This window comes from Salvelinus namaycush, chromosome 13 (assembly GCF_016432855.1).
Source record: "Salvelinus namaycush isolate Seneca chromosome 13, SaNama_1.0, whole genome shotgun sequence".
Classification (NCBI taxonomy): domain Eukaryota; kingdom Metazoa; phylum Chordata; class Actinopteri; order Salmoniformes; family Salmonidae; genus Salvelinus; species Salvelinus namaycush.
The window spans coordinates 9,250,847-9,395,025 of record NC_052319.1 but is presented as its reverse complement, the minus strand read 5'-3'; the positions used below and the strand labels follow the sequence as shown (position 1 = coordinate 9,395,025).

The 144,179-nt window shown below is 41.4% G+C and overlaps 5 protein-coding genes across 6 annotated transcripts; 2 read left to right on the top strand and 3 right to left on the bottom strand.

Moving 5' to 3' along the window:
• The first annotated feature begins 63,451 nt into the window (after positions 1-63,451).
• Positions 63,452-70,154, top strand: si:ch1073-416j23.1 (rac GTPase-activating protein 1). The gene is made up of 17 exons (XM_039006228.1): positions 63,452-63,539; positions 64,085-64,287; positions 64,479-64,615; positions 64,695-64,767; positions 64,882-64,935; positions 65,016-65,114; positions 66,258-66,402; positions 66,492-66,529; positions 66,572-66,676; positions 66,795-66,950; positions 67,034-67,129; positions 67,222-67,420; positions 68,839-68,944; positions 69,207-69,339; positions 69,548-69,674; positions 69,850-69,952; positions 70,100-70,154. Exons 1-17 carry the CDS (start codon positions 63,452-63,454, stop codon positions 70,152-70,154), a joined length of 1,917 nt encoding a protein of 638 aa, XP_038862156.1.
• A 747-nt stretch (positions 70,155-70,901) lies between these two features.
• LOC120058219 (mannose-1-phosphate guanyltransferase alpha-A-like) lies at positions 70,902-78,553 on the bottom strand. Of its 2 annotated transcripts, none has more exons than XM_039006713.1 (12): positions 78,413-78,553; positions 77,828-77,925; positions 77,646-77,749; positions 77,360-77,552; positions 77,172-77,231; positions 74,034-74,164; positions 72,921-73,061; positions 72,724-72,821; positions 72,599-72,645; positions 72,430-72,522; positions 72,079-72,247; positions 70,902-71,737 (listed from the first exon to the last, which is right to left on the bottom strand). In XM_039006713.1, the coding sequence occupies exons 1-12, from the start codon at positions 78,450-78,452 to the stop codon at positions 71,637-71,639; spliced, it is 1,275 nt and encodes a 424-aa protein (XP_038862641.1). In that variant the 5' UTR covers positions 78,453-78,553; the 3' UTR covers positions 70,902-71,636. The 2 variants fall into 2 exon arrangements, with proteins under 2 accessions (XP_038862641.1, XP_038862642.1); XM_039006714.1 differs by having other exon boundaries at positions 77,828-77,982; positions 78,413-78,524.
• A 5,183-nt stretch (positions 78,554-83,736) lies between these two features.
• Positions 83,737-95,672, bottom strand: pnkd (PNKD metallo-beta-lactamase domain containing). The gene is made up of 9 exons (XM_039006712.1): positions 95,509-95,672; positions 95,208-95,323; positions 94,982-95,094; positions 94,233-94,291; positions 93,883-93,975; positions 90,239-90,402; positions 89,956-90,042; positions 89,698-89,813; positions 83,737-84,944 (listed from the first exon to the last, which is right to left on the bottom strand). The coding sequence occupies exons 1-9, from the start codon at positions 95,664-95,666 to the stop codon at positions 84,771-84,773; spliced, it is 1,080 nt and encodes a 359-aa protein (XP_038862640.1). The 5' UTR covers positions 95,667-95,672; the 3' UTR covers positions 83,737-84,770.
• A 2,793-nt stretch (positions 95,673-98,465) lies between these two features.
• LOC120057844 (protein lifeguard 3-like) lies at positions 98,466-110,044 on the top strand. Its single transcript, XM_039006308.1, has 12 exons — positions 98,466-98,498; positions 99,752-99,983; positions 100,120-100,190; positions 100,294-100,358; positions 100,484-100,537; positions 100,669-100,719; positions 100,820-100,859; positions 102,418-102,455; positions 102,578-102,665; positions 109,084-109,179; positions 109,335-109,388; positions 109,505-110,044. Exons 2-12 carry the CDS (start codon positions 99,773-99,775, stop codon positions 109,652-109,654), a joined length of 918 nt encoding a protein of 305 aa, XP_038862236.1. The 5' UTR covers positions 98,466-98,498; positions 99,752-99,772; the 3' UTR covers positions 109,655-110,044.
• Positions 110,045-110,990: 946 nt separating this feature from the next.
• dars1 (aspartyl-tRNA synthetase 1) lies at positions 110,991-143,946 on the bottom strand. Its single transcript, XM_039006711.1, has 18 exons — positions 143,795-143,946; positions 135,224-135,326; positions 132,080-132,109; positions 131,837-131,894; positions 130,415-130,507; positions 129,196-129,298; positions 123,689-123,791; positions 123,332-123,412; positions 122,247-122,306; positions 115,387-115,498; positions 114,612-114,746; positions 113,761-113,908; positions 112,930-113,076; positions 112,607-112,649; positions 112,412-112,492; positions 112,173-112,284; positions 111,906-111,977; positions 110,991-111,671 (listed from the first exon to the last, which is right to left on the bottom strand). The coding sequence occupies exons 1-18, from the start codon at positions 143,815-143,817 to the stop codon at positions 111,580-111,582; spliced, it is 1,596 nt and encodes a 531-aa protein (XP_038862639.1). The 5' UTR covers positions 143,818-143,946; the 3' UTR covers positions 110,991-111,579.
• Between the last annotated feature and the right edge of the window lie 233 nt (positions 143,947-144,179).

Below are 144,179 nucleotides of genomic sequence, written 5' to 3'. Positions count from 1 at the left end.
TGTTGGGTTCAATGTATTAGCCTGATATGGTTCTCAATTAGGGGCAGGTGTTTTACGTTTCCTCTGATTGTGAACCATATTAAGGTAGGCTGTTCTCACTGTTTGTTTGTGGGTGATTGTTCCTGTGTCAGTGTTTGTACCACACGGGACTGTTTCGTTTCGTTCGTTCGTGTGTTCCGTCCTGTTCATGTGTTTTGTTCTCAAATTCAGGTCTGTTCACGTCGTTTGTTATTTTGTAGTTTGTTCAAGTGTTTTTCGTCTTCGTTTAAATAAACGTGATTATGTCTTTAAACTACGCTGCATATTGGTCCGATCCTTGCTCCTCTTCAGATGAGGAGAAAGACGAGCGGTACACAGCCCATCTGTAAATAGCCCATCCAATCTACCTACCTCAGCCCCATGTTGTTTTTATTTACTTTTTTGCTCTTTTGCACACCAGTATTTCTACTTGCACATCATCATCTGCACATCTATCACTCCAGTGTTAATTTGCTAAATTGTAATTACTTCGCTACTATGGCCTATTTATTGCCTTACCTCCTCACACCATTTGCACACTGTATATAGACTTTTTTTCTATTGTGTTATCGACTGTACGTTTGTTTATTCCATGTGTAACTCTGTGTTGTTGTTTGTGTCGCACTAATTTGCTTTATCTTGGCCAGGTCGAGGTTGTAAATGAGAACTTGTTCTCAACTGGCCTACCTGGTTAAATAAAGGTGAAATAAAAAAATATTTTAAAAAATTACAACCTCTCCCTCAGCGTGATCAAGACAAAGGACCTCTATACCAGGCGGTGTCAGAGGAAGGCCCCAAAAATTGTCAAAGACTCCAGCCACCCTTGTCATAGACTGTTAGGTCCTGTTAAGTAGACTGTTAAGTCTAGGTCCAAGAGGCTTCTTAACAGCTTCTACCACCAATCCATAAGACTCCTGAACAGCTAATGAAATGGCTACCCAGACTATTGGCATTGTCCGCCCCCCCCCCCCCCCCCCCCCCCCCCCCCCCCCCCTTATACACTGCTCCTACTCTCTGTTTATAATTATAATCTCTGCATAGTCACTTTAACTCTTCCTGCATGTACATATTACCTCGACTAACCTGTGCCCCCACACATTGACTCTGTGCCGGTACTATATTCTTATGTTCTTAATTCCATTCCTTTACTAGATTTGTGTGTATTGGGTATATGTGTAATTGTTAGATATTACTTGTTAGATTTTCCTGCACTGTCGGAGCTAGAAGCACAAGCATTTCGCTCTACCTGCAATAACATCTGCTAAACATGTGACCAATAAAATTTCATTTGATTTGGTACCCCCTGTATATAGTCTCGCTACTGTTATTTTACTGCTGCTCTTTAATTATTTGTTATTCTTATCTTTTACTTATGTATTTTTTACTTAACACTTATTTTTCTTAACTGCATTGTTGATTAAGGGCTTGTAAGTAAGCATTTCACTGTAAGGTCTACACCTGTAGTATTCGGCGCACGTAACAAATACAATTTCATTTAATTTCATTTTGTGGGGCTCCCGTGTTGAGGATTAGCGTGGTGGAGGTGCTGTTGCTTACCTTCACCACATGGGGACGGCCCATCAGGAAGTCCAGGACCTAGTTACACAGGGCAGGGTTCAGACCCAGGGCCCCGAGCTTATTGATGAGCTTGGAGGGCACTATGGTGTTGAAGGCTGAGCTGTGGTCAATGAACAGCATTCTCACATAGGTATTCCTCTTATCCAGATGGGATAATGCGATGGAATCATCCGTGGATCTGTTGGAGAGGTAATCAAATTGTAGTGGGTCTAGGGTGTCGGGTAAGGTGGACTACAGGTTTAGACTGTGGTTGTACAGTAGCTGTCTGACATACTGTATACTAAAGCAATAAGGCCCAAGGGGGTGTGGTATATGGCCAATATACCACGGCTAAGGACTGTTCTTAATCCTGACGCAACGCGGAGTGCCTGGATACAGCCCTTAGCCAATGGTATAATGGCTACATACCGCAAACCCCCGAGGTGCCTTATTTCTATTATAAACTGGTGGCAAACGGAATAAGAACAGTAAAAATACATGTTTTGTCATACCCGTGGTATACGGTCTCATATACCACGTCTTTCACGGTGAAAAGGCTAAACGTCATAGTCATGGTACATGATCTCACATGCAAATGTCTGAATGCTGTTTTAGCCAATCAGCATCTAGTGTCCAAACTACCAGGCTTATAAAATTCCATATAGGGCTTCTGACGACAGATAATTTCAATTTGCAGTAAGGTATGACTAGAACGTGAGTCAGTGTCTTATAAAATGAATTGTTTTCCTAGAAATGTCCATGTTTAATAAAAAAAATTAAACATGTCTATACATAACAGCAAGCAGTAGATACAGCATTACACTGTAAATAAAAGCTGAAACATGTAGGTAACAACTCTTTATACTCAGGGAAATTGTCATTTCTGACTGCTAAAACCTTCAGTAGCAGCCAGGTAATCCAAAAGAGCACTTCCCCAAACTAGAAAGTCTTTTTTTATCATCAAACAAACACGCTCTGCAAAAGCAGAGCGAGAGGGAGCCATGTTTGTTGGGAAAATAACATGTTAATATCAAATTGATGTCTTAAGGAACGTACCGACTGTGAAAGTGGGCTGTAGCTGAAGCACATTCGACAGAGAGAGACAAGGCCAATGCCCATATATTTCAAAATCCGCCAGTCTACCCTGTGGTTACCGTCCATGCGCCTTTCTTCATGTGAAACGTCTAGGAAACCAGTACGATTTCCTTTTTCAGTTAATCTAACAGTGGATTCCTTGCTTCCAATACCAACATTTCCCTTAGGTTATGTCCCAATTAGTTCTCCTTCCTCCCAAAGTGTGCACTTGCTCACTTCCCTTCACTGATTTGAAAGGAAATGGCTGGTTTAAAAAGTATTGTGGAAAGTCCCACTAGCCCATGCCTCCACCAATCCAATGTTCTTAGAATTATGGTAAGTAGTGAACGAGTGCACACTTCAGAAAGGAGATATTATTGTGATGCACCCTTAGATTGCACATTGCTCACCTTCGATCATAATGGCATCAGCAATGTGCTGTGTGGCATAACAAAAGAATAGGTCTGCAAAATACTGAATATAATTAGCTTTTTCCACAATCCTTTACAGCTAAAGTCACAACAGCATGTGATGTATAGGTGACTGACTATGACTGCAAGGTATGAAGTCTTAAAACGGCATAATTGCTAAATGAACACATGAAAAAATTTGAATACCCAAGCAAAAATGTAGTCTTGCCAAATTAGAAAAATTGCTGCTCATATTTTTAAAAATCCCAGTATGTGAAAAAATATTTTTAAAATGATGGGTCAATGCACACTGCCCTCTTACTGTAGCAGAAAATAAAGACATATTTTGTGCATGTTGATAGACTTACGTTAGACAACACAATTAATCACTGTGGCCTGCTTGACGAAAATATACAGTGCTTTCAGAAAGTATTCAGACCCCTTCCCTTCCTCCACATTTTGTTATGTTACAGCATTATTCTAAAATTGATTAAATTAACCATTTTCTTCATCACTCTACACACAATATCCCATAATGACAAAGTGAAAACAGGTTTTTAGACATTTTTGCAAATAAAAAACAGAAATACCTTATTTACATAAGTATTCAGACCCTTTGCTATGAGACTCAAAATTGAGCTCAGGTGCATCCTATTTCCATTAATCATCCTTGAGTTGTTTCTACAACTTGATTGGAGTCCACCTGAGGTAAATTACAATTGATTGGACATGATTTGGAAAGGCACACACCTGTCTATATAAGGTTGACAGTGCATGTTGACAGTGCATGTCAGAGCAAAAACCAAGCCATGGGGTCGAAGGAATTCTCCGTAGAGCTCCGAGACAGGATTGTGGCAAGTTACAAATCTCGGGAAGGGTTCCAAAACATTTCTGCTGTATTGAAGGTCTCCAAGAACACACTGGCCTCCATCATTCTTAAATGGAAGAAGTTTGGAACCACCAAGACTCTTCCTAGAGCTGGCCGCCCGGTCAAACTGAGCAATCGGGGGAGAAGGGCCTTGGTCAGGCAGGTGACCAAGAACCCAATGGTCACTCTGACAGAGCACTAGGGTTCCTGTGTGGAGAATGGAGAACCTTCCAGAAGGAACACCGTCTCTGCAGCACTCAGGTCAGGTCTTTAAGACCAATCAGGTCTTTATGGTAGAGTGGCCAGATGGAAGACACTCCTCAGTAAAAGGCACATGACAGCCTGCTTGGAGTTTGCCAAAAGGCACCTAAGGACTCTCAGACCATGAGAAACAAGATTCTCTGGTCTGATGAAACCAAGATTGAACTCTTTGGCCTGAATAACAAGCGTCACTTCTGGAGGAAACCTGGCACCATCCCTACAGTGAAACATGGTGGTGGCAGCATCATGCTGTGGGGATGTTTATCAGCAGCAGGTATCGAGGGAAAGATGAATGGAGCAAAGTACAGAGAGATCCATGATGAAAACCTGCTCCAGAGTGCTCAGACTGGGGAGAAAGTTTACATTCCAACAGGACAACGTCCCTAAGCACACAGCCAAGACAATGCAGGAGTGGCTTCGGGAAAAGTCACTGAATGTCCTTGAGTGTCCAGCCAGAGCCCGGACTTGAACCTGATTTATCAGGTCTGGAGAGACCTGAAAATAGCTGTGCAGCGACGCTCACCATCCAACCCGACAGAGCTTGAGAGGATCTGCAAAGAATGGGAGAAACTCCCCAAATACATGTGTGCCAAGGCTGTAGAGTTATACCCAAGAAGACTAAAGGCTGTAATCGCTGCTAAAGGTGCTTCAACAAAGTACTGAGTAAAGGGTCTGAATACTTAAATATAATATTTCCATTTTTTTTTAATACATTTACAAAAAATCTAAAAAACTGTTTTTGCTTTGTCTTTTTGGGGTGTTGTGTGTAGATTGATGAGGGGGGGAAAAAACGATTTATTCAATTTCAGAATAAGGCTGTAACATAACAAAATGTGGAAAAAGTCAAGGGGTCTGAATACTTTCCGAATGCACTGTAAGCTCAACGTGGTGACAAACGCTTATTGTGTCGATTGCAGAAAGCCCAAGTGCCAGAAAATGACAACCCTGTAATACTATGCCATATAATTTGGAAATGTCCCACCAACGTTGAGTTGAATGGTGCCCCAGGCAATATGTCAGCAGGACCTTGGCATTAAACGAGTATTTACTCTACCTGTGCATAACAGATGAATAGAAGCAAGGCTATGTGGGAGATGGTGTTAAAACGTTTAGTTACATGACCTTCGTAGTTAGCATATAGCCTGATGTTCCTTCTCTGCACACCAGTATGAGGACTGAGACTTCAAAACATACTCCTGACCAAACTGTGAGCATTATCTTAAAGCAGAGACCCCTAACGACATGAGCCATTTCAGCTGTGCCCAAGGTATTGCATTAGACCAGCTACCAGGCTATTAATGTGTCCCTTCTACAAAAGAATAACAGTTTTTCAGTATAGTAAAGAGTGTCTGAGCTGTAATACACCTCATCGATTGATTCCTGGACGCTCGGGCCTAGTGTTTAAACAATAATTGATTTCTCTATTCACAATGTTTCTGGAAGCATTGATTCTAGCACATCAGCAGCTGCTGAGCTACATATCAGTTTGGGTGGAATTATAGTCAAAATGGACTTATGGGTGTTAAATTGGGAAACAGTGCTTTTGGCAGAGGTGTGTAATTTTCAGAATAAATGCGATCTATCTGAATTTCTTTCCCATTTACAGAGTAGTCCAATTCTCCATTGTATCAGTGATACTGAGGACACTGACTATTGCAACAGTGAAAACAATCGTTAGAGCATCACAAAGCCACGATTCTTGCACAAAGGGACAGACAATTGCAAACAATTATTAGAAAATGTCATAGAGGCAAATAGGAAATTAACTGTTAAACCTACTTCCAGGTACTTTGAAGTGGTCTGGAGCGGCAAAGGTCATTCTAAACAAATGCTATTTGTCCTTTTTGTGACCAAATTCAAATTTCAGTGTACAAAAAGCCCACCGGCTACATTCATAAATACAACTCTGTGGATTCTCGGTCTTTTATTAAAAGGAGTGTTTCCTCATTTCGCACCTGACCTTTGTATCTTGAAATGAGGCCTAGGTCTGCCTGGGATACGATTACAACAAACTTTTTCCTAGGAAAGCTTCGGCTTGTTCAGAACGGTGTCAACGCATTCAGAGTGGCTCATATTACCACTGCTTCTTTAGACTGGTGAAATGCCTCACAGCCAGTTGAAGGGAGGGAAATCTTTATTGTTCATCAATACTATCATAGTGGGAACAGCGATGTAAACAGCTGGCAAGTGAAATGGCAAGATGAGCCTACAATAGCGGTGTGTGTGTGTGTGTGTGTGTGTGTGTGTGTGTGTGTGTGTGTGTGTGTGTGTGTGTGTGTGTGTGTGTGTGTGTGTGTGTGTGTGTGTGTGTGTGTGTGTGTGTGTGTGTGTGTGTGTGTGTGTGTGTGTATTCTGTTCGATCAGAGTAACAACAGTGTATTTTTGGAGAACATGCCCCATGCTAGCGCTGTCTAGTTGTCCTAAATGGTTGCTAGATGAATACGTGCTAATGTTGGGAGGCAGGCAGCCGAGCGGTTTAGAGCTTTGGGCCAGTAACAGAAAGGTCACTGGTGCAAATCCCCGAGCCGACTAGGTGAAAAATCTGCCGATGTGCCCTTGAGCGAGGCATTTAAACCTAATTGCTCCTGTAAGTCGCTCTGGATAAGAGCATCTGCTAAATGAATAACATGTAAATGTCTAATGGAGACAGCAGCATGAGTGACTGCGTGATGGATATGGATGGTTTGCTAGGGCAGGTTCACAGAGAGGGCGTCCAGTTCTGTTTAGGGGTCATTTGAAGGGATATAGAGCCATGGAAATACACTTGGATTTACATTATTACATTTGAGATGCAAGATTCTAATCAGATCCATATTTTCTAAAGTATGGCAGTCTTTGGCAGTCTCATTAACCCTTAATAGAATGATGAGTATCAATACTTAGGCTATACAGTATAAGTACTATCCTAAGTTCTAACAAGTTACAAGGGTTAAAATAATCACTGCCATGTTATGGTTAAGGTCGGGCTCTCCAGATATGTTTGAATTTACTAAAGTTGTTTTACCTCATGTCAGTGTTGCTAGAGCTGCCCACTTATCTACATAGATATTTGGAAATAGGATCTTTTTTGTTGTTGTTGTAGTAGTGTTACTGACAAAAAAATACATTCATCATTTTGGCGTTACACCAATTAAACCCTAAGAGAAAGCAAAAGATTTAAAATCAAAAGGTTCAGAGGTGATATTTAAGGGTATGACCAAACCTCCTCACAATTATAAAATCATAAAAAATAAACATTGTTATTGTACATGGAATGATGTAGAAAATCAAACATATAATGTATAGAATTAATATTTCATCCATTCATGTCAATTCAGATTGGCCATTGTAACCTGACCCTAAATGATTTTGGTCACACTAATTAAAAATGAAAAAAAATGGTATGTCATTCAACCAGACGCGTATCTAGTCTGCATATTTAATAGCATTGTGCACATTGAGATTTCCTTTAAGACTGGACTGAAACAGTGCCATTTTCCTGTTGCAGGGGGGTTGCCTGAACTAGCCTCCATCTCCGCCATGTCAGGTCTTTAGTGCTTTGTGGTTTGTGGTTTGTGTGTAGAACAGAAACGGAAAAGAAGCAGCGGGAGAGGATGCCTGGGAGTGCGCATACAGCCTACAGCCCTCAAACAGTAAACAATGGGCAGAGCAAGTCACTAATTGGAGCATACCCAAAGGAGATGTTTTATTTAGTCAACAAATACCACCAAAGGAAGAGGAAAAAGCAGTGTATCTGAACTGTAATTACGTGTGAAGTGTGTGAAGCTTAACAACGGAGAAGGGGATGAGGGAACGAGTGGCATTTCACACTCAGCCAAAGCAAAGGCCACTTGTATTGCGGGTTTCCGTCAAATAGTCCTGTAATTCTACTGGTTGCCTGTCCATCAACCTGCACTCATTTGCTCCTCAGCATATGTATAAATAAACAACAACAAACTTGAAAGATATCAAGGGCTGTGAGAAAACTGAGCTAGGGGAGATATATTGTGCATTCTCCACATCGATAATGTCCGCCATATCGTTTAGCTTCTCTGTAGATGTGTAGATGGGTCTAATCCGTCTCTACATATGAAGATAATATTGATGATTGAGATTACACTGGACACCCACTCTGACAAGCACACTCTCCTCATGGCGGTCCTCACAAAGGCAGCATTCATTCTGCTGAAGAGAGAAATGGGTTCAGCTGAACAGCCACTACAGTTCTTGAGAACATGAGTACACGCTGTCATTTTGGGCTCCAGCTAAGTGCACTTCACAGTGTCCCTCTGGATCTGAACAGAGGTTTATTTTGTTAATTCTCTCCTCGATAACAGCTTCTTAAAACACCGGCAGAGACAGCGTCTGGAGGACTAATTATTATTTGGTAAGAGGGCAAGGATACGGATATGATTACATCTCGGTTCTACTCTCTGGGATTTCAATGGTCAAAGGCCCAGGGCTCGCTTTTTTATCAACGATACGTTTTTAACGGCATAACGGCATTGTGAAACCATGCAACCTGAGTACAAAGCCATATCGACGGATAAGCGTGGCGTACACTATGGTATTCGTACACGGCCGGAGACTCATGGAGGACTTTACATGATGCTGTGCCTCAGAGGAACACAAAAAGAATGACCAAATTGAACAGGGGAGGGGAAAAAAGCATTTAGCCTTTGAATAAAGATTCAAAACATGGAATTTTGCCTACCTTCAAACTTTGTGGAATTGAATTTCCCATCTTGCCACAAAGAGGAATTTGTTGGGAGGAATCTAATTGCTTTGGACAGTGGCCAGGAGGAGGAGAGTTGTGGAGCTGGGTTTATTATTTGATGTGATCCACCATGGCAGAGGATCAAATGGGAGACAGAGATTGAAGTTGCTCCAGTGACTTCAATAGCCAAGGTTTTTGAGGTTAAATATCGTTCCGGTCCAGTCAGTCAGTAGATACATTTTAACACAAACACTGACAATGGCAACAACAACCAAATATCAACTGCATTGAGGAATAATTGCGAACATTGCTTTTACAATGGCATAACCAGGAAGTGAAATGTGCCGTTCCATGCTTAGGCAACTCAAGTGTTATACTTATGTCACATTTGAATTTTGTATTCCTTAAATACTTCATTTTGGAATGTCTGAGAAGGGAAATCGATAAAAGCAGTAAATTGGTATGGTGTCTATGCCAGAGGACGTCAAGTTTTCAACAAATCCGTTAAAAATGGATCACCACAGAAGGAGAGCCTGTCAGAATGTGCCACTCCAAATGTTAATGCCTAAGCATATGTCTATGCATGCATCGTTGCTCATGATGCAATCAGTAAGATTAAAAGGAAAGCCAATGAACATGATCAAATTGTCCTTAATTTGACAGGCCCATTCATCAGGCTGTGTCAGATCCCTCTCTGTCACCACCAGCAGCCCCTCGTTCTGTTCTGCTGCGCCGCTTTGATGGGAAAATGAAAGTGTGGTTCAGAACTGTCGCCATAAGTGTTCTACCGTCTAATAAGCAATATCGTTCTTCCTGTGAACCTTCTTTCAGACATAAATGTCTTTATTTTGTCTCGAGAGTCTCAAGAGTGTTGTAAACTTCAATCACATCCTATCAAGTGAAAGTGTATGTTTTTCTTGCCACACAAATTGCCTCTGTGAGGCTGTGACAGAGCTAAACTAATAGGCGCCGCAAAAATAACATTTGTAGCTAAAGTAGATGTTTAAATAAACATTATAAACAGGTGTTGGACAACCTTATGTGACGATCACATGCTGTTGGAGTTATCAGAAGTTACGACTGGGACGTTTAACATGAACTACCCTCCAAGCCGTAACTACAAGTGGGAAACTCAGAGGAAATGTTATTACCAGAGTTGTGATGTGTCACCACTCACCTTTTCAACCAGAAGAATGCAGCAAATATGTTTTTGACATTTACAAACGTATCAATGTGGCTAATGTAAATAGTTTGACCATATTGTCAAAGTTAAGCAAACTAGCTAACTTTATTGTTAACAACATTAGCCATCTTATCAGATAGCTAAAATCTTATTGGCTGAAGAATTTGTCGGACTTCTGACTCCCCACAAGCACGATTGCCCCATATGCCTACAATGTGGAACTTATTAGCACAATTCTTTACTACAGACTGTCACCCATCATAAATGCCTTCCATAAATTCAGCTTTCGGTTTCTGACACCGAGATTCATTCCTCAAATCTAACCCAGGTGACTCACAGCTTCAAATAAACAATGGTTATAAAATAATTTACTCACAGTCATCATATCCTAATTAGGCATATTTACTTTGGCAATAATCATTTTCAATTTCACGCCATTTTAACTTGAAGTTAATTAAAACAAGAATGTAAATTTCCAGCCCCTTCCCTCACCGCCCCTTCCCCCGCCTCACCTGCATCATAATATGATAGTAATGGCTGACACAGTCAGAAAAACTGAAATGTGCTTTTCAACATTTCTAGTTCTGCAATCCCCGAAAGGCAGAGTCAATACTAACACATCTACTGGAAGAAAAACACAAGATTAAAATGACAGAGCAAATGTACATTCAGAATGTATGATAATTAGTTTGACTAATGAGGCACATTTGTGCTTAAAAAAAGACATCTGAGGTTTCATTAAACCCTGCTTATGTGCATTTTTTCTCTCCTGATGAACCATGGCCACATGTGTAAACAAACACTGAGAATGAATAAAGCTCGGTGGTATTCACCTCCTTAATTGTTTCTGTGTTCATTCATTTTACTTAAATATTATTTGTTTCAAAATAGTCCAATATCTAAGAGAAACCAAGCAGGTGAGGCCTCTTGTAAGCTTGGGATTACGCAACGGTTCTCTGATATGAGTGAGATACAGTATCTCACAGTGGGATTCATCAGAATCTCTAAGTAGCAATGCTCAGAGACCCCAACACTGTGGAGAGCATGCACCAATGAAGGTGTAGTGACATCTAGTAGACCCTCATAGAAGTATGAGGGGATGCCCCTACAAGCCGTATCGCAAGATGCCCTTGAACAAGAGGTAGCCATACCTCTAGTGGAATGAGCCCTCAGGCCCTCTGAAGGCTGTGACCCATTGCTATTATAGGCCAAAATGTCTTGCAGAGTGCACCAAACCTTGGATACAGAGCATTGGTAAGGGAGGATCTGTTTTTGGTCACACCACTTCTCAAAAACGCACCACTTGTTTCCATACAGTGAGCATGTAGAAGGGGCTCTAGTACTCTGGGTAGTCTCAATGACAGGCAGGCCTCTCAATAGTCCAGGCCCAGATGGCAACGGCGTCCGGGTGAGGGTGGAAAATCTCTCTGTTCGCTTGGGTCAGCAGACTCCTGCATAACGGGAATTGTCATGGCTCATTGTACAGCAGAATGATCTCCCCTATCCAGAGCTTGCCGTGCCGTGGAGGACCGACCAAGATGAGGGATAAGCCTTGTTCCCTCACTCTGGCTGGAGTGGGGAGTATGAGGCTGAGGGGAGGAGAAGCGTAAAGCAACGCCCTCGGGCCAACGGTGCGCCAGCGTGTCCACCCCACAGAGATGTGTCTCCTGCTAGTGCTGAAGAACAGCGGTCAGTGTGCGTTGTCTTGCGATGCAAAGAGATGTATGGATGCTAGACCCTATCTCTCCAAGATCTGTTTCCCACCTTGGGGAAGGAGTCTCCAGTCCAGTTGATGGGGATACCCTCTGGACAATAAGTCCACTCCTAAGTTCAATACGCCCGGGACAAGCATTTCGCTACACTCGCAATAACATCTGCTAACCATGTGTATGTGACCAATACAATTTGATTTGATTTGACACGAGTCGCTTGTAGGGATAGTAGGTGTGCTCTGCTCCATGGGAAAATCCTGATGGATAGTAAGTGTAAGCGCAGGTAGCGAGTGCCACCCTGGCGGTTGATGTATGCCACCACAGTCGTATTGTCCGTTCTGGACAAGACCTGACATTTCCGAAGGGAGGGGAGAAAGTAGGGGTGTGCTGATCTCGTCATACTCGTATTCGAGTATGATAAAGGCTAATAAGGCTAATAAATACACTAATGCATGCCTGGCTACTATTGCCTGCATTTATTACAGACACAGATTTAGAAGATAGGCTAATTCTCTTGCCCCATATATTGTTTTACTTCCAAGAGGAGCAGAGCTTTTCTCTCCCGACACTTATGCCACAACATTTGTGCAATCAATCAATCTGCATTTGTAATTGAATGTTTTAATGATCTGTCGCTCGGTCAACATGCCTGGGAAGAATAAACAATATAGCAAGAAGCATGGGCTTGGATCACGACGTAACGGCAGACGTCGTCAGCAATGGAATAATTATACAGACAGACAAAGTAGGCCTACTAAACAATGCCAAGTAGACAGACAGAAACAACCATATGGCCTGAGCAAAGTCTACAGAAAATAACTAGATTGAACAACAATGACTAGTTGCGGATTCTGAAGGATGTTTGGAAAAAGGGAGACTTGTGCACTGAGAAGAGTGACTTACTGAGTGAAACAGCAACCTCTGTGTCTGTCTGGGGAAATGAGAGCCGATGGAGAGTGGCTTGTTCATATCCAATCATTGCAGCAGGTTCAACTGATACCCTGCCCATTTCTTTACAGACAGATTAACTAGTCAATAGTTGTTTAGAGCACACAGCGCATCACACTGTTTGAGTGGAAGATGCGGGCTGGCAGTTGAAAAAATGTAATAAAATAGATCACGGATAATTACAAAAGATACTCGTATCATAATCATATTTGTAAAAATCTCCATATCCGTTACGATACTCGTTTTGACCGAGTTATCGGCAAACCCCTAGTAGAAAGTGTTTCAGTGAAAGAAACACTGTCAGCAATTCAAGATCATTTACGGGAGCAATGCGTTCTGGGGTCAAAATTCAGTTTATTGCATTCTCCTCATGAACTGCGCCCCAGCCCGTGAGTGACATATCTGTCGTCACCACATTCCTCGTTGCCGTTATCCTTAGGTGAGCGCCAAAAACGATTGAGGTGTCATGTACAAAGACATAGGGCAAAAACCCAGCGCTGGAAGTCTCATCCTCAGTATGCCAAGAGGTACTACTGAGACGGTAGATACCATCAACCCCAGCACTCGGAGGCAGATCTTGAACATGACCAAGCGCCCCATGTGGAACAGGAAGAGGGCCCTGTCAGAACGACGAGTGTTGCTTACCGGTCATCCGAGAGTGTTGCCTGATAAGAGAGAGAATACAGCTTGACGCCTAGGCACTCTATTCTCCGCGTTGGCACCAAACAGCTCTTTTTCTGATTGATCTTTGAACCCTAGCCCGGAGAGGTGAGTTACAAGGGAAGTTGTGTCTAGTACCGCTTGCTCCCAGGATGAGGAGCAAACAAGTAATCGTCTGTGTAGGAGGAGATTCTCAGCCCCTTGTTTCTCAGGGGTTTGAGGGCTGCCTCTACACATTTGCTGAACGTTCGGGGAGCTAGCGCTAACCCAGAAAGGACAGTGAGGTATTCATAGGCTGTGCCTTGAAAAGTAAACCTTCGAAACCTCCTGAGTGCTGGCAGAATGCCTTTGTGAAAGTAAGTGTCCTGCAGGTCAACTGAGGAGAACCAGTCACCTCGAACGAATAGAGCGAGGCAGCACGTCGAACATAAGCATACGGAACGTGAAATTCATCAGATATAGTGAGGGGGAAAGGTATTTGATCCCCTGCTGATTTTGTACGTTTGCCCACTGACAAAGAAATGATCCGTCTATAATTTTAATGGTAGGTCTATTTGAACAGTGAGAGACAGAATAAATCAACAAAATCCTGAAAAACGCATGTCAAAAATGTTATAAATTGATTTGCATTTTAATGAGGGAAATAAGTATTTGACCCCCTCAATCAATACCGAGTCTGGTCACTGCCCTCTTTAGAATGAGGGGAGTCTGTCCCTCATTCGCCACTCGACCTGTCTGTCTCCGACAGACGTGTATGATTAGTTAGTCGAGCTACAGCACTTAGAGATTCTGGTAAATCCTACTGTGAGATATCGAAACGGATAATTGAAAGAGAACATTTTTGTATACGAGACCATTTCTGCTTAGTAGACCATGACATTAGGTTTGTGTTAGGTACGAAAAATTACAATATTGTAACCAAATCCTCAAAAAGGCACAGTATTCCGTTCATGGTATATTTGCAGATACGCTCAGAGCTAATCTAGAGCCTCCCTGGATGTATTTTCCCTCCTGCAAACACAGTTTAGACGGTTAGGGCAGGAGAGAAACTATCAGCACCCTAGAACCCAGGATACATTTGTCAGCCTTACTTTAATGTGTGATTCATTTCCACTATTTGTGATCCCCCAGCGAGACAGCAAGTAAAGCCCTGGTTTTAGGCAGCATGGCCGTCTGAGATAATACTGCATGACTCAACAACCAAAACCATTTGAATTCATTATCAAAGGACTGTGAAATGGAGAGAGAGAGAGAGAAAGAGAGAGGGGGGTGAGAGAAAGAGAGATAGAGAGCGAGATAGAGAGAATGAGTGTGTGTGCATGTGTGTACATTATTTTTATAAGCCTGCCTGGCCAGTCCTACCATTTAACCACAAGACCTCAGCCAGAACACCTATTAACCATCAATATTGCAAATTGTCCTCACTACAGTGTATGTGGATTTTGTGGACATTAAATAATGGGAGACATACAGTGCATTCGGAAAGTATTCAGACTAGAGGTCGACCGATTATGATTTTTCAACACCGATACCGATATTGATTATTGGAGGACCAAAAAAAGCCGAGACCGATTAATCGGCCGATTTTTATTTATTTATTTGTAATAATGACAATTACAACAATACTGAATGAACACTTTTATTTTAACTTAATATAATACATCAATAAAATCAATTTAGCCTCAAATAAATAATGACACATGTTCAATTTGGTTTAAATAATGCAAAAACAAAGTGTTGGAGAAGAAAGTAAAAGTGCAATATGTGCCATGTAAAAAAGCTAACGTTTTAGTTCCTTGCTCAGAACATGAGAATATATGAAAGCTGGTGGTTCCTTTTAACATGAGTCTTCAATATTCCCAGGTAAGAAGTTTTAGGTTGTAGTTATTATAGGAATTATAGGACTATTTCTCTCTATACCATTTGTATTTCATATACCTTTGACTATTGGATGTTCTTATAGGCACTTTAGTATTGCCAGTGTAACAGTATAGCTTCCGTCCCTCTCCTCGCCCCTACCTGGGCTCGAACCAGGAACACATCGAAAACAGCCACCCTCAAAGCATCGTTATCCATTGCTCCACAAATACCGCGACCCTTGCAGAGCCAGGGGAACAACTACTTCAAGGTCTCAGAGCGAGTGCCGTCACCGATTGAAACGCTATTAGCGCGCACCCCGCTAACTAGCTAGCCATTTCACATCGGTTACACCAGCCTAATCTAGGGAGTTGATAGGCTTGAAGTCATAAACAGCTCAATGCTTGAAGCACAACGCAGAGCTGCTGGCAAACGCACGAAAGTGCTGTTTGAATGAATGCTTACGAGCCTGCTGCTGCCTACCACCGCTCAGTCAGACTGCTCTATCAAATCATAGACTTAATTATAACATAATAAAACACAGAAATACGAGCCTTAGGTCATTAATATGGTCAAATCCGGAAACTATCATTTTGAAAACAAAACGTTATTTTCTTTCAGTGCAATACGGAACCGCTCTGTATTTTATCTAACGGGTGGCATCCCTAAGTCTAAATATTGCTGTTACATTGTACAACCTTCAATGTTATGTCATAATTATGTACAATTCTGGCAAATTAATTTTGTCTTTGTTAGGAATAAATGGTCACACAGTTCGCAATGAGCCAGGCGACCCAAACTGCTGCATTTACCCTGACTGCTTGCACGGAACACAAGAGAAGTGACACACTTTCTCTAGTTAAAAGATGTTATCATGCAATATTAACTAAATATGCAGGTTTAAAAATATATACTTGTGTATTGATTTTAAAGAAAGGCATTGATGTTTATGGTTAGGTACACATTGGTGCAACGACAGTGCTTTTTTCGCGAATGCGCTTGTTAAATCATCACGCGTTTGGAGAAGTAAGCTGTGATCCGATGAGAAATTAACAGGCACCGCATCGATTATATGCAACGCAGGACAAGCTAGATAAACTAGTAATATCATCAACCATGTGTAGTTAACTAGTGATTATGTTAAGGTTGATTGTTTTTTATAAGATAAGTTTAGTGCTTCTACACCTGCATTGCTTGCTGTTTGGGGTTTTAGGCTGGGTTTCTGTACAGCACTTTGAGATATCAGCTGATGTAAGAAGGGCTATATAACTACATTTGATTTGATTTGATTTGCTTGCTAGCAACTTACCTTGGCTTCTTGCTGCACTCGCTTAACAGGTAGTCAGCCTGCCACGCAGGCTCCTCGTGGAGTGCAATGTAAGGCAGGTGGTTAGAGCGTTGGACTAGTAACCGGAAGGTTGCAAGATCGAATCCCCGAGCTGACAAGGTAAAAATCTGTCATTCTGCCCCTGAACAAGGCAGTTAACCCACCGTTCCTAGGCCGTCATTGAAAATTAGAATGTGTTCTTAACTGACTTGCCTAGTTAAATAAAGGTTAAAAAATTAAAAATTAAAACTCGTTCACAATCAGTGTCCAAAAATGCCGATTACTGATTGTTATGAAAACTTGAAATCGGCCCTAATTAATCGGCCATTCCGATTAATCGGTCGACCTCTAATTCAGACCCCTTCACGTTTTCCACATTTTGTTACGTTACAGCTTTATTCTAAAATGTATTAAATAGTTTTTTTTCCTCATCAGTCTACACACAATGCCCCATAATGAAAAAGCATAAACAATAAAAAATTGAAATATCACAGTTACATAAGTATTCAGACCCTTTACTCAGTACTTTGTTGAAGCACTTTTGGCAGCGATTACAGCCTTGAGTCTTCTTGGGTTTGATGCTACAAGCTTGACACACGTGCATTTGGGATTTTTTCCCATTCTTCTCTGCAGATCCTCTCAAGCCCTGTCAGGTTGGATGGGGAGCGTCGCTGCACAGCTATTTTCAGGTTTCTCCAGAGATGTTCGATCATGTTCAAGTCCGGGCTCAGGCTGGACCACTCAGGGATATTCAAAAACTTGTCCCGAAGCCACTCCTGCATTGTCTTGGCTGTGTGCTTAGGTTCGTTGTCCTGTTGGAAGGTGAACCTTCACTCCAGTCTGAGGTCCTGAGCGCTCGGGAGCAACTATTCATCAAAGATCTCTCTGTACTTTGCTCCGTTCATCTTTCCCTCGATCCTGATTAGTCTCCCAGTCCCTGCTGCTGAAAAACATCCCCACAGCATGATGCTGCCACCACCATGCTCCACTGTAGGGATGGTGCCAGCATTCCTCCGGACGTGACGCTTAGATTTCAGGTCAAAGAGTTCAATCTTAGCTTCATTAGACCGGAGAATCTTTTTTCTCATGGTCTGAGAGTCCTTTATGTGCCTTTGGGCAAACTCCAAGCAGGCTGTCATGTGCCTTTCACTGAGGAGTGGCTTCAGTCTGGCCACTCTACCATAAAGGCCTGATTGGTGGAGTGCAGCAGTGATGGTTGTCCTTCTGGAAGGTTCTCCCATCTCCACAGAGGAAAACTAGAGCTCTGTCAGAGTGACCATCGGGTTCTTGGGTACCTCCCTGACCAAGGCACTTCTCCCCTGATTGCTCAGTTTGGCCGGGCAGCCAGCTCTAGGAAGAGTCTTGGTGGTTCCAAACTTCTTCCATTTTAGACTGATGGAGGCCACTGTGTTCTTGGGGACCTTCAATGCTGCATACATTTTTTTGGTACACTTCCCCAGATCTGTGCACCGACACAATCCTGTCTCTGAGCTTTACGGACAATTCCTTCAGCCTCATGGCTTGGTTTTTGCTCTGACATGCACTGTCAACTGTGGGACCTTACATAGACAGGTGTGTGCCTTTCCAAATCAAGTCCAATCAATTGAATTTAATACAGGTGGACTCCAATCAAGTTGTAGAAACACTTCAAGGATGATCAACGGAAACAGGATGAACCTAAGATCAATTTCGAGTCTCATAGCAAAGGGTCTGAATACTTATATGTAAATAAGGTATTTATGTTTTTTATGTTTAATAAATGTGCAAAAATTCTACAAAACTCTTTTCGCTTTGTCATCATGGGGTATTGTGTGTAGATTGATGAGGACATTTTCTCATTTAATCCATTTTAGAATAAGGCTGAAATGTAACAAAATGTGGGAAAAGGGAAGGGGTCTGAATACTTTCTGAATGCACATAAGGTATTTCTGTTTTTAATTTTGAATACATTTGCACAAAAAATTCAAAATTTTGCTTTGACATTATGGGGTATTGTGTGTAGATTGATGAGGGAAAACATTGATTTAATCAATTTTAGAATAAGGCTGTAAAGTATCAAAATGTGGAAAAGGTCAAGGGGTCTAAATACTTTCTGAATGCACTGTACTTAATTGCTCCTCCTATCCAACTACACATCAATAGGACCCCCACAAACCAAGCCAGCTATATTGGATAGAATATTTAGATTTTTAAACAATAAGTATTTGTGCTGTAGCCTATGTACAGTAGTGTAGTATACTGTACTGTAGACACATGTGGTGTCAATGGAATTGTCTGAATACCCATACTTGCATACTAAATAGTAGGCCATTTGAGTATGCGGAAAAAAACTATGTTTAATAGTATGTGACATTTCGAAAATCTACTATACCCGGATGTCATACTCATTTCGGCTTTGAAAACAGCTGATCAATTAGATATGGGGATGTGCTACCGAAATCAACAAATAGCGGGAAACAACACAATCACACATGACGCATTCTCAATATGCGAAAATAGAATGTTTCATAGTATGCAAAAACATTTTTTTGAATTGTATGGTTAAATTCCAGGATGTTATACTCATTTCGGCTCTTCATCTAGTAGAATTCGATGCACACTTTTTCACAACAAAACTAGGCTACCTAATTGCGATAATGCCCAAAGCTTCAGCGGTGGAGTTCAAATGTTCTCCTTAAAATGATCATGAGTATTGCATCGTAGGCTACATCTTTAACAAAATAAGTCTTGTTTTTTTTTTAAAGTGGATTTCTGTTTTCTCACGGGAAAGTATTTTAAACTAAATGCTAAACCATCTTTTGATTTCTGCCTGTCGGCACCGGGGACTCAGGATGTGGCTGCGTTATTGATGTCATGTTAATCAGGTCGTTTGATTCCAACATATGGATTGTTTAAGTTTAGTTATTACATTTCTGGATCAAGCCTTGGCAGTCATTCTGATCTCATTCCCAATGATCAGAGGTTTAGTTTATTATGTTGCTGTCCAGCGGTTCTGAATTTGCGATGCACCCAACTATGCGATACTCTTTTGATTTGAACATTTGAAAAGTTTTGGTGTGTGTGTAAGCCTACAGCTATTTAATTTAATTAATATATGTTACAGCACTTTGGTTTCACAAATAAATATGTTGAAATGGAACCAAGTTATCTGTTTCTGTCTTCAGTTGTTTTTAAATAGGATAGATGGGCTATATGGTCTACTAAGGTATATGTTGAATGTGATAGTCTGCCTATAATCACATTTCAAATCAAATTTATTTATATAGCCCTTCTTACATCAGCTGATATCTCAAAGTGCTGTACAGACACACAGCCTAAAACCCCAAACAGCAAGCAATGCAGGTGTAGAAGCACGGTGGCTAGGAAAAACTCTCTAGAAAGGCCAAAACCTAGGAAGAAACCTAGAGAGGAACCAGGCTATGAGGGGTGGCCAGTCCTCTTCTGGCTGTGCCGGGTGGAGATTACAACAGAACATGGCCAAGATGTTCAAATGTTCCTAAATGACCAGCATGGTCAAATAATAATAATCACAGTAGTTGTCGAGGGTGCAGCAAGTCAGCACCTCAGGAGTAAATGTCATTTGGCTTTTCATAGCCGATCATTAAGAGTATCTCTACCGCTCCTGCTGTCTCTAGAGAGTTGAAAACAGCAGGTCTGGGACAGGTAGCACGTCCGGTGAACAGGTCAGGGTTCCATAGCCACAGGCAGAACAGTTGAAACTGGAGCAGCAGCACGGCCAGGTGGACTGGGGACAGCAAGGAGTCATCATGCCAGGTAGTCCTGAGGCATATAACCAGCCAGAGTAGGCCTATAACTCCATTTCTATTTCCAAGCATAGTGGTGGCTGCATCATGTTATGGGTATGCTTGTAATCATTAAGGATTGGGGAGATTTTCAGGATAAAAAAGAAACGGAATGGAGTTAAGCACAGGCAGAATCCTAGAGGACAACCTGTTTCATTCTACTTTCTACCAGACACTGGGAGATTAATTTGCCTTTCAGCAGGACAATAACCTAAGACACAAGGCCAAATCTACACTGGAGCTGCTTACCAAGAAGACAGTGAATGTTCCTGAGTGGCCAAGTTACAGTTTTGATTTAAATCTACTTGAAAATCTATGGCAAGATCTGAAAACGGTTGTCTAGTATAGCAAATTTGACAGAGCTTGAAGCATTTTGAAAAGAATAATGGCCAAATGTTGCACAATCCAAGAGTGGAAAGCTCTTAGAAACTTACCCAGAAATAGTCACAGCTGTAACCGCTGCCAAAAGGTGTAAATTAGATCTTTTTGTTTTAATTTTCAATAATTTAGAAAAAAAATCTAAAACATGTTTTCACTTTGTCATTATGGGGTATTATGTGTAGATGGGTGACAACGTTTTTTATTTAATCCATTCTGAATTCAGGCTGTAACACAGAATGTGGAATAAGTCAAGGGGTTTAAATACTTTCTGAAGGCACTGTAAGTATGTAGTACGCTAGAATGGGTATTCGGGCACGACCAATGTCTTCATTAATCAACAGAAGGAAGCCCCTTCCCTCTGAGGCAGGCAGGTAGGCAGTGCTCCATGGTGCACAGTGCAGTGCGGTGTGAGGTGAGGGGTACCGCTGGTGTTTCACAGCCCCGTTTCACAGGGAGGGCATGCTCTCTGATTGATGATTTTATAAGTAAGACCTTGCACCGCGTTCCCCCTGGGCCGGGCCTGTGCTTCCTGGCATCAATCACGTGTCATTTCCATTCCTGCACCACCGCGTGACAGAAATACTGTAAAGGTGATCTATGTGTGTGTTTTAAGTAATTATTAAGTGTCCAGCTACACTTATAAATCATTCACATCCACTCACCTCCCCCCTCAACACTCTCACATTCTCTCACTCCCTTTATTATACACCCACATACACACACACACACACACACACACACTTTCTAAAATAATAACAACTCAAAGCTAGGGAGCTAGGGTTAGTGCTGTTTCCATCTCCTCTCAGTTTTCTTTCAGGGGTTTGTTTAATTGAGGTAGGGATGCTTGGCTTAAAGATGAGCTGAGGGGATGGGCTGCCGGCTGGGTTGGGCTGTATGGCTCTGGACGTGGCCCTGGCTGGTGTGGAGGCCTTGGCCTGGCGTTAATGAGAAGCCTGCCATCAATCAGAGGCTGCGGGATGGGAGACAACTGTAAATAAGTTAGTGATTACAGGAGGCCAGTGACAGGCAGAGGCCAACAGGGGCAAGGCGGGGGCATGACCCTCCAATCCTCCACACTTGAGCTAAGTAAACACGTTTCAAGGTGACATGGGTCAGGGCACACCGCTGGACCTTTATTAGAACCTGACGCAGAAACCAAGATGCTCTCTGTCAGCATGGTGACCACACTGCTAATTGATGAAGCTGTGGGACCAATCTGTGGGAGGGGAAGGTTAGAGAGGGGTGGGGGCCGGAGTGGGCAGGCGTTTAAATCTCTAGGCTTTTAAAAAGGGTTCTTGATGGACAACATATTCAAATTACAAAGGTAATGCAGACTCGATAAACGCCACAGATACATCAAATTCAGTTGCTACTTCATATGGAGATGACTTGATCGCAGTCGATCACACTATGCACAAGCAGCGTCTTTAAATCAACATGATACAGATGGCGACCAAGTGCAAGTCACTTGTGGAAGAAATATCTCCAAAATAACTGCTACGTGTGTGATGGAAAACAGATTAGAAATGTTAGCCAGCCTGGTGGTATTTGGGCCAGTGATGCGTTCACACACTCTTTTACTGAGCAATGGTTTTGTAGATTGCTCAGGCTTCCCAGAGCATCAATCAACTTAGCAAATGACATTCATTTTAAAAGAGCTGTCTGTTGGTTAGTCAACGAAACCTTTATCTGTTCAAAGCCTAACAAGGGGAATGTATGTAGCTCAACTCAACAGTTCAAACTATCACATCGAAGTTGAATATTTTTCCAACACAAAGTATACTAGTATACTAAATCTAGGCCTACTTTTTTCCCTTTACCTACTTCTGTCTTATACTTCTTCTAAGCAAAGTAGCTGAACGTCAGTATACTCAATTGCCTCCATTTTAGCATACCCAAGCTATTGTGGTACTCCCTGCTCCAATATGTTCATGCTACAAGCCCAGAGGCTGCTTACATGAGTGCGCCTGAACTTCATGACTGAAGGCACAGCAGCCCAGCCATTTTTTATGCCAATTAGTCGCAAAATGACTTATTTCATATTATGCATTACAGCGATTGCTAAATACCATTATGATTGTGTTTAACTATCTTTATTAAGATAAGGTATAGAGTTCAAATGTATCTTCAGCAGAGTAATGATTAAGCCTTCCCCCTTTACTAGCCATTTGAGAATGTAGAACTGGAGAATAATGTCCAATGTAATATCTGAAGGTGCTACTGGAAGAAGCCAAGTGGAGGAATGTTGTATTGTTTACACAGTCAATTACAGTACGTCAGGGCAATGGTTCAAATAGAAGCATGGCAGTAAACACTCATTTTACTGTAGGCACGCAAGGAAAGAGGACCTACATGTATTTCTACCTCCCCTCAAGCATCCTGTCCAGGGTGGATACTTGTACATCAAGCTGCCTCACGTTACGGAAACAGGAGATAGGGTCCTGTCCTATGGCCTGTTCTGGCTCGGACAAGGCTTAGGCTCACCATATACAGTACAGCGCAGCGTTTCCCCAAACTCTGTTATTGGGTGACCCCAAGGGCTGCACATTTAGTTTTTTTGCCCTAGCACTACATAGCAGATTAAATTATCGAAGATTGATGAGGAGTTGATTATTTGAACTGGCTGTGTAGTGCTAGGGCAAAAACCAAAATGTGCACTGCTTGGGGTCCCCAGTACCTAGTTTGGAAAACACTGGTATAGTGTATGTGTAAGAATTAAGGTGCGCAGACGGATTATCACTACAGCAAGCAAGGTACTTGGAGTCAGACAGACAGGTTTGGATTAGATCTTTAAGCAAGGGTCACTGAATCCTTTTAGACCCAAGCCACCCCCTGTACCTGGAGAAGATCTCAATTGCATACTCCTCGTGTCCTCTCTACTTGTCTCCTTATCAAAACCCATGTGAAAAGCAGAGGTCCCTCCCTTTTGATCTTCTCCTCCAATGGGTTTTGAGAAGGCTAGGAGAGAGGATGCGAGGAGTAGGCTATTGGGATTCTCCCCTGGACCTTGAACTACTCCCCTCTGGGTGCAGATATGGGGGCACCTCCCTGCAGGAAAGACAGATCCAGACAATCATTTGTGCCATGTGTGATATCCCTCCTAAAAAGCTTGAGTTAATGTTGATATCAGGCTGGTGTATACTGTATATAACTGTCGTGCATTTGTTTGTTGTCTATGGTACTTTTCCTGTTTCTTAACACCATTTTAAACGTGCGCATGATACTGCAACACATTTTCTCCACGGGGACAATGAAGTCCTTGTCAATGTTGGACCTTGTCAAACAATCTTTCATAGTGCCAAACTCTGTCCAACAACAAAAATGTACGCGGATGTATGACCAGAAGCGCCAATAAATATGAAAACACACTACGGTAAATCGTAGAAAATGAATCACAGATAACTGAATATTCATTATTAATCTGGATCAATCAATTTAGTACAGCATATGCAACATGGATAACAAATCCTAATGGAAGGCTACTTCAATATTTAAAACAAGTCCTTAATCCAAATGTAGCTGGAACCCTTTCCAGTCCATCTGTCAGCCTGTGAGTCTCAGAGCTGGCATGGCCCCCTGTAGATTCCGGGGGAGTTTTGGATAAGAGTTTAGGGGTTTTGAGTTGTAAATTAGTCCATAATACGCTGGCCTATCTTCGAATGAGTGGGATCATAGTGAAAGTGAATGAAAGTGAAGGAGTGGGATCATAGTGGATGAAATCCGTCAACCCCAGAGATACACATATTATCCCTCCAGTCTTCCATCTCAGCTGTACGGGCCGCTGGCCCTGTCCTCACCTGAGAGGACCCTGGCATTGGAACAAGGAAAATAAACCACATTTTGTTGAGATCAGATGAAGGATGCCACAGTGTGTCACAGTAAACTGAATGAACAGACTATCCGTGGAGAAGGATACACTTTGATAAGCTTTTGCTCAGACCGTCTTATTTTTCAGTAGAAAATAACACCGCTCAGCAAACCTATCGGAAACTTTTCATGTCAATCCCAGACGGCACCAATAGGACATGCTTAGATCCTTTTCATATACAGTATTAGACAGTATACTCAGTGGAGGCTGCTGAGGGGAGGACGGCTCATAATAATGGCTAGAAGGGAGTCAATGAAATGGTATCAGACACATGGTTTCCATGTGGTTGATGCCATTCCAATGACTCCATTCCAGCCATTATTATGAGCCGTCCTCCCCTCAGCAGCCTCCACTGAGTATACTGTATAGTCAACAGAATCATATGCACTTCTTCCAAACTCCACAAGCAAATACCCTGAAACAGTACCAATTTCAGATTTTCTTCTAGAATGACTTCCCATCTGAACATTCGTTTTTTTCAAGTGACTGTGCACCATTTCAGATGTGTGTTGACTGTACAATGCATACACACCATGCCTTTCAACTCATCCTATAGTAATGAAATGGCTACACTTCATCCTACCGGTTTGAGACTGGAAGTGGAGAGGCAGGTGTTTTTAGTCACACCGCAGGCTTTAAAGCTTCTTCCTTTGGTGAGAGCGACAGAGTTCAGGTTGATCCCAGCATGTCACACACATTCAAACTCACTTCCATCGGGGTTGCCTGATGAACCATGAAGCCCAATATGACGCTGACCCTCAGCACAGCTAATCTCAGTGCGCCAGAGTCCTGCTGGGGGAACCTAGACAATCTCAGTCTACATGGTGGCCTTCCTGCCTCCCTGCCTGCATTCTTCAACACTTCTCCATAAACATGAGGCTGCTCTCTGGCCTGCTGGACACACACAGGAAGCCCCTGCTTCCCCCTTCCTCCCTCTCTCCTGCCTCTTCCCCTCTTCCACTGCCCTGTGTTCCTCACTGCCCAGTAGATCCATCGATTTTCTAAACTAGTGTATGATGCAGGATGATGTCGCGCCTGCCCCCTCTCCCTAGTATGGACTCTGGGCCAGTGGGTCTGGCATATCCAGCGGAGGACAGAAGGCCAGTCCAGGGTTGAATAATTCCCAGTGGCTGATGGGTTTGGAATGGATGAGACCTTGTCCGCCCTCGGTCTCCATGGCGGCGGTGGTAATGACGACAGCAGTGGCTGCGATAATGGCAACACACATGCAGACGGAATCCATACCGATAACAGTGAGATAACACTGATGCAGTCTTTCAATGTCATTAGTGTCCATCACGTAGAATTACAGGGCAAAACCTCAAAGCCATATCTGTAATTATCAGCATGGCAGCCTGGTGTGTGTTTCTCCTGAAACAAGACAGAGATTAGGCCCATCGAGCTGGTCAGGGAATCTAATGTCATCTACTCAGACCTGGAATGCTTCTACAGCTGGACATGAATGTGCCTCCTTTACCCTTATGCCTTTTATTTTCATTACAGCAATTCTCTACATTCATGTCGACGTGCTCATACAAACCAACACAGACAATGCAGGGATAAAACCCATCCATGTCTCTCCAACTTTGTCCTAATCTTTAATAGAAAACTCAAACGTGGGATTAAATAATCAGCGCGTTGAAATGTTTCAGAAGCTATTGGATGTATTTTATCTCTCGCTACATTTATAAGATAATTGTTTGTTTTTTCACCTTTATTTATACAGATAAGTCAATTAAGAACAAATTCTCATTTACAATGATGACCTATTCAGGGAGCGAGCGCAGCACACACAACACACAAATAGATTAAACAATATCATTCAAACAACAGTCAAAAATACACAATGGACAGTCAGTAAAACAGTCAGTAAGACATTTAGTAATAGGCAGTATTTAAGAGGCAGGCGGTAACAAATGCAGTTATCTGTTCAAATCTCAGACAGTTTGTTTTTAAAAGCACCACTGGACACAAAATAGCTTAGTTTCAGTGTTTTTTTTAAGGATGGTCCAGTCTCTAGCAGCGGATAATTGAAAAGAATTTTTCACCAAAGATACTGCATGTCTTGGAGATTGCCAGGTTTATGTACAGTAATTGCTGGATCTCAGGTTGCTGATGGTGGTGGGGAGTCTTCGTAGTGAGCTGAGATAAAGAGGGGTCTTGCTGAGGAGGGATTTGTATATGGATGTGAGCCAGTGGGTTTGACGTTGTACATGTAGGGATGGTCAGTTAATGGATGAATATACTATAAGTCACAGTGATGGGCTTGGAATGGAGCACTAGTGGCAAAGCATATGGCAGAGTGATGAAGTACATCTTGTTTGTTGAGGGCGGACTTTACCACGGAACGTAAAATATTAACACCTTAAGTGAATTTTGGCAAGCATCAACACGTGTCGCTACTAACTTTGACACATTAAGAAAAAACGTTAAGAACGAACTTCTTCAGGATTGGTGTCCCGTCCGCGGGACAGTTGAGCTAACGTAGGCTAATGAGATGAGCATGAGGTTGCAAGTAACAGGACATAGACATACTGTATCTGATATTGGCCGAAAGCTTAAATTCTTCTTAATCTAACTGCACTGTCCAATTTACAGTAGCTATTACAGTGAAATAATTCCATGCTATTGTTTGATGATAGTGCACAGTTTTGAACTTGAAAAAGTATTAATAAACCAATTAGGCACATTTGGGCAGTCTTGATACAACATTTTGAACAGAAATGCAATGTTTCTTTGGATCAGTCCAAAACGTTGCACATACACTGCTGCCATCTAGTGGCCACACTCTAAATTGCAACTGGGCTGGAATAATACATTATGGCCTTTTTCTTGCATTTCGAAGATGATGGTACATTTTTTTCTTTTTTTCTTTGTATTACCTTTTACCAGATCTAATGTGTTATATTCTCCTACATTCGTTCACATTTCCACAAACTTCAAAGTGTTTCCTTTCAAATGGTATCAAGAATATGCATATCCTTGCTTCAGGGCCTGAGCTACAGGCAGTTAGATTTGGGTATGTCATTTTAGGCGAACATTTAAAAAAAAAAAGGGGTGGATCCTTAATTAAAAAACAATCTCTAACCAAATAATTGTTTCTTTTATTTTTATTAAAATCACAGTGCAGTTATCACAAAACTACCACTAACAGGTCCCAACTATCATCATAACGGGAAAAATACAAATGAAACATACAGCACCTAACCCAACAACGCTGTGACGTTAGTAGGAGATATGCATCTTCCAAATGATTTACCACGGATATAAAGCCCTCTGCACGTCATCATCATTAACAGTTGGAAAAATGTCAGAGAGTGAGACAGGGAAGCAACAGCAGCTAAGTTCCATATGACAATATTTTGAGGAGTTAAATAAGAAGGTGGTGAAATGCAAACTTTGCGAGGTGGAATTGAGCAACTGTGGCAATGCAGGTGCAATGCTCAACTATATGAAAGGGAGGCACAGTGGGATCCAAACCGTTGCTGGCAGCAGCGCAGGCCTCCAACAACAGACATTAGACAGGCTCTTCACACAAAAGAAGTGTGATGAGGGACGGAGTGATAAAATCACAATGCTGATTACAAGAAAACAAACAGCAACCCAGCATAGACCAGCATAGGCTGCTGACCAGCCTTCATACATGCAAAAACATAGATATTAAAACAAACATTTATTTTTTTTAAACTGCAAAAAAACATGCTGGCAAATCTAATAATGATGGGCGTGGTTTTGCAGACCAGTTTGACCAGACAACGCTAGACCAGTATACACACAAAAAAAAAGGTTCTTGAGGGGTTCTTTGTCAGGGGTGAGGGTGATGTGTAACCATTTTTTTACATACCAGGAAGGGCTCTTTAGTGCTGTGATGGTTGTGAAGAACCATCCTGTTCTTTAACTCTGCACCATGTTTTCCTTTTATGCCATGTTATGCTACACTGTTAAAAAGTTCCTGTAATTTGACAGTACACTACAGGCTACTAGTTGCAGTGAAAGTAAGGTAAACATCAAGTTACTGCATTTTTACAGCTGAATGAAGGTGTTATTGCTGTAAATGGACAGTATGCTGCTTAATTCTGGTTACTTGAGACTATACCTCATTTTTTGAGCTTACAACCTCTTGGCTGCTAATAACCTGCATTTCCTTCTACACCACCAGGTCTGTGGGCATGACAGAGATTGGCCACACATTTAACGGCAAGAATACATTTCTACACTTTGCTAAAAGTTGCCAAGAATCAAGTCAAGTGCTCAGGCACCCTTGATGTAAAACGTGCATACATTCTTAGGGGATTTGAACTTGAACTTGCCAAAGTTTACAGTAATATAAACTTTGGCAAGTTACCAAAGTTTACAGTAAGTTACCAAAGTTTACAGTAATGTACTGTTAAAGCAACGTTTCTTTGGAATTTACGTTAACATACTGTACCATTTTTACAGTAACTTACAGGTAAATGGCTGTCAGTAAGTTACTGTAAAAACAACATTACTTTTTTACAGTGTGGAAGTTGCTCTGAATTGTACATTACCTAATTGGCAACCAGCTGTCAGTAAGTTATTGTAAAATTCACAGTAACATAATAGCCAGTAACTGCTAGTAACTCACTGGCAAAACTGGCAACCTAACTGGCAACAAGATGTCAATAAGTTATTGTGAAATGCACAGTAAGGGCCTCCCGAGTGGCACAGTGGTCACAGGCACCAAAAAAATGTACCAAAAAAAAGTACCAAAAAAATGTTTTTACATGCACAGTAACTCACTGTACCTTCACTTAACTTTTCTTATTACAAGAAAGCTTATAACATTAGGTGAAAACTACTAAGCATTCTTTGTGGTGAGCACACACAGGACTCAGCCTCACCAGGCCTCAACCTCTTGGTTGATAGCAAACTGACCTTCCTGCCACACCCTCAGGTCAGTGAGCATGACAGAAATCAGCCACAGTAAGTTACTGTGAATTTTACAATAACTACTTGCAGCAAGCTGACAGTAAGTTGAAAGTTAAATGAATTTCCCGATGACCAACTGCCAATAAAGGAAAAATCCACCCAAAACCACAAATTCCTATAATTTATAGTGTTAAATAACACTAATATGTGAGAACAATATTTTTGGTGAACAAATATTTTTTTTAATCCGTCATAATAAGGTTGGTAGCAATGTGAAAATCGTTGTGAAAATCTGTTCAAGTTCAAGTCTTTCAAGTTGACTACAAAACCCACAATGCAATGCTTTCTCTATGGGCTGGCTGGCTAGCTAGTTAGCAAATGTAGCTACATACAATAATACCAAAGCATGTGAAGTAGCTAGTTAGCAGTAAAATCGCCTAAACAAACAGCACTATCACCATGTTCAACCTGCAGATCGATGTGTCTTGCAGTTTGACATTCGCAACAGCAATGCAATGCACCCTAGAATGAAGAGGCAGACAAATAGGAGATTTGTGGTGGACCCTCTGTTAAATTACACATATTTTTTGCGATAGGAAGATCTAAAAAATATGATCTATGGCTCATTCGAGAGTAGACAACCTCCCGTGTTATGACATTGGCCAGTACTGAAATCTGACATGTATGATAGACATTTTTGCAATCTAAAAGTCATATTCCTATTAACTTCCAGTTTAGTGAGAGCAGCTTTATCACAATACTACGTCATACCAGACAAATGTTGGCCTGCTTGAACAGTAATAGCTCAGATACACATGAAAACATGAAATTACCCAATAGAACTCAATAGAACTTTGCTCAGCGATACACAAAAACAATATAACACTCAAAATGGGTGAAGCTTTCCTCTCTAGGGTACGTGAGACGGTAGCGTCCCACCTCTTCAACAGCCAGTGAAACTGCTGGGCGCCAAATTCAAATACAGAAATACTCATTATAAAAATTCAGAAAATAAAACATATTTTACATAGGTTTAAAGATTAACTTCTTGTGAATCCAACCACGGTGTCAGATTTAAAAAATGCTTTACGGCGAAAGCATACCTTACGATTATTTGAGAACATAGCCCAGCAGACAAATCATTACAAACAGTAACCAGCCAAGTAGAAGAGTTACACAAGTCAGAAATAGAGATACAATTAATCCCTTACCTTTGATGATCTTCATATGGTTGCACTCAGCAGACATTCATTTACTCAATAAATGTTCCTTTTGTTCGATAAAGTCTCTTTATATCCAAAAACCTCAGTTTTGTTCGCGCGTTTTCTTCAGTAATCCACAGGCTCAAACGCAGTCAAAACAGGCAGACAAAAAATCCAAATGCATCCGTAAAGTTCATAGAAACATGTCAAACGATGTTTATATTCAATCCTCAGGTTGTTTTTAGCCTAAATAATCGATAATATTTCAACCGGACAATAACGTCGTCAATATAAAAGGTAAACAAGAAAGGCACTCTCTTGGTCGTGCGCATGAAAAAGCTCTGTGACACTTTAGGGTCCACTCATTCAGACTGCTCTTACTTCCTCATTTTTCAGAATACAAGCCTGAAACTATTTCTAAAGACTGTGACATTTAGTGCAAGGCATCGGAACTGCAATTTGAGTCCTAAGTCAATGGATACTGTTATGGCATTGAATAGAAAACTACAAAACCACAAAAAAAACTACTTCCTGAATGGATTGTTCTCAGGTTTTTGCCTGCCAAATCAGTTATGTTATACTCACAGACACTATTTTAACAGTTTTGGAAACTATAGAGTGTTTTCTATCCAAATCTACCAGTAATATGCATATCATATCTTCTGGGCCCGAGTAGCAGGCAGTTTAATTTGGGCATGCTTTTCATCCAAAATTCCAAATGCTGCCCCCTACCCTAGAGAAGTTTAATATACTGGAAAATGCATAGCAGCCTCTTAATTAACAGTGCAGCTCTTGATTGTCACCAGATTTTTACAAAGAATGAGTTTTACAAAGTGGACAAATGAGATGCTCAACTTTCATCAACATAACGATTAAACAACTTAAACTGGTAGAACACTTCCACTAACGGTTGGCACAAATGCAACATTTTAGACCATGCCCCCACAAATGTTAATGGGCCCACACCAGTACATAACTCCACATATATTTCAAAGTGCAGTGAAAGTAAGGTAAAACAATAACACCTTAATCCAACCGTAAAACTACTGTATTTTTACTGCAACTCAGTAGCCGGTAACTTACTGTCAAATTGCAGGTAATTTGTAATAGAGTGTGCCATAAGCACATCTGAAGTATCCTATAAGTATAACTGTAGAACCTGTAATTGGTTCTACCTGGAACAAGAGGGTTCTTTATGAGAGGGTTCTATATGACTCAAAAGTGTTTCCCTACAGGGACAAATCAAAGAGTTCTATGTGGCACCCAAAATAGTTCCTCCATAGAGACAAATGAGAGAATGTCCATGGGTTGTATGCTTTTACAATCTTTATTATACCAACAGATCCAGTGACGTAGCAGAAAATTAAGGTTGCTCGCACCGAGAGGTTAGGAGTTCATATCCCAAGTGAGGTTGACTCCCAACTAACCATAATTTTCCTGGTTTGCAAAACCACACCCATCATTATCATATTTACCAGCATGCTCTATTGCAGTTAGATTTTTTGAATTGTTTCTTGCAATATCTGTGTTTTTGCATGTGCATTAATCAATAAATAAATTCATGTATCTTATGCTGCACAAATATACATAACATACACTTTTATAAACAAATCCAATATGTTAGTTGGATTTATTGCATCTGTTATTGAAATGATTGTTCCAGTTTAGATGGTTTAGGTAGTCTCATTAATTTATCTTTCTAACCCCGGTAGTTATTCTGTATGCAGATTGTGGGAATCTACGGATGGAGAAATTGTACAATGATTGCTCTGCATGTACAAAGTACAAGCTCTCAAACACCCCATACGTGGTTACAGATTATTGGACTTCTATGAACATGCTGTCATACATCACTGCATCGAGCCATAATATTGATGACAAGTGGGACATGAAGTCCCATGTACAGACCACTGAGAACATGGAGGAATGGCACACAGCACAGAACCTAAAAACGGCATTAACTACCATTATTGCTGAGTGGGTGGGGGACAGCAGGAAGGTGAGCGTCGTCTGGTAGCCCTGACCGCGTAGATGGAACTAAATAGCCCCCTACTGGTCATGAGCAGGACAATATCTGCATTGTGAATTCACATGTAATTGTACAAAAAATATATATATAGTTTAGACAAAAATGGCTGTTTAAAAGTTAATACTGCATATTCCAACTTCCACGAGGTGTACTTCAAACTCATGTTTGTTTTGCATAAAGAGAGGACGGGGAAAACAACTGAATGGTATGGGTGAGTAGCTGTAAAGGCATCATCCCTTTTTCCACCCACACTTCAATCTGAAATACACTACATGACCAAACGTATGTGGGCACCTGCTCATCGAACATCTCATTCCAAAATCATGGGCATTAATATGGAGTTGGTCCCCCCTTTGAGGCTATAACCGCCTTGACTCTTCTGGGAAGGCTTTCCACTAGATGTTGGAACATTGCTGCGGGGACTTCGATTCAGCCACAAGAGCATTAGTGAGGTCGGGCACTGATGATGGGCAATTAGGCCAGGCTCGAAGTCGGCGTTCCAATTCATCCAAAATGTGTTCGATGGGGTTGAGGTCAGGCTCTGTGCAGGCCAGTCAAGTTCTTCCACACCGATCTCAACAAACCATTTTTGTATGGGCCTCGCTTTGTGCACGAGGACATTGACATGCTGAAACAGGAAAGAGCCTTCCCCAAACTGTTGCCACAAAGTTGGAAGCACAGAATAGTCTAGAATGTCATTGTATGCTGTATCGTTAAGATTTACCTTCACTGGAACTAAGGCCTAGCCCGAACCATGAAAAACAGCCCCAGACCATTATTCCTCCTCCACCAAGCTTTACAATTGGCACTATGCATTGGGGCACGTACCGTTCTCCTGGCATCCACCAAACCCAGATTCGTCCATTGAACTGCCAGAAAACAGTTTCCACTGCTCCAGAGTCCAACGGGGGCGAGCATTACACCACTCCAGCCGACGTTTGCCATTGCACATGGTGATCTTAGGCTTGTGTGCAACTGCTCGGCCATGGAAACCCATTTCATGGAGCTTCCAACGAAAAGTTATTGTGCTGACGTTGCTACCAGAGACAGTTTGGAACTCGGTAGTGAGTGCTGCAAACGAGGACAGACAATTTTTACACACTACGCGCTTCAGCACTTGGTGATCCCGTTCTGTGAGCTTGTGTAGCCTACCACTTCGCAGCTGAGTCGTTGTTGCTCCTAGATGATTCTACTTCACAAAAACAGCACTTACAGTTGACCAGGGAAGCTTTAGCAGGGCAGAAATTTGACGAACTGACTTGTTGGAAAGGTGGCATCCCATGACAGTGCCAACTTTGAAAGTCACTGAGCTCTTCAGTAAGGCCATTCTACTGCCAATGTTTTCCTGTGGAGACTGCATGGCTGTGTGCTCGATTTTCTATACCTGTCAGCAACGGGTGGGGCTGAAATAGCCGAATCCACTAATTTGAAGGGGTGTCCACATACTTTTGTATATATAGTGTATCAACAAAGCTGTGTATATGGGGATTTCCCATTACTAACACAGGGGAGGGAGAGAAAGCAGGAGAAATAGACTATTCTTCATGAGTTTAACATTCCAGGCATGCAGCTACCCAGAGATGACGGGGAGGCTCAAAGGTTTTTGGGTGCTGAATAAAAAGGACTTGGGAGAGTTATATAAATGTTGAGGTTGCTCTATGATTATTAGTCAAATGATGGTTCAGTAGCTTTAATAATATTTTTTACAAATCAATCTTCATGGATATGAATGAAACAGACTGCAAGACAGACTATAAGTCATGCAAACCTCATTAGGCTTTCCTTTTGTAAATGTGTGTGTGTTCAGTAGTTATTGCATTTAACCATAATACAGATTACTTGATAATGGCTTATTAAATCCAAAGTTCACCGTGGTCCGGGAAATTAATTTCAACCGGAGCGCAGGCATTCCTGTAACATTTCGATTTGCCACCCCCCTAATTGCATGACAAACAGACACAGTTAGGACAGCAGATAAGCGCAAATAAAATTGTACCACTGTGGTATAGACATGTGAAAATTGGCACACTTGTATAATTTGTCAAACTAAACAATTATTGATATAGTACCATTTGATCCAGGCATCATCGAAGACGGTAGCGCCACCTATAGGCTAAACCTGCAAATGAATATCGACATTATCTCAGCTATATTTTAGACTCCTGCTTTACGTATGTCAAATATTAACAGATGACTGTAATTACCAAAGATACCAGACATGTCTATTAATAGAGAGATTCCAATAGTATCCAAAAGAGATTCCAATAGAATCCAAAAGAGATTCCAAAAGAATCCAAAAGAGTTTCCAATATTATCCAAAAGAGATTCCAAAAGAATCCAAAAGAGATTCCAAAAGAATCCAAAAGAATCCAAAAGAGTTTCCAATATTATCCAAAAGAGATTCCAAAAGAATCCAAAAGAGATTCCAATAGAATCCAAAAGAGATTCCAATAGAATCTTAATAGAGAAATCCTCCAAAGCAGCAGGGAGTCAAGGGGCGGACTGAAGTTCATTAATTCGTCTCATGCAAAGATCAAACACATAACTAACGTGATAAGATGGGTGAAATAATAAAAGGCATGCTCATTTTGTACCAGATAATAACACATCCAAGATAGGTTATTTATAGTACTTAAAAGAGTAAAAGACAGATGCAACCAGGTTTTTAAAAAATCAGGTCATAGGTGCTAATGATGTAACAGACCATGGAGACAACATGGTCTGGAGCTCATTTGGGGAGAAATCAGTGTGGCTGAATCTTTATTTTAAGAAATATTCTTCAGGGTACTAGAAGCCATAGAATTGAGACCCTAGCATACCCATAATGCTAAGGATGTCCAGGTCTTTGGGTTCCTGGCCAGTTGATGATCCAGCCAGTTGTTGATCCAGCCAGTTGTCTGGTCCTGAGAATGATACACCCTGGTCCTGTTGACTTGCTATGTGGGAGGTTCTTCTCTCAACTTCCAGCGTAATCACTTGGTTCAATTCATGACTGCATGGCTTCCTAGAAACACATTAACTGATTCTCCCTGTAGGGGATTTAAAATAGCCAGGGTCTCTCTGGACTGCGGCTTTCCAGAGGCAGGCCTGCGAGATGCAGGTCCTTAGGGAGTCCCTTGGTACAGTACATCTGGCTCCATTAAGCCTGCGAGGCTGGCTCTCTGTGATCAGCACCCAACACACACATCGCCTCACACAAACTGCTTCACACACACGCCACCTAACACACACTCTGGGGTGAGTTGCAGACGGGTGGTGTCAGATCGCCTCGCTCTGCAAACAAGCTCCGGAAGACATCATCATGCCAAAACACAGCTCATTAAACGCTATTAGCGAGTCATTTAAGTAAATTGAGTCCCCTCTCGACTCCTCTGGTTAGCAAACAGCTTTAGGGTCATAGCTAAAGATGAAGAAAAAAAAGCCGGACAAATGAAGCTACTCTAGGTCACTCACTGTAACGCCGCTTGTTGACAGAAATATCATGTTGTTAATGATCACAGACGAGTCTTTGACTCTAATGATATGCCAAGAGCAAACCAATGGGTTGGTTGAGGATATATCATATCCATGTGGCTAGAGTGAAAACATGCCCTCAAATAAAATCACAAACAGCTACTGAGAGAGAAACATATCAAATAAAGTAATGAAACATTTTGTCACTATCGTGTGAGGGACATGGACAGGCAAGTGTCCTCTGTAGAATGAAAACATATAGTTTATTGATTCTCAGTGTGCCACCATGTTATTTTCCTTTTGAGAATGTGGTTTAAATGTGATAAATGCACAAAATGCTTTTAATCCAATAGGCTACATCTTTATAGAACAGCTGTAAGACCTTAGTGAAAAGTTTTTAAGGCTAGTGCATTTCCCAAAGATTGGGGGGGGGAAATCATGAACTGTGAGCTGTGGGGAAAGTAATTGCACATCAAACTTTGACAAAATGCTGTTTTGATACTAGAAAATTGGAAGCTGATGCCTTTTCCCTCATGCTGCCGGAACACATAGATAATCTGAGGATTCTGAATCTCTGATGATAAACACTACGGATTTCTGATGCATAGGAGGTAGAAGCAGGGTAGGAGGCATCTTTCCCTAACACTCTAAGCTACCAGCCCAAAACCCTGACAAGACAATTTTCTACTAGTCAGAGGATGGTAGAAGCTTCTCAAAGATTAATCTTCTATTAGTAATGGGTCTTATGCAAGTGTTCTCAACCAGTCTGGCCCAAAGAAGCATGTGGTTCTAAAATAGAATGTTCTAAACCAAAAACTCCACACGTGTCGGACTGTGAACAAAAGTTTGTACATTTTATTGAATTAAATAACTATCATCAATATGCCAATTCACTAAAAGTTTGAGTTTCATGCAATATTCTGAAAGCGTTGTGGGAATATTGTAAGAAATACAAGACAACGATGTTGCAATAATAAACTTATAGGCTAGTTATAAAATCAGGTCTGACACATTAGTTTATGTCCATGTCGATCCACTTCCACCTTGATATCATTGCAAATGTTTTATCCACTTTCAGTGATTTACTGTCTTTTGTATTGGAAATGGAAGATGATCTAATCGAAAGTGAACTTAATGGCCGACAGGCCCTTCATAACCACTCAACCAACAGCAAAGGTTCAGTGACAGTCAGTTGTTTTCTTTCTTTCTGATAGACGGGATGAAATGATGACATTCACAGGCCTGTTTCGAAACCTGGTGTCTGGAGCCTGCCTCCAGACACTGCCATAAATCAGGATGACTTTGCAGAGTCAGACTAATGGCGACAAAACAGAAGATTAATACGACTCAAGGTTTTGATAAAGGTCAATTTAGTAAAAGTATGCATCCGTTTGAAGCAATTACCACCAGCGATCTGGCTGTACCTGCAGAATTAGGGTTGCCATGGATACCTGCTGAGCTGGAAATGGGAATGTTCCCCTGCATGACACCATCTTGGATTGGTTCATTACACTCCTATTTACCACTGCTAAAGCCAAACACGCAATACATTGTGCTAAAAACTTAAAGACACTGCCAGTCAGGTATAAAGACACTAGCTTTGCATTTAATTCATTAGATATACCAACTCTGTAAATATATTTCAGCTTGTGCATGTCTGGGAGATGTAAGCATCATTCTTTCTTGACAGGAAAGTTCATATTTTGTGGTTTATGCTTAAAGCAAAAGGGCAACAATTGTATTTTTGTATTTATTATTATTCATGTTGATTGACCTCCATACTGGTACATAAGCTTGTATTTCCGACCTCTAAAAAATAAATTATAACCCTGGTGCAATGTGACGAGACGCCAATATCGAGCAGCCAATCTCAGTGCTGAGGCACCCTCTGGTTTGTTTTCCCATTGTAAGGCCGCATTGATCTGATCATCAGTAGTAGCCCGGTACCTACCACTGTAATAGACAAATCGACACATCAAACCTCTAAAACAAGCCTAATCTAAGCCTTTTCTCCATATAGAGAGGGCGACAGGTAGCCTAGCGGTGAAGAGCATTGGGCCGAAATTATGCTGGTTCAAACCCCCGAGGCCGACTAGGTGAAAAATCGGTCAATGTGCCTTTGATCAAGACACATAACCCTAATTGCTCCCGTAAGTCGCTCTGGATAAGAACATCTGCTATAAATGACTGAAATGTACAAATGTAAATGTATAGACAATACAACTTACCTACTAACAAGCCCATCAATCAATATTAGCTAGCAAGTCAGAATCGGTCAATACCAACTGCAAGGGACTCTGTTTACATAATGTCAGTTACTATTAGGATAAAAGGTCTGCAAGTCTAATCATGTACACTAGTAAATTACAAATCATGAATGTCTGTGCCGAGGCATTTCTGGGGGTGTGCTGTTTACACGGGTGAGAGAGAAGGATTTCCATATGTCAATTAGACTTGCTTGATGAACGCTCCATGACAATCAACATGAATAATCTAGAGACCAATTACTTGTCTACAGGCCACAAGGTTGCAGAGAAAACCAGTTCCCCCCCACAGGCACTGGAACATGAGATGTGCCGGCATAAACTACACGTCCTACAGGAAACCTCAGATGCCGATTAATACAGAGAAGGAAACTAACTAGCCTACTTACTATACCTTTGTTTTTTCTCTGTATTCTTCCCGGGATGCAAGTGTAGTAGCGTTGTGAGAAATAGTCCAATTGTCAAGTGTTGACCATCTGCTACTGGACATTGTACAAATGGGCAAACTGTACAAATGTACCCGCAATATCATCGTATCCAAGGACGAGTTCAAATAAAGCTTTATACATTTCTCGTTCAGCTAACATGGCAAATTAACATTGTATTTGTAACGTACAAAATCCATCAAAGCTTTATTCCGATGTTTGTGTTTTATCCTCTCTTGGTAAGTTAATGATGGTGTTTCTCAAGTTGTTCATATTCCCTCCAGTGCAGTACGTCTAAGGTACTGTATGGCTTTCATTAATATGACTCGCCAACACAACAGTTCGACCGATATATTACTGCGAGGTTATGACAATCAGATTGATAAGATATAGCTGGAACCTCACCTTTTCGGGAGATATCTCTATGTGGTGACACACTCTCCTGAGTGAACAGAGTTTTAATTAAACCCCAAACACTAGAGCGGAGGATAAAGTCTTCACGACTTAATGCCTTGTCAGTCGCTGCCGTGGAGGTGAAGAGAAAATGGGGAGGTTATTTACACCAAGGGGAGAGTTAATCTGCTTTGATGATCTTAGATCTCTAATCACATAGAGAAAGATTGTAAATATCATTACAGAGTAATCCACCCTACCAATACACTGAGATACCAGATAAGGGCAAAAGTTTTGTGCAATATGAGTACATCTAGCGAGAAACAGGTAGCTCAGAACATGTGTCTACGTCATGTAGCAGTGCAACTAATTACTTTATTTGCTGACTGTGGGTTAATACGATGGTGTATGAAGTGTATTAGTACAGTATGGTATGTGGAAAAGGCTTATTCTGAGTAGTACTCGTATCAGATAGGGAAGCTGAGCATGACAGACTATTCCGTCTGCAACAGTCTTACCAACAGCCTCCTTTAGCCCATATTTAAGGATTCATGTGCACTCAGGAATATAAGACAGGTGGTCTAAAAATGATATGAACTGCTTTGGAAATACCGAAGTAGAAAAAGGGACTTCAAACAGAATATATTTCAAGCTTTGATGTGTAGTTAGTGCCTTTATGGGCAAAAAAGCAAGAGTTTGCAGAGAGCTTATTCAAAAAGGTAGTAGAAGCCTTGTTCCTCAATACTCAAAAGTAGCCATATATTGTTCTTTGACTATGAAATCACTTGTTTACAACAGTTGACTGGTCAGTTGGAACATCTCTGATTCATGAATAGACAGAGGCCTGTATGCATATTTCTTGGTTCATTGACATCTTCCATACACCCTGCAGGCCTCAGGCCAAACCTCCACTAAAATGATTAAGTTCAAAGGCAGAAAAAAAATGACTCACTGACTCGGTCTTCGACCGTGCAGTGGGCTTTATGCAAGCGACAAGACGTTCGTACAGGTCGGTCCAGTCAAACGCACAAAGGTGGCGCTCCTCTTCGGTCATGGAGAACAGGTCTGCTTTACGTTCGGCTGATCCACATGGTTGGTCAGGTTCGCTTTGTGTTCAGCGGGAAGGAGCCCACATCTTCCCAACATGCTCCACATCGTATGCAGCCAGCGCAGACAGTCGAACCGTATTGACATTGCAGAAGGTTTCGGCAGGGAAGTATCTCTGTTGGTCTCTTCTCATCAAGTTTGGTGATATGATGGAACTAGAAGTAGTATGTGATAGCACAGATGCAGTGGTAGAAGAAGAAGCAGAATGACCCGGAGAAAGCCAGAAAGGCAGAGCCCGATGCTGGAGGAACCACGGCTGACTGCATGTAGTAGACCATGGAGAGACGTTCTGCTGGGAAACCTCTGCAAATCTTCTGGCATATTCAGCTCCTCGGGGCGGGTATGAATAGGACACCCAAATGTGTTGTTAACATTTGATACCTCATAGCCAACTAACAAGACTGAAGTGGATTTAATTGCCTTTTATACACAGTAGCTAGTTTATTCAGTACACCACCCAATTTACAAAAATGGTTCGCTCCTAACAGACAGCAGACAATCATTGAGGCATTAAGTTACTGTTCGATTGAATGTTAGATTGGACAAAACGAGTGACCTAAGCAACTTTGAGCGTGGTATGATCGTCGATGGCAGTTCCAGTATCTCAGAAATGGCCGGCCTCCTGGGCTTTTCATGCACAACACTGTCTAAGGTTTACTGAGAATGGTGGGACAAACAAAAACCATCTGGTAGGCGGCAGCCCTGTGGGTGAAAACAGCTCTTTAATGAGAGGTCGAAGGAGAATGTCAAGAATCGTGCAAGCTAACAGGTGGGCCACAAACAGGCAAATAATGGCGCAGAACGACATCTCGGAATGCACAACTTGTCGGTCCTTGTCACGGATGGGCTATTGCAGAAGACAACCACACCGGGTTCCACTCCTATCAGCTAAAAACTTAAGCGGCTCCAATGGGCATGCGAACACTGGATAATTGAGACGTGGAAAAACATTGCCTGGTCCGACGAATCCCAGTTCCTGTTGCGTCATGCTGATGGCAGAGTCAGGATTTGGCGTAAGCAACATGAGTCCATGGCCCATCCTGCCTAGTGTCAACGGTACAGGCTGGCGGCGGTGGTGTAATGGTGTGGGGAATGTTTTCTTGGCACCTGTTAGGTCCCTTGATACCAATTGAGCAATGTTTCCATGCCCCGAAGAATTCAGGCTGTTATGGAGGCAAAGGCGGGTCCGACCCAGTACTAGATGGGTGTACCTAATAAACAGGCCACTGAGTGTGTATCTCTGGCATCGGAGAGACACAGCCACTCCACTGTTTCAAAATTACCATCGGAGGATTACACACAGGGAAAGAAACCACAGTAGGAAAGTCAACCACATTACCCTTTCCATCAACAAACCTTTTATCATCAACGAAGCTCCTCACAACAGGAAAAATGCAATCAAATATCTAGATCATAAATGAAAAACAAAGTAGAATAGATGTAAAAATGTCCATATAAAAAGCTTTCTCTTTTGGTTGAATGAGTGCAGGAAGCTATTCTAATGGCCTTTGTTCCCTCTGGTTCAGATAACAGGCATGATAAGGGCTTATTGATCAGCAAAATGGGACATGCTTTAGCAACATTAGAACAGATTTGCGTGAAAGCATCCAAAAACATAGTATTTGTTTGACAGCACTGTTGAGCAACCTTGAGCAAATATGTTTTAGGCCTACAGTTTTTGTGGTTCATGTTCCATTTGAGTATTACTCAGTAAAATATCTTCAATGAAAAATACTCAAGCTAAATATTGACTAGAAAGTCCTTGTAGATAGATTGTACAACATTATGGTTATATCAACATAGATATTTTAGAGTGTTTGCCATCCTTCCACTCATGGCCAGGCAATGATTTGCTGTTAAACAAAGAAGTGGGCTCTGGCTTCCTCCCAAACAACCCCCAACCCAGTGAGACATCTCACTATAGGGAGTGTGATGTCCTGCCGACACTGATCAGAGTGCAGCCAAGACACAGCATGTCCTCTCTGCCTGCCATCTCTACAAGATTAACACCCTCTTAGCCAACCTTCCAGTACCCAGGTAATACTGTCAGGCGAGACATTGTACTGTATTGCCTGTCAAAGGATCACAATCATCTCCCTCGGCGATGCTCAAACTTCATCCAATAATACATCGAAGAAACTCTCCGAAAGCAGGATGATGCTTGGAACCTCATCGATTCTTCACTCTGAAGGTCACTACAATTTGCATTGTTTACATAAAGTTCATACGTTAAATCATTCGGTAGTTAAAGGGGCGGAAACTATTGCAATTAACCAAACATACTTCAAGCTGGGTCAAAGGATTTGTGGTACAGTGTTTGGAGAAAAACGACCAAGCTCCCGGGGAAAACATATCCTGTCGAATCTTAAATCATAGATTCCTATAAAAAATAAACTGTTCAATATATAATCTCCCCCATAACCTCTGTCATATCCCCTTTTGTAATGCATGAGTCTGTGAGAGGACAGCAACATGCCGCCTGTAGAACCTAGGCTCTTAAACCTGCTCAAATAAAATTGATCTGGCATTGGCCTAGCTAGCTTCCAATTAACTCCAATGCCTTTCATTTCTCTCTCCTGCGGCTCCAAGTCCCAGCTCTACCTCTCAACGTAGTATTTCTATGGCTGCTGTGGGTACAGGGTCATGGAAATGTCCAGGAGAGGCAACAATTTAATAGAAGTTGTGCTCAAGCTTGGATAGCCCCTATACTGCGCCGGATCATATTATCTGTGGGAAGAAGATTGATGTCTGAGTATCTGTTGCAGACATCATAGTCCATCTTTATATTGTTGTAAATTGCTGTAAACTTGGGCACAGAGAACTTTGTACATCCAGAATATCTAGACTCTGTTAGACACTGACCATTGTTACGTTTAGGCAAGTTACTAAACACAAAACTTTCTAAGAGAGTTGTGATTGTTCCCCATACTCTCCTCAGTACCTCTCCATTATTAGATTTGGCTAAACTGTACCGTTTAAATGAACAAATACTTGGGGGCGGGGGAAGCGGCCAACTTGACGATGTCACCCATTCGTTAGAACAAACTGCATTAGTCTGAACCAGCGGCCAGCAGGACACGTGAAGTATGTACAAGTGAGCAGTTCATTAGCAGGCCTATGAGGAATGACAGTGCAAAACTGTCGGTTTTCATCCTGCGGTCCCATAGCGAATTAAAGACATTCTAATTGCTGGTACCGGCTCACCACTTTCATTCTTTGAAGACTTTTTACCATCAGAGTAATGGACTCTGGAACGTATTCACTCAAGTGAGTTCTAAATGTATCATTCCGCATCACAGACGATTGGAACAAAAATAAAACGCACATAATGTGAGAAGAAACGGAAGAAGACACCTCTGGCCAGATATCATTTGACTTTTCAGAGAGGAGTGCGGCCCATGAAATAAAGAATAATGTGAATAAATGGAAATAATAATACACGCGGTCCAACAGGGACAAGGACATTTAATTAAAACATATCATATCTGCCTCAAGCAGAAGAGACATGGACAGGTTTACCTGATGCCTTTCTGTAAGACCTGCAGTGATTCGTGTGACATTCCCTGATTAAATTGTGCTGTGGCGTTTGACACAGAAATATATAGAATAAATTGTGATTGTTTACTGTAATCTCTTCATCCTGTTTGTTTAAAATTGTGCTCACAATTAAATCACAGGCCAAACTGCATGTTCATTAGAGACTGATAATGATTTTTTAATCCGACTCAATTTGCTAAAGTTCCCTCATAATAATCCAAATTACCCCAAGCAGGCTGAGCAGAAATATCACGATTTCCTACACTCCTTATCCTCCCAGATATGCCTAAAAACCATGTACTTTGTGTAATTAGCTTCCATAAATGACGAATCCCAACTAATTAATATTTCCATGTCTGGCTAGGGTAACAAAATGATGAGCTGAGTTTTTTTCTCACACTGAAATTCTCTTCTGCGTTTAACTGATTGCAGACAAATGTAAACAATAGGCTGTGTAATAAGTCTAGAAGTTTAACGCTTCCTAAGGGATTATTTAGTGTTCAACATGATGATTAAACTCAATACTCTCAGAAACTATTGTAAAAGGTTGCATCAGTACTACTATGCAAATAATTGTCCTTCCACCAATCAAGAATGTGCACACTGAAAAAGCTGTGTTAACTTACTATCTTGACCATATATGATGATAAGGGCTCATTCGTTTGAGAGTTAGTGTGTAAACAGTAAACACAGGTTAGCATGGAAACAAGATAGAGGGGGGGGGGTAAATAGGCCTATATTTGGTCATTCAAAAAAAGTATTTCAGAGACATTTTGAACAATGAAGCGAAATCTAGCAACACTGGCCTCTGGCATGTAATGAATTGTCCCTTCTTACCTTATCAGCCAAGGCACCAATAAACACAGTCCTTGGAGCTCCAACTCTGAACAAAATGACTTTGAGGGCTTTCAGCCACCTGGAATTTTGCCATTATTTATGAAATATCAGGAAAAAATACCCAACCTCTTGGGCTGATAGCAGTCTAATTTATGCAGTCTAATGCAAGTGGTCTTAAGGGCTCAACCAAGAGAGAACAAACATTTCCAGGAGCTCATTGTATTTGGAAAGATGCCTAAAACTAAAATAAACAACTACATCCTAGAGTTAATGTAGTGCCATGTCCAGACTAGGCTCTAATCATAAGCATGAGCATTGAGCTTCAAGTGACCCGTTATCACTAAATAGAGACCACAACCCAATTTACATGGGGGTATAATACGTTGGCATAACAAAACAGTATATTTGTGGCATCATCACCTCTCTCATAGGAAATGTGCATGAATACCAATCTTGTGCAAGATACAGTATTCAGATGCATGTGCATACTTCTTATCTGATTCAGAGCAAACAACAAACACTACATAATACATATAATGCAAACAACAAACAACTGCTGGGCTTACAAGCAGCCGCCCAGCTGGGAGACTATCCTCAGAAGTCATTATGACACAATTCCACTTGTGTCTTAATTCATTCAACAACCAAACAAAGACACATTCAAATCAACGTAACATGAATAAAGAATAAACGGGCTTCCTGAGATGTAGAACAGAGATTCCTTCATTATGTCTGGTTTACTTTCAGTCCATTCCTGAATTCACTGTTTCCTCTTGTACCACTCTCTCCCTCCCGATTCACTCTGAATTCATATGGGTCCTGTTTTCACGCTAATTGTGTGTGTGTGTTTTCACAGAAAAACGATGGTTGCTCTCAGGAGAAACATCATGAATGAAGAAAATAACTTGTAATAAATAAAAACGAACATGTCCGATGGAAGCTGATGGATGCCTCTCAACCTTAAAAGTAATTTGACAGTCTGACTAAGTGAGCAGTTGCAGCGGGAGGTGATGTTCAAATAGAAGATTTGGGAAACTGTGACATTTCCACAAAATCAACAAATGAAGTGCTCGGCTGCCAAGTGTTCTATTCAAAGCTTGTCAGTAGTTCAACATGCTTGCTGATTCAACTAACATATCAGGGCATATAGTGTGGTTTGAAGTCACATAAAACATGACAAAATTGGGACACTTCATTTCTCATTCCTAATTGGGACACTTCATTTCGCTAATACCAAACATCTCGGAAGGCTTAAGGGAAGCCTATGCTAGCGTCCTTTAGTTAAATGGAATGGCAACCAAAAGGTCAAATAGTGACATTTGTACTGAACATCTCCTTCTCACTGGAAACAGCCAGTGGAGAAAACCATTTTAAAAGGGCTGCGTACGAGACGGAACAAGATTTGCGTGTTCAAAGTTGACATTTCGCCCCCATTGTAGGTTATCTTTCAGGCTTCTTTAGAATACATTAAAACATTACAAAAAACCTCCTCTGTCGACAAACATTCCAATTTGCATCTATACAAAACCCATGAATTCATTTGTGCATTGCTTTGCCACAGTCTAGTGAATAGTCACCTTTCATTGGCTTAACTGACACAGAAACACACCTCAGCAAATGTTTGAAGCAATCAGCATGCCTCAAAGTATTTGGGGTCTTATTCTGACAACTAGCTAAAAAAAGATCTGGGTTTAAATACTACTTGAAATCTTTAAAATACTTAGCGTCCCCGAGTCTGCCCGGAGTGCCATAACTCTGGCGATTATTCTATTGGCTCTATTAAGCCAGGCAAGCTCAATCAACCACAGATAAGTATTTGAAATAGTATTTAAACCCATGTCCTCCTGAGACATGAGCCGTCAGATTCTCACATGTCAATTCCAAATGTCCTGAGCAACCAGACTGATGTCATCACACAATTTGACCACTTGACCCTCTGACCACTGCAGCTGACTGACATGCTGTACGCTGAACATACTCAAACCCCACTCTTGTTTTCATCTGATTTCAATGTCAACGATCCAATGTTTTGAATGCTTTCTACGCTAAAGAACTGCTTTAAATCTCTCTCCTTTGCCTTCTTATCGACAGTCCCAAGGTCTCCCAAAGCTTTTTAAACAGCACTTGTAAACTTACCTGCTCCACCTCCCCTGGGTGCAGTCTGTTAGTGGCACATTTAAAACAAATTAATTATTCAAAGGTATTATTTTCTACATTGAATCTATTTCCTGCATCAGCGATGCTGATAATGGATCCCAGAGGATTTTGGAGTGCCATGCATCCCTTGTTTAGTACACACCTCGACCTTCATAACAGCACCACAGACAGAAATGCTACACACTAAAATCAATGTTTCACCGGCCCAGCAGTGTTTAAGCAAAGTACATCACTAAGTGAATGTTCTGTACTTAGCAGAGTGGTGGCTCTCAGTGTAGATGGTGTCATTCCAATTGAAGAGATTTGATGTAGACTCTAGGGTGACCACCGTTCCAGATTGACACAAGCAGGCCTGTCAATAGCAAGCTTCAGTATCAAACAGTGACACTTTTTCTGATGGTAAAATCATTTACAGTAAATAGCCTACCCATGCCCATGAACAAGAACCAATTGTCTTTGCTCAATGATGTTTGCATAACAACCTTACTTAAGACGTAATATCTCAACCTAATACTACTCAACTTGCATCAGTCGTCTTGGCTAACCATGAATTTTAGCAAAATTCTATTTTATGCAAACAAAACTGCCTATTGTAAGTGCATTGCCACTGATAGCTACTGGCTAAGAAGACAAACAATAGAGCACAAATTGACATATGAAAGGTATAATTTCCTTACAGATGGTTGAGATTGTGTTCATGTCGAGCCTTAATGCTTCATAATACTAGATTCTCTTAGGGACATATTCTCCCTTTTATTTAGACTAGTTGTGCTTTGGACTGGATGTGAAACCAGCTTAAATGAATTATGAGGACTCGGAGTGAGAAAGAGGAGGTCAAGACTGTAGAATCACTGAGGCGAGAAACAGAAGTTGCCCAAATGGACTCTCATTACAAAAATAATCTTTAAAATGCGCAAGTGACATCTTTTATTTTATTATTTATTTCACCTTTATTTAACCAGGTAGGCCAGTTGAGAACAAGTTCTCATTTACAACTGCGACCTGGCCAACATAAAGCAAAGCAGTGCGACACAAACAACACAGAGTTACACATTGGATTAACAAATGTACAGTCAATAACACAAAATAAAAGTATATACACAGTGTGTGCAAATGTAGTAAGATTAGGGAGGTAAGGCAATAAATAGGCCCTAGTGGCGAAATAATTACAATTTACCAATTAAACACTGGAGTGATAGATGTGCAGAAGATGAATGTGCAAGTAGAGATACTGGGGTGCAAAGGAGCAAAAATAAATAAAAAAATATGGGAATGAGGTAGTTGGGTGGGCTATTTACAGATGGGCTGTGTACAGGTGCAATGACCAGCTAGTGGCCCTACCAAGACTACAGAGTAGAGTAAAAATTGAAGCTAAACACACGGCTAATTCTGAATACATTTGGGATGATTTTTAGATGGTCATTTCAACTAAGTATCATCTGTGTATAGTTTGTTATATAGTACATTTACATTGACATAGCATCTCCCTGATGTCCAATTTATACATTTGGCAGAAACCAATCAACAATAGTGGAACTCATACCACAATAGAGAACTAAGCTTTAAATGGTATGCTTAAGATGACGCAAAAAACAATTTTCTCTCTACAAACATTAACAGCAGTAACGTGTGTTAATCCAAGGAAAATCATTTGCCATGTCAATTTCCCCCACAAATGAAGGCTTTCATGAATCAAATGTCTTATTATCACCCAATTGATTATTTTTAGGGTTTTCTAAACAATGCAAATAGGAATATACTCCGGAGAATAACAGATTTTGCATTCAACGCAACACTCCCTATCAGAATGACATTTTTATCAACATGGCACTGGGAGAGCATTTAATTTAGAGACCAAAACTCAATTTCTAAAATCACACTGGAATTATATGCATGGGGTGAAGAGAGGGGGGCACAGAGAGAATAAAAGTGTGTGAGAAAGAGGGCACGGAGATAGAGAGGTGGGTAAAAGAGAAAGATACATAGAAATTGCTTTATACAAAGGATTCATTAAAATACCTCTAGTCTATTCTCGTTCAAATAGACATATTGCAACTAAAATAGGGTAAGGGTGTGGGAGTGATGGCTCACCTGCAAGATTACACATTATCTTTCTCCTAGATGTAGTGTACCATATTTGCATCACAGAGAGTCAAAATGTGTATCTAATACTGCACCTTTTCTAAAATGTTCTTTAAAAACATGGAAAGTTCAGATTTGCTCTGCACTCAGACTTATGTTAAATATTCAAAAACATTTACAGATGCACTTCTGCTAAGCATTAGCCGTAATATGAAGAACTTATTACATGAGTTGTAGCCAGTGTACTTTCCTTATTTTATTTTTTTGGAACGTTTGTGTTACAACTAATAGGCAATACACATTCTTGTGTAACAGCGGAAAGCTTTAATTCAAAGGTAAAATCTCTACCAGTGTCACATAAAGAGGTAGATCCACTGTAATTTAACTTTAAATGACTTTCCAATCTGTCTAATAATCAAAAATCAGTATGAATAGGAAGCTAATTACCTTCAAACTAATTAAGAGCTTAACAACAATGTCTGTGTTTACCTCATAATGAATAAACGCTCAAGGCAAGAGTAAAATCACAGTTTCACACCTGTGTCTCAAACTTGGAGCTAACCAAGCAGTGTTGCTTGTGATCTGCATTAGACTCAAGGGCCTCATTTCACGTCAAAATATGGGTCTCTAATTCAAGTGATTCCTAGCCAGCTAGAACTACTGTTTGTGTAATAGAGTAATTTCAACACTGAGAAAAAAGGACCAACACCTTTGATATCAGCAGGGAGCTTATTTTTTTCTTGCGAGTAGCGTAAAGCCAACCAAACACAACAAAGCTTTGCTCAAACATCGTCCTAATCACTGAGGCCACACTACCACACACTAAAACGAGGTATTGGCTACTGGCTATCCTGGAATGAATATCCACAGTGCCCTCTACTGGGGGGAAAAAACAATATCCCATATCACCTTGGCACTACAGGAGCAGTACGCAAGCGTTATGTATGGAGCTATGCAAACACCATCTGAGGCCATTGATTAAATAAAAATACCACAAGTAAGTCTGTATTATTAGTCAAACAATAAACTCTGCTGTGGCCTTCTAGACCTTACAGCGATTAAAACAGTAGATTGGTTTGATTTGGTTTTCTATATGCCAATGTAGAGAATCAACAAACAATGCAGAAAAGGCCTTCTTAGCCTGTAAAATGCACCGTCAATGGCCATTATGTCGTCACCCAAGGCCATTCCATGCAATCATTAGAGTGGTTAGTTTGTCCGGTGCACTGAGTCAATAAAAAGGCTATCAGTAACTGAGTCAACGTCAGACTAGCCCAGCACACATTTATCAAAAAAAAATAGTACATTATGGTTTGTTAAAAAAATATATACTATTTGCAACTATTTCAAATGTCTCTTAAAACAATTAGCCTCACCAGTTTCTCTGTCTAACCAGGCTTATACAACATATTCTTGCAGGGTGACAAACATTTCTTCTTCTTCTGCAGATGAAGTAGGCCTATGAACAGTCGGGGTCTAGTAAAAATGTAATGGGCATGTTGCTGAATATGTTATCCAGACTCCATGATGTACAGTAAAACCTGAAACCTGAAACGTTCACAACTGTTTGATTTTGAACATACCCCTTGTGCTCAGTCAGAGCAGGGTAGCTGAGATTTGTTAGTGAACATAACTATAGTTTGACAACACATCAATATAACACTTATTATCATGCAGGGGCTGTCTGACAGCTGCTGCAAGCAAAGCCGTAAAAGACATCCCCCGGGATGCCAAGTTCCTGATACGCTTTAACCTTAAATGTACCGAATGTGCAAAATTATGATTTTATGGAAATAATGAAAATAATCACACTGCCATCTCCTGTAAATAAGTGACAGCATTACTTTCTCCAATCAAATGAATGATGTACCTTCTTCAGAATAATGTGTGAATGCATTGCAGCAACATTCATTAACATCATGATGCTTATGAGAACATCCACCCTCTGCTTTCTGGAAACTGCCAGTGCTTGATTTTATTTGCTTTTATTAGGATCTCTTTTAGTCCTCGTTTGGACTAATCTTCCAAGAGTCCTTAAACATTCAAATGCAATTTATAATCCGATCACATTTTCACTGTTACAAACAGACATAATACACTGACATGTTGACCAGATAGTCAATATGTCGGTCTGAAAAGATAGATTGATTCCTTCATCTACCATAGTCCCACACAACCTTCCAATTTATTATAGTTAAATGGTTTTAAAGTATTGTTTGAATTTATATATTGAAAGGTTTCTGGTTTGCTCAGATAAATTATTCAATTTCTTTACCGCTCTAAATCGAAATGTTCTTTTGCCTATTTCTCTTTTCTGTCAGGATAACACATAGATGGTGGGAAATCTATTCCTAGTATTTACAGAATGTCTGTCTCTTACCAACTACATACTGTTGTGAATAGAGTTTGACCATTTTAAATGGTGTGCATTGTGAAGTAAAATAAGCATGTTTTTTTTTATTATCTTGTTGATTGATGACCGACCAAGAGCATGACTACAACAGAAGAACCATATCTCCACCTTAAAACAATCCTTGCTGCTTTGTTCTGTGCAATCTCCAGCCTCCTAATTTAACTTGACCACAGAACAACAGTTCACCTGACTCCCGATTAAGAATCTTTCCCGGTAAATATTTAGCTATCCTTCTAATCATGCATGCAGTTTATATATATTTTTAAATAGATTAATTATTTGAGCTGACCATGATAAGCAGTTGTCTAGCTGCACTCCTAGTAGTTTGGTTTCTGCCACTTCCTCAATTTGTGCTATGGAAGGGACTAAAGCCTCACAATAAAATCAACCTTAGACTAGGCCTACTCATACGCCTACAGAGGTTTTCACAGCCAACCTACATAACCCAACCCTATATTTTCTTGCACTGCAATAATGCACATTACATTATTCATGTAGGCCTAGTAAACAAAAGCAATGTAGCCTAGACATTTCTTTGCATATTTCAATTCAACCTCACCTGATTTGGTGTCAGAAGAGTAGTTAAGGTGTTTGCGAGGTGAAAGGTTAAATCATTTTCAATCCCAACTAGGCTATGCAATAACTGTTTGCTATGGAAGCTTGTTCCCACCGCCCCCCAAAAACTTTTAGTTATGAGATATTAAGTCATAATTATGAGATAATAAATCATTATTATGAGATATGTGAGTCATAGTTATGAGATAGTATCTCATAATAATGATTTACTATCTCATAATTATAACTTACTAAGTCATAGTTATGAGATAAGTGAGTCATAATTATGAGACAGCATGTCGTTATTATGAGATTGTAAGTCAGTAGGTCATGACGGTATGAGGTGTATGTCCTATAGTCAATCAAACATTGTGTGTGTGTGTGTGTGTGTGTGTGGGTTGACATCAGATTGATTGATTCAGCTTGTTTAACTCCATTGTTTGTAAACAATGTAATTGTATACAAACACAGTATACACTGTGACCTACTATCTCATAATTATGACTTCTAGGTGGTGGGCCGAAACCGTCTAGGGAGGAGCAGATTTTTTACTATAAAATGTATTGGCAATCCTTGCACATTTTCTCATAAAAGTGTATTTCAACACTGTTTCTCAGGCAAATTTTCCGAAGTGCTAAACTTGGAACCAATCAGAACTCCCGTACATACACCTCGCAATGAAGGCAGCCAATGGCCGGCTTCTATTTAAGATGTAAACACAGACAGACAGTCATTGAACACAGCCTCACATGAAAACTCTGGCTGCTGTCTGTGTGTTATGACTGAAGTAACATAAATATCTGTTTGAGTGCACTTGAAATATACAGCATGCAATGCTAATTGTCTTGATCATATGAAGAGGTAACTCTGTTGACCACTTAGCCAATTTATTGACCGCTAGCCAATGTTACAGTTTGACTAGCCTAGCTACTGTAAATGTCAATTTTCCTGATCAAGAAGCTAGTGTTTCATTAGCTAGCACTCTGTCTGTGAATTACATTTTGTAATCATGTGTTGGCATGGTTATATGTCTAATTTCAATTAACTAGCTGCAGGCTTAAATAAACATTCAATCATATAATTTGCATAGAAACACAATTAAAAGCATGTACTGTAAATGGAAAGATGTGTGGTGTGTCATGTATGCTAAAATGGAGGTTTAAAAACTAACGTTACAGCTGCAAATGCATATTATCCAACACGGCATATCCTACACATATACCTTGCAATACAGTCTTTAAAAAAGGCTAGGCAAACTGTATACAATGTGCTCTGCGATAAGATGACCAGAGTTTGATTTCTAAACCAGATGAGTCAGCAGCTGCCCAATATCATTGTGGACATGCACAATGTTGAATGCATTGGAATATAAGGTAGGGAGAATGATAAACATTTTGTAGGATTTTAGTCAAAGCAGTTGGGGAATGTTTGAGTTTCAAATACTAAATGTTCAGGGAATGTGAATATATTTAGGTGGTTTAAATGATTAGGCTAACACGGAACCCACACCGGCTGCGTGCGTGCGCCATCGTGCATAAATGTCTTTTGTCCCCATACACCAAACGCGATCACGACACGCAGGTTAAAATATCAAAACAAATTCTGAACCATTTACATTAATTTGGGGACAGGTCGAAAAGCATTAAACATTTATGGCTAGTTAGCTTGCACTTGCTAGCTAATTTGTCCTATTTAGCTAGCTTGCTTTTGCTAGCTAATTTGTCCTGGGATATATATTTTTTTACCTTTATTTAACTAGGCAAGTCAGTTAAGAACAAATTCTCATTTTCAATGAAGGCCTAGGAACAGTGGGTTAACTGCCTTGTCAGCTCTGGGATTTGATCTTGCAACCTTTCAGTTACTAGTCGAACGCTCTAACCACCTGCCGCCCCAGTTGTTATTTTACCTGAAATGCACAAGGTCCTCTACTCCGACAATTTATCCACACATAAAACGGTCATCCGAATCGTTTCTAGTCATCTCTCCTCCTTCCAGGCTTTTTCATCTTTGAACTTATATGTTGATTGGCATCTAAACGTTCATAGCATTACCACGACGACCGGCAACACAGTTTGTCTTTCAATTACCCACCTGGGTATAACCAATGAGGAGATGGCACGTGGGTACCTGCTTCTATAAACCAATGAGGAGATGGGAGAGGCAGGACTTGCAGCGCGATCTGCGTCAGAAATAGAAAGAACTTCTATTTTAGCCCTTGGCAACGCACACGCTCCTTGAGCGCGAGCTGTGTAGTTGCAATAATTGAATAACATAGATTTGTAAATTTCTTTTTCAAAGTCAGGGTAGAACTTTCCTACTAACCTTTTAAAAGTTCACGGCCCCAAATTCTTGCCAATCCATTATTCTACTACTAACTTTGACTGAGTGTGAGGGATGTTTTCCATAATGTATGTTTCATGCATATACAGTTGAAGTTGGAAGTTTACATACACCTTAGCCAAATACATTTAAACTCAGTTTTTCACTATTCCTGACATTTAATCCTAGTAGAAATTCCCTGTCTTAGGTCAGTTAGGATCACCACTTTATTTTAAGAATGTGAAATGTCCGAATAATAGTAGAGAGAATGATTTATTTCAGCTTTTATTTCTTTCATCATATTCCCAGTGGGTCAGAAGTTTACATACACTCAATTAGTATTTGGTAGCATTGCCTTTAAATTGTTTAACTTGGGTCAAACGTTTTGGGTAGCCTTCCACAAGCTTCCCACAATAAGTTGGGTGAATTTTGGTCCATTCCTCCTGACAGAGCTGGTGTAACCGAGTCAGGTTTGTAGGCCTCCTTGCTCACACATGCTTTTTCAGTTCTTCCCACACATTTTCAATGGGATTGAGGTCAGGGCTTTGTGATGGCCACTCCAATACCTTGACTTTGTTGTCCTTAAGCCATTTTGCCACAACTTTGGAAGTATGCTTGGGGTCATTGTCCATTTGGAAGACCCATTTGCGAACAAGCTTTAATTTCCTGACTGATGTCTTGAGATGTTGCTTCAATATATCCACATAATTTTCCTCCCTCATGATGCCATCTATTTTGTGAAGTGCACCAGTCTCTCCTGCAGCAAAGCACCCCCACAACATGATACTGCCATGTTTCACAGTTGGGATGCTATTCTTCGGCTTGCAAGCCTCCCCCTCTTTCGTCCAAACATAATGATGGTCATTATGGACAAACAGTTATATTTTTGTTTCATCGGACCAGAGGACATTTCTCAAAAAATTAATCCCCATGTGCAGTTGCAAACCGTAGTCTGGCTTTTTTATGGTGGTTTTGGAGCAGTGGCTTCTTCCTTGCTGAGCGGCCTTTCAGGTTATGTCGATATAGGACTTGTTTTACTGTGGATATAGATACTTTTGTACCTGTTTCCTCCAGCATCTTCACAAGGTCCTTTGCTGTTGTTCTGTGATTGATTTGCACTTTTCGCACCAAAGTACGTTCATCTCTAGGAGACAGAAAGCGTCTCCTTCCTGAGTGGAATGACGGCTGCGTAGTCCCATGGTGTTTATACTTGCGTACTATTGTTTGTACAGATGAACGTGTTACCTTCAGGCATTTGGAAATTTCTCCCAATGATGAACCAGACTTTTGGAGGTCTCCAATTATTTTTCTGGGGTCTAGGCTGATTTCTTTTGATTTTAGCGTGATGTCGAGGAAAGAGGCACTGAGTTTGAAGGATCCTTGAAATACATCCACAGGTACACCTACAATTGACTGAAATTATGTCTATTAGCCTATCAGAAGCTTCTAAAGCCATGCCGTCATTTTCTAGAAATTTCCAAGCTGTTTAAAGGCACAGTCAACTTAGTGTATGTAAACTTCTGACCCACTGTAATTGTGAAACAGTGAGTTATAAGTGAAATAATCTAACTCTAAACAATTTATGGAAAAATTACTTGTGTCATGAACAAAGTAGATGTCCTAACTTACTTGCCAAACCTATAGTTTGTTAACAAGAAATTTGTGGAGTGGTTGAAAAACAAGTTTTAATGACTCCAACCTAAGTGTGTAAACTTCCGACTTCAACTGTAGGTTAGAACAAAGTATATCATATTTAGTGTTTCACCATTTATTGACTACGGAGACAGATAGCAAAGGTGTCTCATGCATTATTTGAAGTAAATAAATATAGTGTAACCTACCTGTCAATGTTTGTAGAGCGAGAAGTGCCTGTGGGGGGGGGCACGATCTTACAAAGTTGCAGTCCAGAATTTGACCTTTTACCATCTACAGTACCAGTCAAAAGTTTGGACACACCTACTCTTTCAATGGTTTTTATTTATTTTTACTATTTTCTACATTGTAGAATAATAGTGAAGAAATGAAAACTATGAAATAACACATATGGAATCATGTAGTAACCAAAAAAGTGTGAAACAAATCGAAATATATTTTATCTTTGAGATTCTTCAATGTAGCCACCATTTGCCTTGGTGACAGCTTTGCACACTCTTGGCATTCTATCAACCAGCTTCATGAGGTAGTCACCTGGAATGCATTTCAATGAACAGGTGTACCTTGTTAAAAGTTAATTTGTGGAATTTCTTTACTTCTTAATGCATTTGTGCAATCAGTTGTGTTGTGACAAGGTAGGGGTGGTATACAGAAGATAGCCCTATTTGGTAAAAAACCAAGTACATGGTATAATAAGTGCCCATCAAGCCAATCCAACTTGTGGGAGGTGCTTCAGGAAGCATAGGCTGAAATCTCTTCAGATTACCTCAACAAATTGACAACTAGAATGCCAAATGTCTGCAAGGCTGTAATTGCAACAACCCAGCAGGACGACCGCTACCTCCGCCTTTGTGCAAGGAGGAGCACTGCCAGAGCCCTGCAAAATGACCTCCAGCAGGCCACAAATGTGCATGTGTCTGCTCAAACGGTCAGAAACAGACTCCATTAGGGTGGTATGAGGGCCCGACGTCCACAGGTGGGGGTTGTGCTTACAGCCACAAATGACTCATCCTGCTCCCGCTGCACAGATTCCCCCTTTGCCGGCACGCTTCTACAGTTGTCAGTAATAGGCTAGAACCAGGGGTCGTATACCTTTTTCATGTTGAGTGCCAATTTACAACTAATCTTACTATTTCTACTGATCTGCATGCTAGTTATGATTTTTATGTGCACATTTTCATGGAACAGTTCATTTCAATTATAATAACGTATTTGTATCTCAAAATCATTGTCATGTTGGTAATCTAAATTCCCAAAATATAAATGAAAATGATGCCAACTCTAAAACTGAAAATGTATCTAATGCAAGAGCGCCTCCCTCTGCCAAATGGACACATTGTATGATAGCCTACACCGTGAGCAAATGGCAGCTAAAGAACTTAGCATAGAATGCAGAGATAGGCTTATAAAAGCAGAGGCTCCGTGATTTTCGAAAGGGAGAGAACTGTAAAGATTTTTTAAATACACTGAACAAAATTAGAAACGCAACATGTGTTGGTCCCATGTTTCATGAGCACCTGTGTAATGATCATGCTGTTTAATCAGCTTCTTGATATGCCACACCTGTCAGGTGGACGGATTATCTTGTCAAAGGAGACAATAAAAGGCCCTTCTAAAATGTGCAGTTTTGCCACACAACACAATGCCACAGATGTCTCCAATTTTGAGGGAGTCTCCAATTGGCATGCTGACTGCAGGAATGTCCACCAGAGCTGTTGCCAGAGAATAGAATGTTATTTTTTCTACCATAAGCCGCCTCCAACGTCATTCTAGAGAATTTGGCCTCACAACCGCAGACCACGTGTAACCATGCCAGCCCAGGACTTCCACATCCAGCTTCTTCACCTGCAGGATTGTCTGAGACCAGCCACCCGGACAGCCGAAGAATCTGTGGGTTTGCACAACCGAATAACTTCTGCACAAACTGTCAGTAACTGTCTGACAGTTTTCAACTGTACCCGGGAGATGGCAGACACCGTGTATGGTGTTGTGTGGGCGAGAGGTTTGCTGATGTTAATGTTGTGAACAGGGTGCCCCATGATGGAGGTGGAGTTATGGTATGGGCAGGCATAAGCAATGGACAACGAACACAATTGCATTTTATCGATGGCAATTTCAATGCACCGAGATACCGTGACGAGATCCTGATGCCCATTGTTGTGCCATTCATCCGCCGCCATTACCTCACGTTTCAGCATGATAATGCACAGCCCCATGTTGCAAGGATCTGTACACAATTCCTGGAAGCTGAAAATGTCCCAGTTCTTCCATGGCCTACATACTCAAAAGACATGTCACCCATTGAGCATGTTTGGGATGCTCTGGATTTAAATGTACAACAGTTCCAGTTCCTGCGAATATACAGAAACTTTGCACAGCCATTGAAGCGGAGTGGGACAACATTCCACAGGCCACAGCTAACAGCCTGATCAACTCTATGTGAAGGACATGTGTCTCGCTCCATGAGGCAAGTGTTGATCACACCAGATACTGACTGCTTTTCTGATTCATGCCCCTACCTTTTTTTAAGGTATTTGTGACCAACAGATGCATATCTGTATTCCCAGTCATGTGAAATCCATAGATTAGGACCTAATGAATGTGTTTCAATTGACTGATTTCCTTATATGAACTGTAACTCAGTAAAATCTTAGAAATTCTTGCATGTTGCGTTTTATATTTATGTTCAGTGTACATTGAGGAACTAGTAGAATTCTCATTGGATGTGCATTCAGAAAGTATTCAGACCCCTTGACTTTTTCCACATTTTGTTATGTTACAGCCTTATTCTAAAATGTATAAAAGTATTGTTTACCCTCTTCAATCTATACACAATACCCCATAATGACAAAGCAAAATCTGTTTTTTAGAAATGTTTAGAAATGTATTAAAAATAAATAACAGAAATACCTTATTTACATAAGTATTCAGACCCTTTGCTATGAGACTCGAATTGAGCTCAGGTGCATCCTGTTTCCATTTATCATCCTTGAGATGTTTCTACAACCTGATTGGAGTCCACCTGTGGTAAATTCAATTGATTGGACATGATTTGGAAAGGCACACACTATATAATCTATATAAGGTCCCACAGTTGACAGTGCATGTCAGAGCAAAAACCAAGCCATGAGGTCAAAGGAATTGTCCGTAGAGCTCCGAGACAGGATTGTGTCGAGGCACAGATCTGGGGAAGTTGACCAAAAAGTTTCTGCAACATTGAAGGTCCCCAAGAACACAGTGGCCTCCATCATTCTTAAATGGAAGAAGCTTGGAACCACCAAGACTCTTCCTAGAGCTGGCTACCCGGCCAAACTGAGCAATCGGGGGAGAAGGGACTTGGTCAGGAAGGTACCCAAGAACCCGATGGTCACTCTGACAGAGCTCCAGAGTTCCACTGTGGAGATGGGAGAACCTTCCAGAAGGACAACCATCTCTGCAGCACTCCACCAACCAATAAAGGCACATGACATCCCGCTTGGAGTTTGCCAAAATGCATGTAAAGGACTCTCAGACCATGAGAAACAAGATTCTCTGGTCTGATGAAACCAAGATTGAACTCTTTAGCCTGAATGCCAAGCGTCACGTCTGGAGGAAACCTGGCACCACCCCGACAGTGAAACATAGTGGTGGCAGCATCATTTTGTGGGGATGTTTTTCAGCGGCAGTGACTGGGAGACTAGTCATGATAGAGGGAAAGATGAACAGAGCAAAGCACAAAGAGATCTTTGATGAAAACCTGCTTCAGAGCACTCAGGACCTCAGATGGGGTCGAAGGTTCACCTTCCAACTGGACAATGACCCTAAGCACATAGACAAGACAATGTAGGAGTGGCTTCGGAACAAGTCTCTGAATGTCCTTGAGTGGCCCAGCCAGAGCCCGGACTTGAACCCGATCAAGCATCTCTGGAGAGACCTGAAATATGATTATTTATGAATACCTTTGAATCGAGGTCTACTTGCGGCCGGAACTGGACTAGATTGTGAAAGACTCTTAGAGGAATGCAATTGCTTGGCAGCCGCAAGGGAGATGAGCACAATATCGTTTGCAAACTGCATTAGCCCCCCCTAAATGATTAGTTCTCCAGTTTGAGTGCTAAGCAGAAGCAGGCTGTGTATGTTTTGGTTCTACAAAGCTGTGTCCATCGATAACATTCAATAATCAATTAATTGCATTCATTATTGCACCATGCAATCATTTATCAGTACTAAACATGCCCTTTTCTTCTCTATGCTGCCTGCATGCATGATCAAATTTTCTGCGTGCACATGATAGACAGTTGGAGCTGCTGAGCCGGAGGAGCATGTATTAATCCTCCTGTATAAATCATTACTGCAAGTCAAATGAATGACTAAAATTAATGAGTCACTCTGAAAAACAGATCATGACTCTCAAGTAAGTAAAAAGAGTTGTTCAAAAAGAACACATCATTCACAAACTGCACATCATTAAGGCACGTAAATTGTAGGGGGGATGGGGGTCATGACCCCCCCCCCCCCCCCCCAATATTAGAAACAGGTCAATTTGACCCCCCTTAACATCCTACCATGATTCGTTTGATTGATTGGAGAGAGAAAAAATCCCCACTGTAAAATGCCAGGAAGCTACTGGAAATATGTGGCATCGCACCGCAGTGACTCAGTTCCTCATTTTATGATTGTATCCCCCCACAGACAAATACACTTTTAGTTGCGCAGCAATGCGCACATGGCAGTAGGCCCATAGGCTTCGTACAAATGTTCCAAAATGCAATTAGCGGGAACACGCTGTTCTAAAAAGTGCACTGCACATGCAGACGGTTTCATGAGACAGAGAGGAAAATATCAGTTTAAAATTTAGAAAGAGGGGAGATCCAAAGATGCAACATACCACACTGCAGGCTTGCCTCCCACTGATGGCTTGTCTTTGAAGCTAAGCAGGGTTGGTCCTGGTCTGTCCCTGGATGGGAGATCAGAAGCTGCTGGAAATGTTGTTGTAGGGCCGGTAGGAGTCACTCTTTCCTCTGGTCAAAAAATACATATCCCAGGGCAGTGACTGGGGACATTGCCCTGTGTAAGGTGCCGTCTTTCGGGTGAGACATTAAACGGGTGTCCTGACTCTTTGTGGTCACTATGATCCTATGGCACTTATTGTAAAAGTAGGGGTGTTAACCTCCGGTGTCCTGGCTAAATTCCCAATCTGGCCCTCATACCATCATGGCCACCTAATCATCCCCAGCTTCCAATTGGCATATTCATCTCTCCCCTGTAACTATTCCCCAGTTTGTTGCTGTAAATGAGAATGTGTTCTCAGTCAACTTACCTGGTAAAATAAGGGTAAAATAAAAAAACAACTGGCATGGGTTGTTAATATGACTAGGATTGTGTCTTTGGCTGCTGGACAATGAAAAAAAGTTCATTTTAAATCCAACAGAACATGAGAGAAATGTTGGTTTCAATGGCAAAAAGGTTTGATTTTGCAACTAGGTCTGATTTTGCATAGGCTACTTTAAAACAAGTTAAGACATGACTCATAAAATTGCATAACACCTCCAGGTTTTAAACAATTAAGTTTATGATTAAATAGTTTCAAAATGCTGACTGTTTCTGCTCAGATTGCAAGGTGGGTGATGTGTACTGGCCTTTCTCCCCACTCTTGTGACCATTTGATCTGAACAAACTGTTCCTCGAGTATGTCAACAAAATCAAGCCTTTAGACGTTAATGTTAATATAATCCTACATTATATTTGTCAAACATGACTGGCGTTTAGCCTAAATTTATGTAATTAAAAGTTTGGCTACATTTTCTGGTGCCTCCCTCATATCAGCATCAATGTGTACATATATCCTAGGCTACACTTTGAAATGTAGGCTAATTATTTATGTACAGGTAGGCCTAACTGACAAAATAAAGGGAACACCAATATAGTGTCATAATAGGGCATTGGGCCACAACGAGCAGCCAGAACAGCTTCAATTTGCCTTGACATAGATTCTACAAGTGTCCGTATCTCTATTGGAGGGATTGCAACACCATTCTTCCATGAGAAATTCCATAATTTGGTGTTTTGTTGCTGGTGGTTGTCTCAGGCGCTGCTACAGAATCTCCAATAAGTGTTCAATTGGGTTGAGATCTGGTGACTGAGACGCACGCACGCCCGCCCGCCCGCATACTCGCCCTTTAAACCCCCTATGCTCCTTTGAGACCCCTGAGCTCTCTTCTTTTGCCATGGTAGACAAAATAATGGGCAACCTGGCATTTTTATATCCTACATGTACAAAACCCTAAGCATTATGGGATGTTAATTGCTTAATTAACTCAGGAACCACACTTGTGTGGAAGTACCTGCTTTCAATATACTTTGTATACCTCCTTTACGCAAGTGTTCCCTTTATTTTGTAAGTTACCTGTACATTTATGCAAAATAGACTTGAATATCATTCCAATGTTGGCCTTTTTAGAGGTGAATTTCTGGCTTAGAATTTCTGGACAGCCCCGTTTATTTATTTCAGTAGTACTCCTATTACCCTTTAAAATCACTGTGAATGACCTACTGTAGGTCCTACAGTAGACATATGTTGGCATATCAAACAAAAATAAATGAAGTATTTTATTTTGGGAAGGTTAAAATTGCATTTTGGGATGGTGATAAAAATGGTGATTGGGGTATATTGACGAAATTATCAGGACATTTTTGGATGTATTTTGCCTTCAAATTCTACAGAAACAGCTATTTAAAACAACAAATCTCACGGGGCACGCTCCAAACACCCCTGGAGGGGTTTTTGACACCCATTGACCCTGACCCCCCAATATCCAAAACAAAGTTATGCCCTTGACATCACTAGTCTAATGGGGGAATGAACGGTAGCTAACTGGGCTAGACAGGAGACTCGTTATTCATCGTTGCCTCCTATGCCCAGACAGACCTACTGATTCAGCGCCGACAGTTTTTGTAAATGTTTGTGATGTTACTAGCGTGTAGGCTAAAATGTAAACATCAAATAATATTGTTAAGAAGTTACATTATATTGCCGACCTGTAGGCCAGGCATACTAAACACCACAGCTGTTTGTGGACAGGCAACGGGATCGCGCTGGGTGGTCACGTCCACATATCCAGCAGCAGGTGCGCGCGCTTTGTAATTAGAATGTTCTATGTTTAGGTGTGTATTCTTATTTTAGTCCTCAAATTTTAATGTGATATTATATCCCCATTTATTATAATGTATTATTTATTGGCTATTGATTTTGAAACTAGTGATACGTATTGATTATTGATTGATTTATTAATATAAATTCATGAAATAGCCTACCTGTTTAGGTGCATTTTGGATTATCCCAGTGTTTGGTATGGGCTTTTATTTGGCTCCCCGAACGCATGTTCAATTGACACCCTGCGTCCTACCTGAAAGGTAAGGAGGAGCTGTAGTGTAGGCCTATTGATAGTTTTCGATGTTTATGCCATTGCTCTATGCGTCTCTGAATTTAGTCTCAATGTATTTAGAAGCAAACTATTCTATCCCATCAGTATAATGGGCGAAGCCTTTATCAGGGAGCTTCTCTCTCTGTGCCTTCAACGGATTGCTGTGGAGGAAAATGCAATGAACAACACTGAACTTGGTAAGAATGCAATCTGAATAGCCGTTGTGAACTTGTTGCAGAATGCAGGTTTTTGTTTCTGGCTCTACACTATACATTTTGGTTTTGGCCAGAGTGTCTGTTTCACAGAATTAGAAGTCCTTTCTGCAATACCATATTCCTGTTCAGATGTTTACATTCCATGGGTTTACCTGGAACTTAAATAAGTGAATGTCCAGTCAAATCCATTTTTGTGTGTACATGCTATTTAGCTTTTTTTCAGCTCGGGAAGCGTTACGGCTCCTAAAATGTGAACAGACAATGTTGAATGGTACACTACAGTATAGTCTCAGACATGTGACTTGAGAACATTTTCAAGTTGTATTCCACTAGAAGACATGTTCATGTGTGATTTGTAGTGGGATGTTATGGCCAGACTTGGCATGTACTCATTTCTTGTTATGGTATATCCTTTTTGTTCTGGCATTATATATATATATACACACGGATCAGGCAATTCTTGTTGCCTATGGTGTTCAAATTGGTATCTGACCCAAGCCTCATCACTTGTCTTCTCTTTCCGCCAGAGTTTATTGAGGTAGTGAATAACTATGATGCCACAAGGAAGAAATGGCTACATACAGAGCTGGAGCTGAAGAGGCACAAGGCGCTACTGTTGAAGTCCGACATAGCCCAGGCTGCCCTGGAGGTCAAACTAAAACACTGTCGCAACCAGGTCGATGTGGAGATTAAGAAGCGCTATAAGGCTGAGGCAGACTTTCAGTACCTGGTATGGCTCCTTTTAACCTCGTTGCACTGTCCTATTGGAACTCATGATTTACACTGTTAGAAGTCCATGTCTTTCACAATGTCATGGCCGGTGTCCTAATCATGGAAAATGTAGTAGCACCATTGTAAAGTATGTATGTATGAAGACAGGACATGTCCTCTAACTGTCTGTCATTTTGTATTCCTACACAGCAGCGGCAGATGCAACTGATGTGTGACATACTGGTCCACGACAGCAAGTCCAATGCGTGTCTGAATGACGAGCAGAGATCTCTGCTGGCCAACTTCAACCACAGGGGAGCCAACGTCACCCAGCACAAGAGCAAACGGTATCACACGTATAGCCATTACTTTTTAGATTACTTCATATTTCCTTTATTTATTTTGTTTCTTCTGCTTTCTCTTTAGATTATCTGTCATCGATGAGTCTTCATTCCTGTCTCACTCTGATATTAGTTATGATAGAACTGATGATGACATGGTAGGTGTTTGTTGGTATTTATGACTGAACATCCACATAATTAAATGTCAAAGCTGGATGTGGCTTGTCCATGTGTCACCTTTTGCCGTGAACATTTTGTTTCAATATGAACAGGACCTGGATGTGACAGCTGTGAAACCACTTAAGTCGAGAGCAAGGGAAAAAAGGGTAAGTGTGGACCTCTTGAGGTTGAAGCTGTGATTACGATGGTGCTTTGACCCATGTTCTGCACTCTTGGGCATTACCAGCGCTCCTCCATGGGACCGACTGTAGGTGCGCATGCAGGGAAGAGGGGAAGAGTAGGTGGCCGTTCAGACGATCTCCTTGAAAGAAGACCAATGGAAAAGGTACGCAAAGGCTAAATGAGTGATTTGACCAAACATTCTTTTCATAAACATAACGCTGCAACATGGAGGTTTGTGGATTTGTTAACTTTCATAATAAGAAAAATTCATTGGTTTTGGTTTCAACCACAAAAAATGGACTCTGAATTGTTCATGTTGCAAATTGATGCTTATTCCTTTGTTTAAAAATGGATGCCCTCTGGTTTTACACAATCATCTGCTAAAACGTATTTGGCTTCACAATGCAATGGCAGTCTAGTTTTCGGGAAAGTTATTTGAATCAGCTGGAGTGGAACTAAGGCCTTTTCACCGGGGAGATGGTGACTTGGTTCAGCCAGTCTATCTTAAGCCCTAAGCACAAAAATATGAAAAGGGTTTTTAGTTCAAACGTATACATTCATTTTATCAGCAGGTCATTAGAGCTTGTGTCTTTTTGAAAATAAATCATTGAACATTTTGTGGGATAGAAAGAACCTTGCTGGATTAACAGAGAATTGTTCATTTGCACCCATGATGGTTTAGAATAGAGTTAAAACATTAGCAGTTCCTGGTTAAACGTTTATTCTGCGGAATCATCTGTGTTCCTGGCCATTGGGTCCCTGGACCTACCCACTCGGCAAAAACTGGTTGAATCAACGTTGTTTCCATGTCATTTCAACCAGACATCTGTGACTGAATCCACATGGAAAACTGCTTGGATTTGAAATGGTCAACGCAAGGGAATTTCATATTTTTAACTTAAATCCAATGACATGGTGACATTTGTTTGTTGCATTCGCGTTAGTTGACAACTCGGTCAACTAGGCGTTGAACTGACGTCTGTGCCCAGTGGGTTGTCACTTGCTATTAGGTGGCTCATCCGTCAGTCTCCAGGCCCTCTGCTCGGTGTCATCCTTTCAGTGCACAGGTGGAAATGTCACCCTATTTCCTATAGTGTACTACTTCAGTATGTAAGAAATAGTGCCATTTGGGATGCAGTCTTTGTCTACCTTGGTCACATTCCTTCTTCCACATGCGCTGTAGAGACCACTTCACTCTGAGGGAACAAACAATTCAGCACTGACTAACTCCGTTAGCATGGAAAGATCAGGTTAGTTAATGAAATACGAATCGTGACAATGGCAAGTGTTTCGCACTCTTATTCAGGAAGTTGAGACTACGATTGTGACCGCGTCCGTCACAACCCCAGAGAGCGGAGGTCAAATTCACATGGTGATCGACATCACCCAGGAAACACCTGAGAAACCACCCAGGACTTACCTGAAGGAGCACCAGATTTCATCTGTTGGCGGTAAGGGAGATGTACTCCACGGTCGCTGTGGCTCAAGCGATGTTTCCCAATTCCCATTCAATAAAATTGTCAACATTTCTGTTCTTCAGAGCAAACGTCCGTGTGGACTCCCAATGATGAAACCGCTGTTGATCATGAAACTACCGTGGAGCCTGAAACTACCATGGAGCCTGACACCATGACAGAAATGGAGTCCACCACAGAGCCTAGATTTAACCAGGTGTTCACTCCCACTGTTAGCAAAACTTTGAGACACTACTTCCTGTCTAAAACGGTAAGAACTGTTTCATGGATTTCCGTCTCATGTTACACAACATATGGACTCTTGAATAGGAATTGTTAGTACTATTTAGAATGTGAATGCAACTTCTAACCATCTGGGCCCTTTTCAGGTGATTCGTCCAGAAATGTGTGTTCCATGTGGGAAGAGGATCCGGTTTGGGAAGATGGCTGTGAAGTGCAGGGACTGCCGTGTGGTAGCTCATCCCGAATGTAAACCGAAGTGCCTGGAAAGCTGCTCTGCCGCATGTGGAGCTCATGGATCTGAGGTACCTCAACTCAATATTCCCTAAGGTTCCAACCTTGCTTTGTTCTGTTTGAGATATATATATTTCTTTACATTCACTTGCAGGACACGTTAGAGAGCTTTGCCCCACCTACCCAGCCTAGGATCCCTCAGATTATTGTTCAGTGCGTGAATGAAATTGAGAAAAGAGGATTAGAGGAGGTATGTTCTCAATATGGAATACTTTCCATTCAGATGTTTTATATTTGCCTAGTTATCAACATAAGTTTGACTTCCTCCTCCCTCTGTTGCAGAAAGGCATCTACCGTGTTCCTGGGGGTGAGCGTATGGTGAAGGCGCTGAGGGAGAGATATATTAATGGGAAAAGGCCGCTCATCCTCAGTAGAGTGGGTGAGATCCACGTTGTCTGTGGACTTCTCAAGGACTTCCTGAGGAAACTGAAGGAGCCTCTCATCACCTTCAGGCTGCATAGAACCTTCATGGAGGCCTGTGGTATGTGTTCCCACACACTGTTCCAAATGGCACGCGGGCCCTGGTCAACAGTAGTACAGCAGTGCACTATATATAGGGTGCCATTTGGGACTCCTCCACTGTCACTAAGATGTCACACCACCAAATGGAAAGGACACTTGGCCTGCGTCTACAGACAGACAAATTCAGATTTTTTTTCACAAATTTTGACCAATCAGATAAGCTCTGAAAAAGAGTTGATGTGAAGAGCTGACATGATTGGTCAAAAGACCAGTTAGTGGAAAAAAATATCAGAATTGGGTTGCCTGTCTAAACGCAGCCATAGTTTTTCAAGTGGAGGGTATACAATAGTCAACCTCTCTTGCGGTGGTCTTAATTGCCTGTTGAGCAGCTGTGATTACAATTGTATTGGATTATTAACACCGAAGAGCACTAGGTTATAACCACTGTGCAGAACCAATACAGTAGTAGTCTGTCCACAAGATTTTTTTCAGACTACCTAAATGGTACCGTAGAGCTGTCATGATACAACGGGATGCATTAGTTCCGGTGCTTTGTATAAATCATGATTTCTGCAGGTGTTGGCATCTTTAAAATTTCAGAAGGGACATTTTGGCCCATAGACTTCCCCGTAACTTGAAAAGAGAGAAGGTGGAATTCTTCATTCCACGTTTTCTCTTCTCTTAACACGTATGGACCCAGAACTTAAAAGCAGGATCTGAGTGTTGAACTCAGACTTTGTGATTTGGCTTCTGGTTTTAAGCCGCACTAGAGTATCTGATCTATGTAATCTACATAAATGGAATGCATTTGGCAGTAACTCATGGATGGACTTTTAATGATCTCAATATCGCCTTGGAAAGCTTTAGGTATAAAGTGCTGGAGACATGGAATGCATTTACTTAAGCTCATCCATTTAGGGCAGATGGTTATTTCGTTGTAATTCCTGACAAACTCCCTGATGACTGTAAAAACAATCAACGCTCAATATTTCTCCCAGACCAGTTTGTCTACTTTCAGCATATTCACTTCAATCTTGTATATGATCTTGAGTGAAGGGTAAGTGGTAATTTGCACCGTGCCGGGAATTATCCAATCTAAATCAGTCTTTCTCGCTGCCTCTTAGAAAAGCCGATTTGACTTTAGGACATAGCACCTCTCTTTTGTCAATTGCGTTGACGTCTGAGGGAGCTGAGGGTTGCTTTGTCTAACTTCCTTGGCAGCCAATAATAGATATATGCTAATGCTACAGAGAACTATAATTTCTACACTCTCCAGAGGCCTTCTCGGTCATAATGAAGTGAGCGAATCAACTGAAAGATTACAATCTGCTGAGTGAGTATAGATTTGAGGTGTACTGTATCTCTCAGCATTGTTACGATGTTCTCTATGCTATGGTGTCCCAAGGGCCTCGCTGATGGGATGTGTATCAATTACAGAGATTCCAGATGATGACAACAGCGCAGCAATAATGTACCGGGCCATAGGGGATCTACCTAAGCCCAACAGAGACACACTGGCTTTCCTCATGCTTCATCTGCAGAGGTAACGCCTATGGGTGATGGGATACCTCTGGCTTTAGTGATTGGTTTCTCGCCATGATCGGGCACTGATTTGTGACATTGAACCATTTTCTCAACTTGCAGTTCCATAAATGTCGAGTTCCATAACGTGTCACGATAATTGTAGTTAAGCAAAATTGGACCACTCAGGTGCAGTTTATTGCATGAGTAAACAGGAAGTCTATATTCAATAAGAGGTTGTCTTAATAAAAAATACTGCACACTGCCTTCCCCTCTCACTGTAGAGTCATGCAGAGCCCCCTCTGTCAGATGGACAAGAACAATTTGTCCAGAGTGTTTGGACCAACCATTGTTGGACATGGAATGGCAGAGCCCTCCCCGATGACCATTATGAGGGACACAAACATTCAGCCAATGGTGGGCACTGTCTTGTGCATGAATGTAATGCAATTGAGGTCACTATTCCAGTATTTAGCAGTGTTCCTGAAGTGCCACAGTATTTCCAATGATTCGGTGCTGAAACACTTGCACTGTCAATGTCACCCATAGAGATGGTAATACAATTTGAATTTGGCGTGATGCCTCTGTATTTGTGAAACCGGTTTGTTGATTTAATCTTTCTCAGGTCATAGGCAGAATGCTGTCGTTCCCTGCTGAGTACTGGAAACGCCTCATCATGGTGGCGAGGGACCAAGTTATATCATCAGTTGTCGACGCCAACATCAATAGCGAGAGCCACAGTACAGACAGAGGTAAACGCACAACTTGTCAGCAACACTAAGCTGCTGTGCTGTTACATTTTTCCATCAATGGTGACTCAACAGCCCTCACCCAAATGTCACCGGAGTTACTTGTGTACATGATGCTGGACTATGACAAATGCTAAATCATCATGGTGCCTCTAACATGCATCTCCCATCTCTTCAGATCGTCTGTTTAAACCGCTGACTTCCCCAGAGCTGAGTAAATACCCCAAGACTCCAACCAGTGGTTCCCTGAAGGGCAGAATGAAGAATGCCTTCAACAATACGTAAGACCCCTTGATTTTTTTCTTAAATTAAAACATTTTTGTAATTTGCTCAAGTGGTTTTGTGGATGGTATGACAATGATTTGCTAGCTCTTCTCATTGTTACAAGAACCAATCTTGTCACTTGTGGTGGGTTTTGTTTTTTTCAGTAACAGGGCAAAGACTGACCCGGGCAAAAATAAGTTCTTCACATCCCCCAACTGATATCATTGGCTTCCAGACTTTAAGTTGGATTAGTTCTGTGGCATAGACTGTTGGTATATTCATGAGTAACTAAAGCACTTCACATTTGGCTATCTTTTCAGTGTAAAAATGTTTCGGATCATAACATGGAGTATAAGGGTTAGAACGGTGTACATTTTAGGAACCACACTAATGCATGAGAAACTTTAAATAAACTACGTTATGAAACTGTTGTAATACTGTTTCTAAATGGAGAGATCTGTGAAATGAGACTTCTGCATGAACGTGACAATCAACACCTTTTCTCCTATACTTGGCACAGACTGTTGCAATTTAGTTACAAATGGTGGTTTTGTATTAACCAGGAACGCTTGATTTTGAAGCAAATTAGGCATGCAGCAACAATTTTATACTGGGTAACAATTTCCCATTTGTCACATGTACAGAATCAAAGGCAACTCATTAAAGTAAATCTCTCCTACAGCCCCAAATCTTTAGGTTCCCTGCCATGTTAAAATTGAAGGCAAACATTTCTTGATTGCAATTGGTACATTCATTTTTGGACAAACACTAGCCTCAAGGTTAAACTGTTTCTCATGGTTGGTCAGTCCTTGCATCCCTAGCGTTGTCTATTTGAAGTGGTACAGTTCAACAGCCCCATCCCTCAGCTATTTACCAAAACAGGCAGGGTTGCCGCTTTGTTATTTCGAACTGCTGCTTGCCCCTTTAACCAAAATAAACGAGTCATTTCTTTCAAAGAAGAATGTAAACGCTTGCAATTAATGGTCATGTTTTAATCAAAGCACATGTAAAAAGGCCCCCAAATTACCCCTCACAATTAAACAAACCAATTCCTTTCATTTTGCAATCTGACTAAATCAGCTGCAGACTTTCTCACTTTTTTTCAAGATTACATTTCAGTAACTAGGTTGGCACCAACAAATGGTAAGTAATGCTAGCAAACCCTATGCCAAAATAACCATCGTTTTAATTTCCCTTACATGGTAGAGCTAATCATAGGGATAGTGCAGAAATGTAAAACTAGAATCCTTAGTTGCTACATCCATTTGACTTAATTGTGTGCACACACCCATTTTGATTCTTGAAGATTAACTTATGCATGTGCTTAGTTCAACTGTCGTACCCCATCAGAACCCCAAATAAAAGTGTTTAAACACTGTCTAGCCTCAACATGGTTGCATCCATAGCTCTAAAATTGAGTGGTTACATTTCTCCAGGCTCATTCCTCAGCTTTTTACCGAAACACAGGCGGGTGTCCGCTTTGTTAGTGTTAGGTTACGGGATGACATTCATGTTGAGGTAAATAACCAACCCACTATCATCCTCCAAACCATCTCATAACATCCGTTAATTCATAAAGGCTAAAACCTACAATCTTTCCAAACACCTAGTGTCATCTTATATACAATAACCCAGAGGCAGTGACATTGTTCTTCAAGCTACAATCCTTAATTAGTTTGACACTAAATGAACGCAGCAAATCTACAGTATAATTTGGTTTTTGAAGCTCCTGTTGAGGTCTTTGTGTGGCAGAACAATTGAGTTGAGTATGATCACCTCAGATGGGATAGTTACATTACAACCTGGGGAAAAGAGCAATATTAAAACTGTCAACTGGAAATCAGCCAATCCTGTCATTCACACACTAAATATTGAAAAGGCGTGGACGACAGAGAAACAAAATGGTGCAGTTTGAGGCCATGTGGCAGAAAGTGATGAGTGGGTCTGGGCAGGTGACGTATGTCGTTTAACTTTTGTATACAATTATTTCACATGATCTAAACACGTATCCAATATCTTTTTCACTAACGTTGGACTGTGCTAGCTCTATTGTAGTCCTTTCCAGCACGGTTTCAGAAACTATGGTGTATGCGTAACCAAGCCAGCACAGCTCAACTCGGTGTTAAAAGTATTTGAAACTTACCAAGAATGGTGATTGATGGTGTGAGTTTTCCATCTCTGAAGAGTGTTTCACTGTCTATTTTTGCATAGGGGTCATTTGGATTTGGGTCACTGGGAGTTCCTTCAACTCTGGCCCACTTGCCAATAGTGCTGTCCCACCCGACTATACAGTTCAACACACAACTGTGATCCTAAAAGAACCATATGACAATGGAATTGGGTCACTCAATTATCAATCCTACTTTAAAACACGTGGACATGATCATAGCTCACATTTGTATATTTATCATGGGAAGAGCCAGTTAAGCATTTATTTTTCGCCTGGGGAACTGGCAAATTTAAACAATGACATTTGCCACTGGTAACTGCTTGCCTGTAGGGTAGCCCCGTGGAGGATGATGGACTCTCTCACACGCACCCCAGCCCCGATGGTCACTCCTGTGCCTATGGAGACGTTGGGACCTAACTATAGAAAAACATTATTAGGAAAATGTTTTTGTTGTCTTGTGCTGTGTAAGTAATACCGAGGAAGAAGCACTTACCACCGCCGTAGTGTCAATGTTGGCTGTTGGGTGAATGTAAACATTTCCTGGGACACAAAACCAAATCACTGGTGTGTAAACAAACCAGAAATTGCAAAGCTAACAAAAGTACTGGATTAGTTTACCACTTATTCTAGGCCCTCCATCCTCAGTTGTAGCCAGTCTTTCAGGATGTGTTTTATGGTACTGGTTAAGGTACAACCGACTGGCGTATATTGCAGACCTGTTAACAAAAATGAGACGAAGGAGATTCATGACCGTACACTACGTCTTCAGGTTTCACTGACTACACAAGTTTCACAGATGGAGACGACTTACTCACCCTGCAGATTTGATCTGGCTCCAGAAGGCAGGTGTTTTGTAGACATAGAGCTTGCCCAGCCCAGCCAGGGCTGTGAAAATGTCCTGTTCTAACCGAATGGCCTCAGCCCGATGCCAGCCGTTGCCATTGGTCTGCTCATCTCTGAGGAAGAGATCAATGTATGAGACTATTTTGTTGTAAAAAGTGTTTACCAAAGGTAGATCACAACTATTTCTGATTAAATTTTGAAAGGCAACAAGACAGTTTGAAGGGCTGTAAACAAGAGTAGAGGATTCACCAAGTGCTTAAGGATACATGGAGTGTTAAGTTGACAAGCACAGTAGTATTAAAATGGATTGTGACAGGAACATTTGACAGAAGAGGCAACATGTTTGACTTGAGTAATGGTACACATACTCAAAGAATCTTAATATACAAATATCACAACCCCTTTGAATGTGTCCAAATGTTATTGAAATGATTGTACATGTGATTAATAACCAATTGTATAAATCTATGCCAACTTATATTGAAAAGTGATGAGGATGTGCAGTGTGTGGAAAGTTTGACAAAACAAGCAATGTAGAGTATAGATAATCATTGTGAAATATATTTTCAATAACCAAAAATAATGTTTGAAGCTGGTGTACAAAACACTTAAACACAGGAGGCATAGAAATAGTGCACATAGAACATCTACCGCTTCTTAGACTTGCTTTCCATGAGGATGACAGATCTATAAAACTCATAATTCTGTGAATTGTCAGGTCGCCCAAAAAGTGCTATATTGCAGCTTTAAGAATGATCTACTGTATCACCCCATGTGCTGGTATTGACTCCATGAAGAAACACACTTTCTAGATACATATTTTTGTGTGACGTATTTTACTAATGCCCAGCTCTACAACCACACTGTGCAGCCTAGCTGTACCGACTTACCCCTCATATGGATATCTGGTGATGGGAAACGGAATGATGGCAGGAAAGGGGAAAGGGAAAATAAAGACATGAGGACAACCAAGGATAGGAATTGATTAAATGCACATGCACCACTCCCACGCATAGAGATCCTATTAAGATCCTAGGATCTCTATGCTCCCGCGATAGGGTCCCCGAGGGATCCCTCCCACTCACAACAGCATGTCCTGCTGGTTCTTCTGGAAGACTGCCCCAATGTGTTGGAAGATCTCTGGGGTAAACAGGTAGATTCCACAGTTGATGATGTCACTAACAAAAGTGCTAGGCTTCTCCACATAATGTAAAACCTGAAATAAGAGCAGGAGATTACTTTCTGAATCAAGTAAGAACTGTCAAATGTTCGTATAAGAGCAGGAGATTACTTTCTGAATCAAGTAAGAACTGTCAAATGTTTGTAGAAAAGCATGTAAAAGCACCAACATGAAGTGGATGGCAAGTAATCTAGCAGTTAAGAGCGTAGGGCCAGTAACCAAAAGGTTGCTGGTTGAAATCCCCGAGCCAACTAGAGGAAAAATCTGTCGAAGTGCCCTTGACACGTAACCCTAATTGTTCTGGATAAGTATGTCTGGTAAATGACAAAAATGTCAAATAAAAAGGTAAGTCTACTTTAGAAAAAATGGAGGCAGACATTTTTCAACCATTTTCCATCCTAAAAATTACAAATAAGCAAAGGCTTTGATTTTAGGTCAAATAGATGGATAAGGGGTCATAGAAAACATCTAGGAGAAAAAGTCTGAAGGTATTCACATCAAAACACAATCATGAAGTAAAGACCCCTGCCAACTAATATCAACACATGTTTAGTTTTGTTAGAATTTGCTCTGCCTTCTGTAAGTTTAAGAAACATTGCCTTAAAATTCTGTTACCAAAAACCCATATCTTTAAGATATTTTCACATTTCTCTCCCTAATGAAAGTTCAGAAGGTAGACCTATCAATTAGTTAGTGTTTGTAATGATATCAATTTTGTTTATGAATTATTACGTGATTAACTCAATTCCGTTACCAAACCAGTAACAGAATTTCTGGAGAGAGCAAGAGGACAAGTACATTAGTGTCTAGTTTAAGAAACAGACGCCTCAAGTCCTCAACCGGCAGCTTCATTAAATAGTACCCGCAAAACACTAATCTCAACATCAACAGTGAAGAGGCGACTCCGGGATGCTGGCCTTCTAGGCAGAGTTCCTCTGTCTGTGTTCTTTTGCCCATCTTTTCTTTTTTATTGGCCAGTCTGAGATGGCTTTTTCTTTGCAACTCTGCTTAGAAGTCCAGCATCCCGGAGTCGCCTCTTCACTGTTGACGTTGAGACTGGTGTTTTGCGGGTACTATTTAATGAAGCTGCCAGTTGAGGACTTGTGAGGCGTCTGTTTCTCAAACTAGACACTCTAATGTACTACTCCCACTCTTTTTATTCTGGTTAGAGCCAGTTTGCGCTGTTCTGTGAAGGGAGTAGTACGAGATCTTCAGTTTCTTGGCATTTTCTCGCATGGAATAGCATTCATTTCTCAGAACAAGAATAGACTGATGAGTTTCAGGAGAAAGTTATTTTGTTTCTGGCCATTGAGCCTGTAATCGAACCCACAAATGCTGATGCTCCAGATACTCAACTAGTCTAAAGGCCAGTTTTATTGCTTCTTAAATCAGAACAGTTTTCAGCTGTGCTAACATAATTGCAAAAGGGTTTTCTAATGATCAATTAGCCTTTTAAAATGATAAACTTGGATTAGCTAACACAACGTGCCATTGGAACACAGGAGTGATGGTTGCTGATAATGGGCCTCTGTATATATTCCATAAAAATACATTTTTTTTATTTTTTTTTAATCTGCCGTTTCCAGCTACAATAGTCATTTACAACATTAACAATGTCTACACTGTATTTCTGATCAATTTGATGCTATTTTAATGGGAAAAATAAATAAATTCTAAGTGACCCCAAACTTTTGAACGGTAGTGTGTATATAAATTAAAATTAATTGGTAACAGAATTTCTGCAATTGAATTGGCTACAATGGGAAATCATAGTAGTCACAGACCAGTTGGGTTCACAAGTTGGGACAGCCCAGTACAGTAAAGAAAAGTATAGTAGAGTTCAGTACAATACACAGTAGAGCACACTAATGTACTGTATTTTAAAGTACTCTACTGAACTACAGTGTACAAAACATTAGGAACACCCTCCTAATATTGAGTTGCACCCCCGTTTGCCCTCAGAACAGCCTCAAGTCATCGGGGCATGAACTCTACAAGGTGTCGAAAGTGTTCAACAGGGATGCTGGCTCATGTTAACTAATGCTTCCCACAGTTGTGTCAAGCTGGCTGGATGTCCTTTGGGTGGTGGACCATTCTTGATACACACAGGAAACTGTTGAGCGTGAAAAACCTAGCAGCGTTGCAGTTCTTGACACACACAAAACGATGCGCCTGGCACTTACTACCATACCCCGTTCAAAGGCACTTAATATTTTGTCTTGGCCATTCACCCTCCATTCACCCTCCGAATGGCACACATAAACGATCAATTGTCTCAAGGCTTAAAAGTCCTTCTTCAACATGTCTTCTCCCCTTCATCTACACTTATTGAAGTGTATTTAACAAGTGAGATCAATAAGGGATCATAGCTTTCACCCGGTCAGTCTAATGTTCCTAATATTTTGTTCATCAGTGTATATTTTACTGAACTGTACTGAATTCTACTCACTTTGATGTCCAAACTTGTGAAACATAGATGTCTATAATTGGTTCAGATTTCGCCAGTTTGAAGGCAGAGCTCATTAAAAGAATAACCAGTGTGTTGAATAATACCCAAATATGCTAAGGGGATATTGCCTATTTAAACCTTTGTGTACCTATTTAGGATACATCACCATGACATTCATATCCTTAATTATGCATTTCTGTGTAGTAAAGATCAAGGACCCATGATAAAATTCTGTTACCGGGTGTAAATCCACTTCACTTACTGTAGTTCAATAACAAAATAGATTTTTTTCCAAAGTCAACGTATCATGTCATAGCTGACACCCCATTCTTTATGCAGACTTTGTTGAATCTAAATTTGGAGCAGATGTGAGTTTTGAAGACATGGCAATTTTACAGAAATTCCGTTACCTAACTTTGCATCTGCAAAATGTCCAGTGTAAATTGTTAAAAGTAGTCCTTGTGCATAGAGTTGTATGGTTTGTTAAACTTTGAAATCAATGGTTTTTGTTTGGCATACATAAAGTGAAAGATTGAGTCTCAGCTCAAATTCTGTTACTGTGGAATTGCCCATGAGTAAAATGTGCTGCATCACCTCATTTGTTTGCTGGTTTTCCACAATACAGCCATAATTCATGGACTGCTTTCTGTTTGCCTGCAAAACAAAGAAACAAATTAAAGTCAAAGGAATTATACCCCAATGTCCCCATCAAACATACTCCCAACAGTTCATTGGCCAACTTTCCCTGTATTGGGCCATAGAAATCATGGATGTCTCCTCACAGTTGTCCCCAGGATGACGAAACTGCTTGGCTCTCCGTGTTCTTTCTGGAAGTTGAGCATCTCTGGTAGAGGAAACTCAGAGCACACGTCAGCATTCATGATGAAGAATGCCTCTGGGCCACCAGATAGAATCTGATCTCTGAAGTGGTAGATTCCACCCCCAGTGCCCAAAGCAGCATACTCCTGCAAATACCTACAGAGGTTCAACGAGTGTATCAATGATCCATCCATTCTGAATGTGTTCTATGTTCTTTTTAGGACATTTCTGTAATATCCTCTTGTTTACCTGATTGAGATTTTGAATTCCTGCTGTGCGGTACACATGAATCTGGTAAGTTCTTCATTTGGCTGGTAAAAGCCAATAAGCAAAATCTCCTTCATATTTGGCACCTATGGGGAAAATTAAAAACATGTTTCTTTCTACCAATGAAGATGTAGAAATTGATCATTTTATCAGTGCTAACTGACCTTGGCACATGCTTCAATGTGATGCTGTAGCATGGGCACACCAGCAACTGGAAACAAGGGTTTTGGGACCTCAAATGACAACGGTCGAAACCGTGTCCCTGTATGACAATGAAAGTCACCTGCTCAGTTGATCACATAACATTTTCAGAAGTTACCTTAGGAAAAGGAAAAACGTATTATTCCATTCTAGATTCTGATGTAGTAAAAAGCACTCCAACCTATTATATTCTACGGAGTTGAACGCACCCAACTCGTTCAATTAATGCCAATGCAAGTACTGGTAGCTAGCACAGAATGTTTATGCCAGGCTATCAACTATCTTGATGGTAAGCTGTCAGCCCATGCAATCGTTTGTTTGCTTGCTTTTTCGACAAAATGCTTATTGCTAGAATGTTTAGATATGCAAACTGCACCTGAGGTTTTCCATGATCACTCCACGTCATTCATTACAACTAGCTAGCTAACGTTAGCCCTTTAGAGCAAGGCTGGCTAGCTAGCTAACGTTAGCAAGATACATGGCTATATAGCAGTACTGGAGAATGAACATGTAGGCATTTGTAAAATAGTGATTTATTTAACACGTACCTTTCTGCGGGCCTCCAATGAGAATCACAGCCTTCAGCATTTTGAATGTGTAGGTAGCTGTCTAACCTGGATCAAATATACTCTTCCTGAGTTGTTTGTTATGCTCAATACGTCACCGCGTAAAACTGATGATTATGGGAATTTGAGTTATTTTGTGTGACAGAAAGAGAATCTTATACCTCAGTCATAGAACAACAAGCCAGATATTTCAACGGATGTATAAATGTGAAGCATCCGGTTGTCGTTTCCACTTCCTACCAAATATGGCGAGGAGAGGAAGCCCAGTGGCCGGCAGTGGGAGAAGATGGAGAGGGATGGATTTTGGCCGACATTCTGCTAATTTTCTAACCATGAAGCTTTTGATCTCCATGCCTGCCAACAAACAGAGAGGAATGCGTTTTTGTAGACTTTACCCTTCGTCAAAGTTTCCCAAAATTGTGTTGTTCAGGAGCACTTCAAAGAGCAGGTATTCCCTAACGGAAATATGCAAATAATTGCTAGAACGAGCCCATTGGTTCTCCCTAGCTTCTGCTTGGCTCTGCCCACTGTGAGTCATTTGCTACTATTCAAAACGACAGGTGCTTCTCTATCTTGCATTAGTTATAAAAATGTGCCACCGTAGCGTGAATTAATCGGGCTGAATGGGTTGTGACTGGATAGAGTACAGCTACGACCGGAAGTGACTTTTCGTAGCAGGTTAACAGAAAATGTTAGGTAACCCTAACCCTTTTTCTAACCTTAGCCTAATTATCCTAAACTGCTACGTTATTTATTCTAACCCGCTGCGTAAGACATCCATGTTCACGGGTTTCCCTCCAAATTGTGTTACTTTGAAAACAATGCTAGTGAAAATGTATTGGTCACAGGTGGTGGGTTTTTGAGCTACTTCTAAATTGCACTGCAATTGGCATTTCTATAAAAATAAAAATAAGTGTTTTCTTTATTTTTTACTATTTTCTACATTGTAGAATAATAGTGAAGACATCAACACTATGAAATAACATATATGGAATCATGTAGTAACCAAAAAAGTGTTAAACAAATCTAAATATATTTTATATTCTTCAAAGTAGCCACCCTTTGCCTTGATGACAGCTTTGCACACTCTTGGCCTTCTCTCAACCAGCTTCATGAGGGGCGCTTTTCCAACATTCTTGAAGGAGTTCCCACATATGCTGAGCATTTGTTGGCTGCTTTTCCTTCACTCTGCAGTCCAACTCATCCCAAACCATCTCAATTGGGTTGAGGTCTAGTAATTGTGGAGGCCAGGTCATCTGATGCAGCACTCCATCATTATCCTTCTTGGTCGAATAGCATTTACACCGCCTGGGGGTGTTTTGGGTCATTGTCCTGGTGAAAAACAAATGATAGTCCCACTAAGTGCAAACCAGATGGGATGGCGTAACGCTGCAGAATGCTGTGGTAGCCATAATGGTTAAGTTTACCTTGAATTGTAAATAAATAAAAACCCCACACCATCACACCTCCTCCTCCATGCTTCACGGTGGGAACCACACATGCGGAGATCATCAGTTCACCTACTCTGCGTCTCACAAAGACACAGCGGTTGAACCAAAAACCTCACATTTGGACTCCACAGACCAAAGGACAGATTTCCACCGGTCTAATGTCATTGCTCTTGTTTCTTGGCCCAAGCAAGTCTCTTCTTATTATTGGTGTCCTTTAGTAGTGGTTTCTTTGCAGAAGTTCGACCATGAATTGCTGCAAAGTCTCCTCTGAACAGTTGATGTTGAGATGTGTCTGTTACAATGAACTCTGAAGCATTTATTTTGGCTGCAATTTATGAGGCTGGTAACTCTAATGAACTGATCATCTACAGCAAAGGTAACTCTGGGTCTTCCTTTCCTGTGGCGGTCCTCTTGAGAGCCAGTTTCATCATAGCGTTTGATGATTTTTGCGACTGCACTTGAAGAATGTTTCAACGTTCTTAAAATTTTACCCACCTTAAAGTAATGTACTGTCGTTTCTCTTTGCTTATTTGAGCTGTTCTTGCCATAATATGGACTTGGTTTTTTACCAAATAGGGCTATCTTCTGTATACCACCTCTACCTTCTCACAACAAAACTGATTGGCTCAAACGCATTAAGAAGGAAAGAAATTCCACAAATTAACTTTTAACAAGGCACACCTGTTAATTGAAATGCATTCCAGGTGACTACCTCATGAAGCTGGTTGAGAGAATGCCAAGAGTGCAAAGCTGTCATCATATATTTTTGATTTGTTTAACACTTTTCTGATTACTACATGATTCCAAATGTGTTATTTCATAGTTTTGATGTCTAAACTATTATTCTACAATGTAGAAAATAGTCAAAATATAGAAAAACCCTTGAATAAGTAGGTGTGTCCTAACTTTGACTGGTACTGTATATATACAGCTCTGGAAAAAATTAAGAGACCACTGCAAAATTATCAGTTTCTCTGGTTCTACTATTTATAGGTATGTGTTTGGGTAAAATGAACATTTTTGTTTCTATAAACTACTGACAACATTTCTCCCAAATTCCTAATAAAAATATTGTCATTTAGAGCATGTATTTGCAGAAAATGACATCTGGTCAAAATAACAAAAAATTATGCAGTGTTGTCAGACCTCAAATAATGCAAAGAAAATAAGTTAATATTCATTTTTAAACAAACCAATACTAATGTTTTAGTTCAGAAATCAATATTTGGTGGAATAACCCTGATTTTCAATCACAGCTTTCATGCGTCTTGGCATGTTCTCCACCAGTCTTTCACATTGATGTTGGGTGACTTTATAACACTCCTGGCGCAAAAATCCAAGCAGCTCGGCTTTATTTGATGGCTTGTGACCATCCATCTTCCTCTTGATCACATTCCAGAGGTTTTCAGTGGGGTTCAGGTCTGGAGATTGGGCTGGCCATGACAGGGTCTTGATCTGGTGGTCCTCCATCCACTCCTTGATTGACCTGGCTGTGTGGCATGGAGCATTGTCCTCCTGGAAAAACCAATCCTTGGAGTTGAGGAACATTGTCAGAGCAGAAGGAAGCAAGTTTTCTTCCAGGACAACCTTGTACGTGGCTTGATTCATGCGTCCTTCACAAAGACAAATCTGCCCGATTCCAGCCTTGCTGAAGCACCCCCCGGTCATCACCGATCCTCCACCAAATGTCACAGTGGGTGCGAGACACTGTGGCTTGTAGGCCTCTCCAGGTCTCGCACCCACTGTGAAATTTGGTGGAGGATCGGTGATGATCTGGGGGTGCTTCAGCAAGGCTGGAGTCAGGCAGATTTTTCCAGAGCTCTATATGGCACATAATAACGGCACAATTGCCAAAAAATTGCCTAACATTCTGTTCTTTATATTCTTTCAAGTGTTGCTTGCACAGAGATTTCGAGATCCTCTGTCCAACTTGTATCACTCAAACTCTCCTGTTGGATTTATCTGTAGTTATGCAAATGCAAAAACAGGATTTATTTACAATTATAAACTTGGTGGTTTGAGCCCTGAATGCTGATTGGTTGAAAGCCATGGTATATCAGACGTGTACCATGGGAATGACAAAAACATACTTTTTACTGTTCTAATTACATTGATAACCAGTTTATAATAGCAATAAGGCACCTCAGGGGTTTGTGGTATATGTCCAATATACCACAGCTAAGTGTTGTTCTTGGTGGTATATGTCCAATATACCACGGCTAAGGGCTATGCCCTAAGAACAGCCCTTAGCCGTGGTATATTGGACATATATGGCTCACATCAACACCATTATCCCAGAAACCCTAGACCCACTCCAATTTGCATACCACCCCAACAGATCCACAGATGATGCGATCTCTATTGCACTCCACACTGCCCTTTCCCACCTGTACAAAAGGAACACTTATGTGAGAATGCTATTCATTGACTACAGCCCAGCGTTCAACACCATAGTACCCTCAAAGCTCATCACTAAGCTAAGGATCCTGGGACTAAACACATCCCTCTGCAACTGGATCCTGGACTTCCTGACGGGCCGCCCCCAGGTGGTGAGGGTAGGTAGCAACACATCTGCCACGCTGATCCTCAACACTGGAGCTCCACAGGGGTGCGTGCTCAGTCCCCTCCTGTACTCCCTGTTCACCCACGACTGCATGGCCAGGCACGACTCCAACGCCATCATTAAGTTTGCAGACGACACAACAGTGGTAGGCCGGATCACCGACAACGACGAGACAGCCTATAGGGAGGAGGTCAGAGACCTGGCCGGGTAGTGCCAGAATAACAACCTATCCCTCGACCTAACCAAGACTAAGGAGATGATTGTGGACTACAGGAAAAGGAGGACCGAACATGCCCCCATTCTCATCAACGGGGCTGTAGTGGAGCAGGTTGAGAGATTCAAGTTCCTTGGTGTCCACATCAACAACAAACTAGAATGGTCCAAACACACCAAGACAGTCATGAAGAGGGCAGGACAAAGCCTATTCCCCCTCAGGAAACTAAAAAGATTTGGCATGGGTCCTGAGATCCTCAAAAGGTTCTACAGCTGCAACATCGAGAGCATCCTGACTGGTTGCATCACTGCCTGGTACGGCAATTGCTCGGCCTCTGACCTCAAGGCACTACAGAGGGTAGTGCATACGGCCCAGTACATCACTGGGGCTAAGCTGCCTGCCATCCAGGACCTCTACACCAGGCAGTGTCAGAGGAAGGCCCTAAAAATTGTCAAAGATCCCAGCCACCCCAGTCATAGACTGTTCTCTCTACTACCGCATAGCAAGCGGTACCAGAGTGCCAAGTCTAGGACAAAAAGGCTTCTCAACAGTTTTTACTCCCAAGCCATAAGACTCCTGAACAGGTAATCAAATGGCTACCTGGACTATTTGCATTGTGTGCCCCCCCCAACCCCTCTTTTTACACTGCTGCTACTCTCTGTTTATCATATATGCATAGTCACTTTAACTACATTCATGTACATACTACCTCAATTGGGCCGACCAACCAGTGCTCCCGCACATTGGCTAACCGGGCTATCTGCATTGTGTCCCGCCACCCACCACCCCCTCTTTTACGCTACTGCTACTCTCTGTTTGTCATATATGCATAGTCACTTTAACCATATCTATATGTACATACTACCTCAATCAGCCTGACTAACCGGTGTCTGTACTTAGCCTCGCTACTTTTATAGCCTCGCTACTGTACTGTATATAGCCTCTCTTTTACTCTTATTTTTATTTCTTTAGTTACCTATTTTTCACCTAACACCTTTTTTGCACTATTGATAAGTAAGCATTTCACTGTAAGGTCTACACCTGTTGTATTCGGCGCATGTGACAAATAAACTTTGATTTGAAAATCTTTATTGCAATAAAATCCAATTAATTTCCATCAAATAACCAGTGCTCTCAATCTTCTACCAAATATCAAACTTATTATTGATGATGACTTGTAATCGTCTCCTTCAATGCAATATAAAGGATATCTAACTTTTGTAAGTAACACGTTCAAGAAAAGTAGTTATAAAAAATATTTAACTTTTCAGAAGTCAGCAGTCACCTATAAAGAATATTGTAATTATTATAAACTAGAGGGTTTCTTGAATTCATTTCTGCACATAACAATAATAACTTAATCTACAGCCATTTGAAAAAAATCATAAAATGGCAAAATTATTAAGAATTGTTATCACAGCATACAATGTCAAGATACAGTATCAATTCAGCCAAAATACAAGATAGAAACATGTGCCCATTGACTGAAGTGGTATCAATATGGTCCAGTAAAACTGAGTTAACACGCATGTACCTGCCTGAAGTTTGTAATTGAACCGTAAAAAATATAATGCAGTTTTTCCAATATCAATCTGTTTACTCCTATTACACCGCATGTCGAAAAAAATATATATAATAGCAGCTAACTAACAGTACCTATCCCTTGATCTTCATAGTTCAATATTAATGAAATCTGACAACAAATAACATGAATGTGCAAACAAGTCTTTTAGACACAGAGTCTAGTTTGAGTACCAGAAATGGTACAATTGTTTGAAAAGACTGCTGCATTACAGTAATACATTTGTTGGCCATGTCAACTTTTAGAATCACACACACACAAGATCAACTTTACAGTGAGATACTACAACTAGTGTCCTGAACTAAACTTTTCTGTGTGCATATTTCAAGCAATAGGTTTCATATTTGTCACCTGCAATATTAGAGCTGGAAGGTAAAGAACAACCAACATGGAATGGAACAGAACATGGCATAATTAAAAAAAAAAATGCCATCTGCCTATATTTGTTTTGAACCTCACATTACATCAATATAGAGTTCCCTATTGGCTTAATTCACCTAAAGGCATTTTGTTCAAATGTATTCTCATCTCTATCTGCCCTTGTAAATATCCTTGCGCCTTCGCAGCTCCTCCAAGACCCGAGCCCGGAACAGTGTCCAGTCCTCATCCTGGTCCTGCTGGAGGCCCAAAGCCTGGTGCAGCTCAGAGGAGTGGATACGCAGGAATGGGTTGTACTCCTTTTCCTCTCCAATGGTGGAGGGACTCTGAAACCACATGATTACGTAAACAATGTATGAAGAACAAAGAGTAATAGTAATTATCTCAATTCAACATACTATAGGTTGTTTTTGCCTTAGCTTTTCCAAGTAGAGGTCTGAAATGTTTCTTCAATGAATGGTTTGATAGAAATGATCTGCATGTACTGTATGTAAAGACAGAGAGGTATGCTCGTGTAGCACATGGGAATGTGGAAAACATACTCCTCAGCCTGAAGGGTCACCACGTGCGGTAGCGGATAGCTAGCTTTACGCCTGGCCCGATTGGTAAGACGCTTCAGGAGGGTGGCCACGTGTGCTGGCAAAGGCAGAGGTCCTGGGTTCGAGCCTCACTGTGAGCCGAATCAGGAGGAAGCGGTACTTGTTAACCAAGCAGCGTGACATCCTTTACACTAGCTGGTAGTCACAATAGGTTTCTGCCTGGGGGGTGACTTGTTAGCCGGCTTTTGGCCGTCAACAAAATAGAAAAGCCGATAAAATTGGAACAGGGCAACAAAAACAAAAAATCTGCCAAAATAATCCCATTGCGAAATAACGCTTTTTAGCCTGTTCATTGATGGAAATACCATTTGATGGAAATACATTTGAGCCGTCATGCCGTAAATGTGCATATTTTAGTGGAATTAAAATATTCGTCATGTATCTCATCTATCACACGAGCACAGCATACAGACACAGAGCTTTTGAACGGAAAATCTGTCAAACAGTGATTTTATAAGCCCAATCATTGCACAACCATTCTAAATGCAATTGTGTGTTAAAATAGTTTTTGGGCCACAATTAAAGAGAGCTACTAGTTTTATTTCTCAACTGGTAATTGAAGCGCGTCACAACACTTTGCAATGAGCTGGAGGCCGTATGCATTTTGAAAACATATAGCTACTTAATTGTTGGAAACCTGAACATTTTATTTCATACTATGAGGCATGTTTGACCTTGCTTTCGAGTAGCCTTGGTAAAATCCGACCATATCCGTTGTAGGCAATTATTCTATAAAGACTTCCATAAACTATTGAAACCAGTAGCTTACGTCTCTCATGTTCTCACCTTTCTTTCATTGTCCGGTAACCAAATGCACATTTGCCCATAGCCTACTGCCTTGTGCGAATTGCTGCGCTAATAATATTAATAAATAATAGTTGTGCAACATTTTAGGCTAAACATTCTGATCTTACACCAGATTCATTGTCTTGCTCCCAGACAAACTAAACAACTTCTTCGCTTGCTTTGAGGACAATACAGTGCCACCGACACGGCCCGCTACCAAAACCTGCAGACTCTCCTTCACCGCAGCCAACATGACAAACATTTAAACGTGTTAACCCTTGCAAGGCTGCCGGCCCAAACGGCATCCAGCCAGCATGCGCAGACCAGCTGGCTGGTGTGTTTATGGACATATTCAATCAATCCCTATCCCAGTCTGCTGTTCTCACATGCTTCAAGAGGGCCACCATTGTTCCTGTTCCCAAGAAAGCTAAGGTAAATGAGCTAGACCCACTCCAATTTGCTTACCGCCCCAATAGGTCCACAGACGACGCAATCGCAATCACACTGCACACTGCCCTCGTCATTAAGCTCCAGACCCTGGGTCTCGACCCCGCCCTGTGCAACTGGGTCCTGGACTTTGACGGGCCGCCCCCAGGTGGTGCGGGTAGGAAACAACATCTCCACCCCACTGATCCTGAACACTGGGGCCCCACAAGGGTGCGTTCTCAGCCCTCTCCTGTACTCCCTGTTCACCCATGACTACGTGGCCATGCACACCTCCAACTCAATCATCAAGTTTGGAGACGACACTACAGTGGTAGGTTTGATTACCAACAACGACGAGACAGCCTACAGGGAGGAGATGAGGGCCCTCAGAGTGTGGTGTCAGGAAAACAACCTCACACTCAACGTCAACAAAACAAAGGAGATGATCGTGGACTTCAGGAAACAGCAGAGGGAGCACCCCCCCTATCCACATCGACGGGACAGTAGTGGAGAAGGTGGAAAGTTTTAAGTTCCTCGGCATACACACCACGGACAAACTGAAATGGTCCACCCACACGCCTCTTCAACCTCAGGAGGCTGAAGAAATTTGGCTTGTCACCAAAAACACTCACAAACTTTTACAGATGCACAATCAAGAGCATCCTGTCGGACTATATCACAGCCTTCTACGGTAACTGCTCCGTCCACAACCGCAAGGCTCTCCAGAGGGTAGTGAGGTCTGCACAACGCATCACCGGGGGCAAACTACCTGCCCTCCAAGACACCTACACCACCCGATGTCACAGGAAGGCCAAAAAGATCATCAAGGACAACAACCACCCGAGTCACTGCCTGTTCACCCCGCTATCATCCAGAAGGCGAGGTCAGTACAGGTGCATCAAAGCTGGGACCGAGAGACTGAAAAACAGCAACATTGAGTGGCTGTTGCCAACATACTGACTCAAATCTCTAGCCACTTTAATAATAAAAAATTGGATGTAATAAATGTATCACTAGTTACTTTAAACAATGCCACTTTATATAATGTTTACATACATTACTCATCTCATATGTATATACTGTACTCTATACCATCTACTGCATCTTGCCTATGCCATTCGGCCCTCATCCATATATTTATATGTACATATTCTTATTCATTCCTTTACACTTGTGTGTATAGGGTAGTTGTTGTGAAATTGTTAGATTACTTGTTAGATATTACTGCATGGTCGGAACTAGAAGCACAAGCATTTCGCTACGCTCGCATTAACATCTGCATGTGACCAATAAAATTTGATTTGCTTCTTAACGATTTTTTTATGTAGCCTAAACCTACTGGTTTTATGAATTTGGGATCTATCGTCCCACAACTGTCCCAGAGTCTGTTGTTTGGGCTATTTCTTTCTCGAAAAGCTGACCAATAGAACAGGTAAACTTTTCTACTATGGGGGATAGTAGATTGACATAGCCTTATGAACATGCCACCTATGAACCTACGTAAATTGAATGAAATTGCCAAAATGATATAGCCTAATTAGCCTACTCCTGTCAATACAGAAAGAAATAAAATCATTCAAAATAGGCTACTAAAGTATGACTTGGCAACAGAGGATCATTAGCTTCCCCTAGCCTTACAAAAAACAAGTTGTGGATTGTTTTAAAATCGTATTGCCTACAGTTTATTTTTGTTTAACCTTTATTTAACAGTTGGAAGGAAAGGCAGAGCGCTATTTATGCAGTGCACCCGGAAAATACCAAATACATGATTGTTGAGTAATGAGGCCCAGCCAGGCATATCGCAATTCTTCAAAATTCAATTGACGCAAAACATTGTTCGTAAAGCAAATGGCTATTGCTGTAAAGAGAAGACAATAAAAAGACTAATCTGTCTTTTAGTTATCAAAAGTCTCAACTTAATTGACCGAACAACAGAAGGCCTATAGCCTACCTTATTGGCACCAACGAAGAGCACGGGCCATATCGCCGGTAAGTGCGCACTACACATATTCACTCTATCATTGTTGGCTCAGTGCTACTTAAACGTTTGTTTTTGGACAATCATTTCCTCCTCCAGTTTAGACAGACGTCATATTCTATTTGTGTCTCCCCTTCTCATAGGACAACTTCGTTTTGATTGATCTGCTTGTCAGTGTCAGCAGAGTAGGCTAACCTGGAATTTGTCGTATTAAAAAAGATTCCGCTAATGTCTCCAGTCATATAAAGTGCAGTAGAATTGCATGAAATGTGTTTTTCCCGTGCAAAGAAAGAAGAAACGTACCTCTCCGCTATACACGCTCAGCCATGCATTGAACAGCCTTTTTTTGCGAACAGTGATCGAGTTATATTATTAGCCTAAATTATGACTATCCAATCTACTCATCACATAAGTCGGCAAATACAATGATGCATGGAATGCTTTATTATTATGGTGAAAATGCGCTTCCCCAAACTTGAAACTCACGCACCGTCCATACATAGACTAGTGACTTGACTGTCCGTTACTCGTCTTGTTGGCTGAGGATGTGGACCGTTACTCGAACATTTTCAAAGTGCGCGGTAAGGACACACGTCATTGCATCCTCAACTTGCATGTTATGTTTAACTACCATAATCTAAATGCGATTTCTATCATTCTGAGCACCGTTAGTGGACGCCCTAATTAGGTTACGCACCCAATGCATATGGGTCCGGTAAATTTCTCAAACGTCCGGTCAATTTAAAAAATGTAAATGCTGCAAGTCAAATGTTCAGCGCCACATTTTCATAACAGACACCCTGCTTGTTAGTAAAGCTTCCCCTGAGGGAAGAGGCATCAGACCCACACCCTGATCCCAGCAGCTCAGATTAGTCAAATACACAGCAAAAACTGGGTATTATCCTCCTGACCAAATGAAAACCCCACCCACAGCTCTAGTCTGGCATGCATTCCACCGTTGGAATCTGCATCCACTAACATCAAAGACACTAGGAGGATGGGGTCACTGATGGTAGGGCTATTTTTAGTCTCCTACATATAAAAGTTTCATAGACATGAGGTTATGAGAATTGATTCGCGCTGTTTAACACGTTCGGCATAGATACAGTAGTACTGTTGTACCACCAAAGATGGGAGCATTCAGTGAGAGGAGGGAGTGCAAAGGCATTCTGACAAAGACTGCACTGTGGGCCGCTGACAAGCCTCTCTTCCACACAGCCCGGGATAGTGAATACCTTTGGGATTTGATGCCAGTAAGGAATAACAATGAGGATGGATTATTCTCCGTACCGTACACAGCTTTTGACCTCTCTGTTGTAGGACCCACTGATATTTGTTTTCCCTGGCAGCGTTGTGGGGCTCCACCTCGGCAGCAAACATCAGGTTGTCCTCTGCATACTCATGGCCTGGGAAATACAAGTCCGTACACACGGAACACAGACATCAATACAACTCTTACAGAAGACTGGTGCTGAAATATTTTGTCTGTAATTCTAATGCATACATTTGCACTTAATGCAAACAAAAAGGAGGAGCTCATTCCCCTACCAGGCCATAAGAGGGTTTCATCACTTAAGGAGCCGACCGTGTCTAGTGATGACAGCATAGTTAAGGCACTGCCTTCAAACATCCTCCCTGCAGACAAAGTAGATCATCTACCGCAATTACCAAGTTATATACACACACGACACAATGGATGAAACTCAAAGCAAACATATACATTACAGCTACAGAAGCCCAACAACTGTGAACCTGCTTTTCAATACGTGCACATTGCTCACTAAATGCTTCAAAATAACTAACTACAGAGCTGATTTGGAGCTGGACTTACCACATCCAGAGAGGAACACAAGGTCACCTGAGAACAGGCTGGAGGGGGCTCCTATGGTACGACCATCCAGGAGGTAGATCATATGACCCACTGTGTGTCCAGGTGTGAACAGTGCCTTGAAGTGCATACGGCCCACGTCTATGGAGTCTTTGTCTGTCAGTGGGCTGGAAACCAAGCAGAAGACAAAAGGCTTCATGCATGTGGTCATCAGATAAGTTCACGTGACAACCTGGCCAGTTGATGTGCATATTCGAGTCACATACCACTGCTTACCTCTTCACACCACTCAGATAACAGTGAGATGCTTCAAAGTACAAATAAGTCGCCTTGCACAAGCCTTGGTTTGTGTGAATTGGAACGGCTTAAAGGAGCAGGAGCCTGTCTTCTGTTTCTGTAGCGTGAGTCAGCTGGATGTACAAGTACATCCCCTGGACAGGACGCTAGTCTACCACAGTGCTGTACCCCCAATGTATTATATAAAGTGCTTGACTTGGGCTGGAGCTGTCCAGGAACACTGTACCGGCACTTCAAATTTTGTGTGATTTGCGTACTGACTCCTCTATAAAAACAAAGTAGCCTATCGCTGGCCCAGATTCACACACAGAGGCAATCAAGTTTGATCAAGGCGGAATGAAGGCGGGATCTTCATTGAATAGCAATGGAGATTGGGCATTCATTTCCTGATTCCGCTTTGTTGAAGTTTATTTGCCGCTAGTCTGTGAATCTGAGAGTGACAGTAGGCTGTTCAAGATTGCGCAGATTGAGAATGTGCCAGCCTGTATGGCATGATGCGCTGTTTCAAGTTGTCAAATGAGGGTTTGTAAGGTCATGAAAAGTCATGGAAATTAGGTTCCTAATTTTTGTTAATGTAATTAATGAAAGCACACTTAAATATGATCAATCAATTAAAAAACGACATATCAGCCATTATCGGATTGACCTTTCAGTGCGTGTCTGTGGTGCTGCGTGTGCCAGTGCGAATGGGCCGTTGCCCAAGGAGGGAGAGCGTGACATTTCAGCAGCAGGTATAAAATAATGACAGAGTAAATAGATCACCAATTCAAAACATAACTAGCGAGATAACTGCTACACATTAACTATAGCTAACTAAGCATTCATTTTGTTGTTGCCTTTCCACCGGCACAGTGTAGCCTAAATAAATCCCCTCTATTAAACAGTAGCCATGTAATTGCAATGTTAAAAATATTCAAAAAAATTGCCTAATTGACAAATAACTTGCTGTGCATAGATCTTCCCCGAAACAGGAATATTTTAGCCTTATAAAACTATGCAAAAAAAGAAACGTCCTCTCACTGTCAACTGCGTTTATTTTCAGCAAACTTAACGTGTAAATATTTGTATGAACAAAAGATTCAACAACTGAGACATAAACTGAACAAGTTCCACAGACATGTGACTAACAGAAATGTAATAATGTGTCCCTGAACAAAGGGGAGGGTCAAAATCAAAAGTAACAGTCAGTATCTGGTGTGGCCACCAGCTGCATTAAGTACTGCAGTGCATCTCCTCCTCATGTATTGCACCAGATTTGCCAGTTCTTGCTGTGAGGTTCCCGGACATTTCTGGGGGGAATGGCCCTAGCCCTCACCATCCAATCTAACAGTTCCCAGACGTGCTCAATGGGATTGAGATCTGGGCTCTTCACTGGCCATGGCAGAACACTGACATTCCTGTCTTGCAGGAAATCACGCACAGAACGAGCAGTATGGCTGGTGCCATTGTCATGCTGGAGGGTCATGTCAGGATGAGCCTGCAGGAAGGGTACCACATGAGGGAGGAGGATGTCTTCCCTGTAACGCACAGCTTTGAGATTGCCTACAATGACAACAAGCTCAGTCCGATGATGCTGTGACACACTGCCCCAGACCATGACGGATCCTCCATCTCCAAATCGATCCCGCTCCAGAGTACAGGCCTCGGTGTAGCGTTCATTCCTTCGACGAAAAACACGAATCCGACCATCACCGTGACTCGTCAGTGAAGACCACTTTTTGCCAGTCCTGTCTAGTCCAACGACGGTGAGTTTGTGCCCATAGGCGACGGTGTTGCCAGTGATGTCTGGTGAGGACCTGCCTTACAACAGGCCTACAAGCCCTCAGTCCAGCCTCTCTCAGTCTATTGCGGACAGTCTGAGCACTGATGGAGGGATTGTGCGTTCCTGGTGTAACTCGGGCAGTTGTTGTTGCCATCCTGTACCTGTCCTGCAGGTGTGATGTTCGGATGTACCGATCCTGTGTAGGTGTTGTTACACGTGGTCTGCCACTGCGAGGACGATCAGCTGTCCGTCCTGTCTCCCTGTAGCTCTGTCTTAGGCGTCTCACAGAACAGACATTGCAATTTATTGCCCTGGCTTGCCCTGCAGTCCTCAATTTATTGCACTGGATTGCCCTGCAGTCCACATGTCTTCTTGCAGCATGCCTAAGGCACGTTCACGCAAATGAGCAGGGACCCTGGGCATCTTTCTTTTGATGTTTTTCAGAGTCAGTAGAAAGACCTCTTTAGGGTACTAAGTTTTCATAACTGTGACCTTAATTGCCTACCGTCTATAAGCTGTTAGTGTCTTAACGACCGTTCCACAGGTGCATGTTCATTAATTGTTTATGGTTCATTGAACAAGCATGGGCAACAGTGTTTAAACCCTTTACAATGAAGATCTGTGAAGTTATGTGGATTTTTACTAATTATCTTTGCAGGACAGGGTCCTGAAAAAGGGACGTTTATTTTTTTGCTGAGTTTATATAAGCATGTCTAGTTAGATACCTTGCTTCGCAGTAGCCTACCTTATCCATTTGATCCCTGATTTATTGAATGAGGGAATCATTTTATAAAGACAAAAGTATTTGGTTGTAATGTTGAAAAAGACAAGCCTGCACACCCAGGAGCTCTCCAGATGGAGGGTTGACCACTTGCGACTAACAGTGCAGTTCTATATGGGGGGGATAAGTGTCTTGATCAAAAGTACAACGGCAGGGTGGTAGGTCTACATGGGATCAGACACAGTAGCTTTCCAGTGTCAATAATGTTTACTTTTTCATGTAGGCTATAATAGTCGTCATGAAAATTTGGTTAAAAGTCACGGAGAAGTCATGGAAAATGTGTAAGAACTGTTAACAGAGACTACTCAGATCTCTTTCGCATAATGGAAAAAGACAGCTCCAGTACTTCTTCCATCCCAAGTCAAGCACTGATGATATATGAATATATGAATTACTGATTAACATGCTAAATACAAGCCAATAATAGTGAGAAGCTGTGATGTCACAGTGAATCATTTGACCTTTTCTGATTTGATGTAATCTGAGACTGAGGATATAATTCTCCACAAATCCATAGTAGACATATTAAAGGACAGGGCCATGGGAACTACTGGTGACATTCTGTTTAGCAAGTGAAATGCATGTTTGCCCTCTCGATCAATATCTTCAATGATACATACCAACCTCCTCTATGACTTTGAATTACAGAATTGGGCAAATAACATGCAATTTCCCATATCATGTTGCCATAACTACAATTTTCACTAGAACATAATGACGTAAGATGAAGGCTGAAACTCCAAATAGAACGGAAAAGCTGTCAAAGATAGGATCGTGACTCACTAAGCAGCTGTAGCCTAGACTTACTGTGTGAGGCCAGGAATGTTATCAGTTGCATTTCCATAAACACGACATGAGCTGTACAGCTTTTTAAGTCCTTTGTTCCCCCCACTGTGGTCCCTAGGGATAAAACAAAATATGTCTATTAAAAATATTTAAAAAAACAGCTACTTAATATCACATTATAAAATGTGTGTAGATGAACAACACAGAACATGGGTCACATTATGCAATGTGACCCATAACACTTGAATGTAGCGTCAACAACAAAATATTGAACAGGTCCATTGATATGTATGACACCTACAACCCAGTTCATCTAATACTCTATCTACAAGTATTTTTGCATTAAAAGTAATGACGCTCTCGGTTCTCACCAGTGTTTGTGTGTGCAGAGGATCGCTTCTAACATCACCCCTTCTTCCTCAAGGACTGCCTAAACGATTACAGACAGAGGCATCAATTATCATCGACAGGGTATAAACATTCATATCACGACCGTGGCTAAAACCCACCACTTTAAAGCACTAGATAGATATAGGCTACACTAGATTGACGTAAAACACAGACTGGAACTGAAAAGTGCTGTTGTATTATATATAATAACTAGAGATGATATGAAATGTTTGAAGTCATTTGGGCGAAAATGTTATATGAAACATGCACTTTTATATGAAACATGCTGTGGATATATCTAGGACACCATAAACCACAGTGTGGCCTACTCCAGACTGAGCAATCATTGTATGTGTATGGGACAGAGGCCAGACTGGCACCAGAGCCGGCTACATCCAATCAAAGAGGGTCTTATTGAGGCCAAGAGGAAGTGCCACAGATGAGATGAGGCATTATGACAGTCAGCCCTTTCAGAGGCTCATCCATATTTACATTTAATAGTGTAGTGTTCTGGGTTTCAATCACTCAATGCCCCAAATTATTTTGTGAACGCTGACTTATATACTGAATATCCACTGTAGCATAGGCCTATGAAATGCTAAGCTCACCAGATGCTTTGTTAAGTTTACATGACATAGTCTTCATAGTGTCCCAACTATTTCAAGAGAGAGTATTAAAATGGTCAGAAAGAATATCTTCAAAGAAAGCATAACCATGACCCGTCACCCACCTGAACTGTCTGTGGGTCTGCAGGGTCTACCACCACCGCAACGCTCGAGGCCATGTCAATGACAAGATAGCTGTAGTTATCAGACAGTACTGAAATGGGCATGATTTTAATACCTGTAGATAGATGAGTGACAGGAGACGTGTAAGTGATGCACTGATCTTTATGCTAGCTCACATTATTAAATGACTAAACATGAGTAGACTGTTGGAACCACAGCCAACGTTACCATTTAATTCCATGGGCTGTGCTCTGGAATGTCCAGTCGGGAACTGCTCGCGTGCCTTCCTCATCTGCCTCTTGTAGTACATATAACCAAGTTTGGTTCTTGTGTACAATGTATACCTAAAATGTAACAGCCTGTGTTATTTCAGTTATTTTCATAGCTACATTATTTGCAGGCAAAAATTATGACAGATGTAACTACTTCGCTAGCTAACAGAAGCATCGCTTCATTTTGTAAGAAGTGAGAAACGACAATGGAAAAAATACATTTTGATTCGGAAATACTGAAGCTTCAACCAACTTACGCGATCCGAAACAGGGGTTTGTCTGTGCGTGCCATTATTTTACCAAAAAAGCTTTTCCAAATGGTACGTCCTGTGCGCCTAAACCGAAGGCATAAACATAACACACTGCAAAATGATGCAGTTGCAATGAGGGTTACCGACCAGTCAGGAGGCGCCATATTGCGTGGGCGGTGCAACATATGACTCAATTTTCGTCACATTTCTCGGAAGTTTTTCACCAGTGTGTTGTGACCAACATTAGCGTGAGCAACAATAGTGGAATCGTCGACTCGCCTTCAAAGTAAAAGTATCCAATTGAAACTAAAACTGTTGAAAACATGCAACAATTTGACAAGATAAACGAGGTTGAAATGTTGTTATATAAATTTAACAACATTGCAATTATTAGTTCATTTGACCCCCACATTTTAAAAATCTGTTGAAACCGCACTGTGGATGTATTCGACTTCAGAATAGCATTGGGGGCATACTTACAGTATGCACTGTATAGCCTAACCTATTGTGCACCCATGAAATGGGGTATCAGCCTACTCCAGTGACACCCAGAACACAGCTATGTAGAGTTTACCCAAATATTAGCATCTTAGCTCTTATTGGGGGACTTTGACTGTGGGAAATCACCATCCCAGTCAGTCTATTGTGTGTTTTGGACATTCATATTGCACTGTACAGCCTAACATATGGATTATGCACCTATGAAATTAGGTGTCAGCCTACTCAGTGACACCCACAGAACACAACTATGTAGCTATGTAGACGCTAATAATTGTGTAAACTCTACATAGTTGTGTTCTGTGGGTGTCACTGAGTAGGCTGGCACCTAATTTCATAGTTGCATAATCAGTGCATGATGTTGAGGTGAGTACCAATCACTTCTAATGTTCTACTGCTACCTATTACCATACCCAGTTCAAAGGCACTTAAATATTTTGTCTTGCCCATTCACCCTCTGAATGGCACACAATCCATGGCTCAATTGTCTCAAGGCTTAAAAATATATTTTTTTACCTGTCTCCTCCCCTTCATCTACACTGATTGAAGTGACATCAATATGGGATCATAGCTTTCACCTGGATTCACCTGGACAGTCTATCTATGTCATGGAAAGAGCGGGTGTTTTGTAAACTCAGTGTATTTCAGTCCAAGTCAAACACTGTGCATAATACATAGGATAGGCTGTACAGTGCATATAAGTATGCCCCCAATGCAATTCTGAATTAAAATACATCCACAAATCAAAATCAAATAAAAGTTTATTGGTCACGTACACAGTTTAGCAGGTATTATAGCGGTGCAGCGAAATACTTATGTCATTAGCTTCTAACAATGCAAGTGAATGTCAAACAAACATTTTAAGAAAATCTAAGAAAAAAGAATAGGGATACAATACAGTTTGAAACATTTTTGGGGGGGTCAAATTAACTAATAAATATATTTTGTTGAATGTATGTAACACCATTCAAACCGTGTTCAGCATTATCTAGTCAAATTGTGGGATGTTTTCACTATTTGTATCCGTTTGAGGTGGTTTCAATTTGGGACTTTTATTTTGAAGGCGAATCGCCGATTCCACTATTGTTGCTCACGCTAATGTTTTTCACGACACACGTGTAGCCTACGTTTCTCCTCGTCCTCCAGTGTGTTGTGGGAGAGACTATTGCCGCGTTCAAAAAAACGGGGAGCTCGGAATTGAGAAATCTCTGACTTCCAAATTCAGTGCGTTCAAGACAGCTGGGAACTTGGGGGGAAAAACGAGTTCCGACTAGAAAAAATCGTTTGACCGGTCATCAAACTCTGAATTCAAGTTCGGAACTGGCGCCTCTTACTAGAGCTGCGACTTTCCGACCTGAAAATCACTAACGTCATGATTTGACCCCGTTTTCCCAGTTTCCTTGAAAGCACAATTAGGACACCGCTGACGCTTAAACCGACTAGCAAAAACCTAAAACGGACCCTTATCTAAACCAAACCCTTAAACATAACCCTAACCTATACATTCTGAAATTAAATATAGGGTTGGGCGTCAGGCGTGTCCTTATAGGCGTTTTCATGTATTGTCCATGTCATTGCGAACCATATAGCCAAGTCTGAATGTAGTTTCTAGTCAGTTATATTAATTGAATATTGATAACACATACAGTTTACACCCGACAGGTCAAGAGCCTACAAACAAGTAAAGAAACTGACAACTAAACCCAAAGGTCTCTAGTCTAGACATCCGCGTTCCCACAATTTTCAAATGCTTCGGGTCTGTTTTTCGAGACTCGTGGTGTTGGGTGATTATGGGCCCAGTCACTTTTCGGTCACTATCGCCTAATTGTTATTTCCACTTCTGCAGTAAGTATCTGAAACGATTTGGATGCAATACATATTGTGATGTTTACAAGACTACCAGTTAATAGAACATATTGGAACTTTGGCCAAAATTGTGTACATTGTTTTCCTTTCAAATAAATAAACATGAGAGTAGGAACTAGCGACGGGAATTGGGCCTGTGTCGCACTTTGTTTCCAAACAGCGATACCTAGTGACGCCTAAGTTACTAGTATGACATGTAACTAATGTTGTATCGAACTATGAAACATTGTTGACACATTGTTACAGTGTAACTTCAGCGGAAATGTTGCTATTTGGTAGTGCCTATTGGAATGTATCTTGTAATCCTGCGTTATTCGGATAGGTATTAAAATAATTTATCCAGCAAATGGTCTCAAAATGTCTTAATAAAGGTGAATAAATAATGGTTTTAATGACAGGCCTTAAAACTTAAATAATTGTTCATTTGGAACAAAACAAAAATAACCACACTTTTTTTCTTACAAATTTAGAGTGCATCAGCAGGGGGCATGTTGGGTAAAGATCTCATTACAACTCCGTGAAATGTAGGCGACACAGGAACAGTGTCCCAGACTTGACCAAGCTAAATGATCAAACCATTTAACCGTTAGGTGTTTTACATCGCAGATCGATATCTCATCAGAATCCACTTGGTGAGTATACATGCGTCTTTATGTTTTTGCTAAGTTTTAGTCGAAACTACGTTATGAAATTTAATTCAGACTTTGTTATAACAATCTGGATGGCTATTTTGTACTCACATTTTGTACGATTATTATGGTGTTATACGCATTTATACAGTTGATGCTAGAAGGCTTGTCATGCCAGACAGTGTGGTCTGCTGGGTATTTGTGGTAAATTTGATGTCATTATTAACATCAAACATGTCATCTGAATCATGCAGGAGTCCCTATCTGAAGTTCCCGAGGCTGTATATGTTAAACCTTAAATACCCTGCTAGTCATAGTGTATTTCCAAAACGCAATATCCCCCAAAAATTTAACATTTGTGTTTTTTCATCAGAAATTATTGCTTATGGGTACCTTCATGTGTATGTAAAATATTACTGTTCTCAGATTTTTTTATTCATAGATTTTAGATGTGTATGAACATGTGATTTTTTTTGCACAATATAGGCCTATCCATAGTTTAGCTGGAATGGAATGTTCTTATCCTGTACATTTGACTGTGATGTGTGGTTGTCTTACCTAGCTATCTTAAGATGAATGCACTTACTGTAAGTCGCTCTGGGAGAGCATCTGCTAAATGACTAAAATGTAAATGTTTTACGTACAGATATTACTGTATACAATATTGAAAACATTTTTATTTTTTGTATTCATGTCACAAATGTATCATCTGTACAGTTCTTTATAAAAAAATGTAGTTATTTGTTTCATTGGACTGTGCAAAATCTAGTAGGAGGCTACTACCTATTTCTCTGAGTGAGGCGAACAAATAGCATTTAGCAAAAAAACAGGATTATTGGTCTCTGAGAAATGAACCCATCAAGTGATAGATTCTTAACAAATACAGCACATAGGCTATATGTCATTGAACATCATGTCATGATTAGATAGTGAGAAAACACACATCTCTTTTATAGTTTATTTAAACAACAAAAGCTAATTTACCAACATTTCTGAAAATGGATATATAGCGTTGTGGGAAGAAAATATGTGATGTCATTGGCATGGTCTAATGGTGCTTTCAAGACAACTGGGAACTCTGAAAAAAACGAGGTCAAATCTTTCTGAGTTGGATCACCCTTCAAAACGATTTTTCCCAGTCTGAGCTCTTTTTTCCCCCGCCAGTTGTTTTGAACGCACTGAAGTCGGAGATAGTTCGCAGTTGTTTTGAACGCGGCATAATGTTTCCCTCTTACCCCCTCTTACCCCCTCTTAAGGTGCCCATATCGCATGTCATAATGTCAAAGTCGGATTTCCCTCCAGCCTATGAAGATGCACTACATGGCCCCAGGCCCCGGCATGGGAACTACCCACAGCCCCCACCAGCATATGGACCATACCCTGCTCAGTCCTCAGCACAATACCCAGGACAAGCAGGGTACCCTCTGGGCTACCCTCCATCTGGGATGCCTTATTCCATTCCTCTAGGAATGCCCACCTCCAACACAGGTTCTGGAGCTATTTACTGTACAGTATAATATATGACATATTATGTAACAGAATATAAAAAATATATACTGTTAATATCTGAAGTTTGTCAAAATAGTTTTACTTGGTCATTATTGACTTCATGTCTTTAATGCAGTGGAAGACGATGAATTTGCATATTCTACAGCATGGGAAAGCATTTCCATTCGACATGCATTCATCCGAAAAGTATGAGATCTTATACCTTTTACACATCGACTTCCTAATCACTCAGTCTACTTATACTGGCTGTGATCATGACAGAATTCACCCTTTTTTTGTGTTGGAACAGGTGTACTTAATATTGGCTGCTCAGCTCATCGTCACTGTATCAATTGTGGCTGTGTTTACATTTGTGTAAGTGTCAACAGTGTGGCATTGTATTATCTCTGTCATACCATGTAATATCAATGTGAGGTCTTTTCTGTTTTATTTTTCTGTTTGTGTAATGCTAACGTTTTAGCATTTTATCTATATTACAGTGAGGAAGTCCGTGCGTTTGTCATTAGGAACCCAGCCGTGTATTGGGCATCTTTGTAAGTACTTCATATTCCATTAAGGTTCCTAACTACATGTATTACTCATTCATTATTTTTGAATTATATATTATAATAAAACATGAGCAATATTTTTGACCTATCATAATAATGGCATCTTTTTCTTCCAGCGCTGTTTATTTTGTCACTTACTGCCTTCTTGTCTGCTGCAAAGGGCCAGGGTAAGATTATCCATGCCCTCTTTATACTCTGCATACAACAGTACACCGTTAAACATCAGATAATGATATTTATCTTTTGATCTTAATAATCTTTGTTTAGGAGACGCTTTCCTTGGAACTTTGTGCTGCTGGCCATTTTTGTAAGTAATGCTTGCAAAAAATAATCTCTATATCATGTCTTAACACATAATGGAACTAAACCTCAGCAAAAAAAGAAACGCCCCTTTTTCAGGACCCTGTCTTTCACAGATAATACGTAAAAATCCAAATAACTTCACAGATCTTCATTGTAAAGGGTTTAAACACTGTTTCCTATGCTTGTTCAATGAACCATAAACAATTAATGAACATGCACCTGTGGAACGGTCGTTAAAACACTAACAGCTTACAGACGGATACTTAGGATACTAAAGAGACCTTTCTACTGACTCTGAAAAACACCAAAATAAATATGCCCAGGGTCCCTGCTCATCTGCATGAACGTGTCTTAGGCATGAGGACTGCAGATGTGGCCAGGGCAATAAATTACAATGTCCGTACTGTGACGCCTAAGACTTCGCTACAGGGAGACAGGACGGACAGCTGATCGTCCTCGCAGTGGCAGACCACAGCAACACCTACACAGGATCGGTACATCCGAACATCACACCTGCAGGACAGGTACAGCATGGCAACAACAACTTCCCGAGTTACACCGGGAACGCACAATCCCTCCATCTGTGCTCAGACTATCTGCAAAAGGCTAAGAGAGGCTGGACTGAGGGCTTGTAGGCCTGTTGTAAGACAGGTCCTCACCAGACATCACCGGCAACAACGTCGCCTATGGGCACAAACCCATCGTTGCTGTACCAGACAGGACTGGCAAAAAGTGCTCTTCACTGACGAGTCGCGGTTTTGTCTCACCAGGGTTGATGGTTTGATTTGTGTTTATCGTCGAAGGAATGAGCGTTACACCGAGGCCTGTTCTCTGGAGCGGGATCGATTTGGAGGTGGAGGGTCCGTCATGGTCTGGGGCGGTGTGTCACAGCATCATCGGACTGAGCTTGTTGTCATTGCAGGCAATATCAACGCTGTGCGTTACAGGGAAGACATCCTCCTCCCTCATGTGGTACCCTTCCTGCAGGCTCATCCTGACATGACCCTCCAGCATGACAATGCCACCACGCAGGAAATCAGCCATACTGCTTGTTCTGTGCAAGACAGGAATGTCAGTGTACTGCCATGGCCAGCGAAGAGCCCGGATCTCAATCCCATTGAGCACTTCTGGGACCTGTTGGATCGGAGGGTGAGGGCTAGGGCAATTCCCCCCAGGAATGTCCGGGAACTTGCAGGTGCCTTGTTGGAAGAGTGGGGTAACATCTCACAGCAAGAACTGGCAAATCTGGTGCAGTCCATGAGGAGGAGATGCACTGCAGTACTTCATGCAGCTGGTGGCCACACCAGATACGGACTGTTACTTTTGATTTTGACCCCCCTTTGTTCAGGGACACATTATTCCATTTCTGTTAGTCAGATGTCTGTGGAACTTGTTCAGTTAATGTCTCAGTTGTTGAATCTTTTGTTCATACAAATATTTGCACATGTTCAGTTTGCTGAAAATAAACGCAGTTGACAGTGAGAGGACGTTTCTTTTTTTGCTGACTTTACATTACTGTATAGATATGTTATGATTTTATTGTTTTATATGTCATATTTTAGACACTGGCCATGTCCTACATGACAGGAACAATATCAAGGTTTGTTATAGAATTTTCATATATTTTTTTCTTTTCTTTTACATAATACGACTAGAAATACTAATGTAAGGTGAAGTAGTAATGTTTGTTTTGTGACTCAATCTACTTTGCATTTCTTGCAGCTACTATGACACAAAAGCAGTGTTTCTGACCATTGGAATAACAGCAATAGTGTGCATAATTGTCACCATCTTCTGCTTTCAAACTAAGGTACGTGTATAAAAAACTGCCTCTTTAGAACCTAGCTTGTGAGACTGTCTTTGTTGTCAGTGTCAAATGACTCTTTTGTCTAGGATTACAATGGGCGACTGTCTTTTAAATATTCATGACATTTTGGGTAAGATCTTGTTCAATTCCTCCTTATGTAATCGATTGTCTAAATAAATAGCATACATTGATTCCCTGGGTTTATTGTGCACATTCCATGGTTGTTAATTTTTGTAGACCTTTCATATGAAGGTAGCCTAGTGGTTAGAGCGTTGGGCCAGTAACCGAAAGGTTGCTGGATCGAATCCCAGAGCTGACAAGGTAAAAATCTGGCAGTTAACCCACTGTTCCCTGGTAGGCTGTCATTTTGAATTTGTTCTTAACTGACTTGCCTACTTAAATAAAGGTTAAATAAAAAAAAAATGTAAATGCAACATTCCAACTATTGGGTCATTTGTGTACCTTAATGATTGTCGTTTGACCAATGTTGTGAAGAACATGTACAGTTGAAGTCAGAAGTTTACATACACTTAGGTTGGAGTCATTAAAACTTGTTTTTCAACCACTCCACAAATTTCTTGTTAACAAACTATAGTTTTGGCAAGTCGTTTAGGACATCTTCTTTGTGCATGACACAAGTAATTTTTCCAACGATTGTTTACAGACAGATTATTTAATTTATAATTCACTGGATCACAATTCCAGTGGGTGATAGAGGAATTTTATTCCTATGTGTTTGTTAACCAATTCAATTATAACAAAGCAAACACTCTGTCCGTTTCTAAGAATTTGTAAGGTTCTTATTTGCATAAAATAGACAAATACCAGTCTCCAAATTAATCAATAGCTTTATTCTCGAGAGAGCTCTCCTGTGCATATACTAAACAGTTATTTTTATCCCTTCTCTTAAACTAATGCACATACATTACACACTATATTTGGATTATCCCCTGAAGTCTCACCACAGTTTATTACCACTCAGCTGACAGTTCCAGTCCCCCCCAGATACGGAAAACCTGGAGGGGCTCTCGCTGTCTTATTTTATCTCCACAGAGTTATAGCTGGGTCGGTTCAAACATAGGTTAATGATCCACAGAGTTATAGCTGGGTCGGTTCAAACATCGGTTAAGGAGTCTCTTTGCTTTCTTTCGGCACACACATACATTCCTTTCTTCCCCAATGGTTATCATTTTTAATTACCCCTTGTCCATGCTACATATCCTCTAATCCTAATGGTTACGTTTCTGGGTAGAATTATTTAATCATTTATCTTAAACCTTGATAAAATATCTTAACAATCCACCCTTAATGACTAAATAATTCATCCTGACATATCAAACACTATATGTAAACATTCATTTTTATACAAGAATATACCAAAACAATACATGTATTTACATTAGATTCCTCATCAATGACTGTTCTCTGTAATTAATCCAATTATAACTCTTTCGTTTTAGGATTTTCATCATAATCTTCATGAAATAAACAGCCTTTAATTAAACATTGAAAACAGTCTCATCTACCATTGGCTCCTCATAATTAAAATACACAGAGTCTTCCCCTAGGCCTGGAAGTCTGCATTCTTCATCAAAAAATAGTCTAAACATAAAAACAATAAACAACCTAAAAAACCTAAACATTAAAAATTGTCTCATCCAGCTTAGGCTCCTCGTATGTGAAGGAGCCGGGTCCATCTACTAGGTCTGGGGACATGTATTCATCTTTCCACTGGTCAGAGCTCGGAATCGGTCCATATCTCATCATCTGTAGTGTCATCGATTTCTCCAGAGTCCTGGAAATGAGACCTTTCACACCCAGAATCAAACAGTATTCACACGGAACAAAAACACTCATACAGGTGAAAGTGGCCCACAACACAGTGATTATGACAATTTTCCATTTCCCAAACATACTGTCAAATCAATTTGTAAGAGAATTATCCAACCCCTAGTTCTCTGCCAGAACCTTGGTCGCTGATCCGTCTGGAGCTGTGTTATTTAAAAAATAAACGTACAGCAATGAATCCCAATCATTCGACATACCCCGCCCTTTTCTGCCAATTTACATATTGAGAGTCAGTCTATTTTACCAGGCCATGAGGGAGGTGGCGGATAATTGGTCAGAGAACCCTTCACTGCATCCCCAGTCTCATTCACGAATCTCTGTTGCTTATCATAGATGTCATTAATCCAATCCACATTTGTATTTATTGTCAACCACCAATATAATGTAGTTGTTAAGTCTTCACCTATTTGATCCATATTTTTGTATTCATCTGTAACTTCCCTGAGGATGCCAATAGCATCCATCTAAACTCCCATCCTGGTCAAAACTCCTCCTGTACCTACTTTAGCCTCCTATAACTGACCTCTGATGACTAACTCGAACTGGTTGGACCAATAACCCCGGGGCGCAATTTCCTGACCACCCTTTTTGGTAGTTTCTGTCGTATGCCTCCTTTGCTGGTATGAACCCACCCTACATCAGTTATAGGTGCTGTGAGGTTAAGAATTGTCTCCTGTCCTTCCAAACCTAAGTCCGTCACATAACGATTACCTTTCAGCTATTCAAATCATCTAAGTTCTCGGTGCCATCCTTGTATCTTTAACACTGGCACTCATCAGGAGTTAAAGTGAACCGAGGTGGGTTGGCCGAGTACTTCAATCTGGCCATCCCAATCCCTGTACAGTTATTTGCTTTCCTAGGGAATTGTTTAATGTTTACCTTAAATCCTACATCTTGATCTTCTTATTTTGTTAGTAACTCATTAGTGAATGATATAGTATATCTTTTACTTCTTATCCATGACAATGGCGTCATATAATTAGTACCGGCAGGTGGTGGATTTGGATGTATCAGAAAGGTTTCAAAGACTAGGATGCAGCTCAGAGCCCCTACTCTTCCCAAAAACCGCCAACCCTCTCCTGCCCTTAGTCGGTCTGCTAGGTACCACCCCATACTCACACTTCTAGGAGCACACACAGTGAGGAACTGTCGGGGTAGGAAATCTTCGTTTAAGGAGGTAACCCCCGGACCCTGTTGGTTCTCGGTTCTTCTCCTAACTCTGTGTGATCAGCAGTGCTTATATGGGTACATACCTTCTTGCAGTGGGTAACGTGGACCCAAGTGACTCTCTCAGCTATTCTAATGGCAAAGCGGTGGTTTAACAGAACCTGGTATGGGCCTTCCCAACGGGGCTGCTTCCCGTCTATTCTCCTCAGGGACTGGACCCCCCCCCCCCCTCCCAGTCTCCTGGTTGGATTGAGTGAATCACCTTCTCCTGTCATTCACCTGTTGGACACAAAATCTTGGACATACGGGTTTGGTTACCAGAAAGTCTTCTCGTGGGTTCTGCTAGTATATCTTCAACTTCTATGTCTACTTGTCTACTTGTTCTGGTCCCTAACTCTGGCATTTTATTTGTTCTACCTGATTAGCTAAAATGTCATCCATTATTTAAAGACATATATCCTAGTAAACCACTCTAGGGATAATATCTTGACCTAATATTCTAGCTTATTTATTACAATTTTATTTTGTATTTTTTTAATTAGTAGTTCATTATCACATAGGCCACTAGGCCACGACATCTTTCCTATCCTGCCTAGGCCACTGGGCCATCAATAGGCCACTAGGCCCTCATCCCTCTGTTGATACCTGGCTCCGCCCATGTATCAATCTTGATCACATCTAAACAATGACTTAGGTAAAAATAGAGAGGTTCCCTTTGTGCCAATCTAGTAACTTCCTTAACTGTGGCTCGAAGCTGACTTTCCTGCAGTAATTCTTTGTGTATACTAATTTCCTCCTTCAAGTGAGAATCTGTGTGTGTGGGTGTGGCTTTCCGACAGCCCTTTTTGCTTCCTCTTCTGTCTGTCAATTATATGGGTTGTTGCCAAATCTTGACTAAGTGTCTTACTGTCTGAACTCATAGATTTTGGAAAGATTACCTGTCTATGGTGGCCATCTCTAAAGTAATTACATAGGTTGATTAAGGTTATCTCTGTGTTCTCAATAATTCGGAATCAACACAAATGTAATTTATCCCTGTCCTGTTGGCCTGGATTATGTTCTAAATACTTAACATAAATCTACCATTAATCCAAGGCTATGCCATTTCTTTCTTCTCATTGGTTCAAATTACACTATGTAAAAGAACTATAAACTTATTCATAATTATCAATTACTCAATTTACCTTAAAATCAGTATCACAAATTACCTCTAATTCTCCATCCAAATGGCCCTCCCATGAGGCTGATCAGACCACAAGGGAAAGCCATGATAGAGATCAAGTCATACCACCCTTTTACATTCGTTTTCCATACTATATTAGACAAATTGAAGAAAAACCATCAAACAATTTCTTACATGTTGTATCCCAGGTTCCCAGTACATTCCCTTATCAAAAGAATTCACGTGTTTTAAAACTCAGAAAATAAAACTTCTCATATTTCACATGTGTGTACCCCTTTTAGAAATCGTTTCTCTAGGAAAATGGAAACATCCTCAAACCCAAAGGCTAAAAACAAACATATCCAGGCCTTTGCAATTTTGGTAGAAACATGCCTCTGTCTCACTCGCTCCCTTCAAGATTAACAGCCCCGGAAAACATTTCCAAAGAAAAACAATGTAGCATTCCTTTTCCCAGAAAAACCACTTTGTCAGACTACCCGGACTCAGAAATCCAACCTTTGACTACAAACAAAACCTAATAATCATTCCTTTTAAATTATTCTCCTCACTGGTCATATGTGAAACCCATTCAGTCCGTTTGCAGACAGTCTCCCAAAATTATTAATAGGAATATCCTTTCATTAGATACCCACAACTGTGATTAACGTGCACTGTCCCTTTAAAATAATATTAACTAACCTGCAATCCCCTTTACTGACCGGACATGGTTCCACGTAATGGAAACAGATTATAATGTTTAGAATACGTTAACTTCCTCTTCAAATCCACTGGTGTTACCTAAACAATCAAACCAAAAAGTTCTCTCTCTTCCTTTCCTCGCTTGACTTTTTTTTACTCGGTCACAATGTTTACAGGGAGCCTTACACTCCCGGGCGACATGTCCTGTCTCATCGCAATTTAAACCTTTTCTATCCTTCTTGGTTAGACACTCTCGGTTATTATGTCCTGTTTTGTTACAATATTTACACGGTGCCTCACAATCCCTGGCAAAGTGCCCGCTCTGGCTACAATTATAACATTTCTCATTATTTCTATCTGTTCCCTTTCCTCCCTTGCTGGAAGGTTTCTGTTTACAATCGCGGTGATTATGGCCCATTTTATCACAATGTCAACAAGGTTCATTACATTCTCTAGCGAAATGTCCGTCTTTATTACAATTGAAACATTTTCTCTCTCCCTTTCTCCCTCCCTCTGACTTTCCCTTTCTGTCTGCCCTAGTCCTGTTCTCACTGTCTTATCTCTAGTGGCTCTGTCTTCTAGCACTTCCATTAGGAACTCATCTTTCCTGGGCTTATGTCTATTCTTCTCTCCTACATCAGAGGTTTTTCTGAATAGTCCTGATCGGTTCTGATTCGGTAAATGTGTCTGATATTTCCCCCTCCACGCTTGGTCTACTAAAGAAGGATATAGTTTTTGACTCCCACCCCCGCCCAATTGGCGATCTTTTTCGGCTGCTGACCATCGTTATGTTTGGAGGAAAAAGGGGGAGGCTTGCAAACCAAAGAACACCATCCCAACCATGAAGCACGGGGGTGGCAGCATCATGTTGTGGGGGTGCTTTGCGGCAGGAGGGATTGGTGCACTTCACAAAATAGATGGCATCATGAGGTAGGAAAATCATGTGGATATATTGAAGCAACATCTCAAGACATCAGTCAGGAAGTTAAAGCTTGGTCGCAAATGGGTCTTCCAAATGGACAATGACCCCAAGCATACTTCCAAAGTTGTGGCAAAATAGCGTAAGGACAACAAAGTCAAGATATTGGAGTGGCCATTACAAAGCCCTGACCTCAATCCTATAGAAAAATTGTGGGCAGAACTGAAAAAGCATGTGCGAGCAAGGAGGCCTCCAAACCTGACTCAGTTACACTAGCTCTGTCAGGAGGAATGGACCAAAATTAACCCAACTTATTGTGGGAAGCTTGTGGAAGGCTACCTGAAACATTTGGCCCAAGTTAAACAATTTAAAGGCAATGCTACCAAATACTAATTGAGTGTATGTAAACTTCTGATCCACTGGGAATGTGATGAAATAAATAAAAGCTGAAATAAATCACTCTACTATTATTCTGACATTTGACATTCATAAAATGAAGTGGTGATCCTACCTGACCTAAGACAGGGAATATTTACTAGGATTAAATGTCAGGAATTGTGATGAATGTATTTGGCTAAGGTGTATGTAAACTTCCGACTTCAACTGTATGTCTATGCTTATGACAGGTGGATTTTACATCGTGTGGGGGACTTTTCAGTATTCTTGCCATCGTAGTCTTGGTTACTGGGATCATCACAGCCATCGTACTATCCTTTAAATATGTAAGTGCCTCAGTTTGGTCAAAAGTTGAACTGCATTAATAGTAATATGCATGCATCTTTCACATTTTAATGCTCTTTGATTGTCTCTATTTGCACGAATCTGAGAAATGAAGGCCTATACATACAAAATGTCCTGTGTTTTCTTTCACTCACAGGTCCCATGGCTTCATATGCTCTATGCTGCAATTGGAGCTGTCGTTTACACCCTGGTGAGTTTGTTTTTTCTTGAAAAGCCTCAGTATATCAAAGGGAATAGAATGGTGACTTTCTTCATTTCTCTTGAACCAAACCTGTATGTATGAAATTAACCATTTTTATTTTGTAGTTTTTAGCATACAACACCCAGCTTCTCATCGGAAACCGCAAACTTTCCATCAGCCCAGAGGAGTATGTTTTTGGAGCACTTTCACTTTATGTTGATATTGTCCAGATCTTCATTTTCCTCCTGCAACTAGTTGGGGCTTCCACAGATTAAAGGCAGGAGGATGACATACGACCTAGTGTGGATAGATCCTACTTATATTGTATTTTTTCACCTCAAACTGTTGCTGCTCATACAGGACTGTAAATTATACTTATTTTTTTGTCTTTTAATTCCATTAACATAACCCTATGAGAGTGCTGCAAACTTTCAATTAAGATTATATATTTATAGTATATTTACTTATTATTCCCAGAATGGATGTTGGTTATGTGATGATTTTGTAAGTTATGAATGCAATATGCATACATGATTGTCTGAATCGCATTTGATTTGACCTACATATGTTTAAAATACATTTCGTTGCCTTTTTCCTTAAACTGTAAGAATGTAAAACATAATTAATGCATTGTCAAAATGTCTCAATAAACTGTCTTTGTATGCATCCATTGGTGGTGTTATAGTTAAACAAGGCCAGAGGGGGTGTGGTATATGGCCTATACCACGGCTAAGGGCTGTTAGCGTGACGCAACGCAGAGTGCCTGGACAGAGCCCTTAGCCGTGGTGGCTATATATCATAAACCACCAAGGTGCCTTATTTCTATTATAAACTTGTTACCGACGTAATTAGAGCAGTAAAAATATGTTTTAACATACACCACGTCTGTCAGCCAATCAGGGCTCGACCCACCCAGTTTATAAAACAAATGACAGTATATTCTAACATCGCTTCCATTTTCCTCAATTGGAAATGTGATAACTGTAGAAAAGTTAACTTTTCTTGATATACATTTGATTATCAGAACCAATAATTAAAGACAATATCTCATAAGGTTCTGTTTGTCATGCAGTTTTTGTGCGAGAAAGCAATTATTGCATGGGGACTTTTTCAACCCAACTGAATCAGGATGGCATAGAGATGGGAAGTAATGAAAAAGGCATGTTCTCTTATACAGATTATTAGTGTGTGAACTTCTCCAATTATGAGCCTACTGAGAATGGGTGATTTCATACACTGTGCCAGTTCACTATGGCCCTTTTCCTTACAAAAAGCACTTAATGTCCACCAATTTCAAAATGTAACAAACCCTGAAATGTTTCAAACATGACAGCATTCCTCCTGAAAGGTAATCAAAAGACTTCTACGTGAATGTTTCTCAAGTGACAGGGCTTATAGTGATGAACAAAGCAAGCTCCTTAGCACATTACCCATAGCAAAGAACGTGTAGAATATGATAGGGGTTGTTTCCCCCCATTGTTTTCAATGACTTGGTTAGTGGCTCCTTGAGCGATCGAGATATCCGAGGGACTCCAGTAACCCAATACAGATGTATGCACCCCGAAACTAAGGATTGTCTTTGAAATAAGAGAGCAAAGATGGAAAGCGAAACAAGCTTTTGGAAGTACTTTTATTTATTTTTTCTTCCAATTACTTTAAAAACTGCAATAATTAAAAATTATGTCACCAGACCAAGACTATTTATTAGTCATACCTCTGTACTCTGACAAAGACTGGTATCAAAGTTGATAAACCCTATAGAAAAGTGTTAGACATTAAAAACACAGATTTATTATCCCTATTGGTGAGCCTAGGGAAGCCTGGAAACTGTTTGTACTTTTGCCTACTCCATTGTCAAGCCAAACATGGCATGACAAGTCCATAAGCAGTTGGCAAGATAGCAGAAACAGACAGGCACTCAAGCTAATTCTAAGTTATTACATCTCTAAATCATATTCCACTTATATAATGTCTTAAAATTATTTATCCCTTATATTATGGTTCTATTTCTTCCCGTGTCATTTTCTATAACTGAATACTGGTAACTGTCGTAGCCTGGCTTGATTATCTATTATTCTCTTGTTAATCACAGTGGCACTTCAGTGTTGTGCCACTAATGTCTCCTCTGTCTGGTGTGTTGGAGATTAAAATGTAGTTTCCCCATGTCCTGCATCTGTGTCCAATGGCGATCGATGGCCACTCAGGGGGTCAGGCGTTTGGGATCACGGGGAAACATGGAGGTCTGGCGGACGTTGTGAAGACCCAGGTAGAGCATGCAGACTCTCTCAAGTCCTGAGGGAAACAATTCACATGTCAGCATTACAGTGCACTTACAATGAGTATATTTAGAGTACCTTGACAACGTCTTTCAGGCCAAGTATATTTACAATGAGTATATTTAGAATAGATGTACAATGGATTTCTTATTGAATATATTTACAATGAGTGCATTTAGATTAGATTGACAATGGTCTTTCTTATTGAGAGGGTATGGGCCAAGGTTTAGAGTCAATATTTATTTCTTACCAATGCCACCACCTCCATGTGGGGGAGCTCCGTATCGGAAGGAGTCAATGTAGGACTTGATCTTCTCCAGGTCTGCAGCAACACAAATCATTGTAATATTTGATACTAGCATCACCACTTTACATATTAGCACCAGCCACCAGTGTATTGGTAACACAGTAATAATATGCAGATTCTCTAGCAATCGCTTAAGAGAAGAAAAGAAGCTTGAGTTACTGATTGCCTTGTTATTCAGGGCAGCCATATTGGTCAGAGTTGTTTCATTACCAATGTTGTGGTGCATGGCCCTCTCAGTGAGCAGCTGGGCATCGTGGATCCTCTGGGCTCCAGAGAGGATCTCCTCTCCTCTCATGAACATGTCGTATGAGTTGGAGTATTTCTGGGAGGAAACATCAGTCAAGTCATTTACACCTCTGGTATAACATTGCCAATGTCCTGCCACAATGGTGTCATGATCAACCTGGTGAAATGTGGTGTGTGTATGTCTGTGTTTGTGACTTGCATACTTTATCGTTAGGGTCAGGCATGGTGTAGAAGGGCCTCACTGCCAGGGGGTACTTGTCCAGCACGTAGAAGTCAGTGTCATACTAACAGAAAGGCAATAAAGAGATGAGTTAGTCTGCTTTGCAGCCTAAAATGCTCAGCACGTACCATCTAGAATAATATAAAATCTGTTGACAAAGAAACTGAACATAACATACCTTTTCTTTCACCAGACGACCAAGCAACTTCTCATTGGGAGTGCTATGAAAAACGTTATTTTCAGTAGGGGAAAAAAAAGGTATTTATTTGCTCTTTACATGTTTTTATTTTTCACATTTTAGTCATGAAGCAGACACTCTTATCCAGAGCGATTTACAGCAGCAATTAGGGTTAAGTGCCTTGCTTAAGGGCACATTGTCAGATTTTTCACCTGGTCGGCTCTGGGATTCGACCAGTAACCATTCGGTTACTGGCCCAATGCTCTTAACCGCTATGCTACTTGCCGACCCATTTTAATGTCTTATGTTGACCTGCTACTGACCTGAGGTCTTCCTCGTCTCCCATCTCCACCCCCGCTTCCCGGAGCATGGCCACGCCTTCCGAATACTCCAGCCTAAGAGTGGGCTCCAGGAACTTGAATGGCTCGCTGGGGTACTGCTTCCCCACCGTCTGGATCTCTGTCTGGAACCTGGCCAACACACACGACACAGACACAGACACAGACACAGACACACGTGAAAAAGGTAATTCAGCAACTCTTGGAGGACAGTAGAAGTTGATAAAGTGCCTCTATTGTTAAAAGGAAAACTTTCCCTTAAAACACACAAGCACAGACACAACTGGGTCACTCAAATACTAATCTTGGTTAACCCAGAACTAAAGTCTTGCGTAATTGGTCAGATACTCGATTAATTTCTGGGTCCATACGCGTTAAGAGAAGAGATCGAATGAGAATCGGAACTGGAACGAAACGCTCTACCCTATATTTGTAAATTACTGGCAAGTCGATGAGCCAAATGTCCCCTCCCCTTCCGAAATTCAAAAGATGCTAACACCTGCGAAATCGGGATTTGTCCAATGCGCCGGAATGAAAGCTGCTCGTTACCTCACGCATCCCGTTGTATCATGACAGATCTACGGCACCACTTATGTTTAAGTAGTATGTCCACGAGAGATTACCCAAATACCACCTGCTCCCTCAGCACAGATGCAATGCCATTTCATACCAGTAGATGGCGGTGGAGGCACGCATTTACTTTATATGGAGCTCATCCACTTGCTCAGTTACAGCCCTGAAATAGGCCCACGAAAGTTTAAACCATACTAACTCACTTTGTTTGCAAATATGGGTTCAAAGCGAATCCCAGCTTACTTGTCTCGGAGTCCTTTGAAGATCTGAACCATGGTGTCGGTGATGGACTCGATCACTTCATGATAGTGGTAGTTGAACGCCAACTCAATATCCAGGCCCACAAACTCTGTCAGATGACGGTGGGTGTTGGAGTCTTCTGCTCTGAACACTGGAACGGAGAACATCTTCAGTTAGTATCAGCGACGTCGTATTTCAGTATAAAGATTAGATCCATCACCCCAGAGATAAACTAGAGGCACCCTATTCCCTTTATAGTGCACTACTTTTGACCAGGGAATAGGGCACCATTAGGGACACATCCTAGACATGTGAGACTGCGGGGGGGGGGGGTCAATACTCCTCTGGTTACATGTGGATCCGGCCAGGTGAGGCCGTGTTGACCTACCTCACAAAGAGACATTGTACAACCAAGCACAAGCCAGTCAGATACACTATGTTTCCTATTGCTCAACATGAGCCATATCACAACACCGTCTATGTGTAAAAATGTGTTGTGTTTGCAGTTATCTGCCCAGGTTTAATATTGTGTAAGCCACTGTTTGTTTGTTGACTACATAACTAGAGTGACTGATGTATTCAACCCAATATTCCAAATTAATTCCCATTATTGGATACAGGGGAGATAGGTGAACGGCTTAGAGATGTGGTATTATATATAGATGAATATTATTTTACATTTTTTTTACTTTATCCAGACAGTTGGAAACAAAGGGGGAGACAGACCAGATGGAACACATAAGTAAGGGTGGTCACAGGGATTGAACCCTGGTCTCCGGTGGTGAGTAGCGTACACGTGCCTGGCTAGTAGCATTCCCGCTAGACCATTGGTTCTTCACAAGGTGCTGCCTTACCTGGTCCCACACAGAACACCTTGTCAAAGTCAGCACAGATACACATCTGCTTGTAGAGCTGGGGAGACTGGGCCAGGTAGGCGCTGGTTTTGAAGTAGGACACAGTGAAGACGTTCGCCCCACCCTCACTGGCAGCTAGAGAGGAGAAAGACACCTTTTAGTCAACTATCCCAGGAGAGAGGCAACACATGGCACAAAAATCATCTGTCTGTAGTGAACAGCCTTTTTCAAGTCGTCTATGTGATGACACCATTTCCTAACAGCGCCATTAACTTATTTACGCACGTGTTAGACGTTCATGTCATATAGTAGATTGTCTGATGTGTTTTCCTTTACAGAAGGGTGGTCACATAGAACATTTTGTACAGGGTACGTGTGATGGGTGTTGGCAGAGGTGAATGCGGTTTTTAGATTAGCGCACACTGTTGATCCGCAGCTGCTCTCACCGAAAAGGCGGCAATTTTAAATGCGTCAATGCCAGGCTGGGTTGAATGCCATTGGCTCCTACCAAAGATGAGGAAGTGAAAGCAACACTTGTTTCACCACAGCTCAGTTTAAAAAAACTATCACATTTGGGGTTGTGGTAGCAAGTACTGTAGTAAACAACACTGTTGTGTTACACATTTCTATGGCTACAAAATGTGACACATGGTCACACATTGTCTATGTGCTCACGCTTGTGAAGTGCAATTGAGAGTCAGCTCATCAAAGAGCACAAATGACCAGGTAGTCAGAGTCGAGCCTGGGCTGCTTTATATGAGCTCAGTGCTGGTACCTGAAATGATTTTGGGGGTCTGGATCTCCACAAAGCCCTTGTTGGTCAGGGTGTCTCTAAAGAGCTGGCACACTCCGGATTGCAGGCGGAAGATGGCCTGGCTGGTCGTTGTCTACCAGAGGAGAAACAAGCAGACACACACACAATGCCAAAAAAAAGCGGGAAAAAAGCAGTCAATTAAATTCAACTTCCTGAGAGGGAACTTCATGTGTGGTGACGGATTGCTACACAAGACACATAACATAAAACATGTACAGTATAAAGGATTGGAAGCATTCTATGCAATCGCAGGAGATATAAATATACAGTACCAGTCAAATGTTTGGACACACCTACTCATTCAAAGGGTTTTTCGTATTTATTTTTTTACATTGTAGAATAAAAGTGAAGACATCAAAACTATGAAATAACACATGGAATGTAACCAAAAGGGTGTTAAACAAATCTAAATATATTTGAGATTCTTCAAAGTAGACACCATTTGCATTGATGACAGCTTTGCACACTCTAGGGATTCTCTCAACCAGCTTCACCTGGAATGCTTTTTCAAGTCTTGAAGGAGTTCCCACATATGCTGAGCACTTGGCTGCTTTTCCTTCACTCTGTGGTTCAACTCATCCCAAACCATCTCAATTGGGTTGAGGTCGGGTGACTGTGGAGGCCAGGTCATCTGATGCAGCACTCCTTTCCTCTCCTTCTTCGTCAAATAGCCCTTACACAGCCTGGAGTTGTGTTTTGAGTCATTGTCCTGTTTTAAAACAAATGATAGTCCCACTAGGCGCAAACCAGATGGGATGGCGTATCGCTGCAGAATGCTGTGGTAGCCATGCTGGTTAAGTGGCCCTTGGATTCTAAATAAATCACAGTGTCACCAGCAAAGCACACCCACACCTCTTCCTCCATGCTTCACGGTGGGAACCACACACGCCGAGATCATCCGTTCACCTACTCTGCGGCTCACAAAGCCATGGCAGTTGGAACCAAAAATCTCAAATTTGGACTCATCAGACCAAAGGAAAGATTTTCACTGGTCTAATGTCCATTGCTTGTGTTTCTTAGCCCAAGCAAGTCTCTTCTTCTTATTGGTGTCCTTTAGTAGTGGTTTCCATGCAGCAATTCGACCATGAAGGCCTGATTGAGATGTGAGATGTGTCTGTTACTTGAACTCTGAAGCATTTATTTGGGCTGCAATTTCTGAGGCTGGTAACTCTAATGAACTTATCCTCTGCAGCAGAGGTAACTCTGGGTCTTCCTTTCCTGTGGCGGTCCTCATGAGAGACAGTTTCATCATAGTGCTTGATGGTTTTTGCGACTGCACTTTTTTTCCCAGATTGACTGACCTTCATGTCTTAAGGTAATGATGGCCTGTCGTTTCTCTTTGCTTATTTGAGCTGTTCTTAACATAATATGGACTTGGTCTTTTACCAAATAGGGCTATCTTCTGTATACCACCCCTACCTTGTCACAACCCAACTGATTGGTTCAAATGCATTAAGGAAAGAAATTCCAAAAATTCACTTAAGGCACACCTGTTAATTGAAAAGCATTCCAGGTGACTACCTCGTGAAGCTGGTTGAGAATATGCCAAGAGTGTGCAAACTCGTCATCAAGACAAAGGGTGGCTACTTTGACAAATCAAAAATATATTTGATTTGTTTAACACTTTTTTGGTTACTACATGATTTCATGTGTGTTATTTCATATAGTTATGTCTACTCTATTATTCTACAATGTAGAAAACAGTAAAAAATAAAGAAAACCCCTGGAATGAGTAGGTGTGTTCAAACCTGTATATACAATTGAAGTCGGATGTTTACATACACCTTAGTCAAATACATTTAAACTCAGTTTTTCACAATTCCATACATTTAATCCTAGTAAAAATTCCCTGTCTTAGGTCAGTTAGGATCACCACTTTATTTTAAGAATGTGAAATGTCAGATCAATAGCAGAGAGAATGATTTACTTCAGCTTTTATTTCTTTCATCGCATTCCCAGTGGGTCAGAAGTTTACATACACTCAATTAGTATTTGGTAGCATTGCCTTTACATTGTTTAACTTGGGTCAAACGTTTCGGGTAGCCTTCCACAAGCGTCCCACAATAAGTTGGGTGAATTTTGGCCCATTCCTCCTGACAGAGCTGGTGTAACTGGGTCAGGTTTGTAGGCCTCCTTGCTCTCTCACACTTTTTCAGTTCTGCCCACACATTTTCTATAGGATTGAGGTCAAGGCTTTGTGATGGCCACTCCAATACCTTGACTTTGTTGTCCTTAAGCCATTTCGCCACAACTTTGGAAGTATGCTTGGGGTCATTGTCCATTTGGAAGACCCATTTGCGACCAAGCTTTAACTTCCTGACTGATGTCTTGAGATGTTGCTTCAATATATCCACATCATTTTCCTCCCTCATGATGCCATCTATTTTGTGAAGTGCACCAGGCCCTCCTGCAGAAAAGCACCCCCACAAAATGATGCTGACACCCCCGTGCTTCACGGTTGGGATGGTGTTCTTCGGCTTGCAAGCCTCCCCCTTTTTCCTCCAAACATAACGATGGTCATTATGGCCAAACAGTTCTATTTTTCTTTCATCAGACCAGAGGACATTTCTCCAAAAAGTACCATCTTTGTCCCCATGTGCAGTTGCAAACCGTAGTCTGGCTTTTTTTATGGCGGTTTTGGAGCAGTGGCTTCCTTCTTTGCTGAGCGGCCTTTCAGGTTATGTCGATATAGGACTCATTTTACTGTGGATATAGATACTTTTATACCTGTTTCCTCCAGCATCTTCACAAAGTCCTTTGCTGTTGTTTTGGGACTGATTTGCACTTTTCGCACCAAAGTACGTTCATCTCTAGGAGACAGAACACGTCTCCTTCCTGAGCGGTATGATGGCTGCGTAGTCCCATGGTGTTTATACTTGCGTTCTATTGTTTGTACAGATGAATATGGTACCTTCAGGCGTTTGGAAATTGCTTCCACGGATGAACCAGACTTGTGGAGGTCTACAATTTTTTTTCTGAGGTCTTGGCTGATTTCTTTTAATTTTCCCATGATGTCAAGCAAAGAGGCACTGAGTTTGAAGGTAGGCCTTGAAATACATCCACAGGTACACCTCCAATTGACTCAAATTATGTCAATTAGCCTATCAGAAGCTTCTAAAGCCATGACATAATTTCAGGAATTTTCCAAGCTGTTTAAAGGCACAGTCAACGTATACCATGACTACACCGCTCGCGTTGCAAAATAAATGTAGGAATATATGTTATTAAATTATTGCACCCACACTGCCAACGAGCGTCTGCGTTGCCAAGGGCTAAAATAGAAGTAATTGCTATTTCTGACGCAGATCACGCTGCAAGTCTGCCTCTCCCATCTCCTCATTGGTTTATAGAAGCAGGTACCCACGTGCCATCTCCTCATTGGTTATGCCCACGTGGATGATTGAAAGACGAACTGTTTTGCCGGTCGTCGTGGTAATACTATGAAAGTGTAGATGCCAATCACCATATAAGTTCAAAGATGAAAATGCCTGGAAGGAGGAGAGATGACTAAAAATGATTTGGTTGACCGTTTTATGTGTGGATTAATTGTCGGAGTAGAGGACCTTGTGCATTTCAGGTAAAATAACAACTCAATGTCTATATCCCAGGACAAATTAGCTAGCAACAGCAAGCTAGCTAAATAGGACAAATTAGCTAGCAAGTGCAAGCTAACTAGCTAAATTGCCATACATGTTTAATGCTTTTCGACCTGTCCCCAAATTAATGTCATTGGTTCAGAGTTTGTTTTGATATTTTAACCTGCGTGTCGTGATCGCGTTTGGTGTAGGGGGACAAAATACATTTGTGCACGATGGCGCACGCGCACAGCCACTTTGGGTTCCGTGTTAGTGTATGTAAACTTCTGACCGACTGGAATTGTGATATAGTGAATAAGTTAAATAAATCTGTCTGTAAACAATTCTTGGACAAATTACTTGTGTCTAGAAAAGTAGATGTCCTAACCGACACCAGTCTCAACATTAACAGTGAAGAGGCGACTCCAGGATGCTGGCCTTCTAGGCAGAGTTCCTCTGTCCAGTGTCTGTGTTATTTTGCCCATCTTATTCTTTTCTTTTTATTGTCCAGTCTGAGATATGGCTTTTTCTTTGCAAATCTGCCTGGAAGTCCAGCATCCCGGAGTCGCCTCTTCACTGTTGACGTTGAGACTGGTGTTTTGCAGGTACTATTTAATGAAGCTGCCAGTTGAGGACTTGTGAGGCGTCTGTTTCTCAAACTAGACACTCTAATGTACTTGTCCTCTTGCTCAGTTGTGCACCGGGGCCTCCCACTCCTCTTTCTATTCTGGTTTGAGCCAGTTTGTGCTGTTCTGTGAAGGGAGTAGTACACAGCGTTGTACGAGATTTCAGTTTCTTGGCAATTTCTCGCATGGAATGGCCTTCATTTCTCAGAACAAGAATAAACTGACGAGTTTCAGGAGAAAGTTCTTTGTTTCTAGCCATTTTGAGCCTGTAATCAAACCCCAAAATGCTGATGCTCCAGATACTCAACTAGTCTAAAGGCCAGTTTTATTGCTGCTTTAATCAGAACAGTTTATCTGTGCTAACATAATTGCAGAAGGGTTATCTAATGATCAATTAGCCTTTTAAAATGATAAACTTGGATTAGCTAACACAACGTGTCATTGGAACACAGGAGTGATGGATGCTGATAATTGGCCTCTGAACACCTATGTAGATATTCCATAAAAAATGTGCAGTTTTCAGCTACAATAGTCATTTACAACATCAACAATGTCTACACTGTATTTCCGATCAATTTGATGTTATTTTAAAATGGACAAAAAAAATTGCTTCTCTTTCAAAAACAAGGACATTTCTAAGTGACCCCAAACTTTTGAACGGTAATGTATATAAATACAATAAAGAGAAACTGAGCAGTTTGATGTTGGCACAAAACTAGAAGGTCCTCCACCAACAAACACCTTTCATTTTTCAAAAGGTTGCAAATCAATGGAACACTGATTTTAAACTTTGAAGTTTCAGAGTGGGATGCAGTCATTGCAGCTTCTATGATATGAAGACTGACGTACAGCATATAAAAGGTTCCTCTGGAAAAAAATGTGTGGTGTAGATAATGACCCACACACAGAGATATTACACGATGCCAAAAAAAAAAAGAGTGAACAGACAACACTGCTTGCGTCACATCTTGCCTTGTACAGTCTCGACACCTTTCATTTCATAAGAGGGAGTGGAGACAGGGTGCATTTCACATTAATCTAAGCCTTTAGAAAATAAACATGAGATAGAGCTCTTTGTCTTATTTTCAAAACCTAACATTGGCAATTCATTCTAGTTGTATACAGAGGTCAACTTAGTGGCGTAGAAAATAACCCAGTCATCAAAATGACTCGTGATGAGGCACGTCAATAGCTGCGTATTACACATAACGTCTGGGAACGAGCAGAGGAACAGCCAAAACCCCAAACCTCATGACTGTAAGGCTACTAAGAGCCAATAGGAGTGTTCTTCTCAGTTCTCAGTTGATCAGATTACTAATTTCCTAATATGACTGGTGTTATTACTGAGGATTTATTCAACCAGTTCTATCTGGTTTCATCTCGGGTTTTAGTCATCTACACAAAGAGTTTAATACAAAAAGCTCTGAGCGTCCTGATTGAAAGCTGAAGGCTCACATTTCTATCTTTTAAACATTCCCAAATGCCTGAACGGGAGTTTTCGGACTCTTTCATTGTCAGAGAATGAATCTGCAGACAACAACTCTGGTCCAGTCTGGCCCCGGTTGAAATGGTAAACCGATATGTAGCCTATAGTTGACTGTGGTTGGAATATAACTCCTCCTTTGATGAATAACTGCCACTTCTGGATAACACTAGATGAAATTGCTAAGCAGATACACCTAGTGAGCAAACCAAACTGACATGAAAGCCTGATTAGAAACAGACTTATACAAATAAGTTACATAATTCCTGTGCAAAAAACACTTCTCTCTACTGTGAGTTGGGAGGAGGGGTCTGTTATCTTTCTATGTCCTCACACCAGGGTGGGAGGTATAAAAGAGAGTGAGAGCGAAATAACTCCGTGCGTCACTCTCGTTGACATGCAAGCTCTCAAAACAATCGTGCCTAACAGCCCATGGCTTGTGGTTTTGGTCACACGCCACCATCACCACTCATATTGTGCCTGACGGATAGTACCGTATTTCCCTAGAGAGTATCAACCATTTATTTTCAACAAAATGGCTGGCCTGTAGGGAAGTTATGTGAAATAATTCTTTCATTTTCACTGAAACGGTTCTTGGTTGGTAGGTGCCTTTTCATTATGGTTGCCCTTTATTGTTGACTGGGGTTAGGGATAGGGGTCTGTCTGTGTGAAACCCTGTTTATGGGTTTACCCTTCATTTAAGTGTGGTTGTGATAACAGGCCCAAGTCCTCAAGCTCAAAGAGACATTTTGTAGAAACAGGTGTTGTGACAAAGCCAGAGTGAGGCGAGCGGTAGGGCTGTTTTCCTGCTGCCACATCACTAGTGTGGGTACGCCTCAGAACAGAACAATGAGGCCTCTAGCACAGTCTGGTTTAGAACCCCTCTCCTAAAACCTCTGAACCCATGCACAGTTCTATACTCCACTCTACCAGCAGGCTAACTCACGGGCCTGCAAAGTGGGAAAGATACCACGATTCTGCCATTTTTCATCTCATCGTCACAATATTTTGTTGATACGAATGTAGAGTCTTCAAAACCCAATTTGAATCTAGAATAACTCATTATATTTTTGTGTCATTCATTTGTCATGGAAGAATGTAACACTGGTTGAAGTGTGATAGTGTCGTAGAACTTACCCTGAGATCAATGACTCGGTTGTCCAGTCTGGTGTCCTGGTTGACCGTCGCTCTTCCATCCTGAGTAAACGCATAACGCCAACATCATTTGACCACATTACAAAACATTTAAAGTATTAAACACATCTGAAGTATATGGGAACAAACTATTGGACATGTGTGAAAACACAGTAGGACATTGAAATATAATGTGTGACATGATCCATGTGTTCTAATGTTTATTTATTTCCCCCCCCCCCGGAAATGAATCACTATCCTGTTCTATTTTTAAACCTTATAAACCAGTTTTTTATTTTTATTATAAACTAATACAACAAATTTACAATCCAATAAAACAGTAAGAGAACGCCGAAGCTCCTAAATGTTACATCACAGGATGTCAAAGGTTGTCAGGCTTTACTGGAGCTCATGGCGTTAAAACAGGCTGTGAACAAGCTCCACACATCCAGCTCATATTGAGGCAGAACATGAAGACGGAGACACAGACCGAGCCCAGTCCAGAGCCTCCTCCCCAACGGTAGTTCCTGTAACTGACAGACAGACTCCCCACAGACAAAACCTTAGACACAACTGCCGTTGGGGTTGGCATACTGCATAAACACTGACACACTTCAGCTGTCTCTAAATCACACTGGAGAGTAGACCCTTAATACAGACACTGACTGAAAACATGGCTCCCGAGTGGCGCAGCGGTCTAAGGCACTGCATCTCAGTGCTAGAGACGTCACTACAGACCCTGGTTCGGTTCCACGCTGTATCACAACCGGACGTGATTGTGAGTCCCATAGAGTGGCGCACAATTGGCCCAGAGTCATCCGGGTTAGGGTTTGACCGGGGTAGGCCGTCATTGTAAATAAGGATTTGTTCTTAACTGACTTGCCTAGTTAAATAAAGGTTCAATCAAATAAATGGCAGTATAGAACCAATAATATTCAAAAACAACAGTGGAAGGCCTTGAGGGTGTGTATGTATTTTTCACCCAGCATCAGGACGGAGGAAGTTCTCTGGATGAAATGAGTTTGACCTTTGATCAGCTAAGAAGAGCTACCTGCGCGAGGCCCAAGAGCCCTGGCCCTCATCCTCACCTCATCCCCCTCTCCTTCCGGCCTCACGCAATCCTCCAGCTGCAGGGGCAGACGAGGCTCGGCCTGGCTGATGACAAAAATCTGAAACGGGAAAAGGTGAGATTTTTCTTTAGAAGGTTTGGTTCAACTAGATTCGCAGTTAGAAAGTCGCTCTAAACTCACAGTACTTTCCAGGTTCAACTGCTAGGCGGAACGGAAAGTACCACAACTCCAAAAAGAGAAAGCAGTCAAAAACCGTCGCAGACGGATATCTTTGAACCAGTAGCTCCTCTGATTCACGGCTGTCCTCCCTCCGTGTGCATGTCTGTTGGTCTGTTTGTCTGTGGTGTGGTCAGACAGAGCAGAAGACAGACCTACCCTCTCTATGTGCAACTCCACATCCTGCTGAGAGCAGCTCTCGATCGTCTGCTCCACCTTCTTCACCACCGCCTCCACGTCCACGATGCTCTCCTTGTTGATGCTGCAGACGGGGGGGGGGGGTAAAGAGGCACAGCCCTTATCAGTCTACACAGATCAATTGAAGTCAAACGAGTGGGGGTCTAGCTGAGAACTGAAAGTTTCCATTCAAAACCCTGATTCAGTCACAGGAGCTTTTCATGATCTGAAAGAATTGGTGGTGTGGGGGGGGGGGGGGGGGGGGGGGGGGGGGGGGGGGGGGGGGGGGGGGGGGGTGTTGAGCAGTTGGTAACCACGATATAAAGAAACAAAATACAAAAATGGTGGCTACATAAATTCACCTTGATGCTACTCTTCCTGAGGCAAAATGTCACAGGATAATGTTGTTTTGATCCACGGTTACCATGGTGTCAGACATTCCTATTCTCTTTTCACTTAATCATCCGATTGCGACAACGTGCAAACACATAAATCACAGCTATGAACTACAGTAAAACATCAGTGGCCTCACAACAATAAGACAGAGGTTAAACAACCCTTTGAAAGACATGCTGAGTGACTACCAGAGCAGGCCACTGCTATCCTATCCCACTGTCCAAGCCCCCAGGAGAGCCTCATAGAAATATGAAGAACTGTCAATACCAACTGTCACATAGCACAGTGCCAATGGAGCAAGCCCGGTGTGATCCTTCACCTCTTCTCATTAAAAAGCAGTAATGAGAGACAGGAGCGTTGTGAATGGTGAACCCAGTCAGTCCACTGCAGCTGCCTCAGTCAGACGTTTCACACTATGGGGGGGGGGGGGGGGGGGGGAAATCAGCTAGACAAATAAAAAGCCCACATTAATAACCTCCTCCCTCTAACACCTGGCCAGCCTGCCCAGGGACAATGAACACTGCCCATCAACTAATATGAGTAAGTCATACAAGTAAGACTTTTGATTACCTAGACTAGTGTCATGTCCATGGGGTGTACTTGTACATCAAGATGACTCACACCACAGGAACAGGAGATCCTATGGTCCGCTCTGGCTCAAAACAAGGCAACTGACTAGGCTGTGTCTTATATAAAGATATGTGAAACCTTTCAATCTATTGTGTAATATTATGTTCTAGTAAGAGAAAGTTAACCAAGATACTTTGATGCAGAGGATACCCTAACCCTAATTTAACTCGGCACGAGGAAGTGGAAATATTATGTGACACAAGCATTACACACTCTTCCCTATAGGTCACCACTGGCCTGGCTTAACCTCTTGATGATTACGAAAGGACCCATGTGACCCAGAAGCTTACTCTGCTTCCCCAGAATTCAATCAACATAGAACATGTCCAACAGCTAGATTTGATTAACCGTTTAAGGCCAATAGTTGTGATTTTTTTTTTTAATTGTTGGGAAAAGTACAATATGCATTGTGTGGATTGATAAGATTTGGGAGCAGGATGTTTAGATCTCTGCGGAAGCTGCAGGCCTCAACCCGATCTGCATCTCAAATGGCACCCTATTCCCTATGAGCTCTGGTCAAGAGTAGTGCACTTTATAGGGAATAGGGTGACATTTGGGACACAACCCGACTATACATTTGTCTTGAGTGTGTTTTGATGTAAGCTGGTTCATGACAGACGTTTCATCATGGATTTGGTGGTTGTGTGCAATAACTGCAATACAATAAACTGCCGAATCAAAACACCTATCTACACAAGCAAAGTAAAAACAAAAATTATTTTGGAGCAATCGAGCCACAGCATTTAAAAAAAATACATGATCTGATAGTCTAGATCTAGCCAAAGTGTGAGGAAGGGTGTTTGAAGGTACAGGTGAATGAGTGGTAGCGATGTAGAGCACAAACAGGGACTATTATTGTCCTTAAACTAGAAATAAAAAAATGTAATAGGAACTAAACGGGCAGAAACTATGAGGGGCCTACCTGAATTTGTCTAATAACAAATTATTGTTTTTGTTTTCAGTTGCAAAACGTTTTGCTACAGTGTACACCAGCTCTGAAGCAACCTCCAGATTGTATCACAGACAAGAGGTTGAGAGGAAACCGTGAGCGGTCAAACCACTGACACAACTTACAAGGTCAGAGGGTCCTGTCAATGAGGTGAATGTTTTGACCATGTGACCTTGGCCTAGATAACATGTGTGGCCTTGTCTACTGGAGACACTGTCATTTTTAGAGACATGTTATTGACACGGAAGCACTACTGTACTAGCAATAAAGTGTAGGAGCAATTGCTAACTAACTGTAATCAATTTTAACTGTGGGGCGGAACAATTCACTAATTTGCCGTTAATTCGTCTCCAAAACGTCTCCAGTAATGTTAACTTTTTGACGTTTGTGACGTTTCCACTTTCCAAGCGTATTGGACTGGCCTACTGATCATAAAATAAGTGGTGTTGGGCCTATATAGTCCTTCCGTTTATACTTCATTCAGCGTTTTTCATTGAAGTGTTTTAAGAGTCATTCATTAAGTGTAATCATGTCAACTTAGAGATTAGAACGTGTTTGACATACCTGACTTGGAAAAGTGTAGTATCCTCATGCTGTTATACTTTTCATAAAGGCCTCCAGTAGCAGACTAAGTTGAGTCTGACCCATCGGTGAAAGCAACACGCTGACCCCACCGCTCGTGTCGCCTGCGCCAAGCGTTGCAAAATACATTTACGCATACATGTTATTCAATCATTATGCGCCTCAGCGAGCGTCGGCGTGGCCAGGCGCTAAAATAGAAATAGGTTCTATTTGTGATGCTCAGCGCGCTGCAAGTCCGGCCTCTCCCATCTCCTCATTGGTTTTTAAGAGCATATACCCACGTGGGTGATTGAAAGATGAACTGGTGTCCACACTCCAGTCGGTTGTATAGTCGTGGCCAAAAGTTGAGAATGACACAAATATTAATTTCCACAAAGTGTGCTGCTTCAGTGTCTTTAGATATTTTTGTCAGATGTTACTATGGAATACTGAAGTATAATTACAAGCATTTCATAAGTGTCAAAGGCTTTTATTGACAATTACATGAAGTTGATGCAAAGAGTCAATATTTGCTGTGTTGACACTTCTTTTTCAAGACCTCTGCAATCCGCCCTGGCATGCTGTCAATTAACTTATGGGCCACATCCTGACTGATGGCAGTCCATTCTTGCATAATCAATGCTTGGAGTTTGTCAATTTGTGGGTATTTGTTTGTCCACCTGCCTCTTGAGGATTGACCACAAGTTCTCAGTGGGATTAAGGTCTGGGGAGTTTCCTGGCCATGGACCCAAAATATTGTTGTTTTGTTCCCCGAGCCACTTAGTTATCACTTTTGCCTTATGGCAAGGTGCTCCATCATGCTGGAAAAGGCATTGTTCGTCACCAAACTGTTCCTGGATGGTTGGGAGAAGTTGCTCTCAGGGGATGTGTTGGTACTATTCTTTATTCATGGCTGTGTTCTTAGGCAAAATTGTGAGTGAGCCCACTTGGCTGAGAAGCAACCCCACACATGAATGGTCTCAGGATGCTTTACTGTTGGCATGACACAGGACTGACGGTAGCGCTTACCTTGTCTTCTCCAGACAAGCTTTTTTAAGGATGCCCCAAACAATCTGAAAGGTGATTCAGAGAAAATGACTTTACCCCAGACCTCAGCAGTCCAATCCCTGTACCTTTTGCAGAATATCAGTCTGTCCCTAATGTTTTTCCTGGAGAGAAGTGGTTTCTTTGCTGCCCTTCTTGACACCAGGCCATCCTCCAAAAGTCTTCGCCTCACTGTGTGTGCAGATGCACTCACACCTGCCTGCTGCCATTCCTGAGCAAGCTCTGTACTGGTGGTGCCCCAATCCCACAGCTGAATCAACATTAGGAGGCGGTCCTGGCGCTTGCTGGACTTTCTTGGGCACCCTGAAGCCTTCTTCACAACAATTGAACCGCTCTCCTTGAAGTTCTTGATGATCTGATAAATGGTTGATTTAGGTGCAATCTTACTGGCAGTAATATCCTTGCCTGTGAAGCCCTTTTTGTGCAAAGCAATGATGACGGCACGTGTTTCCTTGCATGTAACAATGGTTGACAGAGGAAGAACAATGATTCCTAGCACCACCCTCCTTTTGAAGCTTCCAGTCTGTTATTCAAACTCAATCAGCATGACAGAGTGATCTCCAGCCTTGTCCTTGTCAACACTCACACCTGTGTTAACGAGAGAATCACTGATATGTCTTTTGTGGCAGGGCTGAAATGCAGTGGAAATGTTTTTTGTGGGATTCTGAGGGACTTTGCAATTAATTGCAATTCATCTGATCACTCTTCATAACATTCTGGAGTATCTGCAAATTGCCATCATGCAAACTGAGGCAGCAGACTTTGTGAAAATTAATATTTGTGTCATTCTCAAAACTTTTGGCCACGACTACAGTAATGCACCATAAAGTTGGTTTCCAACCGCCATATAAAGTCCAAAGAAGTAAAAAAGAAGCCTGAGGAAGGAGGAGAGATGTCGAGAAAGGAATATGGTTTACCATTTTATCTGTGGATTAATTGTCTGAGTAGAGGACCTTGTGTATTTCAGGCATAATAACAACCAAATGTTTATATCCCAGGACAAATCAGCTAGCTAGCTAAATTGTCATACATGTTTAATGCTTTTCGACCTGTTCCCAAATTAATATAATTGGTTCAAAGTTCATTTTGATATTCCAACCTGCTTGTCCTGATCATGTCTGATCGTGTCCGGTTTGGTCAGCATGTAAGCTAGAAGGGTAAATAACAAAATAGTAGGGCTACACCGTACCGGTTGAACATGTCACAATAATTAAAACAAAGATGCCAAGAAAAATAGTGTTAGAGCCTACAGTTATCATTACCGCAAGTCACCCGCATGAAACATGTGCTAAGGGACTTGAAATCATGTGGAATACTCTCAGAATGCGATGTGGTTTGACGATAACGGTGACATTTTTCAAAGGCAGAGATGAGTGGCTGAGACGCGCCGACAGTGGACGCATCATTTCAGGTTACAAGTGATAAACAATTGTCATTCAATAAACTTTTGGGTGTTTTGTTAGTTTGCAGTGATTGTTAGGCAATCAGATGAAAACAGCATGAGTGGTTACGTTAATGCCACATTAAAAGTTAATACTTTTAAAATGGTAAACAAACTTTCAGACCCATAGAGATCCTATTATATTAATAGGGATTCTACATGTAATTCTATGTTTCTGCTCCCCCAAAAACTCCAAATTGGAGGACCCAAGAGTGATTAATGATGCCCAGGCCCTTCCCATCTGATCTACTGTATTTACTCTGTTATCTGGGCAGGAATGGCTCCATTAAACACTGCTGTATCCCATCTGAAAGTGGCCACTTTTGTCATGAGGTGAAAAATGATTGATTCCTTCAGAATGTGTGAAAATGGATTGGGCCCATTAGGAGCCAGCTTTTCCCACCATTGTTTGTCGGGGGCCTACAGGAAATTCAGTCTTGTACTCACTTGGCGGCAAACTTGACCATCTGCTTGCTGGCACGCTCCCCCACGGCGACCAGGGCCTGCACGTTAAACTGCTGCTGACGCAGGACCAAGAAGCACTGCTTGCCTAAAACGATGACAACAATACAATAGGCATCAGCAGGGGCCCTCTCATTTGGGCTAGCAACTCCTAACGCACTTGTCAAAACAGATGCCACGGTGGTTCTATACAATGCCATGTCACTCTCTCAGGCCAACAGGTCATACCTGTTTCAGATTCCACCTCTCACACATTAAAACACTTTTCACAGCATTTCCAGGTAACTGGCAGAACCGTGAACGGACGACCCTTTGAAGAAAGGTGTATGGAAGGAGGCTGAGAGCTAATTCCCAACCAAACACCTTGAGACTGTAAACCAGGTTTGTCAACCATCAGACACCACCCAAGTGCTTTAATGTGGTTTCCTCTGTTCATTGACTAGGGGGGGGGGGGTGCTGCAATCCCCAAGAAACAGTCACTTCATCCCAGTGTAAATCAGGATGTTAATTCTGCTCTTAAGGACATCCTTCACAGTGGAGCTGAATGAAGGTTGAGGAAAATGGATTTTGACACGGAAGTTGTCCTGGAAGGAAGCCGTCACGATATCATCATAACACGATGGTTTATTTATTAGCATATTGTTAGCACAGTTGTGTACGTGCTGGATGTTTCTAATAATTTTGGATGGAATCCGACAGTTCGCCAAGGCTCAATGAGTTCATTGTATTATAGCCTCAAGCTCTGACAAGTTTGGAAAATAACAATTTAACCCAAATTTGAAGTTCCATTTAAATAACTGAGCTAAGGTTGGAGTTTTCAAACTTTTCAAAAAGAAACTTGCATGTGCTTGTGTAAAATCTATGATAGCAAAAACATTGCACTCCACAACCCCCATCCCCTATGTCCCACATCACCTGCAAATAAAGGTAAAAACCTCAAGTCTGGTGCCATACTGTGATTTTCCAAGATTGTGCACAATTCTTTTAGCTTTTTGACATTCCATATTTGCCAACCTGAGGAGAGTTGACTGAAAAAAACAAAGCTCTTCTCTGAATAGTGACTATTTGGCCCAAGGACAGTTGGTAATCTTTTTGGTAAACCCCAAGGTTCAGTTACGGCGCCATTTAGATTAGAAGGCTGGCTGTGTCCTGAGGACTAAAGGGAAAATATGATTGGGAGCTGGACAAAGATGGAGAATCTCACCTTTAGCTCTGCTGGTGTGAATCCGGGCGCGCACCCAGATCAGCTGGCCAGCCTTCTCAGGTGTCAGCTCCTGGACACGCACCAACCCTCTGTCTGGCTCACAGGGGAAGAAAAGTGTGCCTTTCAAGAAAACTTCAAAGACCATATACCTCCTTCCCCCTTCTGCCCACACACAGTCACACAAAGAAGCTCGTGGGTTGTTCCACCAATTCGGTGCCTTTTGAGAAGTGTAACTTAGTTGTTGTTTTTTAAGTCATAAAAAGCACATATTCAACTTCACAAAAAACTAGTTTTTCCATCTCAAGTGGTTAAATAAAAACATTACTATAGTAGGCCTAAGTGCCAAATAAAGTAACGGCCATAAATACCCTCTTGACAGGGGGAATGGAAACGTGTTGTGTGCTACAAGGAGCAGCAATTGAATGTAGTTTTCCACCACAAAACTGAAGAAAAAAAGAGTAGAACCAGTTCACCTGCTTTTACACTGTGATTTGACGATTAGATGTTCAATGTTCCTTTTGAAAAACATATTTGAAAAGGAATAGTTTCACCATATTAAAACGAGAGTTCAGTTCACGTAACAGGGTGACCTTAAAATGAGGGACAGATGTAAATTAATCACATTAAATAAAATAATCATCTTTAGAAATGAGTGTCAAAGCAACAAAATAACAAGGGCTTTACAATGATGGTGAAACTTGAAGACATTTTGGGATGAAGGGATTACTTTAGCAAAGCCTTTATTCATATAAAAAAAAATGTGATCGATTAAATTATCCATGTGGTCTATATTAAAAGGACACCTAATTTAATATAACAGGCTTTTAAATGCAATATCGGTGTGCAATTTCTCCTTAAAATATCAAAGGGACGCAAAGGGCGCTCTATTCATGGAAAGACACTCATATTACAAGGAGAGCAGAAGTCATAAATATGAAACGCCCTGCGTAGAAGTCGCCCCATTCTCTGTCTTATGACAAATGGACTCCACTTTGCCCTGTGTCACTGATGCATGCTTAACTTTACATGCACCCCGATGGCAGTGAGCCACCCATTTGGTTGAACCTGATTCCACCCACATGTAAGGCAGGCTGTCTCGCGCCATCTTTCCTCATCCCTGTGGACAGGCATTCAGGTGGGAAGGCAACTTTGTTGTATGCCATTGGAGCTGAAAGAGCAGGCAGACAGGTGGACGACCCATCTGTCACATTGATCTGGGAGTTATGGCACGCCACAATCATCTTTGATATCTACGCCGTCTTTACTACTGCCACTACTGGCGCCATGTCACTGAGTCACTCCGATATGATCACGTTATCTATATTACTTAACAGTGGGGGCTGTCGAAAAATGGGGATATCCTCTGTAAAAAATATGTTGGAACAAAGAAGAGAGGAGTTAGTTGTTGACTGTACTACTGACCCAGTTTCTGCTGGGACTGTACCATCGGAGGGACACCGTACCGATCCTTGGCAAAATCCTGATGAATAAGAGAAGAGTTCATCTGCTAAGCAGTCGAATACAGTAGCTTTATAGGAAACATCACTAGAGGTGCATACATTTTGATTTTCATTTGGTATTGCGCCATATAGAAAAGGTGTAAATAAATACTTAATATCTGAAGCTAATTGAAACATGGAAGAATTGATCCTCAAGGATACTTACATCGTCATCTGTGCTTTGTTGGTCAGCAGACTGAAAAGAAGAGGCAAATCAATACAGTGGGACATAGGCCTAACATTGCATTTAAATCATGGTAAACTGCCTTGTATTGGGAACAGCAAGTGGACTGATTATCTGTGCAACGACTTCTTGGCGACCTTCATGCAAAATCTCCATACTATGAAAGTTAGCGTTAACGGTTAGGCTACCATTTCATTTCCCATGCAAATTGATATGTCTACGGTATTGGCTGGTGGAATAGAGGGAGAATGAGTGGAATGGCCATGGAAGTGGATGGATGCTTTTGCAGTTTCTAAGATTCAAGGGAGAATGTATTCCATCTGAAATATAGGTTACTTTAAGTGTTTCCCCTAAGATATTTTTCAGCAGCGGTGGTTGACACCATCTGAAATAACTGATGCGTGCCACTGCACTGTAGGGAGATGAGGAACAAGCGGTGGCTGTGCACTCATGGGTCTTACTTGTGCAACTGCTCACCCTGTTTGCAACTAATATAAGTTGTAACTATGATCTTAAAAAGGGTAGGTAGCATAAACGTAACCACATAACATACGGATTTGCATTAGTATACGCATCAAAAGTCGCAATGCAAAGTTACACCTCACTTTTACATTTTTCGAGTTATTACATAAAAACGATCCAAATTCAGAAGAAATGCCGAAAAATGCTGTTCCGGGGGAGGTGATGTAATATGGACCCGGCAAGCTAGCCTATTCCCTATAATGTAAACTCCAACAGAAATGTATAACTTCAAATTAAACCAAATCATTTGCACTCATGACTAGTCGATTAAATTTTATTTTCAGACAACTTACAAGCAAATACCTTATTAAATTTGTTGTTACAAATCAACTTGCAAGGTTGCTAGCCAACTAGCCTGCTAACGTTAGCCCTACTAGCCTGCTAATGTTAGCACTACCAGGCTGCTTACATTACATTAGCAACTTGCTGACTCATGTAGTGCTATCAACTGCTAGCTTACAGACACATTCAAGAAAGCCAAATACATTACACCATCTAACCAGTTATCAAAGAATATTAGCTATATGCAGTTGTCTTAGCCAGCCTGCTAACATGATCTATTTTGCCAACTAGCTATTAGCCTAGCCAGCCAAGCCTCACGATTATGGTCAGAACGCTAGAACCCAATTACTGGAGACCAGGTAGAACACAGCTAACACAACTAAAACAAAACCAAAGCTCAAAGCAAAGAGAAAGCAGAGACTTACAGATTGATAGCTGGGGCCACCCGAAGGGAAACATTTTTAAAGTGTGCAGGCTGAGTTAACTACCAAAGCCAGGGGGAGGCGGGCGGTTCACAGGCCTGATGGAGAGTCAGGGAAATACCAAATAGATTCCAGATGTCCGTCAGATGTCACGCTAGCACTAAGCCAAGGTGGGAAAAGTTACAAAACTCCCATAGCCTACTTCACAGACAACATGCCGAAAAGTTCACATAACAAAAAGGAGAACAGACGAGGTACAACAAATTTAGAGCAAGCAATGATTTTCTCTTTTGTTTTGAGCCCACGGGAAGAAGGCACCAGAGCCTGTCGTGCTAACGGGTTCCCACTAGATAACCAGCAAAAAAGTCTGAGGAGCATGCTGGATGGCCAGACGTGCCCAATCTGCTTCTTGTTTACATTACACTTCCTGTTATTGATGGATTGTAGCTCACGACCACCAACACTTGGTCTGGAATTAAATGACATGCTATCATGACTAGTGGCTAACGTTAGCCAGCTTGAGCTAACTACTGAGGGCCATTCCCCCCAGAAATGTCCGGGAACTTGCAGGCGCCTTGGTGGAAGAGTGGGGTAACATCTCACAGCAAGAACTGGCAAATCTGGTGCAGTCCATGAGGAGGAGATGCACTGCAGTAGACAATGCAGCTGGTGACCACACCAGATGCTGACTGTTACTTTTGATTTTGACCCCCCCTTTGTTCAGGGACACATTATTCCATTTCTGTTAGTCACATGTCTGTGGAACTTGTTCAGTTTATGTCTCAGTTGTTGAATCTTTTGTTCATACAAATATTTACACGTTAAGTTTGCTGAAAATAAACGCAGTTGACAGTGAGAGGACGTGTCTTTTTTTTGCTGAGATATATATATATATACATACATACATACATACATTTACATTGACCTCCCCCCCTTGTACACTGCTGCTACTCACCGTTTGTTTGTTACATATGCATAGTCACTTCGCCCCCACCTATATGTACAGATTACAGATTATAACTAGCCTGTACCCCTGCACATTGACTCGGTACCGGTGCCCCTTGTATATAGCCTCGTTATTCTTATTGTGTTACTTTTTATTATTACTTTTTATTTTAGCCTACTTGGTAAATATTTTCTTCTTCTTGAACTGCACTGTTGGTAAAAAGGGCTTGTATGTAAAGCATTTCACGGTAAAGAATACTTGTTGTATTCAGCACATGTGGCAAATAGAAAAGAGTAACAAAGAAAACCCTTGAATGAGTAGGTGTGTCCAAAATGGCGGCAACGATTTAGCAGCGGCGGGGCACAACTGCTAAATTAATTTAGGGGAAACACTGCTACTTCATGAAAGCATCTGAACTGAGATTGTCCCTAATGAGAGAATGACCCTGTCAACTGGGTTAGGGCAGGGATGTCCTTGTCCCATCGTGCTCTAGCGACTCCTGTGGCGGGCCGGGCGCATGCACGCTGACACGGTCGCCAGGGGTACGGTGTTTCCTCCGACACATTGGTGTGGCTGGCTTCCGGGTTAAGCAGGCATTGTGTCAAGAAAGCAGTGCGGCTTGGCTGGGTCGTGTTTTGGAGGACGCACGGCTCTCGACCTTCGCCTCTCCCGAATCCGTACGGGAGTTGCAGCAATGGGACAAGATTGTAACTACCAATTGGATACCACGAACTTGGGTAGAAAAAGGGGTAAAAAAACAACATAAACACAGTTTAACTTTCTCCCACTTGCTTACGATGCAACACTGATACCCGACTTAAGAAAATGGCTCTTTGTTTGAGTGGACAAAAACAAACCAACGACAGGAATCGCAAAACAATGCACACCCCGCCCCGCCCGATTGTGTCACGTCAATAGCACTGAGGGGCAGAGAGGCATACAAAACCCACTGACCAGTTTGGCCTGCTTCTCAGCCTTCTTAGCCGCTTTCTCCGCTTCCTTCTGCTGTTTCTTCAGGCCTTTCTTCGACGGGGCCTGGTCCGCCTCCTCCACGACCCTGCAACAGGAAGTCCAGACCAATGCAAAACATAAGTCAACTAGCTACCTACATTTTTGGGGGCTTCCTGTAGGAAGTTTTTGACCGGTGGGAAAATGTATTCCAGCCATCACCACCACCTCTGAATGTGGCTAATGACACAAGTTGATGAGCCATGTTTCTGTCCAGGCTAACAATAAACACAGCTACTGGGGGAAAATGGATCACTTCAAATTCTAGGTCAATATGATTCATACGGACTACAAGGGTGTCTAGCCTTTGTTATGACTACAGTAAGCACCAAGGAGCGGTAGGCATAGGCGATTTGTCTCCAGACTGAGATCAAAGATTCCATGAAAAATAAGAACTTTGCACTTCCTCAATAATATTACTACGCATGTTGCACATCCACAGCAGGTATTTTTCTCATCCACAACCTGTGATCGTGTCGGGTTGTGTCATTGTACTCCCTGACAGCAAGCGTCTACAGGAAATAACACTGATCAAAAAGGAGAACGGTGACATAAATAGCAATATAAACAACAATCACAACAGCAACAGATGGCGTTAAGCAATGACTTCAAAAGAAGGACCTGCCAGTGTTTTTACAATGTTTTCCCTTCCACTTGTTTCCTGTCACAAAGGACATCATAATAGGCATTAGGCAAAGGCAATCCTTCACCGAAACTCAAAATTCTTGATGTTGAATCTTGAACATTTTCAAACAATACCATTCTTATCTCCTGTAATACTATAAAAGCAACCCCTGGGAACCATACGAGTATGTCAACAGTCAGGATGAGTGAGGGCAATTAAGCACATTTACACCTATATACATATCCAGAGGCATTAACACACAATGAGGAGAGGAGAAAATGGTGGTAAGACCCCCCTGACCAGGCTGCAACTGATTTAATGGCATCTAGCATCACTGATAACATAGGTCGTTTTCACAATGACGATAGAAAAGGGACATTTGAGAGGTCCTGGAAAAGACATTGATGCTGTTTGTGTAAACTTGCGAAATGATCACGCTGCAAGTGCTAGAACAGATGTCGCGTTGGGCCATGTTTTTGAAACAGCTGAAACGTATAGCCATTTTCCTTATATTTGAGACTTGTTTAATTGAGGTTTTACCTGAAATTACACTAACAGTCTATTACATTATGAAATTGGCACAGTAGCTGCCGTCTGCCAGCTGCACTGAGCCACAGAAAACTACAGAAAACCATTTCCACCACCATTTCTTTAAAAACATGTTGATACGATCTTAAAATGTTGACATAAGCAAGTCAACATTGAGAAAAGTCAAACAACGAAAGTCAAAAATGTTGAGATATTCTACTATGTTTTTAATTTGTGATTTCAGAGTTGGCACCACAGGTACCAGAGTGGTGGGGGGGGGGGGGACATCGTTTTCCTGAGGACCAGAGTTTCTCCTGATCTGGTAGGCTAACCTAATCAGGTAAAACTCCAGGTATGACATAGTAATAATTCAGCAGTTGCAACAACAACCCCCAAAAAATGTAAGGTTAGGTAATATGGAAAATTTAAAAAAATATATGGAGAAACTCCTGGCCCTAGGGAGGATGAAAACATAAAAATCCTGTCAAACAAATCCTGAGGCGAATAAGTCTAAAAAACAGTACTTTGTCCTTCTTTTCAATGGTTTTCTGGCAATATTTTTTATTAAACCAAATCAAAATTGCCGGGGCAAATGGCAGCTCGCCACACGTTTGCCGGCGGCCCTGCTGTGCTGATCCCTGCAACGTGGATAGATGGAAATCGCCACACAATGATGCAAATTAAGAAACAACCTGTACGACCTATATGTATGTTCTTTTTGGGTGGCGGGAATGGGCTTCCATGTACAGTGCATTCGAAAAGTATTCAGACCCATTGGCTTTTTCCACATTTGTATTAAATTGTTTTTTCCCCCCTCATCTACACACAATACCTCATAATGAAAAAGCAAAAACAGGTTTTTAGAAATTGTTGCTCTCAAGCTCCGTCAGTTTGGATGGAGAGCGATGCTGCACAGCTATTTTCAGGTCTCTCAAGAGATGTTCGATCGGGTTCAAGTCCAGGCTCTGGCTGTGCCACTCAAGGACATTCAGAGACTTGTCACGAAGCCACTCCTGCATTGTCTTGGCTGCGTGCTTTGGGTTATTGTCCTGTTGAAAGGTGAACCTTCACCCCAGTCTGAAGTCCTGAGCGCTCTGCAGCAGGTTTTCATCAAGGACCTCTCTGTACTTTGCCTCAACCCCGACTAGTCTCCCAGTCCCTGCTGCTGAAAAACATCCCCACAGCATGATGCTGCCACCACCATGCTTCACCGTAGGGATGGTGCCAGGTTTTCTCCAGATGTGATGCTTGGCATTCAGGCTAAATAGTTCAATCTTGGTTTCATTAGACCAGAGAATCGTGTTTCTCATGGTCAGAGTTGTTTAGGTTCATTTTTGCCAACTCCAAGCGGGCTGTCATGTGCCTTTTACGGAGGAGTGGCTTCAGTCTGGCCACTCTACCATAAAGACCTGATTGCTGGAGTGCTGCAGAGATGGTTGTCCTTCTGGAAGGTTCTCCCTTCTTCACAGAGGAACTCCGGAGCTCTGTCAGAGTGACCATCGGGTTCTTGGTCACGTACCTGACCAAGGCCCTTCTCCCCCGATTGCTCAGTTTGGCCAGACAGCGAGCTCTAGGAAGAGTCTTGGTGGTTCCAAACTTCTTTCATTTAATAGTGATTGAGGCCACTGTGTTCTTAGGGACCTTCAATGCTGCAGAAATGTTGTTGTACCCTTCCCCAGATCTGTGCCTGGAAACAAGCCTGTCTCCGAGCTCTCCTTTGACCTCATGGCTTAGTTTTTGCTCTGACATGCACTGCCAACTGTGGGACCTTATAGACAGGTGTGTGCCTTTCCAAATCATGTTCAATCAATTGAATTTCAAAGGGTCTGAATACTTATGTAAATAAGGTATTTCTAGTTTTCAAACATTCTCAAAACCTGTTATCACTTTGTCATTATGGGGTATTGTGTGTAGATTGTTGAGGATTCTTTTTTCATCCATTTTAGAATAAGACTAACTTAACAAAATGTGGAAAAAGTCAAAGGGTCTGAATAAGTTAGCTTATAACAGTGAACCTTTTTTTGTGGGATACACATAGGGCAATGCTAGATCTTGTAGCATATTTTGGTTAAACTATCCCCAAGTCAATGGAATTGCAAGCCTCTGCATGCACAGTGCATTCTTCCATCACATGTACAGCTAATTCTCAAGATCTTGAGCCCACACTACTACACTGTCTGAGCCAAGGACTACATGCTTTCTGATAACAATACTGGGTGGGGTGAATATACTTTATATGACATTTTTTTGTTAACTAGTAAATAGTAGCCTACAGCAAAGTGTATTTAAAACATTTCCAACTTGTTAACAATTTCTGCTCGTTAGCTTTTGCTACCATGTGGGTTTCAGCTTGCTTGTGCCTGCTAACTGAGTGTTAATTCACCTGTTTCCATACGTTTCATTTTAAAACATTTATCTTACAAAGGAGTTGTTTAATTTAACTGCTTAATTATTTATCTGTACATGAAATTGTTTATTTTTTTACTCATTTTTTTCTAATCTTTACAGGAACGGGCTCTATCTGATGTGTGGAGACATTTCACTGCAGCTAATGTAGAAGGAAAAGCTGTGTACATTTGCAAATACTGTGCCAAATCATATGTGACGAATGCAACAAAGATGCAGAATCATCTGGCCAAGAGCATAAAGTTCCCTCAGGGCTCACAACAAGCAACCTCTGACAAAAGTCCCTCTACTTCTATTCGAGGTGAAAATTATGAAGAATCAGACACCTTATCGATAGCAACAGCTCATGGTCCTCCTGAAATCCGAAGTTTTTGTTGACTCAATGGAAGAACGTAGTCAGAGAAATGCTGATTAATGTCTTGCTCGAGCTGTGTATGCAACTGGTTCCCCTCTGATGCTCACAGGCAATGTGTATCGGAAGAGATTTCTGAATTTTCTTCGTCCAGCATACACCCCTCCAACCAGACATGCTTTATCTACTCATTTGCTGGATGCAGAGTTCAACAGAGTTCAAGTGAAGGTCAAGCAAATCATAGAGAAAGCAGACTGTATTGCAATCATCTCTGATGGGTGGTCAAATGTTTGTGTGCAAGGAATAATTAACTACATCATCTCCACCCCTCAACCAGTATTCTACAAGGGCACAGACACAAGGGACAACAGACACACCGGTCTCTACATTGCAGATGAGCTGAAGGCAGTCATCAATGACCTTGGACCACAGAAGGTATTTGCACTGGTGACAGACAATGCTGCAAACATGAAGGCTGCTTGGTCTAATATGGAGGGGTTCTACCCTCACATCACACCCATTGGCTGTGCTGCTCGTGTATTTAATCTGCTTCTCAAGGACATCATAGCACTGAAAACAATGGATACACTCTACAAGAGAGCCAAGGAAATGGAGGGGGGGGCAGGTAACCTAGTGGTTAGACTGTTGGACTAGTAACCAAAAGATTGCAAGATCAAATCCCCGAGCTGACAAGGTAAAAAAAAAAAAAGGTCGTTCTGCCCCTGAACAACGCAGTTATCCCACTGTTCCTAGGCCGTCATTGAAAATAATAATTTGTTCTTAACTGACTTGCCTAGTAAAATAAAATAAAATGGTTAGGTATGTGAAGGGTCATCTAGCAGCAATCTACCTCACCAAGCAAAGTGAGAAGAATAAGAGCACCACATTGAAGCTGCCCAGCAACACCAGTTGGGGTGGTGGTGTTGTCATCATGTTTGACAGACTCCTGGAGGGGAAGGAGTCTCTCCAAGAAATGGCAGACCCATCAAAAGGATACTCCTGGATGATGTATTTTGGGAGGGAGTGGTAAGCAGCCTGAAACCTATAGCAGTAGCCATTGCACGGATTGAGGGAGACAATGCCATCCTGTCTGATGTTCAGACTCTGCTTGCAGATGTAAGAGAAGAAATCCGTACTGCCCTGCCCACTTCACTGTTGCTCCAAGCAGAGGAAACTGCAGTTCTGAAATACATCCAAAAGCGTGAAGACTTCTGCCTGAAGCCCATACACACCGCAGCATACATGTTGGACTCCAAGTATGCTGGCAAGAGCATCCTGTTTGGTGCAGAGATCAACAAGGCCTATGGTGTCATCACTACCATGTCTCGCCATCTTGGCCTGGATGAGGGCAAGGTTCTTGGCAGTCCGGCGAAGTACACTTCCAAGCAAGGGCTTTGGGATGGAGATGCAATATGGCAGACATGCCAACATATCTCATTAGCCACCTGGTGGAAGGGACTTTGTGGATCTGAGGCTCTTTCCCCTGTTGCCTCCATCATCCTCCAAATCCCACCAACATCAGCCACCTCAGAGCGCAACTGGTCCTTGTTTGGGAACACACACACACACACCAAAGCACGCAACAGGCTGACCAATACAAGGCAAATGTGAGGCTTTTTGAGCCTGACCACGAGCCATCCTCAACCAGGTTGGAAAGTGACAGTGAAGATGAGGCCTCAGAGTCAAGAGGTGGACATTGAGGAGGTCCAGGGAGAAGACATGGACGCCTGAGAGGAAGACAACCAAAGCTTTAGTCTAGAAACTATCATTTTACAGATGTATGTTGAAACCATTTTTGGGAGATGCGATGGATCATTCAATATTCCCTTTCTTTTGTTGTTCAGTGAAATCATCCCATGTGAAGAGTCAACTCTTTTAATTAAAGTTAATTTCGTAACAATTTTTATTAAAAAAATTCTATTGGAAGGATTTAATAATTTGCAAATACGTCTACTTATGATAAGGTAAAATGTTTATGTTTCTGTCTCCATATATGGTAAATATATCCAATGCAAAAAACATCTACATTTAAATGGTAGTCATATTAATTCCCATATATTCCCACGGAAAGTTTCCACCTCTGAATATTCCCCAAAATGTGCAACCCTATTCCCATGCGTAGCCTCCTGGCTAGTGGCTGGCTATTGTGACATTTACGGTACTTTTGAGTTGCTAAGCAAGAAAGTCAACCGAACCTTCTAAGTGTATGTACATATTATGTAAATAGAAATTTCTTCCCGATAACTCGATTCAGTGAGAATAAGCCCATATTCCTCCAAATGAAAGACTCAGAGAGTCACTGTGACTACTTCAACATGTGCCATCATGGATAGACTATGGGTTATTTTACAGAAAACAAAGGAAGACTTGATGTGTTGAATAAGTGAAAGTAAGATCAGACATGAACTGACTGATTATGCACCCTACTAATTTCAAATTTTCATCATATATAGGCCTACTTTAACATTTCTGTCTACACTTTTTTGGGACAACTGCTGCCCCCATGACACCTGGGCCACGTTCAGTTACAAAAGCGTTACAGATATATTCATGCAATTTCTATATATATATATTTTTTTTTTTACCTTTTATTTAACTAGGCAAGTCAAATTCTTATTTACAATGACGGCCTACCCTGGCCAAACCCTAAACCGAACAACACTGGAACAATTATGCACCGCCCTATGGGACTCACAATCACGGCTGGTTGTGATACAGCGTGGAATCGAACCAGGGTCTGTCGTGACGCCTCTAGCCCCCCCCCCCCCCCCAAAGTAAAATACTGCACTGATAGGCTACTGTATAAAACATGTGGTCAACCCTCTATCTGGAGAGCTACTGGGCGTGTAGGCTTTTGATCCAACCCTGCTCAAACAGTCAGCTTATCAAGTGACTGCTGAGCAGCTGTTTTGTTGTCTTTATAAAACAATTCCCTCATTCAATTACCAGGGATCAAATGGCTAAGGTGGGCGACTTCAAAGCAAGGTAGCTAACTCAGACACGTTTCTCTGTTTTCAGGGGAGAGCTTGGCAACATAGGAGTTACTTGTCAATTAGGCAATTTTTTTACGTTTTTAGAATTATATGGCCAGTATTGAATAGACGAGAATCCCAGCTTTCCAACGGTGTCAGAATTATTTCAACACCCAATTTTGAGCACTTGAGAAGTTTTACAACCGGAGTACTCAGCATTGGTTTCAAACTGTGCACCCATATCAACTGTGTGGCGGCCATTTGCGGTTGTACACGAGTGCCGGGTGGGAAAGTTATATTTAGGACATGACATCAATACATGCCAATACGTAAATAGTTAACTAGCGAGATAGCCAATTCAAAACACATTGTGTAGTTTGGCTGGTTATCTTGTTAGTCTATTGTATATCATTATTTTATCTGCTGCTAGGTCTCTCTCGCCTCTGGCAAAAGCCCACTCACACTGCATCACCTGCCAAACACCATGACTTTTACAGCTATAACTGGGAAAATAACTCACTAGCAATGAATATCAACAAATATGCACACGCAGCTACGGTGGCTCTGATCTCAAAAACGCATCTTGCGACTGCATGATTGAAAGACCGCTCGTGCCTGTCAACGCAGGCCTAAAATAATTATACTGTGATGCGCTCTGCAGAGATTGGGAGGCCAGTGCACAACACACCGCATCCAGAGGTAACTTTGATCCAAATTGTTTTAATTGTCCAGTCGGGCAATTTAAATCTATAATCTACTCGATTGACAATTTGTTTTACTTGCCTCGGCAAGTGGACAAGCGTTAATGTATGCTATACAATGTCCAGCACTTGCTGTCAAACAGTGATCTAGACTTGTCAGTTTATTTCTGTCCCAAAATCAATTGTAATGCTTCCCCTACACTTGCCAAGCTGTTTTAAGGAAAACACTGAACTTTATGACATGGTTGTGCACTCTGACCCGAGCAGAAAACTACCACTGGTCAAACAACTGGGGGAATGTGTATGGATGGACAGGTTATGACAATTTCCCTTTTGCAGAGCCTTTACAACCACACTCAATAATGAATGGCACATGTCATTCTAACTACCTTTCTCACAAATTGGTTTTATACGATATACCGGTAGTTAGCTATTTACATAATTTAATTTTGAGTACGGAGGAATGCAAATTGCTAAACGAAAGTTCAACCACTAAATCAAGGCTTTGTTTTAACTAGCAAGCTAGCTACCTAACTAACTACTAGGTTCAGCACGCATGAAAAGCAGCTGTTACCCAGCTAAATTAAGTGGCATGTATTATTGAGCATGATGGCACCGTCAGAGAGCATTGGCATGCATGGTGGTTAGCTTGCTACTGTTAAGATACTAGCAAGTTAGCTAGCTGTCAAACTTTAGCTGTAGAAGCTAGCAGAAAGAAACGTGGACTTCACGGCTGTAGCTGCTATTCGTGACATTTTCTGTTTTAAACTGGCTAGCTAGCAAATTAGTTTACTATCTTCATGGAAAACTGATATATTAAATTGCTGATGCAATCATCTGCAAATACAACCGTCTTTAGCTAGCCAGCTAACGTTACAGTATCTAACTTTCGCGTTTAAAACATTCTGAGACACGAGAAAGCATTTCTCTTACCCTTGGACTCCATCTTTAGTCATGACAGTTATTATTCTTTTGAGATGGTTGATATCAAACGTTTCTTGACAGTTTCTTCTGAGACAGAGTCAGCTGTTCAGAGAGCATTCATAGGTGGTAGAAGACGGGCCTATTTCTCTGATGCACAGAATTTTTTTTATCTCAATCCGGCCTGAAACTAGGTCAAAGAACAATTGTTCCGCCAGAGCTGTGGAAATCTCATCCTGTCATATTTCAAATCAAGTTGTATTTGTCACATGCACCGAATACAACAGGTGTAGTAGACCTTACCGTGAAGTGCTTACTTACAAGCCCTTAACCAACAATGCAGAGTAAGAAAATATGAGCTTAAAATAACATTAACGAGGCTAAATACAGGGGGTAA

Excerpts from the sequence above, each read along its gene's own strand:
- pnkd (XM_039006712.1), bottom strand. The coding sequence starts at position 95,666 with ATGGCGCCTCCTGACTGGTCGGTAACCCTCATTGCAACTGCATCATTT. Across the intron at positions 93,976-94,232 it reads CTCTGCACACACAAACACTG|GGACCACAGTGGGGGGAACA; the intron begins GTGAGAACCGAG and ends TTTTATCCCTAG. Across the intron at positions 90,403-93,882 it reads AACATTCCTGGCCTCACACA|CCCACTGACAGACAAAGACT; the intron begins GTAAGTCTAGGC and ends CTTGGTTTCCAG.
- si:ch1073-416j23.1 (XM_039006228.1), top strand. The coding sequence starts at position 63,452 with ATGGGCGAAGCCTTTATCAGGGAGCTTCTCTCTCTGTGCCTTCAACGG. Across the intron at positions 67,421-68,838 it reads AACCTTCATGGAGGCCTGTG|AGATTCCAGATGATGACAAC; the intron begins GTATGTGTTCCC and ends TATCAATTACAG. Across the intron at positions 69,675-69,849 it reads GAGCCACAGTACAGACAGAG|ATCGTCTGTTTAAACCGCTG; the intron begins GTAAACGCACAA and ends CCATCTCTTCAG.
- LOC120058219 (XM_039006713.1), bottom strand. The coding sequence starts at position 78,452 with ATGCTGAAGGCTGTGATTCTCATTGGAGGCCCGCAGAAAG. Across the intron at positions 77,750-77,827 it reads ACATTGAAGCATGTGCCAAG|GTGCCAAATATGAAGGAGAT; the intron begins GTCAGTTAGCAC and ends TTTTCCCCATAG. Across the intron at positions 72,248-72,429 it reads TCCACGGGGCTACCCTACAG|GATCACAGTTGTGTGTTGAA; the intron begins GCAAGCAGTTAC and ends TGGTTCTTTTAG.
- dars1 (XM_039006711.1), bottom strand. The coding sequence starts at position 143,817 with ATGACTAAAGATGGAGTCCAAGG. Across the intron at positions 135,327-143,794 it reads ACTAAAGATGGAGTCCAAGG|GGTCGTGGAGGAGGCGGACC; the intron begins GTAAGAGAAATG and ends TTCCTGTTGCAG. Across the intron at positions 112,285-112,411 it reads TGCCTGACCCTAACGATAAA|AAATACTCCAACTCATACGA; the intron begins GTATGCAAGTCA and ends GTTTCCTCCCAG.
- LOC120057844 (XM_039006308.1), top strand. The coding sequence starts at position 99,773 with ATGTCAAAGTCGGATTTCCCTCCAGCCTATGAAGATGCACTACATGGC. Across the intron at positions 100,538-100,668 it reads GCCGTGTATTGGGCATCTTT|CGCTGTTTATTTTGTCACTT; the intron begins GTAAGTACTTCA and ends TTTTTCTTCCAG. Across the intron at positions 100,720-100,819 it reads GTCTGCTGCAAAGGGCCAGG|GAGACGCTTTCCTTGGAACT; the intron begins GTAAGATTATCC and ends ATCTTTGTTTAG.